Source organism: Lampetra planeri, chromosome 32 (assembly GCF_965212315.1).
Source record: "Lampetra planeri chromosome 32, kcLamPlan1.2.h2, whole genome shotgun sequence".
NCBI lineage: Eukaryota > Metazoa > Chordata > Hyperoartia > Petromyzontiformes > Petromyzontidae > Lampetra > Lampetra planeri.
In genome coordinates, this window is record NC_136138.1 from 8335097 (window position 1) to 8447881 (window position 112785).

Consider the following 112785-nt stretch of genomic DNA (forward strand, 5'->3'; position numbering starts at 1 on the left):
AACACACTCATCACACCATGTTACAAGATGCACCTCCCAGCTTGTACTTTAACATACTGCCAGAAAAAAATACGGCGCAATAATGCAGAGAAGACTCTGTTCGTTTTACCCCCATGTATTGTTTGCTCTGCTATTGTTATGTTTGTGTGAATTTGTTGATGGGGGAGGGACAACTGAGGGCAAAGGGATATCACAAAGGTATCTGAATTTACGTTGGCACCACTGACAAAAAGGGGCATTGTTACGTTTTCTCTGAGCACCCACATGAGTAAATAGTGCAATCCACTCTCCAGAGCAATGCCGAGGCCTGTGCTGGAGTGAAAGGGGAGCGCGAAAGTGGCGTGAGAAGAATAACCACAACACAGGAGGGCACGTGACTGTGGAACAACACCGGAGCGTCTTAAATTGACCGAAATAATACAATGAAGAATTGAAAATACATGCAGCTGTTTTGGGCCATCCGCACCTAAGGGCGTTCTGCCAACGGTTGGCTTTTTTTTGTTGTTGTGAGGATTTGGCCGCGGGAGAGAAACTGGAGAACTTGGGTAAGAAAGAAACACAACCGTGCATATAAAGACGTGACACAGCACTGCAATCTCCTGGCCAAGTCGCAGCCCCACAGCTAAAACACCTGGCAAGCCCTGGTGGTCACTCATCCAAGTGCACAACTAGGCTCAGCCTTGCGTAGTTTCTGACATCTGATGAAATGTGGAATATTCATGCCGATTTGATCACAGGCACGGCATAATGTTCTTCGACTTCAGGTCCGGATGATATGATAATCGAGTCACATTTGATAGACAACCGATATGCAAGTAGTTTCTTGCGTCGACGATCGGGAAATCACGAATAATAAAAATGCATGCATTGTTAGACGTGCGGGAAAATACTTTTACTGCGCATTTCCTGTATGGGGGGCAAATCGGACTTCGTGCCATCACTGCCGATACACCCCGTCCACAGTGTTGCGCGTGAGCAAATGCGATTTAACAATAAAAATAAACCCCAAAAAAAACTGTATTATGGATATTGATCGCGAAAGCCTACGTGTTAAACAAAAAAAAACACAAATTGACAGTCATTCACCACCGAAGGCTTAAAGGTCAGATGGGAGTAGCTATCGCCAGACGCACCTGCAGTTCCTGGGGTCACCTAACCCCGTCCGCAATGGCACAACCCCCAACGCACGGCCTGCGAATCGAGCCGTTAGCACGCGAGCGTCGGGCACCGAGATGCAGTACTGGCTTCGCTCGATGCTCTGAAAGGGCGGCTCAGTCAAGGGTCGCTTCTGCGATGGGCGGTGGTTGGGTGACTTGGACCGTTTAACACCATCTCAGAGCACTGCAGCTGGTAACCACCGGTGATTAAACACGTTTCTCAAGAACAGTGTCTTTATAGTCTCAGCCGAGTTACCAATCAATGCATATAACAAACAACAAAAATCCGTAATATTTAGTTTAGTTTCCGCCACATAATTCGCCTCATTCCGCAGCTGATAATTCAAATAGGTTTGATTGACATGCGGTAAACACTATTAGCGGAGCATTAAAAAGTCATACCCCCTATTGTGGATAAAGACACCGAGAGAAATTACCTCAGAAGTAGTTCTATGATGTCATCTTCCGAGGCCTGTTCTCAGACACACAATGCGAGTTCCGAACGAGAATTTCGACATCCTCTGACGCGACGCCGAAAGCACAATTGTAACACAATTGAAAGTACAGTACTGTAGAGCAAATTAAACAAATACAAAAAAAAGATGTGGCTTATGCATCTCACAAGCTGCATCTCAAGTTGAGTGTTAAGCCAAACAAAAAAAAAGCAGCGGGTAATCTGCCAGGAGCATTCCATTAGAATGCATTGCCACTGTGCGCAGGGTGACATCTCTTACTGGAATGACTTCATGTCTGCATTATATCTCTGGACCCTTCACTGGCTCAGTGCTGGAGGGATGGGAATGAGGGAAGAAGGAAGGGGGGTTCGGATGGCTAACAGGTGGAGGATGACTGGAGCTCGGGGAGTGGCTCGGAGGTGACGGAGGGCTTGTACGATACACCTCTTGTCGCCTAGATGTTCGTCTCCTTCTCGAGTAGAGCACACACGGTGTCGGGACCTTTGCTTTCCTCCACGCGGTTGCCCAGCTGGTGGCGCTTCAACTGCGGCAGGCTCGAGCTGGGCTGCGTGAGTATGTGGAACCGCTGGCAGAGAAAGGCACCCCGGGGAAAAAAGGGTTTAAAGTGTGAGTAACAACGTGGTACGCTGGGGGAGGGTGCAAAATATGGACATAGGCCGCCCCACAAATCTGTTCATCTTCATGCATTGTCAGTGTATTGGCAGGGGGAAAGCTGCGATTCACTGGTAAGCACTCCGCGCTATGAACTTGGCGACCCGATTTCGATTCCCGGTCACGGCTGACATCAAGCGTCGGTGTGCGATATCTGAACTATCTGAACCGGTCCTGATCACATGCAACAATGTGACTGTTCTCTTAGATGATGAATCCAAAATACATTGTCTTCTTCATTTCCTTCTTCTTTCATACGGCTGCTGATGTAGACGCAGAGCAACAACTACAATTTCACATTTAGGTGGTGAAGCCCAGACAACCGCGTCGTCATTGTATTGTATCTGACATAAACTAAAATATGTACAATGGCCATTCATCAGCTTTGGACCACTGCTCACATTGTTACATTATATATTATTTAGTTATAAGGCAGGATTTGTAACTCCGATTATCATGGTTGGCTAAGTACGGTGCGAAAGAAGTTCAACATGCATAAATAATGACATGGCAGTAAATGTCCATAACATAGGTTTTTGGGTTAGATCGCGTAAATATATTTAAATATATATATTACGCGATCTTACCCAAAAACCTATATTATGGATGATATTGGTCGCGAAAGCCTCCGTGTTAAACTGGCAGTAAATGTATTTCTGCTCCACTTATAAAACAACACACGTAACGTTTTGTCAATCCACCGCTGAAGGCCTCCCCATGCCATGTGGTTTGTGGAGACTGCTCGACCGTACTTCACCATGCTGCTTCGTACTGGTTGGTGAAGGGGCGTGGGAGGGGAAGTGATGTTCAGAACCGGTTCAGATATCGTTCGCAAGCTGGGGTTATAGACATAGCCAGGAATCCAATTCAGGTCGCTGGGCTCATAGCACAGCGAGCGCACGTATCACCGCACCATCTCTCTATGTGCGTACGACGAGTTCCGAGGTTTGAAGCAAACATGAGACAGCTTTAGTGTCTGTAAGCGAGGAAGCCAAATTAGCAGTTTGTGATTTTGTTCTGGGACCTTTGCCCTGCCAACTTCTTAAACTTACCGCGTCTCTCCACAATCGCATCGGGGTTCTAATTGCCTCCTAATTAGGCAGCTCTCGGGCAAAATAGTGTAACGAGAGGCAACGAAAACGACGGCGGGAAAACTCATTTCCACTGCGTGGCACCAGGCCATCGGCGAGGAATCGCTCCGGGAGATGCACCTAAAGAATCTAACGATGGGCTCGATTCATCGAATCAAATCGATTCTTATGCTCGCAGTGCACGCATCGAATTGTGCATGGAAGAAATTATCATTTATAATAGATATGCAAATTATATCCAATGTGTATGCTAAACAGATCAACAAAGATTCACCCACTCCAGAAACTCGACGGATTGTCACAATACGGTGGAGAAATTCCATTGAAGGTATCGCTTATTTCTGGGTCCAATGTTTTTTTACCATCTTGTTTGTATTTTTCGTCATTAAGTGGTATTTTGTCTTATTTGTATAGTTAATTTCCCATGAGCATGATTTTTTTACATTGACTTATCGTTTGCACGGAAGCTGCACGACTAGCAAATATCTGATTGTCGCACGCACGGTTCAATATACGGGGCCAGGTCAACCGTTGGCCGCTGCGTTTTCTTGTTCATGTTTTGTTTTTTGTTTGTTGCGGTTGCACCCGATTCAAAAGCCGAATGGCTCACAGGACTATACCTAATAAATTAGCTTGAACTTGAACGTACAGTTATTGCAAGCGCACCAAACCGATCGTCACCGACGACGAATCGACACGGAGCAAAACGGTACAAACGTGCCAAAATAATTTTTAAAAGGCGATAACAAAATAAAGCGATCTATTCTTGAATAGAATTGTGAATATTTGTCGAATCGCAGGAGCGGGCGGGCGGGGGAGGTTTGAATTCGTACATCATGCACAGGTGGCACAGCTTGGTTCATCGTGTGCCAACAAACGCTCTTGCCAACGAACATTGCCTTCCAGTAGATGGCAGTGCAACAACGCCGAGCGGCGGCCAACCGATGCCATCTGGAGCTTGCGGCCGCCGGTTGCGAAGCGCAATTACTAAATCATAGCTTGCGGCAATCAAGCGTGCACCTTCATCTGTTACTCGGCCCATGCAGCCAATTTTTCTCTGGAGGCGGCCGCTCGTTAGCGTGAAGGAACCCTAAACCGCAACCGCACAAACCCGGGCAGCAGATGCGGACACATGATGATGATGATGCACAAGCGGAAAATGACAAAACATCCCGGCAGTGTGCGGAGATTGCGGTCGCCCAGAACGGACTCGCAAAAACGAAGGAGGCATTATCATCACCATCACCACGGCGATATACATTCCCCTGCTCCCGTCGTAATTAACTGGCTCGAACCACCTCAGTGTCCAATCATAGTCGTTGCTCTTCACCAACGTGAGCCGTACGAAGAAGTGCCAAGGGTCAGGAACACTTCAAAACAAACAACAAGAAAACCCGTAAAAACAAAGTTTTTCACTATAAATCCTTTATATGCGTGGCATCGGGGCGGCTAGAGTCCTCTCGTCCTCTGGCTTGAGATGGCTGCCACCTATGGGTCAGATGATTGTCTGGCAGCATTAAACAATTGGTAATTAAATATTTAATTTTTTTCCCCTAAACAGTGTAAAATTTAGGATTATTTTTCACGAAAATGCATTGTCACGCACAACGAGTCTGTGTGCAAAATGTCAGCTCGATTGGATCACGGGAAGTGGGTTAGAAAACGACCGAAAGATTTGCACGGTCCTAAGCAAGCAAGCGAACTTAATATAAAGGATTTAAAAAACATATCTCCTGCTAAAACTACCCACTCGCTCTCTTGCTCGCAAGACGCCCTCGGCCCTGTCGCCAAGTCATGGGCCAGAGCTCGCCGAGGCAAAATAATGAGCTGTTCAAAAAGTTCTGCGAGCACAAAGGGAACAGCCGCACGTCACAATCCCTCGTCTTCCGCTCTGAAACAGCGGCCCCGTTTTTTTTCCGCGTGCCATTCGTGCCGGCTTCCCCGAGGCGAGACTTGAGCGCGACTTGAGGAGGCTCGGTGCACTTTAGTTGCGCACTTGTGGGAATTGAAATGAGGGCACCCACTAAACATCGCTTCGTTCTTCCACATCAAGAGACTGCGCCGTTCCGTCTGCGAGGGTATAGATCCAGTGAGGTTTTACAGGTAGGAACAATGTTCCACACTGCCCACCAGGGATTTTTTGTCTGTCTGTCGTGCGTAAATAAATATATAATATAAACAGCTCTTTGATTGGTGGAGACCTACTGACGGGTACGTAGGGGAGGTGCCTAAGGGAGGAGGGTCAGGGGAGGGTCTAAGGGAAGGGGGGTCAGGGGAGGGGCCTAAGAGTATGGGGGGGTGGTCAGGGGAGGGGCCTAAGGATATGGGGGGGGTGGTCAGGAGGGGCCTGAGAGAGGGGGGATCAGGGGGGGGGGGGTAAGGGGAGGTGCCTAAGCAAGGGGGAGGGGCCGATAGTTGAGGGGGCTGGCTACCTGGCTGGCTGCCTGGCTACCTCAAGTCAAGTTATCTTTCATACAGGTAGGAACAACAGGTTCCACACTGCCCACCAGGGATTATTTGTCTGTCTGTCGTGCATATTTGTCTGTGGTGCACGAATGCGCTGTCCAACCAAGTTCCTACCTGCCCACTCCGAAGGAACGTGTTTTTTTTTTACGCAGCGTTTCCCAGGTGGAACGGGTGGCTCAAGAGGCGAGGGCGCCGAGCTGGTACCGCTGTGATTCCGAGTTTGAATCAAGGCAGCCGCATGCGATTGATGAGGGTTCTCACGTGAAATGAGTGAATGGTCTCAGCCCAGTCACCGACGTGTACGTAAAAAAAGACTTCCACATTGAACTTTGACCTCAGATGACGTTAAATGTCCTTCGGCAACTTAATTTGGATAAATTCCTTCAGTCGACAAGACCTCAGAAGTAGTTCTGTGATATCTGTTTCTGTTTTCGGACTCAACCGATTGCACTACTCTGCAAGAAATCCGAGTCGATTCTTTGTATCATGGCATGACACCGACAGCCCAAGAGGGTCACGCAGGCAAAAAATTAAATCAAAATTAACAAAAATAAAACAACAAAAATCACGAAGTTTCGGAGGCAACACAAGCTTCCGTCTTCAGGTGACGTTACCGAAAGAACTAAGAGTATGAATCCTTGCAGTCACGAAAGCTTCAAATCTAGAGCCCAAGAGTGGTCTGTGAAGGGCATGTCGCCAATAGAGCATAGGCCAAAAGGTGGTGGGAAACTGTAACGGTGGGCCTTGGAGGTCAAGTATTTACATTATAATAAAGACAGCATCACCATCATTAGAAACGGCGACCTCTTGATCTATCAATTGCATTTACATGGCCTTTGTGACCAGACTTTACCGAGTGTTCAATACACTCTGATCACCGCACGTACAATATGCTCATCTCAGACGGAATGGAGCGGCATTACTCGGAACAAAAAGAGTGAGCCCGGAATGGATGACCAAATCTAGCGGCTCCTGTCCACCTGCAGTGTCAATGTTATTTCCGAAATTAGTGATGAAAATACTTTTAAGTCAATGAAGTGTTTATTATTTCAGTCAATGATGACGTGGTCCCGTGGATTTTTCTCCGGGTCCTCCGGTTTTTCCCTCCACGTTTAGAATCAAAATGCGTGTAGAGTATTTGGCTGCGATTAATTTCCCCGTGATAAGCCACTTCCTTTGGCTATTATATGTGATAGCCAGGTCGCTTCTGAAAAAAATAGCTATATAACTCAGTGGGCCTTACCTGTTTAAATAAAAAAAATAGATTTAATAGTTTCAGTCTATAGAATGAGACTACGAAATTAAAAAAAGCCGACTAAATTAACACTGCGATTCTGCCACACGAGGACACGGACACACACACGCGCGCCACGAGCTCACCTGCTTGATGGTGCCGGGCGTCTTGGCCAGCTTGTAGACCATGAAGATGGGAATGCAGATGACGGAAGAGAGGGCGAGGAACCAGCCGAGGGCGTAGCCCCACGTCGGGTAGACGTACACCTTGTTGTAGGTCAGCGGCATGTACTTGATGAGCGAGAAGAGGAAGATGCTCTGTGGAGGAGGAGGCGACGCAACAATTGGGGCGGGAGGTGACGGTGCAATGCACTGGTTGCTCACCTCTGCTCAGAACGTGGGCACGCACGCGTTCGTAGACACGTGCGCGTTGTTGACACAAAGACTTAAAAGTAATGCCGCGCGCAAAAGGTGAATTTTAGACATTCCAATATGCGGCTGTGACCGGTGGATCGCTCCCTGTAACAAGGGCTGGGACGAATGGTAAACTAAACAGATTTATGCGATCAAAACATTGCAACCAACTACTTTTTGTTGTGGTGGAATACTCTGGCCCCTTTAAAAATGGTGGTCGTGCCGATATCTTGCCCTCCCGAAGGCAGGAAACCCCCCCAGAAGCCACGCCCAGCGTGACACGGACGATGATGCCGATAACGTTACCAGGGACTGCCCATCACCTCCCGTCCAAACGTAATTTGTTTTTGTATTATCCGATTCGTCATCGAACGTAGAGTAATCGACTGCTTAAATCAGGGGTGGGGAACCTTTTTTCTGCCAAGGGCCATTTGGATATTTATAACATCATTCGCGGGCCATACAAAATTATCAACTTAAAAATTAGCCTGTTATATTTGGTCAAACATTTAATTAACTCACCCCTAATGTGATGGCTGGAACTGCTTCTCTTTGGCGAGGCGCGTGATGTTAGCTGGTATTGATGATGTTGCTACTCGCAACTGCTTTTCCAGGTTTGCTCCTAGATTTATTGAATTTCGAGCCCTGCCTGCGTTTGCCTTGGCAGGGTCACACCAAATGATTCCGCGGGACTTGTACGGCCCGCGGGCCAGACGTTCCCCATCCCTGGCTTAAATGATCAGATAGCCCTGCTCCAGTCCTAACTATCGTTTCCTTGCGTTTCACGTGACAACACCATGCCGCACACAACCCTGGTTTTAGACCACCCACTCGCAATTGTGACCAAAGTATTTTAGATAGTTGCGGTGACAATTAAATAACTGTGTCGGTTTAATCCCTCTTATGAATCATTGGAACAGTGTGGCCACCATCGCTGCTGCTACCGTGTGCCTCAGCTGCGTGCATTATGACCGGGAATAGAAACTCCGGTCACTGGGCTTTCTTGGCGCAGTGCGCTAACCACTCTGCCACCGCTCCACCGCAGTGCTACATACATGATATTGCTTGCGTGCGTGTGTTTGTGCACATAGCCTGGCACAAGCGCCGTGGTGACATCACCGATACTTAACGGCGAATGGCGGTCGTTGTTGTACTCTGTGTTGATATCTATATATATAAAATCGCAAATCTGTCTGTCTGTCTGTGTGTGTGTCTGTGTGTGTGTCTGTCTGTCTGTGTGTCGCCGGACCATACGCAGTTTCATTGGACGAAATGTGAGGGATTTGCGAGACACGATTGGCCCGTTTGGTTTTCCACGGCGGTTGCCCCTGGCAACGGGTAGCGACGCATTCGCTGCGGGGTGGACGCCATTTTTAATTCCCGTAAAAAATATGCGCACGCATTAACACGCGACTCTGAGGTAAATTCATCAAAGTTTCACGTCCTCTTCACTCCCCCCCCCCCACCACAATGTGTGCAATTACTATTATAGGGTCGGTAGATAATAAAATTATAGCGATTAGACAGTATTATTGTAGCGCGGGGGGGGGGGGGTAACGGCCCCTGTACCCAGCCTCAGCCGAATGGGCAATTTAGGCGAGGCCGGAGGCTCTGCACGGTACTAGGCCTCGACACCCCACCACACTATAGGCCGTACATATTACTGCACAGCGGCCCAGGAGATCGTGGCTGGGGGGGGGGGCAGGGGTAGCAGCCCATCTGTGTATATATGTAAGGTTATTAAGAAACATATTTTTCACCCGGGCAACGCCGGGTACTTATGCTAGTGTGTGTATATATACATGCACAGAATATAATATTCAAGAATCAAAGCAATATTTTTTTTTCTGATGTGTTATTCGCAAGTTCTATGCCCGAGGGAAGATCCGTGGCTCAAGCCCCATCTCCCCCCCCCCCCCATCATATCTGAGCTTCACCTCTTAACACCAAACTCCACATGAGGGCACTTTAACTAAAGACAAGAGAGGGACAGTTGCGGAGGCATCCCTTTGGGGCCGTCCATAAATGACGTCACGCGATTTTGGACGATTATTTACCCCCCCTCGTCGTCACATGGCGTCACAAAAAGTCAGACCCCCCCCCCAAATATGACGTCACAAAGCTCTGCCCCCCCCCAAAAAAATAAAACATGCTTCAAATCGCTTTAAACTATTGTTATTGTAGTGCGTATTTAATGTGGCGCTGCACTCTGATGTTGTAGGAGAAAACATTTATTAAAAACTGCCATTTAATTAAGTAGAACGTGTTGTCTATATTTATTTAAAGTTGCACATTTTGATGTGACGTGACATTTCTCAAACCTCCCCCCCCCCCTCGTCACACATCGTCACAAATGTCTGACCCCCCACCCCCCCTAGGTGCGTGACGTCATTTATGGACGGCCCCTTTGCCACCCTCAACAATGTTCCTGAGGTGACACCATCGCCAGATTCAGTCGAATATCTCGTCCGATATATACATTGTCTAGTGTGTACAGTACGTATGTATGATACATCATTATCACCGTTAGCCATGTCGATCCACTGCTGGATATACGTCTCCCCAAGCAATATCCATCTCTCGCAGTCTTGCGACGCAACAATCCCCCTTTCTCAGTACGCGAATTCCCTCTTTATTTTCCGAGATGCTCGTGAATGGAAAATTTCGCGGATAATGATATCGGCATGCGAATGTCGTACGTGCGACCGTCTGCAGATGCTTCTAAAGGTTCGAGAAGTTCTCTCTATTTATCGCATCTCTTTATCTCAATACTTTCTCTTTTATCGCTTTACCTCATCACATTCACTCGTCACTTTACCTCATCGCTTTACCTCATCGCTTTACCTCATCACATTCACTCGTCACTTTACCTCATCGCTTTACCTCATCACTTTACCTCATCACTTTACCTCATCACTATCTCATCACATTCTCTCGTCACTTTACCTCATCGCTTTACCTCATCACTTTACCTCATCGCTTTACCTCATCGCTTTACCTCATCACTCTATCTCATCACATTCTCTCGTCACTTTACCTCATCACTCTATCTCCTCACATTCACTCGTCACCTTACCTCATCGCTTTACCTCATCACTCTATCTCATCACTCTATCTCATCACATTCTCTCGTCACTTTACCTCATCGCTTTACCTCATCATTTTACCTCATCGCTTTACCTCATCACTCTATCTCATCACATTCTATCGTCATTTTACCTCATCACTCTATCTCGTCACTTTCTCTCTCTCTCTCGATGTAGTCGTATAGAGTTCCAGATTCGCCAATAGCCAAAATCGCGGATAGCAAGATCATGAATAACGAGGGAATACTATCGTTAGGTTGCACCATTACCGGATACATTTAAATACCACACACACACACACAAATGATGCCACATTAAGTAGATACACACAAAAGCGACAACAACAAACACCAATAAAATACCAGCGGTAATCCAATCACAGCTCAAGCAGAGACAACGCAAAATGCACAGTGGAGCACACAGTTGGAGGATGGGGAGGGAGCTGTAAGATTTGTAGATTCTAGGAACGTTGGGACAGGCAAGGAGAAAGAGTCACTGAATTAGTCACAATTTACACAGCAACGAGTGAGTGAGTTAAACTGGTGTGAAAGGGGCAAAAAAAATGGTACAAAAAAAAACCTATGGAAGATTTTTTTTGTTTTTCAATGCAGCTTACAAATAGCATTGGCACTGGAGTTGGAACGGTGGTGCAGTGGTTAGCGCACGACTCTATTAACTCTTTAGTTCTTTCGGTAAAGTCACGTACAAAGAGAAAATAATAAATTAAATACTAGCATACGACGTTTCGATTGCAACACAAGCAATAGGTATAAATGAAATAGAAAACAAACCTAGTATACTTAGAAATATAATGCAATACAACACAGAGAGTCTGCTAACATAACAGTCAATACCCTACCTTTTTTTAGCTAGGTACGGTGTTGACTGTTATGTTAGCCGACTCTCTGTGTTGTATTGCATTATATTTCTAAGTATACTAGGTTTGTTTTCTATTTCATTTATACCTAATGATGATTGCTTGTGTTGCAATCGAAACGTCGTATGCAATTCTTTACTTTATAATTTTCTCTTTATACGTGACTTTACCGAAATAACCAAAGAGTAATTCCTGCAGTCACGAAAGCTCCAAATTAAGTTCGACACTATTAATCCGGCGATCTGAGTGTGATTCTCACTTACAGATAACATTCGTGGTGAGCGACATATGAACGAGTCCAGGGCCCCCCAAACCCAGCTTCCCAGACCGACATTGACCAGCGCGGTTGAAGTGTGGTTTAATATTATTAGGTTTTTTCGGTAAAGTCACGTAGGTAAAAAATTAAAATTAATAAAAGTAAAATAAAAATAATATAAAAATCACGACGTTTCGGAGGCAACACAAGCCTCCGTCTTCAGGTGGAACCGTCACAGCACGATAGCTGTATCAAATGAGGTTTAATAACATCTGTGAAAAAATTACTTTGTAGCTCGGTAAAAAAATAAAGATTCTGATATTAGACGTGGCTTAACCTCTTCTCCATTGCCCGTTCTTTTTCTCTTCCCTCCCCACTACACTCCTTCCCATCCATCCCCTACACTTCCGTTATCCCGAAGCACCCTCAACCCTAGCACGACCCTGCGATCTAAATCGTCCTATGTTGTCACCGTTCTTCAAACTACGTCGAGATCCTCTATAAATATAAAATCAGATTACATCTCCATCCAGCAGTGGATTGATCACGACTGCTGATGACAACGATGACGGGGGTGAGGGTGTGAGTCACGCGGGGTTCAAATGAAAGCACGTATTGATACGTATTGATAGACAACACTGGTCAACACACTTTGTCTGGCATAAGGTATTCCAACGGTTTTAAGGTAATTTTGGGGTGCTGATTCCAAATCTGGCATCAGTTTTTGTCTATCCCATCAGGTTTTTGAGAGATCAAATATTGCATTTTCAATAAAAACTGCAGAAGAAAAATATTAAATAAATGTGGATATCTACATAAAATGATATTATAAACACACTATCCTAAAAATACAGCACCATATTTTAACACTAAAGCAGTCACTGACTCGCAACAACTTGCAATCATAAGTGACAGAGTTAATTTCGGGTAAAATCAATGAAATGGGGTATGCCGATAGCATAAAAATGAGATGTGATAGAGCAAATCTGAGATCAGATTTGAAATCAGCACCCTGAAATTAGTCTAAAACAGCTGCAAAGGCCCAGGCCAGAATTTTTTTTCTTCTGTTGACCAGTGCAATCAGTAAAATGCTGGGATACCACCGGATGTAACTTCTCTTCTCGTGCGTGTCCCGGCACCTGCCCAACCTTTATGAATTATAGAACAGGCAGTAAGGTGGCAAGGTCCTCACTGGGAGCATAGCTTGCGATGGGAATCAAATGCGACGTGAGCTGACCTTATGCGTGGGTGGGTGGCAGCAGTGATATTACAATGCATCACTTAGTCTGCTAACACTCATTCAATGATGGCCGTTGTGATGTGGACGTAATATCTGCACAGTTATGGGTAAGGAAAGATCTCACCAAGATGATGTTTCTCCAACCGTGAGCAATAATGAGACCTTTTTTTAAAATTCAGATAGGGAGTAAAAGGTCTTGTGATTGGCTGTCGATATTAAATGTAGTCTGCCGTTCAGAACCGTATGCTATGATCACATTAGAAAATGTGAGAGTAATAATCATTAACGTAGACCAATTATATTGATGCACATTTTAAAAATGCCATCTCCCCATGCTTCTTTGCACATTTTTTTAGCTATTGTAAAATGTTGTATTGCCATTGACCATGTTTCTGATTCACTGGTTGAAAACGTTCTTGTGGACACCTATTCACAGATACGAAGGGGAACACACGGATCAGCGAATAAACACGTATCAAGCACAACGGTAATGACCACCGCGAACGACAGCTGACGGGCAAGACTGGTGACGGAATGGCAGCCAAAAGGACAGAACGCACGCGGGGTACGGCTTCCGCGGAGATGGAGCGACGAGATCAGATCAGTGCGATGCGTTGCGACATCACTGGACCGTGGAAGAATGACGATGGAATAGGAAGGCCATTTATCCAGCAGTGGACAGAGCATGGTCGATGACGGTGATGGTCGTACTGTACGTAGCCGACCGAGCTTATTTCGCACGTACGGTACGAAAGAAGCTCAACACACACGCAACATAAAATTAACCCGAATGCAATAATTTTATTTACGTTCTTAATGAAGCGCTACCGGTAGTCTCTGAAGCGTGGCGAGTGCGCTGAACGCACCAAGTCACGGCGAGGGAATTTCGGAGGTGTTTAGCAACGGTTCAAGTGACTCGCGGGCACAATTAATCTGTTGTTGAGATCCCTTTGATATCGGGGGAATGCGAGAGGGAGGGGAGGTCACGCGGGGCGAACGGCTTTCCCTTCGACCATGGCAGCCAATGGCACCCGGGCGCAATAAAAAGAGCAAAGAGTGACACCGATGATGAATCGCTTTCGAACAGCAGGTGAGAGAGCGCGAATCAAAAGCATCCCTCGTTACATCATCGCACGGGCTCATTATAAAAGCCACTTTGCATGTGTTTGCCTGCTCCCTGTGTTCCCAACGCACGCCACAACGGGAGATTTCCACCCCAGGTTCTGGAGCAGCGGCGTAGCCAATGTGGGTGTCTGGACACGGCACACCCCCCCCCTCGTTCCCCCAAATGCACTATAATTTTAGATCCGACGGAGGAGACACCCACAGCATTTTGGACAAAATCATGATTGGAACCTCATTTGTCAGTAAAAAATATGGCAAATGAGGTTCCAATGGTGTAAATGCTTACCCCGAGCTCTCATACTCTGATGGTGCATTGTCTTTGGGTTGTGCGCCTTTTGGCGTCATCTGGTCAAACACCATGTGAGACTAGGCTCTAAGGAAAGCTGTCTCGGGTGTGGACCAATCAACTTCAAGGACAGTGCACATTATCAGAGTTATGTTTTTTGTTTGCATTATGACTGCAGGTATTGCGGTCTATGCAAACATGACTCCTTGTAAAAAAGGTGTCAGTTTTGTTGCCAGATAGAAGGGTAAAAAAACAATTATCAAAATCATGATTGTTGTGTTATTTTCAGCGAGGTCACATAAATGCTGATCATGCTGTTGTCGAAATAGTCGGGGAGTGATTTCCAGTTGAAATGGGCAACGAGTGGGTGCCTCAGCCCAAAAACGGTGGTAAAAATGTCACATTTCTAAGGCATGGGACGAGACTTAATCCACAGGACAACCCATGCTGGCTTCTCCACGAAGAGGCACTGATTGTGTCAACCTTTGGAGGAGGGATGTTGGGCTGAGTGAATTCACAAACTTCTGATTGTGTGACGGGTCCACTAAACACACAGCGGCAGACAAACGGTAGGCTCATTACTGAGCGTGCAGATGTTATATAATTAGAGTAATGTACGGCAAAACTTCCTCTCATCCATGACAATGTGGGTGTGAAACTTCACGGATCCTATCTGTAATCTAACCAATGAGCGCAACGGTGGCGAGATGTTAACTACCTCGCCTGGTATACAGGAGGTCGTGAGTTCGATCCCGACCCTTGACACCTGCTGTATATTAGGAGTTTGCATGTTCTCTCTCACCGTGGTCGCTGTGGATTTTACGCCCGGTTCTTCTGTTTTTTCCCCCTCCACATTTAGAATTACCATCACGCGTTAAGAGCATTTGCCTGCTACTATACATTTCCACACGACAAGCCACTTCATTGGGCTATCATTTGTGATAGCCAGGTCGCTTCTGAAAATAATAGCTAAATAGCTCCGTGGGCCTTACCTGGAAAAAGCCCCAAAAAAATTGTAAATGACCACCAGGAACCCATTCGCGAGCGGCACACAGGGCGAACGTTCAAAGTGTGGCTGTACCCGTCATTTTGCTCCGCGCAGAATCATCCGCTCCGTCCGACCGACGTACGTACGAGAGCTTGCGACACTCCGCGATCTCTACCGCTGGCCATCGATGGGATCTCCTCGAGGGGACCGGAGGGATGGGCCAGGGGAAGGAGGAGACGCGCGGGGTGCGTGGAGTGAAGGAGTTTGAGTTTTTTTTTATTCCTTAACCACCGACGTTTCCCATGACCCCTCGCAAAGCAAAAACAGAACGTGCCACTGTTTCCAATTCCCTTTCAGCGGTGAAAGGAAAACAAACCTTTACGCCGTCCTTTGTTTTTCAGCAGAATGAGTATGTTTTTAATAAAGACTAAAGCGCACAGAGGCGGCTTTGACACGGGGTAAAAAAAATAATTTAAACAGCGACAGCCATCTCTCCCTTATCCTCCCCCCCAACCCAACTTAATACCATCTCCTGCCCACAGCCACAAACAGCCATCTACCCCGTAGCGTCGGGGGTGCTGGAAGGGGCCTTAGCCCCCTTCCAGCCAGCCCCTCAACGCCCCCCCCCCCCCACACCGCAGGCTCAGTCCCCCTTCTGAATTCTTAACGTCTGGTCAGAATCAGAATTTGTATTCGTCCTGGAGGGATCCAATGAGCTATGAAGCTCTTTATCACAGACGTGGGGAAGGGGGGGGGGTCAGAACGTTACAACAAGTGATGCTGGTAAAATACATACATACATAGGGGGTGAGAGCTGGAGCAGTTAGACAAAATCAGTCGCACTGTTACCAACGCTTTTTTGTGTTTGAGATTTGCTTAAAGTTTGTTGAATGTTGACTCTATCGTGCCCGCCCCCCGCCCACTCCCGAGGATTAGTATCGCCCCCCACCTTTTAAAGCAAATTCACACTACCTGGCTGACCACCTTTGCATGTAACCACAGCTGACAGCTGTCCTCTACTCAAGACCCATGAATGTATTGTTGGCATACGATCCGTAATACTGGTAGGAACCTCCTGGTTACACCAGCCCACAGGGGATTATTGTGTCCGTCCGTCCGTCGTGCAGGGAGGGGCTGGGTGGGGAGGGTGGGGCTGGGTGGGGAGGGGAGGGGAGGGTTGGGAGGGGCTGGGTGGGGAGGGTGGGGAGGGGCTGGGTGGGGAGGGTGGGGCTGGGTGGGGGGTGGGAGGGGTGGGGCTGGGTGGGGAGGGGCTGGTCACCTCGTGGTGCCCTTATAAAACTCAAAATTTAACCTACTCACGCCGGCTTGTGCCCGACCTCACAGTCGGGCATATTTGCGGAATACACCACGCCGCCGTTGACTCTGGCCATTGACCGAGCAACCCAACATTCCTACCAGCTCCGTCCGCAGGAATGTGTTAAACAAGCCGGGCCTCTTGCTGATGGACGACGTTTTCCAGGTTACAAAAATGCAGCCAGTGCCAGCACACCTTCGATTAGCACGGTTGTCTACGTACGGTGCGAAAGAAGTCCAACACACAGGCTGTTCTCCTATCGCGCAGTAGTAGTTGCATTCCCGAAGAACACCGCGTTATGGAAAAATCGCGTTATGATAAATAATATATAATGTCGGGTAAACCACAGTCTGTGATAACACGTGAGGTGCGTACGCAGGCTGAACAAAGACTGAGGCGCGTGGGAAGCTTCGAGAAGCATCCAGCAGTATCCCAGTGCCTTGTGTGACGACGCTACGCCGAGACAGCCGTTCTACCGCTTATTGCTACTCGCGCGACGTATTTCCTTTTGGTCGATCGCGTTACATCCAATTGGCATCAGCGTTATGAAAAATGAGTCCCCTAATACATTCATCATCGCGCTCTATCCAATTCGCGTTGTGAAAACAGCACCCGATTTATGAGAAAAGCCTGGGCATACATACGTGCTCGACATGCCTAGCGCGTTCGCGGTTGTGCTGCCCTTCCGCGCGTTTCCCGGTTGGCTGTGCTGCGTGTTCATCGACCTGGATGTCCGACGTTTCGCTGCTTTCCGACCGAATTCCCAGCACGTGCAGATAATTATTAGACATCATCGTGCCGAGTAGCAACGCGTGTTGCAGCGGGAAAGCGCATAGCAGCGTGATTATGCAACACCCCAGCGCCCCATGTGACGTGAGTGGTTTATTAGAACAGATGTTTATTGCCGAGTTTACGCTCATGCTAATGTTCTTGGGAGCGCATTTTCCTCTGCTCAAATTTGCCAGCAGCATGTACAAGATGCCGCACTGGCAAACCACATTAGAAAGCCGGAGTATAATTTAATGATTACAACCAGCGTTCGTTTCCCCGAGCATATAAAACTATCAACTAAACTATTTTGTTTTATTTTGTCAGGTAAGGCCCACAAATAATACCTCAAACGAAGTGGCTTATCATCACGTGGACATATATTGCGGCCAAATAATTTAAACGCGTGTTGATTCTAAATGTGGAGGGAAAACTGAAGAATCTGGAGAAAAATCCACGCGACAACGGGAAGAGAGACACCGCAAACTCCAAATATACAGCAGTAGGCATTAGGGTCGGGATCGAACCCACGACATCCTGCATACTGGGCGAGGTAGTTAACATCTCGCCACTATCTCTGCCCGTGCCCGACATTGCAAGCAAAGCAAAACGCGTGACCAGAATGAGTTGCCTAAGTTTTGTTGCATGGAAAGGATGCACTACCATGCAGAGAATTATTCTATGCTTTCATCCGCTTCTTTCGGAATTAAAACATTAACTTTACCGCAGAAATTCAGGGCTGATGTAACACGACATGTTCGTAATGCTCTTAAAGTGGAATGTCCAAGCTTTCTAGTAAATATGTTAATTATCGGCTTAAATTATATACTCTATGCTATTTTTATATGCTACCTCACAAGACTGACGAGACTAGATGCTGTGGATTATCACTTAATGACTGTATGGTAGGCATACTAGTCATATCACTAATCTACTATCCTCACCACTACCACATCATCATTACTGAAATCTTCACCACCATCATCATCATCACTACTAACCTCAACACTACCCAACCATCATTATCACTAATATCCCCAACATCTCGATTTAAAGCTTTCGTGACTGCAGGGATTCATCTTCTTGGTTCTTTCGGTAAAGTCACGTAGAAGGTAAGTAATAAAATAATTAAAATAAAACAGCGTCTGTCGCCTCGACAGACCTGGTTTTCATCTGAGGACGGCTGCTTGCGTTGTGGCCGAAGCGTCGTGAGAATTATTTTATTATGCTTTATTTTTATTATTCTATTACTTCCCTTCTACGTGACTTTACCGAAAAAACCAAGAAGATGAATCCCCAACATCATCACGACTATCCTTACCACTACTACCACCGCCATAACCACTACTAACTTCACCACTACCACCATGCCTATCACTACTATCCTCATCATCACTACTATCCGCACTACCACCACCTCAAAAATGAACTACTTTACTACTACTACTACCATAATCTTCACTAATATCTTCAGCATTACCACTATCAGTACAAATATCCCCACCACCACCACCACCACTAAATAACCCTGAATGTGCCCGATCAGGACAGCAAGCAGCTGAGCAGGAGTGTGTCTGCTCACTACTGCCGAAGGTGACCCACCTTGGCTTTGCCAGGGCGTTGTGGGGAGCGTGGTGGTCTGAGGTGGCCAGGAAATGTCAGACTTCGGTGTCAACTCTTCGAGTACTCGGTGGTTTTTTTAAAATCTACGAATCCAATTTCCTCCCACGCACCATGTATGGTATTGGCAGCAACAACAAAGAAAAAAGATCCCAAGGTAGCAGGAACCTCCTGATAAAAAAAAGTATTGAGCTCCAGTGAGGCTTTCCTGGGTAAATAAGTGGAATTGTATACATCAACAAGAGCCTTAGCAGCCCTTAACCACGCCAAAAGGGCCCACACTGACAATGGCACTCGTCCTAATTCAAACTATGGCTCCGACAAACGCATTTATTTATTTCCCCAAAGAAGCTTTGAACATTGCAACCGATGCACCCAGAGGGCATCTGACGGTTCGCAGCAACGGTTCGCTTTCCTATCAACTCGGGCCCAATTCCCCCTGGCCACTCATACTCGCGCGCTACTCATTAAGCTGCTGCCTGACCAAATGAAGCACGCCTTTTGATCTCAGCTTGTTAAATTATGCACCACCCCTCTGGAGCATGTTCAGACATTTTCCAGCTTCACGCCTTGGCTTTAGCGACGTTACGTAACCCGTGCCCGCTGCACGCGCTAATGGCGCGGCGCTTTCTCCGCTGCAGCAGATGTGACGCGTCAAGCACAACCCCTGCAACATACAAACAAACAAAAAACACGCACACTGCATACACGTGTAGTGACGTGGAATAGGTCACTATGGCGTGTAGCGCTGGTTGCTGGCAGAGAAGGGGATCTGCTGTTGTAGCAGCCCTGTCTGTCAGCAGGGCAAGTGATAAGCCGGAGAAAGGGATTGTGGGGCAAAGGTGATAGAGGGGGGGGGGGGGCACGTGATGCAATGCCCGGGAACCTTCTCGTAGGTTCTAGAAGGGGGGCGTGGCCGAAGGCGGAGCGAGGCCACGCTGGGTGGATAAAAGGGGGACCCCGAGCAAAGGTTCGGGGGCTGTTGCTTGGAGTGAAACCGTCGTGCTGCTGGAGTCTTCGTCATCGTCTTCAATTGCTCGGCGTTGTTAGTCAGGCAGCCTGTTAGCTGTCCTGACCATAGTGTAGTTACTCCTTGCACCTGTGAAGGCGATAATCAATAGAGTGCGTCCTACTATTAGTGTCTCTGAGTGACTCACTACACTCGCACTCGGAGCGGAATGATTTAGCAGCGATTCGATGGACTGTCGCAATTCCGGATCGGGATTCAATTCCGGAAAAGGTCCTTTTTGTGAGCACTACAGCGAGCGGTAGTGGTCTCTTGGTGGCTGCAGGAGTGACGTGAACCCATTACTTACAGCGTATGCGGATAAAAAAAACAACACATCGATTCGGTACGCGTGCGATTGAAAGCACGTGCTGTGAGCTTCACAATCGATATAAAAAATTGACGAATCGCCGCATCGTTACGCCTCTACTGTGTAACCCTTTCACATCTAACGGCCATACAATGCACCAGTACTCATTGGTTCTCAGAAGCTGAGCAGCCCCGGAGCCTGGTTAGTACTCGTATGGGCGACCACCAGGAATTGCCAGGCGCTGTAGGTGTGAGAGTTGACCGTGATCACGTATGTGCCGGTGAGTTTTCTCCAGCTTCACCGGGTTTTCTCCCACACGGAGCCAAACGCTCATTAGAAGGAATTGGCCGACAATCCCAATGCAGGACCCATCCAACTAATAATTTGAGGTTCAATTAGTAATCGGCATTATACCTCTCACAGAAATAACCGCTGTGTGTCGTTTCGGTTATTTCCTTCACGAACGTGCACAATTGACAAATTCTATATTGGTGTCGTTCGGACTGAAAAGCACTAAAATAACCACACACACCCATGCTAGGACATTCTCAACAAGGACCCGGGTGTCCGAATATAGCGGGGGTAAAAAGACAACATCTTGCCGTCATTTGCTCTGCTGCTCCCCATTGTCTGGGACTCCCTGCTCCCAGCCAGCCATGCTGCCCCTGTTCAAATGTAGGCTCAATACCTTCCCCTTCCCCGACTGATATTACCAACATGCTGTGCCTCTTCTCTTAGATATGAATCATCATTAGCCATGACCCCTCCCCCCCACCACCCCCTGCTAGATAAAGGCCTCCCCCCGTGTTAATGACGTTAATTGCGGTCTAGAATATTTAACGGGCCAAGTGCTCGCGGGCCCCCCATGAACTGGTTGTCAAAGAAAACGTGGAGCCGTCCGTCCGATCGGTTCTGACATTGTGCGCAACCGGAACTGCACATCCGCAACACAGTTGGCCCCGAACTTCTCGTCTCAAAGATAAAGCTTGATAATCTCACGATACACCATCGCGCCAACTCCGGTCATCCTCGCAGCAGCGGCTTTTGGTTGGCCATCGGACAACGACGGCCACTGCGTCGTCGCGAGCTTTCAGGCGCGCTCCTTGCGGCCGTCTGGAACGCTCTTCTTTCCGATATTAGGAAGCCACTGGAGCTATGCGACTTTTAAACCGAGATTGGACATTCATAATCAACGTTTTTGGGTTTAGATCGCGTTATTTATAAATGTGTCGTAACCCTCCACCAACCGACACGGCCAATCAGTAAAAAAGTGTCACATTGACAAAAGAAAAATAGTTCACTGCTTTAGCCCACCGGTGTGTTGAAGCGTGAAACCACAACATTTACAATTTTTGAGTACGACGTTTCGCTGGTAATTGCATCCAGCATCATCGGGCAATTCGCCTACGTGTGAAATTGAACATTCATTTCTTTAGAACATATTTTTGTGTTTAGCTTGTCGTTCTTCGCCTGCACCTCCGATTAGCGCAGTTGGCTAACGTACGGTGCGAAGCTCCACATGCAGTGCATACACGTGATACATGCACGCTGCCAATTCCTCCAGCTTGTGAAGCAAGCCCCGATATTTTGGTCGGCACCCCTTGCCCCTGCAAGGCATTGATAATAACTTCAAAACTGGACAGCCCTGGGGAAGCTTCATCAGGATGTGATGTCTCACCACTAATGAGGGCAAGACTTTCTCCGCTGGCCGTGTGCCCAAGCGCTTGTAGGGAGATTTTTTGTAAAATTGTAGTTTACAAAGTTGGAATGAATCTGTTTAATTAGCGTTGAACAAAATGCGCCTCTATGCAGGAGTGCTCCAGTACACACTTCCATATCATCATATTCCTCTTCATCATCATCATCATTTTGCATTGTGCGTTAAGAGCACAGTCACATTATTATCATTGTAAAAGCATTTAATGGAGTTGACATTTACTCTAAAAAAACCCAACTCTCTCCATTGAGCCATACAGACTGCTGGCTTGGTGCTGTCATTATCATCATCATCATAAGTAAATCAATCCACTGCTGGATGAATGCCACCGCAAGCCATTATTGCAGTCTCTCGTGATCCTGTGCTGCAACAGTTCCTCCTGTCACTTGCACACGAGCTGAATTCATCGAATTCATCTCCACGGCGGACGCACTTTCGGAGCTGTGAGCAAGCGCTTCACTTTGGCCGACGTGCCACCCGAAGCAGCGATGTTGGTGTACACCACGCACCAGAGGTGTGGACTCGAGTCATGTGACTTGGACTCGAGTCAGACTCGAGTCATGAATTTGATGACTTGCGACTCGACTTGGACTTGCATAACAATGACTTTGTCCCACCTCTGCCACGCACGCTCCGCTGCCTATTTCTACGCACGTAAGGGCGCACCGACAAGCCAACTACATAATCGACCCTTACGCTCACGACGCATGCACGCGAATCGTGCGCGTGATAGTCGATACATTTAAGATGTATTGGGAAAATGCTGCGTGAATGTTACATTTTGGTTAAAAAGTGACAACACAATTTGTACAAATTAAATGGGTGAAAAAATAACACGAAACCATACTAACGGGATGGGGGGTGGGGGAAACGATACAACAAAACAATAGAATATCGAATCGGGGTCACCTGGGATCGTTCCAATTTATGCCATAACAGTGTGTGTGGGTGGGGGGTGATTGTGAGATACCCATGTGCCTGTACCCCCTGTGGCAATGATGACCACGCTGTACCGAGCGTCGATTTTTAAGCTAAGTAAACCTAGAGGAGGCCCAGAGGTCACGACGAAGACATCACGCTCGAGGTCGCTGGGCTCGCAGGGCAGCTCACTGATCGTTATCACCGCAGTGCCCCACGCATTTGCAACATAAAAAACACGGGCACATACGAATCCTGCGTTCGTGCGCACATGCGTGCGAGCTAGCACGCAGAACACGCAGTGTGTGTGTTTTTATATACACACACACACGCATATATATACTCACGCACGTGCATTATTCACATCCAATTATCTACCAAAAATTCCCAGGACGTAGACCAGCAGCGAAGGCACAGGCCCGCGGAGTTTTATTTCCGCACGATGCTAAAGCTGTTTAATGTTTGCAACCTAAGTGTAGGGAGCTGCAGCACCAGGGCTACATTTCATTGCCTTGGTATCTGCCCCGTGGTTGTTATGGTCCCCTCTGGGGCATTTATTGTGGTAGATGAGCAAGTAGAGGCAGCGGAGGGTGTGCGGTGGGGAGACGGGGAGGCTACTATTGTCTGGGCTGTGGATGTCTGTGTGTGTGTGTGTTTTTGTTTCTCCTTTTCAAAACGCCATACATCTTTTTGAGAAATTGCAAGATTATCCAAGCCTCAATTCACAGAAACCCACACAGCCCGCCAAACAAAAACAACACACACACACACAAAAAAGATGACGCAATTTCACAACGTGAGGACCACTCACTGTGGTGTTTTCTGGGTCCCAACGGTTGGGTTAACATTGTAGAAAATTGCGATGATGAGCATTATGATGAAGGAAAACAAGCAAACGTGGCAGCTGAACGAATGCTCTGTACCACGAGGGACTTTTGTGTGGCACGGAAGTATGGAAGAGACGGGCAGCCGAGACTTAGAGGTTTTTAGAAGAGTATGTGATTATTTCATCTCAGCATAATTATTTTTAATATTTGACACTTCTCGCTCAGCATAGTTATTAAAAGGTTCATGGCAAGATCAATTGAAACATTTAAGACAGGGTAACTGATGTTTCTTGTTTGGGTTTTTCTCCGATGTTAAGATTTTATTAGTAGCTTTGCGTCATTTGAGATTGTTTTGGCTGTTTGATTTTGGTGTGCAATTACCTATTATTTCAATTATCTTGGTTTGTCTATGTAATGTAAGCGAGTATTGCACTGTATTAGTTGTTATTTGGAAGACTCAGGTCACCACTTGAAAAACAACACTTTAAGTCTCAATGGGTTTTCACTGGGTAAAATAAAATCTCTCGATCAATAAATGGTTTCCAGAAAGTAGTTCTGTGATATATGCTTTCAGCAAGCCGTACTCTTAACACATGATGCACTGGTTCGCAAAACTAGCGACTGGCCACTTCATCTCCTGATATGATGCCTATCGCAAAATTGGAATACAATTTGGAGGAAGAGAGCAGATAACATCAGTACCGCAAGACAGCTTTGCAATGTTGTGCATTTTGAACGATCGCATACAAAAGTGAACAAACATAAATAAAAGCAGCGATCCGAAACAAAAACACAGCCCCTCCAAAAAAAAATCTAAAATAAAGATCAACACGCTACGGACACATACACACAGCACATGAATGTTTGATGTGCTGCGTGCACGAGTTTTCATTGCGAGCACACGTTGGGTATTTCTTTCCCAGAAGGTTCGAGCACTTACTGCGCAGATCCCAGGGGTGATGAACATCCAGCACCATTTCACCCACGGCCATGGTCGGTAACCAATCATGTCTTCTATGTTGTCGTAAAAGCGGTCGCCTCCTGCAGAGAAAAGAGGCAGGCCTCGCATCATCCTCCACCTCGCATGGATCACCCAACCAAACATCGCGACTGCCAAATTTCGCTGCAACTCAGAGGCGGTCACTCTCCCGGTGGGCCGTACTGCGCGCTGTTCAGCACGATGTCCAACGTCGGACACCGTGCCGAACAACGCCAGGGTACAGCTATTCAGCGTGAACACAAAAACCGACCTCGTAGTAGTCGTAGAAGCAGCATCCATAGATGGCAAACTGAAATGCCTGCTCTGGGTTATTTAAGCCAAAATCTGTTCGTTTACTTGAAGGATGTGTGCACTGTAAACAAGTGAATGCAACACGCGTGACGTTAAGGAGTGCTGAAAAAGCATTTGACTGACAGGTCTGTGGGTTCATTTGACTGCCCCAGGCCCAGGGCTGAATGTCTCCACACGATATTTTCTGGGGTGCTTATCGGCGAGGGCAGTTCCAGAGACCGGACCGTAGAGGAGAGGCCTGGCCTGGATTAGGCAGTACACTACGCGTCGATATAATTTTCAGGTTCTCCTATCCACACAGACCCAGATGAAATTGAGCCGTGCGTGCGCCCAAACGCAATCAAAGCAGAGGTCGCAACCGGGTACCCGATACCCGTACCCTACCCGATACCCGGCTACCCGTACCCGACCGGGTACGGGTACGGGTACCCGTTTGCGACCCTGGTGCGGCCGGGTATGGGTAAGGAATCAAAACCCATTTTGCGACCTCTGAATCAAAGGTAGGCAACCTGTACTCAAATGACGAGGCAGGCGTCTGCCTGCTTTCAATTATACAATACGACTCAAATTATACAGACGTTGCATCTGTATCTCGGGCATGTGTGGAGGTCTGACACCAAATACGTAAGTTCAGAAGGCTCTGCGTTGGTTACATTCTGATTAGCTGGGGTAACTGACAGTCGTTCAGTCAGTCAGTCAGTACGTTGGTCACATCAGTCAGTCACAATGGTCAGGGCATTAGTCAGGCAGGTGAGTCAGTCAGTTCGTCACTGTCCTTTCACCAGTATGCATTTCCATTGGGATCTCCCAGGCAATTTCTACAGCAGCATGGAACTGCAGTTGCATTCAGGTGCTACGTAAATTCATATTGCATCGCAAAATTGTACTTCTTGTGAGGGAGATCAGGGTAACTGTCGTTACATGTAGATACACTATCATGACAGTTTTCTTGATATAATTACGCCTGAAGAAATTTTCACATGCGAGGCACAATCGCCAAGTCTGGCGTATATGAGCTCAGACTGATCTCTGATGTCCACTTTGCAGGAAACCGCATTCGCAGGCAAACCCCTCGAGAAATTACCGGGACAGAATGAAGGAAATTAACTGTCGGCTTCATTCAAACTGACTCTGGTACAAGATGAGACGTTGAACTTCGAATGCCACGTGTGTCCAGCACTGTAAACACTAGCCCAGGCATTTGCTAATTGCTCGAGCGGAAGTATCCAGGACAGTTATATATCTGCAGTTTTTAATCAGCCGTCAGGAATTATGAACAGCTCACTTCGTCACCGTTTTGTGTAAGTGCACCATTGCTCGGCCACGCGTGAAGAAAGTTCATGATGTCGGTAGCATGGTCTCTTCCAATTGCAACGCAGTTAACAGAGCACTGTGTGTGTATTTACACTATGAGACCTCCTTTACCAGTGGCAAAATATAGTAATAGGTTTTTACCCTTTTAAAAAATGCTTACCCCGAGCTCCAAATACTCTGATAGTGCGCTGTCTTTGAGTTGTACGCCTTTTGGCGTCATCTGGTCCAACACCAATGGAGACTAGGCTCTAAAGAAAGCTGTCTCGGGTGTGGACCAATCAACTTCAAGCACAGTGCATATCATTATCATAATCAGAGTTGTTTCTTTTTGTTTGCATTTTGACTTCTTGTGTTGAGGTTATTGCAAACATGATGCCTTGTATAAAGGTGTCAGATTTTATACCAGTTAAAAGGGTAAACACCTATTACTATTACCACTGTGTGTGTCTTTCTTCCAAATTGTTAAATAGACCCTCGTTTGATTCGTAATTGATGCTCGGGTCAGATAGCCATGTGAGCGCAGTGTCAATGTGTGTCGTACACCCTCCACCACCTGACACAGATAAATAAATATAGCCTTCATGTAATGAACTAACGCGCCGATAATTGTTGCTTGGGCACACCGCGACGTTGGAGGGCAATCCGCAAACATTCATCAATTCGCTGCCACATGTCGCTGGCAGTTACAACCGTCATCTGGAGATTGACAGAAATGAACTCCTGTAAGTGGCAATTGCTCGATGATGCCGCTATGTGTGTGACTAGAATCATACGCCTGTCTTAACATGGGCTAAAGGTTTGCGGTGTGCATTACTTACATTTTAGAATCGGCAGAATACGGTATTTGAAACACGGAATAAAACCCCTCCCCATGTACCATAGCATTTGAAATAGTCCAAATATATGGCCGAGATTTCTGTATAAAGGGACACTGGCTGTGGCTGCCGTGGGTAGTAGTAGTTCGGTTTTGGAGCCGGCTGACCAGGATTGGGCACCACTTAGCCCACTTTTCACCCACACTGCAACTGGAGAGCACAGACAAGGTGTTTCTAACCTAACATTGAAACTAACAACGACATATTTAAGAATCGCAGTTAAAGAGACAAACAACATATACGCGGGAAGTCCTCGCTTAACGTGCGTTCACGGTACACGTTTTCGCTATAAAGCGGTGCTTCTATTCGGGAACACTTTTTGCACAATACGGAATGTGCATCCCGTTATAATATGGAATGTGCATCCCGTTAAAACACGGAATGTGCATCCCGTTGTAATGCAGAACGTGCATCTGTTAAAACACGGAACGTGCATCCCGTTATAACACGGAATGTGCATCTGTTATAACACGGAACGTGCATCCCGTTATAACGAAGAACGTGCATCTGTTAAAACACGGAATGTGCATCCCGTTATAACGCAGAATGTGCATCCCGTTATAACACGGAATGTGCATCCCGTTATAACACGGAATGTGCATCCTGTTATAACGTAGACTGTGCATCTCATTATAATGCAGAATGTGCATCCCGTTATAACGCAGAACGTGCGTTCTGTTATAACGCAGAACGTGCATCCTGTTATAACGCAGAACGTGCATCCTGTTATAACGTGAAATGCCCACCGTTATTAACGCGGTTTCTAAGCGGTCGACGACGAACTACTTTCTTCACCGGCACTGATGAGCGGTGCGGTGATACAGTATGTGGACTGATACAGTAACGCGGCGGTGTACCCTCAGTTATTTGTCCCGCCATCTCACTGCAGTGTGCGTAGTAGTACATCGTATCTGACCAAACTTTGTTCGTTACATTATTTACGGGCACATTCTTCTCGCTAGATTTGAAGCTTTCGTGACTGCAGGAATCCATACTCTCTGCTTCTTTCGGTAAAGTCACGTAGGTAGAAAATAAAATAAAAATAACTCACGGTGTTTCGATTGCAACACAAGCAATCATCTATCGAAACGTCGTGAGTTATTTTAATTTAATTTTATACCTATGTGACTTTAACCGAACGAAACCAGAGAGCATTCTTCTCGCTCCACGCATTTTTCCCTAAACGCGGCCCTTTTTCAGCGACGCATCTGCCGCGTTAAAGTATATATTAAAAATAAAACATGAAATCTCATCAATGGGTGTCGACACGTACCATAAATCCAGCCAATACAGACGGATTCGAAGAAGGCGACGATGAGGAGGCACATTCCACTCGCGGCGTAATAGTCGAAGAGCTGGAACACGTACATGCCTCCCTGAATATGGGGGGGGGGGGGGCAGGGATGATAGATAGACAGACAGATAGATAAATGAAAACACTCATCTAATTACAGCAGCCGCAACGGGAAAGTGATTTTTCATTTGGGTTAATTGTGTTCAGGCTTTGTCGCAAACGCGTAAATTGAGCGATGACCACTTCGGCGGCAAACAGAGGACGGATGTTAATTTAATCTCACCGTCGCCGATGCAACAGCAGGTGAAGGCCAATCGTGGTGCATTCACTCCGTCGTAAAGACAGGCCTGGGCAACTTGGCTCCTTTCATTACAGATGGTTATTTTTTTACAATTCAGGCAAGGGGACGTTTTTAAAGCATTTCGTGTGAGATTAGGGGACGTGAATGTACACGCAAATTACATCCCAAGGCCTTGCGCATTAGCTCCGCAGCGCACACGGTGCGTTTGTTGGTTTCCCGTAGAAATTGCTGCGTGGCTGCGGGCATCAAGACCACAAACCAACCGAGTAGCATTACTTGAGGAGGAGGGGGGGCTGAAGGGGGCTGAACACCACCCTACTGAAGGCTCAGCCTCGACCTTCGAAAATTCACAGTCAAGTCAGAAATTTCGGTGAACTTTTGAACGCCAGTGGCCGTATTGTCTCCGACGTTTGCCAGTTGGGGCGAGCGCCCGCCGACATTAAACATGCCCTTGCACGTCCGCTTCGGTCCGGTGACACTTATATTTGTTGTTTCATCGTTTGTCAAACACCGCCTGTGCCGTGCCCTCCTTGGTTTCCGTGGCCCACCTCCCTCCCCTTTAGACGAGGTCAAGCTGCAAGGTCGCCGTCAACTCCGCGGTGCGAACTGACTCGCCGTTCGGTGCGCTGTCGTGGAAAGCTGGAGTCATTAATGGGCACATTCATTTAAGTTTTGGAAATTTGGAAATTTAAACATGCGAGGTCGCGGGGCGGCTCAGGGGTCGGAGACACGGAGCTCGCCCTGCCGAGATCCTGGCATCGAGTCCATATTTCATTTTTCACTGAAACTGCATTCTTTTGTTTAGCGAGTTAATTAATATTTTCGTATTTATTTTAAACGCAGGCTCTCAAGACCAATATTACGATAAAAAAATGCGTTTCTTTTGGGTTAGATCATCGTGTAGGTATCATGTAAAATTTTGAGCTGTAACCCTCAACTACCCGACAGAGCCAATCAAATAAAGTTGTCACGTGAGTGCAAATATGTCAATTGCTCTGGTTTATCAGTAAAACCACAACGTTGAAAACAAACGAAATTTGACAATTTTGTACGACAAAAGACACCACCTGCTTGAAATCTCCAGCGAAACATCGCACACAATTGTTAAAATGCATCAAATGTCCGTGGCTCACAGAGCCAGACTAAGGCACCATCGGGATTATTAGAGTTCAGTTGTTAATGGCCGAGGTTCAAAGGGGCCGCACTAAAGTTCTTCATGGAATGTTAGGGTTCAGTGTTCACGGCCGAGACTCAAGAGACACATTCAGTTTTGCGATAAGGACTTCCGTGGTAAATCGCCTAATTCACAACAACAACAACAACCACAGCAGCCGCAGCAACAACAACAACAAGACAACAGAGAGGACTGGGGGACGCAAAGCTCCACCGCACCTCTGTCAGCATGATGAGCCCCATGAGGTAGAAGACAATCGCGGCCACCAAGAGGAGGAGCTCTCTCCTCTTGCCCACGCGGAAAATGTGCGGGTACATGTCCGTGAGCGCCGTCACCAGGCTCTCGACGCACACGAACTGTGGAGGAAACGGAGTCGGAGTGTGCGAGACACGCGGGGAGAGAGTGAAATCGGTGGGTGCGTGATGGTGGTGGTGACGGCGGCGTGTTGGGATGTGAATCGTCGCGTGGAGGCGGCGAGAGTTGTGTGAGTTCGGTGACAGGGAGTGAGAAACAGAGAGGATGCTCGCGGTCTTTGTCAATGGGACGTGGGCAGACGGTTGCGTGCGTACGAGTGCCCAGTGTGCCATTATAAATGTTGTGGGATTCTTGTGTCCCGTCAATATCATCATATCATAGCAATAATTTACAACCCTTTGTTTATTGACAGCTGGATAAAGGCCACGTCAGTCATGACAGTCTCGTCCACTAACATCATGCTACATGCCCCGCACTAGCTTCATCCGCCGCTGACGAGCACGGTGACCCTTTAACAGATGACGTCACGAAGCGGTCTCTTAAAGAGCCGCGCGTGGCTTCGGGGGCCGCGGGTTGCCCGACCCTTGAGCTCGGCAGTCAGTGGCAGCTGCGGCGAGCGCTCGGGAGTCTGTTGCCCTCCGCCGCCAACCTGCGGTGGTCGACTGCGTCGAAAGCGGCCAACCGCTGCCCCAGTTGCGTACGCTTGTGGCATGAGCAGGGCTGGCTGGGGGGGGATCACAGCGGCATTCCGCATTCTCCATTTCAGCGTGGATTCTGGCCAGCAGCCAATGGCTAGAGTCTACCTGCCCCCCTCTTGCAGCCACCACCGCCGTCCCCACATCAGCCCCCCTCCGCAGAAAACTTGCTAAGCAGTCGAGGGCCGTGCTGAATGGCCCCACCAACTTGACGTTTTTGTGTGTGTTTAGTTTGTTGTCCTTTCCCCCCGCACCTCCGATTGGCACGGTTGGCTACGTATGGCACGAAAGAAGTTCGACATACATACACATACGTACGTTGCCTTCATGAGGCTAATTAATATCGGTGCTTTCGTGACATTTTTGTTCGTGTGATTTGCAAAATAAACGCTTCACTTCTTTGATATTCGTTTGCTGAGCTCTAGCCAGATGGCTCAGTAGTAGAGCATGCGGGTCGCAAGATCACTTCCTGGTTGGGGGTTGATTGGTTGACTCAGCCCATCATCATCCCTCCTCCAGTGGGTTGATAAATGGAGTACCCCTTTGTGGAGAAGTCAAACAGTGGTTGTCCAACGGCTAGACTGGCCCCTGCCATGAAAATGCAACGGCGTAGAAGAGTATGCCAAAATACCCTCCGTGTCGTGCAAGTCCTTCCACCAAGCGACAGAGAGGCATGAGCAGGTGTGAACCACTACTTTCACCAACTTGCAAGTTTTACAGTATGTGTTTTTGGGTCTGATCGCGTGTGTCGTACACCCTCCTCCACCCGACGCAGCCAAAATAAATAAACCAATAAATGTGCCACGGGCCAATGTATTATTGCTTCAGCACATCGGTATATTGGAGAGCAATCCACAGCATCTAACAATTTGGTACGAGTCTACGTGTCACATTTGCAACGATGTGTTGCAACACAGAAGCATTGAAGTTGCACCATCTAACGCAGCGGTCCCCAACCTTTTTGGCACCAGGGACCGGTTTCGTGAAAGACAATTTTTTTCACGGACCGGGGGAGGGGGGGTTCATCATTGGGTCTTTCCCCCTTTTCAAAGAAGCTCTCCAGCGACGTTTGTTTTTTATTCATTTTGGCTACTAGGGGTTAGCAGCTTGTGGGCTTACCAACACTGTGACTGAAACAAGTGCGCAGTGCGGGGAAGAGGCAAATAAAATAATGGGGGTGGGCCACACGCGGATTCCCGCTCACCTCCTGCTGCTGTGCGGCCCGGTTCCTAACAGGCCACGGACCGGTACCGGTCCGCGGCCCGAGGGTTAGGGACCGCTGATCTAACGTGAAGATTGTGTGCGCATTTTAAGGATGCCAGCTATATGTGCCGTTACTATTCTAAGTGCCGATCAGTTCAGCTTGACTGTGACTTACAGTCACCGTCTTACTGTTTCGAAAACGTACAGGCATAACGGAAGTGCGTGCTTTAAATGCGATCGAAATTTACGCGCCATTTGTTTGACTTTTCTTTATGGCTTGAATAAAAAAAAAATCCATCAGCTATGGAGCTGAACAACAACAAATTCGATTTATATACCAGCTCCTAAATGCGATCGCATCCCAAGACGCTGTACAGAAGCAGTGCAAATGAACAACAGTCACTCAGATAAAGAAAACAAAAAGTGCTGACTGCAACGTCGATATCCTCAAACATTTATCAGAGATTGCATTATTATTACTGCTCCGCATATTTACCCAGGAAACCCTCACTGAGTCTCGTGACTCATCTTGAGGAGGGTCCTGCCAAGTGTTTTCAATAGTAGGGGGGAGGCGGAGGTAATGATGGCTATGGATAATAATGCAATTGCGTAATTTTCAGTGTAAGATAATAAAAAAAAAGTCAAATTTGGACCGTAACTCCGACACGCAATGGCCTTACTCTTGAGAATGACGTCCAACTGTGAAGCAGACGACACGTACTTTTACCGCGAATACGCCCACAGTGTACAGTGGACAACTATGGGCTATCTGCCCATGGATCGTGATGATGATGATGAGGATGATGACACCCGCAGTATTAATTAGGGCTGCCGCCTTGATTCGAACCTTGAAGTTCTGTGACATGCGGCGAAGGGGCCCCATTACTGGGCTGCGTCACCCCACTGGCTCATAGCAGGTAGCGCTTTTTTTTTGTTAACGGATCACAAAGCTACTGGGTGTTTTGCGACGACACAAGAGTTATGAATTCGGAGGAAGGATGACTTACTCAGAACCACACTAACGATCAGTGGCGGCTCCTGCAAAATCTCTCAGGGGGGGCAAATGTCTGGATGATTGATAAGGATAAGGTCCACCCATGCAATGGATAAATTAACAGCTTAAGCATGTAAAGGCAACTTCACTTCTTTAATATTAATGAAAAATAAAGTGACTCTTACAATACATCTTGTTTGTTTCTATACTCACTATTAAAACAAACCACTCAAGTTTCTTTTATGAAAGATTCCACTAGGTGGCAACAAATTATATTGTTGGATGAAACGTGCTTACGTATGATGACGTAAGCACGTTAGGGCGAGCCCTCCCGGAAGCCATAGAGAATGCATTGCAGCGCCCCCGTTCGAAAAAAAACATCTTTGAATGTAAGTCTATGGGACCACTCGGGGCGATTCTCAGCTGGAGGGAAATCGCCCAAAAAGAGGCGGTACTCCACAGAACGTAGCATGACGCTGATTGGACTATATCCAGAGGCACAGTGACGGCTAGCGTGACTCTGTGGTTGAATGACATTGGTGGTGCGTCGCCCAATCGCCCTAATGAAGAAACCGCCCCTGCTAACGATGCGGCGTGGGCCAACGGGCGAGAGAAAAAACAACAGCGGCAACGACGACGACCTAGATTTGAAGTTTTCGTGACTGCAGGGATCCATACTCTTTGGTTCTTTCGGTAAAGTCACGTAGGTAGAAAATAAAATAAATGAAATCACGACGTTTTGGGCGCAATACAAGTGTAGTCATCAGGTGGGACAACCACAGCAATAAACAATTGCTGAAGTGGGCGAAAGAGCTGTCGTGACAAGAGGCTATATAGGTAAGACAGGGGGGAGGAGCAAGGGGGGGAGATAGAGAGGGGGGGGGAGTGATTTTATTTATTTTATTTTATACCTACGTGACTTTACCGAAAGAACCAAAGAGTAACGACGACGACGTTAAACTTCGGCGCAGACGCACGACTGCGGGTGGCATTCCTGCCACCGTTGTTACCTGGCTGTCGAGACCCAGAAAGATGAGCATCAAGAAGAAGAGGGCAGCCCACAGCGGAGACAACGGCATCATGGTCACCGCCTTGGGGTAAGCGATGAACGCCAGGCCGGGTCCTGCGTGGCAGAGGATGAAAGCAAATCGCTGCTGCTCAGTGGGATCTGTCAATTCATTGACCTTTATTTTAAAGTACAGTAGATGAGAGCCCATTGTGGAACACTGTATCATATATATATTTTTTACTTTACCAGGCAGACATGAGCAGCTATTGGTGCATGGTAATTATATAAACACACGCTATGTGTTTACTATTACACATATGTTATTACTAGAGGGCAGCCTGTCCTACAAACAGTAGTGACGTGACACTCATCCGACCCTCGACCTGAACCTGCACTAAACACCCAACGTGACACTCGAACGTGACACCGATAGCCGTGTTACCAGACACTCGCCGGTTAACGCTCACCGGACACTCACCAGACACTGCCACCTGGGTCACATTTGGATTCATATGGGTTAAAGGTCATAGGTCATTCGTATCTTATCTTCAATGCCGTGGGTCTCTGGTTGATTTAATTCACAATGAGCCCTCCTCTTCTTGGTTCTTTCGGTAAAGTCACGTAGAAGGGAAATAATAAAATTATAAAAATAAAACTTTATATGTGAATCTCTGCAGTCACGAAAGCTTTACATCGAAATTTAATGAGCCCTCCCGTGTGTACTCACGAGCTTGCAACTGACAGACGCAAGGGGTTGGTGGCTCACACGGAATTATGTAATTAAATCCTGGGGTCACGGAAACCCTGCGACCGCGAAAGGGCGCTCCACTAACTGCAACCACGAAAATGCGATTCTTGAATTGAGGTCTCAAATCGTGCCGATTAGCCGGGTTCGTGAGGAGGAGGCGGAGGAGAGGAGTGAATGATGACACGTGTGGTTTCCACAGTGTGACAGGCTCGCACCGCTGACAGTAGCTTCATACAGAAGTGTCTCTATTTCGCCGCACATTTAACATCGTTCATTAAATCCCCTCTGTTGATTTGAAAATTGTGCGTCTGTGAATGTTTTTGTTAAGTCCTGTATGTACGCACATTGGCGGGGAGCGATGGCACGGTGTTTAACGCAGTGCACCATGAACTTGGAAAACATGGTTAAGATTCCCGGCGGTGGTAAGTGATATCTGAATCAGTCCAGTGACCCCCCCCCCCCACTGTACCCCCCACTGCCTTCACATACCCGCATTGGCCAGCGTGGTGAAGTATGGCCAAATGAATCAACACGGCATGGACAGTGGATTTACAAGCATTTCAAAAATATTAATGCTTTCCAACGCAGGTAAAACGCTTTTGATGTAGCAGCTCTGTCCATTCAGGAGGGTGGAGAACTATACCGCTCATAATGATGATCCAATACAAACAAAACTTGAGTCAAATATTGTGCTGCTGTTAGGGACTCACCCTGGAGAAAACCGGACACATTGATCAAAGGATTGTCCAAAACGTGGAAGACACAAACCCAGTTTTTAAAGAACCATTTGCAATTATGCGACATGTTTTGCCCTGACAGTTGTTGCCAGTCAGCTTCCATGCCACTCGTTAAAATACTCGTTGGAATGCTTTTCCGTAATCCAAAGCTCTGCGTGATTTTTCCTCGCTTGTCTTTTGCGCGTAATACGAACATTAAAATCCACAAATTAGTTAGATTCCCAGCGAAGATTAGGCACTCTCCAAGGGCTAGGAGGGTCTCTGCCCACCTGCCTGCAGGAACCCAGAGCAGTAGGCCCTCTTCAATTAGCAGCGGGGGGCACTTAGGATGATCGAACACAGCTCGCTTAACGAAGTGAGCAGCGGTGGCAGTGGCAGCAGCAGCAAGGACAACAACGTCTGCTTTACATTTGCAAAACGGACAAAATAAAAAAAAGACGACGCATCAAAGGACTTCCAGCCAGCGGGACCGGTTCTTCCTGCGCGTAGCCCCCCCCCCCCGCGCACGTGGCGATAATAACCGACGGACGTGCACGCTTTCATGTTTCTACAAAGGCGATGGGTGCCGTGCGCGGGGGGGTCAAAGATATCGGAGGAGCGCGACGCTTAAATCAACCGCGGCGCAGCGGCAAGCAGCCCGTGTCTGGACGTCCTGCGAAAGTTTTGCGTTTCGCTCAAAAGCAAAAGGGGCCCTCTGCTCGTCCTCAGGCTGGAACCGCAAGCCTCGTTCAAACCCCTCCGTGAGAAGCTGTTCTCGCCCGATGCGCTGCGCGGTCTGAGAACGCGAGGGCTGGTGGAGGCATTTACGCCACGTGGTTATTTTGTGGGCATGCAACATCCTAATGACTCATTCATTACATTATTACATTCAATAAAGTATGCTCACCCGCTGGTCTGGCTTCAAAGAGCGAGGCCGACTGTAAGAGGTTCTGTTTAGAGACGCGGCACGGTCAGAGTTACGCTACTGGGTTGTTTTTTGCGGTTGTGCTTTGGAGCCCTCCGATGCGTTTTCGGGTCACGCTGCCCGGTGCCATGTCCAACGTTTCGCTCCACGTGCTTGGAGCTTCGATTCTTGACGTGCAACATTTGGTTCCACACACACTGGACTGAATATCCATGAAGAAGCTCTCAGCACATGGAGAACAACGTCGGGCGTCACGTTGAACAATCCGCAGTAGAACCCGAAAAAAAACATTGGGGAGAGCTGCACTGTTCCAGTTGGTTGAAAATGTGGCCTTCAAATTTTCCATATTCAGCTGGAGTATTTTGGAAGTCAAAAGAGCTTTACGTACCTGCTTCAAAAAGGTACCTGCATAGCCCGTTGTCAATCAATGGAAAGTGTTATTCTAATCAGTCATGGGCCCACCCAAACTTTCACCAACCCACACTGACCACTCTGGTGAAGTATGTAAGAAAAAATGCTATAATGAACATGTGTGGGATGGTTTTCATTCAGCACATTCACCAAACCGCACTGACCAGCCTGGTGAAGTATGGTGAAATATAACAACACCAACAGCAAATTTGCCACCAAGTGGTGACGATGTCACCATGGCCCTTTGTGCCATGCCAGTGTGTCGTGGTCAAATAAATATACCCCCATGATGACCTGCTATGCATGGGGAGGCCCTCATTCAGCAGGGCTCTCAATGTCCAATGTCCTACAGCCGAGCTAGCAAGGCCACTCGGGTTGCAGTGAATTAAATCTCCCACCCAGCTATAGCCCAGCCGGCGCCAGTGTGCAAGTTTCACAATAATTGATGTTGCGCAAAGCTCTGCAACTGAGCATCTGTAGCGTAAACCCATGGAGCAAACGGCCTTCTGAAGGGGCCGGCGTTACACCATGGCGCCCACCTAAGCACTGCGCTCTCACTGATAATTGCCCTCATTTAGAATCGACGTGCGCTTAGAGCGTTCGGCTACTGCTATACATTTCTACGTGATAAGCCACTTGGTTGAGTTATCATTTGTGGCCAGGTCGCTTCTGAAAGAGAGCTACATGGCTCAGTGGGCTTTGCGTGGTAAGATAAAAATAGTCAAATAGTTGCAAACTAGGTTTGCCGTGATATATTTTTTCACGATGTGACGTTTGTCGCGATATCGGTTTCCCACAGCTTTGTTAATGGTTTTGCACATTTTTATTGTATCCTCCATAATATAGGTGTTGCCACCACCCGACAGCCAATTAGTAAGGTTTGTCACGTAAACAGAACGTGGCAATTCGTCACTAGTACAGCACACCGGTGTGTTGGAGAGCAAATCCACAACATTTACAATCTGAGTACGACGTTTCGCCAGTAATTACAATTAGCATCATCAGGAGACAGACAGATTTGAGGTGAAATCCTCCTGTTTCATTCCTTAAATATGTGATCACCTTACTTGTGAGCCCTTCTTGTGCGAAGGGGGATTAATTAATGCATATAAATTTCAATGGGTATCCATTGCCGGTTAGGTTATTCATATGGCAATGAACATACATTATTGTATCCGTTTGATTGCACTGTGTTACTTCCAGTACGAATAAAGGTCACTTAAACGTTCTTCAATTACAGTTCAGTCAATTTGAGCCTGCCTTTTCTAAATAATCACAACTTTACAATTTGTAGCGATTGTTAAGCACACACGCTATCCGTTACACGGTTACACTAATTATTGAAGTTTATTGCACAAAACTGTGAAATTGATGCCTGCATATCGCCACACCGTGAATTACTCCAGGAAAATATTTCACAAAGCGTTAATTTAATGAATTAGCAATTTAATTTTACAATATATCAAATCATCGAGTTGGTAATTTCATTCACATTTTCCTCGTAATTTAAGACATATTAAATGAGCAACGGCTATCAGGGTATTAACGATACGAATCTCGTCAGGGGCGGCTCGTCCTGGTGAACTGGTGGGGCCAGGCCATGTGAGTGGGAAAAAATTAACCCGTAAAAACAAAGTTTTTCACTATAAATCCTTTATATAAGTGGCGGCTAGAGTCCTCTCGTCCTCTGGCTTGAGATGGCTGCCACCTATGGGTCAGATGATTTCCTGCCACCATTAAGCAATTGGTAATTAAATATAATTTATTTTTTCCTAAAAAGTATAAAATTTTGGAAAAACATTTTCACGAAAATAAATTGTCACGCACAACGAGTCTGTGTGCAAAATGTCAGCTCGATTGGATCAAGGGAAGTGGGTTAAAAAACGACCGAAAGATTTGCACGTTCGTAAGCGCACAAGCAAGCAAGCAAGTGAACTTAATATAAAGGATTTAAAAAAGGAAAACCCCTTAACGATACCAAGCTGTGCGTTGGGGATGGCCCTTATCCAGCAAGGATGGCACAGTATATGTCAGTGTTCTTCATCGATTTTCAGAGGTGGGCGGGAGGGCACTTTTGCCGATGAGACATCACCAGTGTGAGGGCCGCCACACACTTGAAACCATTGTTGGCTTTGGCAGCACGACGATGACGATGATGGTGGGGGGTGTTTTCACCGTTTGCGTATTGTGTCGGGGTGACGCACGTCAGGGGTTGCACGAAAGGCCACCAGGGACCGCTAGTGGCCCGCGGGCCTTGCAATGAAGAACGCTGAACTTTGTCCATGTTCACGTCTAACATCCAAGGCAGTCCCGCCCTCACCCTCCTCCTCGCTATATAAACTTTCACTTCTCTGCTAGAGGCCCCCCCCCACCACCTGGGTGGGGCAGTGAGGCCTTTCTACCCCATCTCACCTTCACCAAGCCCTCCCGCGCCGATCTCAGACTTGTTCAAGCATTTCAAAAATATTAATGCTTTCCAACGCAGGTAAAACGCTTTTGATGTAGCAGCTCTGTCCATTCAGGAGGGTGGAGAACTATACCGCTCATAATGATGATCCAATACAAACAAAACTTGAGTCAAATATTGTGCTGCTGTTAGGGACTCACCCTGGAGAAAACCGGACACATTGATCAAAGGATTGTCCAAAACGTGGAAGACACAAACCCAGTTTTTAAAGAACCATTTGCAATTATGCGACATGTTTTGCCCTGACAGTTGTTGCCAGTCAGCTTCCATGCCACTCGTTAAAATACTCGTTGGAATGCTTTTCCGTAATCCAAAGCTCTGCGTGATTTTTCCTCGCTTGTCTTTTGCGCGTAATACGAACATTAAAATCCACAAATTAGTTAGATTCCCAGCGAAGATTAGGCACTCTCCAAGGGCTAGGAGGGTCTCTGCCCACCTGCCTGCAGGAACCCAGAGCAGTAGGCCCTCTTCAATTAGCAGCGGGGGGCACTTAGGATGATCGAACACAGCTCGCTTAACGAAGTGAGCAGCGGTGGCAGTGGCAGCAGCAGCAAGGACAACAACGTCTGCTTTACATTTGCAAAACGGACAAAATAAAAAAAAAGACGACGCATCAAAGGACTTCCAGCCAGCGGGACCGGTTCTTCCTGCGCGTAGCCCCCCCCCCCCGCGCACGTGGCGATAATAACCGACGGACGTGCACGCTTTCATGTTTCTACAAAGGCGATGGGTGCCGTGCGCGGGGGGGTCAAAGATATCGGAGGAGCGTGACGCTTAAATCAACCGCGGCGCAGCGGCAAGCAGCCCGTGTCTGGACGTCCTGCGAAAGTTTTGCGTTTCGCTCAAAAGCAAAAGGGGCCCTCTGCTCGTCCTCAGGCTGGAACCGCAAGCCTCGTTCAAACCCCTCCGTGAGAAGCTGTTCTCGCCCGATGCGCTGCGCGGTCTGAGAACGCGAGGGCTGGTGGAGGCATTTACGCCACGTGGTTATTTTGTGGGCATGCAACATCCTAATGACTCATTCATTACATTATTACATTCAATAAAGTATGCTCACCCGCTGGTCTGGCTTCAAAGAGCGAGGCCGACTGTAAGAGGTTCTGTTTAGAGACGCGGCACGGTCAGAGTTACGCTACTGGGTTGTTTTTTGCGGTTGTGCTTTGGAGCCCTCCGATGCGTTTTCGGGTCACGCTGCCCGGTGCCATGTCCAACGTTTCGCTCCACGTGCTTGGAGCTTCGATTCTTGACGTGCAACATTTGGTTCCACACACACTGGACTGAATATCCATGAAGAAGCTCTCAGCACATGGAGAACAACGTCGGGCGTCACGTTGAACAATCCGCAGTAGAACCCGAAAAAAAACATTGGGGAGAGCTGCACTGTTCCAGTTGGTTGAAAATGTGGCCTTCAAATTTTCCATATTCAGCTGGAGTATTTTGGAAGTCAAAAGAGCTTTACGTACCTGCTTCAAAAAGGTACCTGCATAGCCCGTTGTCAATCAATGGAAAGTGTTATTCTAATCAGTCATGGGCCCACCCAAACTTTCACCAACCCACACTGACCACTCTGGTGAAGTATGTAAGAAAAAATGCTATAATGAACATGTGTGGGATGGTTTTCATTCAGCACATTCACCAAACCGCACTGACCAGCCTGGTGAAGTATGGTGAAATATAACAACACCAACAGCAAATTTGCCACCAAGTGGTGACGATGTCACCATGGCCCTTTGTGCCATGCCAGTGTGTCGTGGTCAAATAAATATACCCCCATGATGACCTGCTATGCATGGGGAGGCCCTCATTCAGCAGGGCTCTCAATGTCCAATGTCCTACAGCCGAGCTAGCAAGGCCACTCGGGTTGCAGTGAATTAAATCTCCCACCCAGCTATAGCCCAGCCGGCGCCAGTGTGCAAGTTTCACAATAATTGATGTTGCGCAAAGCTCTGCAACTGAGCATCTGTAGCGTAAACCCATGGAGCAAACGGCCTTCTGAAGGGGCCGGCGTTACACCATGGCGCCCACCTAAGCACTGCGCTCTCACTGATAATTGCCCTCATTTAGAATCGACGTGCGCTTAGAGCGTTCGGCTACTGCTATACATTTCTACGTGATAAGCCACTTGGTTGAGTTATCATTTGTGGCCAGGTCGCTTCTGAAAGAGAGCTACATGGCTCAGTGGGCTTTGCGTGGTAAGATAAAAATAGTCAAATAGTTGCAAACTAGGTTTGCCGTGATATATTTTTTCACGATGTGACGTTTGTCGCGATATCGGTTTCCCACAGCTTTGTTAATGGTTTTGCACATTTTTATTGTATCCTCCATAATATAGGTGTTGCCACCACCCGACAGCCAATTAGTAAGGTTTGTCACGTAAACAGAACGTGGCAATTCGTCACTAGTACAGCACACCGGTGTGTTGGAGAGCAAATCCACAACATTTACAATCTGAGTACGACGTTTCGCCAGTAATTACAATTAGCATCATCAGGAGACAGACAGATTTGAGGTGAAATCCTCCTGTTTCATTCCTTAAATATGTGATCACCTTACTTGTGAGCCCTTCTTGTGCGAAGGGGGATTAATTAATGCATATAAATTTCAATGGGTATCCATTGCCGGTTAGGTTATTCATATGGCAATGAACATACATTATTGTATCCGTTTGATTGCACTGTGTTACTTCCAGTACGAATAAAGGTCACTTAAACGTTCTTCAATTACAGTTCAGTCAATTTGAGCCTGCCTTTTCTAAATAATCACAACTTTACAATTTGTAGCGATTGTTAAGCACACACGCTATCCGTTACACGGTTACACTAATTATTGAAGTTTATTGCACAAAACTGTGAAATTGATGCCTGCATATCGCCACACCGTGAATTACTCCAGGAAAATATTTCACAAAGCGTTAATTTAATGAATTAGCAATTTAATTTTACAATATATCAAATCATCGAGTTGGTAATTTCATTCACATTTTCCTCGTAATTTAAGACATATTAAATGAGCAACGGCTATCAGGGTATTAACGATACGAATCTCGTCAGGGGCGGCTCGTCCTGGTGAACTGGTGGGGCCAGGCCATGTGAGTGGGAAAAAATTAACCCGTAAAAACAAAGTTTTTCACTATAAATCCTTTATATAAGTGGCGGCTAGAGTCCTCTCGTCCTCTGGCTTGAGATGGCTGCCACCTATGGGTCAGATGATTTCCTGCCACCATTAAGCAATTGGTAATTAAATATAATTTATTTTTTCCTAAAAAGTATAAAATTTTGGAAAAACATTTTCACGAAAATAAATTGTCACGCACAACGAGTCTGTGTGCAAAATGTCAGCTCGATTGGATCAAGGGAAGTGGGTTAAAAAACGACCGAAAGATTTGCACGTTCGTAAGCGCACAAGCAAGCAAGCAAGTGAACTTAATATAAAGGATTTAAAAAAGGAAAACCCCTTAACGATACCAAGCTGTGCGTTGGGGATGGCCCTTATCCAGCAAGGATGGCACAGTATATGTCAGTGTTCTTCATCGATTTTCAGAGGTGGGCGGGAGGGCACTTTTGCCGATGAGACATCACCAGTGTGAGGGCCGCCACACACTTGAAACCATTGTTGGCTTTGGCAGCACGACGATGACGATGATGGTGGGGGGTGTTTTCACCGTTTGCGTATTGTGTCGGGGTGACGCACGTCAGGGGTTGCACGAAAGGCCACCAGGGACCGCTAGTGGCCCGCGGGCCTTGCAATGAAGAACGCTGAACTTTGTCCATGTTCACGTCTAACATCCAAGGCAGTCCCGCCCTCACCCTCCTCCTCGCTATATAAACTTTCACTTCTCTGCTAGAGGCCCCCCCCCACCACCTGGGTGGGGCAGTGAGGCCTTTCTACCCCATCTCACCTTCACCAAGCCCTCCCGCGCCGATCTCAGACTTGTTCAAGCATTTCAAAAATATTAATGCTTTCCAACGCAGGTAAAACGCTTTTGATGTAGCAGCTCTGTCCATTCAGGAGGGTGGAGAACTATACCGCTCATAATGATGATCCAATACAAACAAAACTTGAGTCAAATATTGTGCTGCTGTTAGGGACTCACCCTGGAGAAAACCGGACACATTGATCAAAGGATTGTCCAAAACGTGGAAGACACAAACCCAGTTTTTAAAGAACCATTTGCAATTATGCGACATGTTTTGCCCTGACAGTTGTTGCCAGTCAGCTTCCATGCCACTCGTTAAAATACTCGTTGGAATGCTTTTCCGTAATCCAAAGCTCTGCGTGATTTTTCCTCGCTTGTCTTTTGCGCGTAATACGAACATTAAAATCCACAAATTAGTTAGATTCCCAGCGAAGATTAGGCACTCTCCAAGGGCTAGGAGGGTCTCTGCCCACCTGCCTGCAGGAACCCAGAGCAGTAGGCCCTCTTCAATTAGCAGCGGGGGGCACTTAGGATGATCGAACACAGCTCGCTTAACGAAGTGAGCAGCGGTGGCAGTGGCAGCAGCAGCAAGGACAACAACGTCTGCTTTACATTTGCAAAACGGACAAAATAAAAAAAAAGACGACGCATCAAAGGACTTCCAGCCAGCGGGACCGGTTCTTCCTGCGCGTAGCCCCCCCCCCCGCGCACGTGGCGATAATAACCGACGGACGTGCACGCTTTCATGTTTCTACAAAGGCGATGGGTGCCGTGCGCGGGGGGGTCAAAGATATCGGAGGAGCGTGACGCTTAAATCAACCGCGGCGCAGCGGCAAGCAGCCCGTGTCTGGACGTCCTGCGAAAGTTTTGTCCTCAGGCTGGAACCGCAAGCCTCGTTCAAACCCCTCCAATTAAAAAAACACCCAAGGCGGCGTTGTTGACGAATGTGTTCGACTTTGTTTTGTTTCGTCTGCTCGTTGTAAACAACATGAACATCCATAACAATGCCCTCTCTCCGCCTGCATTCCCTTGCTCCCCATCCTTGTGACCTCTAACCCTGTCCCTGACCCCCGGCCTCTCCAGGGACCTTACCGGACTCGGCCACTTCGGCAATCGGCACGTTCTGCTCGTACGCCATGAAGCCCAGGATGGAGAATATCGCGAACCCTGCCACGAAGCTGGTGCCGCTATTGAGGCAGCAGAGCATGACGCAGTCCCTGCAAGGGAGAGATCCCGCCTGGGTCACGGAGCACGGCACGTACACTCACAATCACTCTCGCGTGTGTCATGCACCGGATGCGCTTCTGCGGCCGTCTGGAAAGCTCTTCCATCCGAATATTAGGAAGCCACTGGAGCGATGCGCTTTTTAAATCATCTAGATTTACAAACGAATTTATTAAGAACTGATTCTTGTGTTTCGTTTATTATCCTTCTCCGGCGCCTCCGATTAGCACAGCTGGCTACGTACAGTGCGAAATAAGTCACAGCATACATACGTATACATCATCAATCGCAGAGCGTATGCAAGTCGAAGACATCGCATTAACCGCTGAGATTAGAAAGCGGGCCTGGGCAGGTTGGGCCTAATGGCGGAGTAGTAGCCAAAGGTGGGATTACGCCCAAGGGGACGCCCCCCTGGAGATGGAGTAATGATCACTCACAATGCCTCATGTGGAACAGAGATGGAATCTATTTGTGACCCAGATTTGTGGCAATTCCCAAATCTGGTGGTGGAGGGGGTGGGCGTGAATCATTGCGTGTTGTACCAGGAATTGAAACCCATTTCGTTAACATAAGTGAACCACCACACATGTGTAGCCACTGCACGTGGATATCCATGTGCGTACATTTAGGTACGCTGAAAGACATGCGTATGTGATTCAATTTGATATAGTACAGCCAGTCTCTTTTAACATGCTGATAAACATTAGTTTCGTAGAAATCTAATCTCTAAATGCTTCCATGCAGGCTTCTTTTTTTTTCTTTTAATTCCACCGCTTTCCTCGAAACACAAACAACAAAATTCTTCAACAGTGTGCCTACTATATTCGCACGACGGCGTTCGCTGTGGACCGGCGTGTTTTTGGCAGGGTTGACGCAACTGGCTCTGAAGACTCTACACCAACACCTCGGGTGGCACGAGGGAAGCGTGTTTGCGCGCCGGTTTGCAGCGGCGACCCACTTGTAGCAGTTGTTATTGTAGTGGTTGTAGCTTCCCAGCGCGGTCAGGCAGCCCAGGCAGATGGCGTAGGAGAAGAAGATCTGCGTGCCAGCATCGACCCACACCTGCGACCGGAGCGATGATAATAATTCAAATGTATCACGGGCATTGCATCCTAGGATCCCAAATCGCAATGCATGAAAAGCAGGAAACGAAAACAGAAACAGGGGCAATCTTACAAACTAAAGCGGGAATGCCACTTTAGAGAGATGGGTCTTCAAAGCAGACATGAATATGTCAGTCAACAAGGGGACATTCTGTCGGGTTGAGCAGGAAGCTCACTGACCCACGCAAGTAGTAGGCCTACTTGTTCCGGCACTTCGAGATGTACTGCATGCAAGGTATCGTATAAATACACAGAAATGATGATGATGGAAGACAATCTATGCTCAACGGGGGGAAAAAACTGGATTCCAGCATAGGAATGTGGAATTTTCTCCACTGGCTGAATACTTCCATTGGAATTGAGCACCATCGAAAGATAGCCACTTGATTGTCGAGGCAGCCGACTTCTTTAAACCCATGCTTTCATTTCCTATACCACTGTCATCATCATCTGCAGCCATGGTTAATCTACTGCTGGATGACGTCCTTCCCAAGATGCCACCACCATCTCTCGCGAGCCTGCGATGTAACAATCTGTGCAGCACTCACACACGACCTGAGTTCATTGCCCCGGCTCGATCGGTGACATCCTTTCCATTCCTTTGGCTACCACGCCTGCACGACCATTCTTGATAATCGTCCCATCAACCCCCTTGTTTAAATAACGCACATGGGCAAAGCAAATGTTCAGTAATCCATGACTAATCAATTCATGCCTCGTATTGAAGGGCTACTTCCCCCAATACCTATAAATATACATTACAGAAAGGCACCATGCACACGTGACACATTGAAAAATGCGTAGGTTTTATGAGATATGGTAAATTAATCTAAGGCGGCACACTATCCTCATTAAAACTGACAATTTTAAAATACGACGAGCAACATCAAAGGCGGTCACTGCGTCACATGCATTCGGATGCCCTTCTGCGGCCGTCTGGAACGCTCTTCCGATATTGTACCACCGGAGATATGCACTTATTAATGATCGAAATTTAAAACAAATTTTTTTAGAACTGCTTTTAGTGTTTAGTTTGTTGTCCTTCCCCCAATCCTTCGATTAGCATGGTTGGCTATGTACGATGCGAAAGAAGTTCAACATACATAGATACAATTTAAATAATGCAATTTCCCTTTTTCCCAGAATGGCTGGTTCGTGGTGTTTTTTGCAGTTTTCCCCGTGTACTATTTTTTTAGCCATGCAACAATTCAGCCCCAAAACTATTAGTCGCAGTGTCATGGTTCAGCGTCACGATTCAAGTATTTTGTTGACTCTTATTTATCATTTCACTCGCATGTTTAAAAAAAAAAATTCTGTACCGTTGGTACAGTTCTGTCCACCGTTTAACCAAAAACGCAACACGAGCTTATAATTTTAAATACCATTTGCATAAATAATACATTTAAACACATACGATTTGATGCATGCACCCTGAGTATAATGATAAATTCCATTCAGTGAATCAATGCATCGTTAAATGTTTATTATTATTTGCCCATTTATTATTTGCAAACACCAAAAAACAGAGGCACAATGCTCAATTACAATTCGCTTTTTTGATATGTCAACAAATAAATAATTGAGCGAACGCAGCAAGTGAATTCCCATTGTCAGATGAGAGCTGTCAATTTAGAAAGGTTTGGTGCTATTTCTTCTCCTTCTCATATTGTGCTCTCTGTATTCCGCACGTGACGCGAGGCCGTGTCGGCCTGCACACGCGAGCTGTCATATCGGCGCAGCGTGGTGCGTCACACACGAGCTGTCATATCAGTGCAGCGTGGTGCGTCACACGTGAGGCCGTGTCGGCCTGCACACGCGAGCTGTCATATCAGTGCAGCGTGGTGCTTTAGACGCGAGGCCGTGTCGGCCTGCACACGCGAGCTGTCATATCGGTGCAGCGTGGTGCGTCACACACGAGCTGTCATATCAGTGCAGCGTGGTGCGTCAGACGCGAGGCCGTGTCGGCCTGCACACGCGAGCTGTCATATCGGTGCAGCGTGGTGCGTCACACACGAGCTGTCATATCAGTGCAGCGTGGTGCGTCAGACGCGAGGCCGTGTCGGCCTGCACACGCGAGCTGTCATATCGGTGCAGCGTGGTGCGTCACACACGAGCTGTCATATCAGTGCAGCTTGGTGCTTCAGACGCGAGGCCGTGTCGGCCTGCACACACGAGCTGTCATATCGGTGCAGCGTGGTGCGTCACACGTGAGGCCGTGTCGGCCTGCACACGCGAGCTGTCATATCGGTGCAGCGTGGTGCGTCACACACGAGCTGTCATATCAGTGCAGCGTGGTGCGTCACACGTGAGGCCGTGTCGGCCTGCACACACGAGCTGTCATATCAGTGCAGCGTGGTGCTTCAGACGCGAGGCCGTGTCGGGCTGCACACGCGAGCTGTAATATCGGCACAGCGTGGTGCGTCACACGCGAGCTGTAATATCGGTGCAGCGTGGTGCGTCACACGCGAGGCCGTGTCGGTCTGCACAAGCGAGCTGTCATATCGGTGCAGCGTGGTGCGTCACACGCGAGGCCTGGTGCACGCGGCGACGTGACGAGGGCCCATGGTGCGGGCCAGCAGCGCAGCAGCACAAATTATCTTCCACTTCTCCCCGTTGCACCGTGCCCATTGCGTTTGCGTCCGCGACTTTCATCGCTGCGGACGGAACAGCGTTTCCATGTATATATATATTTTTACGTTATTATGCAATGCCGTGCATTTCGTGTAAATAAAATAAAAAGTCATGTTGGTAGACACCGGGTAAATTTTGGAGGCACGGTTGTCAGCAAGGGACTTGTGCCAGGCGGGCAAACAGAGTTGTGGAACTTTCACAAAATCACAACATCAACAGCATCATCGCACGCGTGAGAGTGTCCAGGAAATGAGACCCCGTGTGCCCGCTGGCTTGCGAAGCCGGCGAGTTCACGATGTGAACTGCAATCGCAATCAGACAATTGTGGCAAAAGTTAATCGGGCAAGATGACAACGTGACCATTGCATGCTGTCCTCTTAGCCCAACTCAGAATCTTTATTTATTCTGGAAAAATCCGATGACCAATGAAGCTCTTTTTACACAGATGTCCAACTGCTGCCCCACATTCCTGCCTCCTGCATTCCCTTTCGGCCCTTTTGACGCAGTCCTCATATATATATATATTTATTAGTTGCTTGCACGCTTTTAATTTGACATTCATTGCCAGAGCAAGCACGAGCACTGGTGACAGCTAGCAACACTTGATGGCACAACGAGTCTGGCATATTCTAGGAGAGAGGCTCTGTTGATTGCATCAAAAGAAGATGCTTTTAAGCTGCATATGGCGTTAAATATGAATGCATATTTGTTACTGTTAGGGTAGAGATGCACTGGGAACGTAATGTACATCTGAATCTCGGTCTCCTTTGCATTCACCCACGCATAATTGTTCCGCACTCGTTATCGGCGTGCTGCTGGAAAGCGCGTTGCAGAAATGGGTGTATTTTTATCCACCGCTAATGCTGAATTTCCATACCCTAGGCAATGCATTTTTCACACCTCGCCTCTCCTCCTTCAACCCCACAGGCTTCTCGTTAACTGCACCGCTGTTTTGTCAAATGACTGATGCTCGTCTGCAAATCTCGCCACGGCCTTGCCCCACCTCAACCTGCCTCTCTCATCTCATTTCATGGCCCCCCCCCCCCTCTCATCCTCTACAGTCTTCTCTCTGTCTCTCTCAATCCCGTTGTCGGTTCTTCTCCCTCCTTGCACCACTCCACTGGAATCAACTCGCCCTGTACATTGAACAGCACTGCCCATAGACTCAACACTGCCCATAGACTCAGCTCTGCCCATAGACTCAGCACTGCCCATAGACTCAGCACTGCCCATAGACTCAACACTACCCATAGACTCAACACTACCCATAGATTTCAACACTGCCCATAGACTCAGCACTGCCCATAGACTCAACACTCTCATAGACTCAACACTGGCCATAGACTCAACACTGCCCTTGTACATTAAGCAATGCCCCTTCTTAACCTTCTTCCATTCCTCTATTAAAGCCTCACCTCTTCTCTATTGCCAATTCTCATTGCGGGATGCTGCCGTGCCGTAATGGTCAGCAGACTGGACTTGCAACTAAGAGGTGGCTGGTTCTACTCCATCTCCTGGCGCGACAGTTGAAACAACGGTGCAAGTTCCTTAAATCCAGCAGTGTAAATGGCAGAGGTGTGGACTCGAGTCATGTGACTTGGACTCGAGTCAGACTCGAGTCATGAATTTGATGACTTGCGACTCGACTTGGACTTGCATAACAATGACTTTGTCCCACCTATGAGATGTGGACTCGAGTCATGTGACTTGAACTCGAGTCAGACTCGAGTCATGAATTTGATGACTTGCGACTCGACTTGGACTTGCATAACAATGACTTTGTCCCACCTCTGGTAAATGGGCACGCCACAGTCAATTGGCAGGCCACGTGTGTGATGTCGGTAGAGTGTGGGTACTCTGACCTCTTCTAAACATGTCTGCCTCATTGTGGAACATGACGACAAAGCACCCTCCAGAGCAGTGTTCTTTCTAGATTTGAAGCTTTCGTGACTGCAAGGATTCATATTCTTAGGTTTTTTCGGTAAAGTCACGTATGTAAAAAATTAATAAAAGTAAAATAAAAATAAAATAAAAATCACGACGTTTCGGAGGCAACACAAGCCCTCGTCTTCAGGTGGAACCGTCTGCCAACAATCTTCACTCATTTTCAGTGTGAGGGCCGCCACACATATTTGAACCCATTGTTGGGTTTGACAGCACGATGACGATGGGGGTGTTTTCACATGTTGTGTTCTGTCGGGGGGCCGCACATCAGGTGCCAGACTAAAGGCCACCAGGGGCCGCCGCCAGTGGCCCCTGGTGGCCTTGCAATCGAGGACACTTCTCTCGAGGGCTTCAAGTGAAGGCCATTCAGCCAGCAGTAGCACGAGCGAGCGCTTGGCATGGCTGCAACCCTGTTTAACCATCGACGGCACTCTGAAAGGCCAAACAGCACGACAGCCCGAGTTGAAAAGCCAGACCCAGAAGAGATGGCTGCTGTCTGCCAACAATGTCACTCGCTGCGCTGTGCGTTTGCGCAATCGGGGACGACCAAAGTCTGTTTCTCTCCGAACGTTTTAGTCACCGACAAACTGTGAAACTGGCACGGACCTCGATTTCGTCACTCACCAGAAAAAAAAAATGAGAGAATGTCTGAGCAACGAGGAAGGACTAGCCGGATAAGCTGATCGCACGTAGATTGCAAAACAATTGTAGATTCGTGCGCGATAATCATAATAATTAGTGTCGCTGTCTCAATAGCGATGTCCACACTGTCCCTTTGTAGAAACACACACAGTGCTCTGTGTATAAACAGAACAACACGCTCGCTTTTGTTCATTAATTCAAAACAAATTGAGGTTTGAGCATCAAGAAGTGTTTCTGTGGCCTGCAGATCGGAGCACAAATGTACATACTGTATATTATTGGTTATTTCGGTAAAATCACGTAGAAGGGAAATAATACAAAAATAAAAATAAAACATAATAAGATAAAATTCTCACAACGAAACGTCCTGACGAAACGTCGTGAGAATTTTATCTTATTATGTTTTATTTATTATTATTTTATTATTTTCTTGCTACGTGACTTTACCGAAAGAACCAAGAATATGAATCCATGCAGTCACGAAAGCTTTATATCGTACATACTGTATTTCCATTTTATCATGCAATAAAATACGCGCATATATATGCAGCTACACACAGAGTACGATCATATATGTGTAAATACATATATATATGCATATGTGTAGCAACGTGAGCATAACAGTAGACATGTTCAGTATGATTACATGTGTGCATATTTAATGATTACTTGATTGCATATAGAGTATATATGTCGTGGCGATGAGTTTCAGGTGGAAATTCTGCACGTTTAAGGAACGTTTCGAATACTTGTCAGATTTTGTGATAATTTACACGGTGTCATATATTTACGCTCACAAAAAGTGACATCACTGGATGCAACTTAACGCCGTGAGGGCAAAACAAACCCTGACGTTTCGATCATTGAGGCTGAAAATTCTCGCAACAAAGCCAGCAATGCAGACTACCTTACAATTCTAGATTTGAAGCTTTCGTGACTGCAATGATTCATATTCTTGGGTTTTTTCGGTAAAGTCACGTAGGAATTTCTCATTTACTTGATACAGCGAGCGTGCTGTGACGGTTCCACCTGAAGACGGAGGCTTGTGTTGCCTCCGAAACGTCGTGATTTTTTATTTTATTTTAATTTTACTTTTATTAATTTTCATTTTAAATTTTTACCTTACAATTCTTTATTTTCATCGTAAAAAAAGGCTCATGAATTGTATTGGCTTGCCTAGCTTGCAGCGTAACAGGCTACCCACCACTTTATATTGAAGGGCGTTGAAGCTAAAAATTACGATTATAATTATTATTTACACGGCGGAAAGTGGCTCTGAAATTGGATTGGCGTGCCCAGCTTACCGCAAAGAATTAAACTGTTCCGTGCGTGTATCTAAAAAGCACTTTTTTCTCTTCATCTCTAATCAACGTGACAAAAATCCAGTTAATGCGGCTATGCCATAAGGAGAGGGTAACAGGCTTACTGCACTCGGTGTCGGCCGAAGTCGATCACGCCGTAAATAATGCACCGCAATTGCAATAACTGGACTGGAAGAGCGTTCCCTCATTTCTGAATCCACCGCCGAAAATTAATGTGTGGACCATGATCCGGTGGGGGGGGGGGGGGTATTTACACAAACATAAAAATGGCAACTTTGAAGACCATGTAGTCTTACAATCCATATTTGTAATTTGGGTAAAAAAAAATGGTTAGGCCACGAGATGGTAGTTTTATGCCATAATCCATGCCGTTATCCCTCCACCACCCAACAAGATTGTCATGTTCACACACACACACAGAGATTATTTATACGCGGCCAACGTATTGATCAAATGCCGATCAATGAATCTCACCGGTGGCTTAAGACTTTACATGAGATGAATTTCAATGCCAAGCCGTATGACGACGTTTTGTTCAAACCACATTGAGCTTGATAATTGTTTTTTTACCCTTTTATCTGGCAACAAAACTGACACCTTTTTTACGAGAAGTCATGTTTGCATAAACCACAATACCTGCAGTCATAATGCAAATAAAAAACCTAACTCTGATAATGTATGCACTATCCTTGAAGTTGATTGGTCTCGGGTGTGGACCAATCAACTTCAAGGACAATGCAAACATTATCAGAGTTATGTTTTTTGTTTGCATTATGACTGCAGGTATTGTGGTCTATGCAAACATGACTCCTCGTAAAAAAGGTGTCAGTTTTGTTGCCAGATAAAAGGGTAAAAAAACTATTATCCTATTTTGTACTGGCAAATGAGGTTCCAATGGTGTAAACACATTGAGCTTCATCAGGGGATGAACCTGGACAGCGAGTACGCTGCCTCAGCTGACGCTGTGATTAATCGTCTGCAATAACCACGCCAACTGCCAAAGCAAGGGTCGTTCCCATGTCTTTGTCATTTGGGCCTCGATGCTTTCAATATGTTAATAAATTAAATTATTTTTCTTCAAAGACGTCCATCATTTTTTTAAATTTCAAAGGACTTCATTGAGATGGATGTCTCGTGTGCCTTTTGGTATTGCTCCGTGTAAGCTATTCATTTCAATGGAGTCCTTTGGAGAATAACTAAGACTTTGTGTGAAAATATCTGACATAATTAACATTTTAAGAGTAGCCCATTGAAATAGATGTCCATTGATGACCATTGAAATTAAGGTCTTTGAAGTTGTTTGACATAATTAACGTATTAAAAGTAGTTGTTCTCACGTTACAAAGAAATGGGACTGACCTAGGCTTTGGCAGTTGGTGATGTCACGGCGGATACTTTTTGCAGTCAGGTGAGGCAATGTTAATTAGCTGCTTTTTTAATTTCATATTTCATTATTATAGGCTGAGTAGATTTTTTTTTTACAAATGTATTCAGAGAATTAGCCAACTGGGGTTTGTCCCGTGGCTTTCCTATGTCAACGAGATAAAAGAATTGTCATAAATTTTTGCCACTCTTTGCCTCGATTTTATCCATTTAAATTTCATAAACCAGTTTATTTGAGGATTACGATTTACGGTGCTCTGTCACTCCACTTCTAGACGAAGGCCTCTCCACACCGTCAGTCATTGGGATTGTATGACCATAGCAATTGTCATTGTTTTGGGTCATTATTCGGTTCAAGAATCGATATTTATAAATTCTCATTTTTACCGTCCCATATTTATCGTTGTTTTAAAGTTTAATTTGTAATGTCTGCATCGTATATATTCTGTCTCATCGGTACTCCTGGATGAAGGCTTCCCTTATGCCTTACTGACCATGATGATTTTTTATACCATACTTCACCACGTTGGTCAGTGCAGGTTGGTGCGGGGGGGGGGTGGTAAGGCCCAGGGCCAGTTCAGATGTCACTTGTCACCGATGCTAGCCGTGGGCTCGCTGGCCACTGGGCCACTACTCCACCCCAGGCCTTAATGTAACACTTGCATATAATTTCCAAGTAATTAGCATTAACTGTCAATAATTGTTTCTCACCTGCATAACCACATGTATGTAAGAATAGATGTTATTCAACGAATCGAGGCATTGTTATTTGCCTCTTAATTGACATGCAATATTTTGTACAAGTTCTATTTTTTTAAATAGTTAAAGTGTGGCAGGATGAAGGAGGGCGAGTTGCAGAGAGAGGCATTGGGTGTGCCACCCAGAGGTCAGTGACCAGGGGGAATTCCTCAATCAGCAGAGCAATGGTGGTGGTTGGCCTCCCCGAGGTCGACTCAGCCTCAAATGAGAACCTTGTACGATGTGCAAATGTCGCCACTAGGGAGACAAAGGCGGCCGGGCGTGGTGCTTAACAGACTGTAGGGGCAGTTTGTGAAGGCAATTCGGGGGGGATCTTTGGTGGTGGTGAGACTGTAAGATGGACATTGATGGTTGAGTACCGACTTTAAAAAAAAACTACACAATCAACAGAAGGAAGTGATAAAAGAGATGTGGTAGCAACAGGGACAATGGACATGGTGACCTTGAAATCTCACCACAAAAGTCACATGGTTTCCATACCTACGGATGAGGTTTAATTATTGAAGCCATTGACCTGCATCTGTTAATTTCTCTCACTGTCTTTTAAGCTACAGTTTTTTTACTAACCTGTCACTTTATATCTGTTTTTTTTTTAATTAAATATATCTACTCAAGACCTCACTCAGTAAAAACACATTTTCAGGAGGGTCCTGCATTGGGATGTTTGGCCAATTCCATTACTGAACATTGACAATGTGGGAGGAAACAAAGCGGAGTACATGGAGAAAACCCGCATATATGAGTGGCTTACCGGTACTCATTCGGCATGAAAAGGATTAAATCCACTTGCTGTACTTCCATATCCTGGCCACCTTCTAATCTAGCGAATTTGAGAGTTCCAACAAATTTGCATTATCTCCGCCAATTTTCGCCTCCAAAAACACTGGATCACAGGCACAATGAAACAACCATTATCCCGAGAACGAACAATTACTTGCTTATGCCACTGCGGACAGATGAGCCTCAATGCTCGACTCTTCCATGCCGGCCAGATATTCTTGGAAAACGTGGGAGCACCCCACCGCGTGCGAATTGCCCATCAACTGGCCTGCGATGTGGCCATTGACAGTACACTGTATACTCCTGAGCCGACAGCGTCGGTGAAGGATGGAGTGGGGGGGGATTAACTTTTTTTGAAGACACTTGCCCAATTTACACTATGAGACCTCCTTTACCAGTGGCAAAATATAGTAGTAGGTTTTTACCCTTTAAACTGGTACAAAACCGACACCTTTATACAAGGCATCATGTTTGCAATAACCACGACACAAGCAGTCAAAATGCAAACAAAGGCGTCTTCTGGTCCAACACCATTGGAGACTAGGCTCTAAGAAAAGCTGTCTCGGGTGTGGACCAATCAACTTCAAGGACAGTGCATATCATTATCAGAGTTGTTTCTTTTTGTTTGCATTTTGACTGCTTGTGTTGTGGTTATTGCAAACATGATGCCTTGTATAAAGGTGTCAGTTTTGTACCAGTTTAAAGGGTAAAAACCTACTACTATACTTGCCCAATTGTTTCAGCTGCCGTGCCAGTGGGTCAAACCAAACGAGCAAAACCTCTGCCATCGCAAGCGCAGCGTTGCTAACCGTTACCCCAGCGCAGAGGTCGCAACCGGGTACCCGATACCCGTACCCTACCCGATACCCGGCTACCCGTACCCGGCCGGGTACGGGTACCCGTTTGCGACCCTGGTGTGGCCGGGTATGGGTACGGATAGGCCGTGAGTCACTGGTGAGTCACCGGGTGTCACTCATTTCCCAACGTCTTGTCTCTTCTCACAATTCAAGTTCCTAGAATCAACCCACCCGCGCCTGCAACATGGCTTCATCCCAGAGGTCGCAATCAGGTACCCGATACCCGTACCCTACCCGTACCCGGCCGGGTACGGGTAGGGTACGGGTACAGCCGGGTACGGGTACCCGTTTGCGACCCTGGTGCGGCCGGGTACGGGTAAGGAATCAAAACTCGTTTGCGACCTCTGCCCCAGCGGCAGCAACCCCCATCGCACCTCCTCGGATTTAGCACGTTTGGCTACGCACGTACGTACAAGTATGCACGTTGATCTTCTTTGGCAAGAATATCAACACGCATTTTTGTTGTTGCAAAGAAGATCAACAACATACGCATCATGCGCGCACGCTGATCTTCTTTTGCACCGTACGTAGCCAACCGTCGTGCCGATCGGCGGTACGGGCAACGGGGCTGGCAAAATCTGGAGAGGGTGGAGTTTTTTTCTCATCGCGGACGAGCAGACCTCGAGCGAGAGCACAGCTACCGGCATCAGCCGCGCGGCTCCTGCCATCGTCGTGATGACGATCGGTGAAATTTACATTTACATCACATAAACAGCTGCGTGCACCCGCACGCTCCAGCAAGTCGTAATGACAGCCCGCGACGGAATTCGCCTCCCCGCCAGGATTACGCTCCGCGCTATCAGTGCTGCGGCCACGTAACACCCACGCGAACATGTACCTGCCGGTTTGGGCAGATGTTGAGAACCGCTCGGGTTCGGAAACGTTTTCTAAGACGGCCTCCGTGGGTGGCCATCCTATTTGGCGGCGTGCGCGTGTCTGTGTGTGTGTCTCACATATACATGAGAGGTAGTGTCGCGGTTAGCGCGCTGCGCTATGAACCTGACGACCCGGGTTCCATTCCTGCTAACGGAAAAAATCAGGGACGATTATCTGAACCGGTCCTGGGCCTCCCCTAGGTCGACTAAGCCTCAAATGAGTATCTTGTGCGATGTGTAAACATCGCCACTAGGGAGACAAAGGCGGCCGGGCGTGGTGTTGGCCACCCACCCCCTCGTGTGCCGTGCCGGCCTTTATAGGTGCTCGCTAACCGCACTTGTCCCAACAGTCTGCTAAGGCTATACGGGGGATCTTTGTCTTTGTCATCTTTGTCTCACTGCGGGGAGCGGTGGTGTAGCGGTTAGCGCGCTGTGCTACGAACCTGGCGACCCGGATTCCATTCCCGTTCACGGCCAAAATCAGGGACAATTATCTGAACCGGTCCTGGGCCTCCCCTAGGTCGACTCAGCCTCAAATGAGTATCTTGTGCGATGTGTAAACATCGCCACTAGGGAGACAAAGGCGGCCGGGCGTAGTGTTAGCCACCCACCCCCTCATGTGCCGTGCCGGCCTTTATAGGTGCTCGCTAACAGCACTTGCCCCTACAGTCTGTTAAGGCTATACGGGGGATCTTTGTCATCTTTGTCTCACTACGGGGAGCGGTGGTAGCTGAGCCATGAACCTGGCGACCCGGGTTCGATTCCCGCTCACGGCCAACACCCAGTGACGATTATCTGAATCGGTCCTGGGCCTCCCCTAGGTCGACTCAGCCTCAAATGAGTACCTGGTGCAGTGTGTAAACATCGCCACTGGGGAGACAAAGACGGTCGGCCGTTTTGTTGTCCACCCACCCCCTCGTGTACCGTTCCGGCCTTCATAGGTAACAACACTTGCCTCAACAGTCTGTTAAGGCTATATGGGGGATCGTTGTGTGTCTCACTGGTGCGCAGTCTTCCCAGCTCGTGATGGTGTTTCGATTCCGTGTTATCATTTACATTGTCTCCAGAGGCTGCCTCCATGTACCTGCCGGTTCAGTTGAAACAATGGATAGGTTTCATTTAAATCAGTGTTCTACACGAAATTTCAGAGGGGGGTGGGTGGGGGGCACTTGCTCCGATGACAGCAGCTGCACCACGACGATGATGATGATGATGTGGGGGTGTTTTGTCACTCGTTGTGATATTGTCAGGGGCCGCACTTAAGGCCACCCAGGGACCGTCAGTGGCCCGCGGACCTTGCAATGAAGAACGTCGCCTTTAATCCTTCGACCCGTGTCCATCTAGCAGTATACGTGGGCACACCACGAGGTGTAGTAGTTGCTAAGTTATTCACTCTTCTGGAGACACACAACAACAGCTGCTAGGTGATTATGATAGAAGAGGGGGGGGAGGGGGTTTGTGAGAGGCCTACCATGGTCAAATAGTACAAATTAAATCAATAATCTGCACAAATATTAAAACTACCCAATCCTCTTATAACAACCTCTAAAATCTGCGTTGAAATTCGTAATAACGGCTTCTGAACAAAGCTGATTAAATGTTTGCAATGGGCTGCCCTTTGTGCGTGGACATATTTCTGTCACACACGAGGCTTTGGCCTCATTAAGATTACCACGAATACTCAAGAGAAAGGGATTGTTGCAAGAAAGAAAAACAAGAAAAAAAAGTCACAATTAGCCCCCTTCACGTGTGTAAAGAATTAATATTGTTCTTAATCGCGATCCTTAATTGAAATAAGCATGTTAGGGAGATAACACAATTCAGGCTGTCTGCGATTGACAAGTGGTCAATCCAATATGGTACGCAGAGCGATATACTATTCTCTCCCCAAGATTAACATGAGGGATGATTACGGTGTCAATTGCCCAACATTATTCGGGCGTATATTACTCAATAAACACCCTAATAAGTAAACTCTTCACTGCTATAATCCAAAAAGATTGATCCCAAAGTCACAAGAGCAAATACTTATGCAATTATAAAAAAAGGCTATTGTAATACAATCTAGATAATACGACAAATCGCTAACCTTAAACACCCAGTCGTTCATAAAAGTTGAAGGCAGTATAGTACTATAGTAATAGAGCAAGTGCAGACTCACTTAACCGGAATTGATAGCTTGAAAGCATTTAGTGCGGGTCCCTTGAAAGTGCGGGGCACGTAGCATATGTAGCTACTTTTGCTACTAGGATAATCCGGCACTGAATTTGAGTATCGCTAAAGTCATACTGCAGTTTTTCTCTGCGATATTTGCGTGTTCGGGTTGTGCCGAGTGTTTCGATTTAAAGCTTTCGTGACTGCAGGGATTCATCTTCTTGGTTCTTTCGGTAAAGTCACGTAGAAGGGAAGTAATAAAATAATAAATGTTTTATTATGTTTTATTTTTATTATTTTATTACTTCCCTTCTACGTGACTTTACCGAAAGAACCAAGAAGATGTGCCGAGTGTTATTCGGCAACACGTCCGACGTTTCGCTCCACGCGCCACAGAAATCCTACGCGGTTGTATAAAGAACATCCATAACAGGGATACTATTGGGCAATGTGTCAGTACGACTCGTCCCGTGTTGCTTATCAGTGCAACGTACTGATAAGTACAGGTGTGACGATACACCTTTGTATCGATTCATATCGGTCCGTAAGCTTCTGATGCACTCATTAGAATCACGCGAGAATCGAGCGGTTACGTTCGTGTGGAAGTTACATGCCTCCCATCACCCCCTAGAGGATGATACATTTATCACAGTGTGAATTTAAAACAAAAATACTACTGTATATCGAATTGTGAAAATTCATTGAACCACTGGGGTTAGCACAGGGATCCGTGGGGGTACGTAGGGCGGTGGGTTAGGGGTCAGTGTTTCTTGCTCGACTACTAATGTATAAAGCCACACACGGCGCAATCATTTAGTTTTCTTACAATTAAAAAGCCCGACTTATTAACGAGCTTGCAGATCAATTAAAACCATTCGACAAACTCAATTCTTTTTTTAGCCCTAGCGCTGCCATTGGTATAATCACATTTGAATTATTCATACCGAGAGTATATTCGAGCTTAATAAGCGCACCCCCGGTACAAACATTTACCATTCAAGGCAATTTATCAACCGGAAATGGAGCGAGTTCATTGCGTTTGGGTCACCAGGAATGGGTCTCGTTATAGGTCGTTAAACAGTCGGAATTGTAACGGATACATTGGCCTCAGTCCCACGAACGGTAACTGTTCGTACTGGGGTACAGGTTGGTCTTATTAACCAATTTAGATTTCATCCCTGCACACAGCTAACACGAGCATTCTACTGGTACGAATCAGCACAGTCGTTACAGCCTGAAACATATATTGTTTATTTCAGTTTCCTCTACACGATACGGTACATATTCCACAATGAGTACAGTGGAAACCTAGGCATGCTGAATTATGATTGTGTAGAAGTGACATGACCTGCATTATTCTGAGTTCGACGAATATAAAGGGACAGAAGCTTTTCTGTCGAGAGAGAGAGAGCGCGCCACTGTGAAAGGCGGTCTTTGTTCCGCTGAGGTTTTTAAAAAAAAATCGGATTCGACCACGTGCCTTGCCATTGCAAGGCCACCGGCACTGCAGAGCATCTAAAGCCCACGGGAGAAACATTTCACGTCCGTGCGCGAGAACGAACTCCCTGTGCACCCAAAGCCCCTCCGTGCACACGGGGCTCTACAACAACAGCATCCCCGGCTCCAGAGAAGAGCGAGAGAGAGGGGGCTGTTTGCCGCAAATATTATAAGGCCATTTCGTGACTACAAGGATCCATACTTTTTGGTTTTTTCGGTAAAATCACGTAGGTAAAAAAATAAAATTAAAATAAATTAAAATGAAAACAACTATAATTAAATCACGACATTTCGGAAGCAACACAAGCCTCCGTCTTCAGGTGGAACCGCCACAGCAAAATTGCTGTAGTGATGCCCACCGACGGCGTGGAGCGATCGAATCAGTTCCTATGCAATTGCGGAAGCGGATTGTTGCGGGAGAAGGTGGTGGCTTGGGGAGGCATTCATCACCAGCCAGGGATGGGGCCGTGGCTGATGATGATTGGTGTGCACGTGGCGACGGGGGCCACCAGTCGCCGATGCAGTCGCCGCAATGGAAACGAAGAATCGATTACCGAGTTGAATCGTCACCTTGAATCGTGACAATTCAGAGGAGAGGGGAGAGGTGGGGGGGGTTGACGATCCCATCCTAATGAGTGATTTAATTAACTTGACTTGGTAAAAACAGTAAATGTTTGCATTGTGGTTTCACCCCTTTGTCATTGATGCCCATTTTGTATAATACACTTGTACATCTGCGTCTGTACCATTAGCCTACATTTACAAATTGGGCATATTTAGTTTCTGTCTCATTAGTTCCTTCTCGTTAATTCAGTGTTGTGCATTCCATTAGCCTAAAGGTAATATTCGCATGTAATTTGAATGCATCGCAATGAATCAATTCCCACACAAGCAGACCATTCGACGCTTGTACCCTTAACACAAGAATAATTTTTAATCGATGCATTGCCTAGGGTGGTTGTCCTTCAAGCAGGTTGTTTTGTTTTCTCTCCATAGGATTGTGGAATTTCAACGACCGACTCAGCAATCACTTTTTTTCTAATAGAACAATGATATTGATTGCATCATTCCACGATTATGGTATTTCGTGTTTGTGTAACCATTTAGTAATTGGCACAGTAGGGGGTACAGCTGATGCATCTGCCAGTCATCTCAGTCAGTCAACCCAAGGCACCACCTGGGTCTGTCGCATGACCTGTCAGCGAGTCTTCGACACGTCACGTGGCCTCAAAGTGCACCTGGCCTGGCACAGGCGCCGTGGCGAATGGCGGTTATTGCCATTGGTAATTAGGTCTGTAACAATCTTCACACGGCAGTGAATTAACTGGTCCGTGACTGATGCCGAGATCCCCTTGAGATTACAAACGCCTGGAGATAGCGACTGCCCAGTGCTCAACGAACACGAGAAAACACTCAGATTTTTTGGTTGTTTTTAAAGTTGCCGTCTTTCCCAGTTATATCATAATTGTGCTATTGGCATTCTGCTGCGACGCGAGAAACATTTCCGCGCAGAACGAGGGCAACCTCAATTGAGATCTTAGACGGCGCTATTTAGATAAAAGTGCAGCGCTGAAATAACAATGTCATGCCCCTCCACTGCGGGTGCGATCCGGAGAACCCCTCGAGACCAGGGGTCGGCAACCAAAATAACAAGAAGAGCCATTTCTTTCCAATTCGGTACAAAATTCAGTATTTCAAGAGCCGCAATGCATCTGAGTACATACTGTACATACGTACATATTGTCAAGAAGCAGCCCGTAAAGAGCCGCATGCGGCTCCGGAGCCGTAGGTTGCCGACCCCTGCTCTAGACAATAATGTGAGCCTACTCATCCACACTTTACCCCACCGTATCGACTAACTGTGGCCGTACCCATTGACACTTCTGGGTGCTGAAGAAACGTGCCTTTGAATGTCTTACACACATTTAGGAGGGAGTGCCAGGCTTACTATTTCCTTGTGGCTTTTACTTAAACAATGTGTTCATACCTCCTTGAGTGGAGGTGATATTACATTTAAAATAAATACGGTTGACGGATTACATTTTGCATACCGATGTAAAATGAGTGAATATTGATTCTGAATCTAGTTCTGTTGAGATCAAATAGATTTCGATTCAAGTTGACATTCCTATGATGCTGCGAGCCAAGTTTGCATTTGGTTGGGGCGGTAGTGTAGTGGTTAGCGCGCTGGGCTACGAACCCGGCGGCCTGAGTTTGATTCCCGCTCACGGGACAGCTCCAGTGACGATTATCTGAACCGGTACTGGGCCTCCCCTAGGTCGACTCGGCCTCAATTGAGTACCCGGTGCTGTGTGTAAACATCTCTACTACGAAGACAAAGGCGGCCGGGCGTGGTGCCGGCCAACCACCCCACGCGTGCCGTGCCGGCCTTCATATGTGCTCGCTAACAGCACTTGTCCCAACAGTCTGTTAGAGGCTATACGGGATATCTTTGTATGTCCAGCCTACGTACAGTACTTTTACAAAGCATCAATCATGGAAGTTCGCCCCAACTTAAATCAACATTCCGCATGAATGGCCGTTTTTCAGCCGGACAACACAAACAAATGTGGGGGCCGGTCTTTATCGCCTGTTGTCATAATCGCTCGCAGTTGCCATCCAAATGGCTAACAGCTGTCCGCCCGCTATACGTCGCAAGAAGCGGCCAACAACCCTTCCCCCGATAATAGACCTCCCCCCGCCCCCCCCCCCCAACTAAAACATTGCACCCAGTACGATAGCCAACCGCGGGTAGCTAAAGCACCCGTCGGAATCCCATCAACAACAAAGCTACCCAAGGCGAGGGCCCGATAAAGCACAACTGTCGCAGTCTTTTTGGGTTCTTTCGGTAAAGTCACGTAGAATGGAAATAAAAAAAATAAAACCTAATAAAATATTTTATTATGTTTTATTTTTGTTATTTTATTTAAATAATTATTAAAATAAAATAAATAAAACATAATAAAATATTTTATTAAAGAAAATAAACAATAATTATTTTTGTTATTTTTATTATTTTATTAAATAAAAAATATTAAACATAATAAAATATTTTATTATGTTTTTTTTATTATTCTTTTATTATTTCCATTCTACGTGACTTTACCGAAAGAACCAAGAAGACGAATCCCTGCAGTCACGGAAGCTTTAAATCGAAATTTAACTGTCGCAGTGCTAAGTGAATCCGAGTGAGAGAGAGAAGGTGGTGGGGGAGTTACGTGAATCCGAGTGAGAGAAGGTGGCAGGTGGGGGGGGCTTACGTGTCCCAGCGGCACTCTGTGAGCGACAGAGACCGCGGTGCCTTGGCTCCAACCTAGGCACGGGTTCCCCGAAAGTGTAGGGGGAAATGAACCCATCCCACCCGTACCGCAACATTGAAAGAGTCAACTCGATTTAGAGCTTTCGTGACTGCAGGGATTCATCTACTTGGTTCTTTCGGTAAAGTCACGTAGAAGGGAAGTAATAAAATAATAAAAATTAAACATAATAAAATAATTCTCACGACGTTTCGGCCACAACGCAAGCAGCCGTCCTCAGGTGAAGACCAGGTCTATCGGGGAGACAGCGTCTGAAACGTCGTGAGAATTATTTTATTATGTTTTATTTTTATTATTTTATTACTTCCCTTCTACGTGACTTTACCGAAAGAACCAAGAAGAAGAGTCAACTCGGTTTTGTGCGCTCTTGGATGTTTGTTAATTGATGTAATTTTATTCATTTTATTTACGTCCTCGGAGCTAAGTAAGGTTAACTCGAAGGTATAAATTGTGCACGGAATTATGATGCGCAGTCGGTGCCAATGGGGTCTCAGACGATCGTTTTCAATCACTCTGCAATATACTGCGGTCAGCCATTGATATGTATTAATGCGCACATATTACAAAGTGTCATTGACAAAATGTACAAATTCATGATTGGGTGTATGAACCAATAAATAGGACGAGATGATATTATCTGGTTCTTTCGGTAAAGTCACGTAGATAGAAAAAAACATTAAGTGAATATATAAAAAGAAAAAAACACTAATGTACACTGTATCCTGGTTTTTAATCGGAGTGTACTAGCAGTCTATAATGTAGACTGTAGCAATGGTTATTAAGCTGGGTGAGTGTACTGGCAGTCTATAATGTAGACTGCAGCCTGGTTCTTAACCTCGGTGAGTGTACTGGCAGTCTATAATGTAGACTGTAGCAATGGTTATTAATCTGGGTGAGTGTACTGGTAGTCTATGATGTAGACTGCAGCCTGGTTCTTAACCTGAGTGAGCGTAATGGCAGTCTATAATGTAGACTTATTCTTGTTTTTTTCGGTAATAAATATAAAATACAAAATAAAAAAAAATAAAACCACGACGTTTCGATCTCAACACAAGCGATCGTCTTCAAGAGGGGGAAGGTCACCGAAGGCAACCGATTTTAAAGGTTTCAAAAATGGGCGTGGCACAAGAATGGGCGGGGCATATGTGCCCTGGGGTCAGAGAGCACCAATATGAAGCACGGAATATATATTTTTTTATCATTTTTATTCACTTGATTTAAATCTACGTGTCTTCACCGAAAGAACCAAAGAATGTGAATTCCTGCAATCACGAAAGTTTTACGTCAGGACGAGATGAATGCCACCTTTTTAAAGACGTCTGGCCAATGTGATAGAGTAGGCCAAATACTCTCTAAAGAAGCCGCTCCAGAGCTTCTTCTGGTGGGAGGCCCTTCCGTCAACGCTTGTGTAAGCGAGCAATTTCAGGTTCTGCACCTTTTACTGGTAGGAACGAAGTGAACCAGCCTACAATAGATTATATCGTCCGTCTGTCCGATGTCCGATTAGGTGTAGCAACATCGCCCCCTACTGCAAACACTTGGCAGGACCCTACAAAAACCTTTAGACTCAGTGGGGCTTTCCTGGCTAAACAAGTGACATCACTTATTATTCCCTGAGATCGTTTTTTAATTCCCTGATATAGTTTTTAATTAAACCATTTAAATAAAAAATTAACTCATTCCCTGAAATAGTTTTTAATTAAAACATTTAAAATTAACTCACAGCGGCCTAAAGCCTACAGCTAGGCCTAAAGCCTAGAACTAGGCCTCAAACTCTCCCTTCGTATCGTATTTGTTCGTTCCTACCAGCCCACCCCGCAGGGACCTGTTTTGTTGTCGTAATAAATGCCAACGTTCTTTTATTGAAAAATGTTCAGCACCCCTGCTCAACCACCCAACCATCCCATCCAGCACGCTGGCCAGCTACCCCAACCCGAGTCCGTCTCGACTCAACTCGGTGCAAACCACCGACCCCCAGCCCTGCCCGCGAGCGAGCGAGCGAAACAAGGAAGCCCCCTAAGCAGGGTGGGAACGTGTACGCGATGCCAGCTTCCCGTCTGTGCCACCGAGGGGCCCATTCGCTCCGCTCAAGCTGCGCGGCACACTCACAAAGGCACCGTCACCATAACAGACACAAGTGCCCTCTGGGGAATGAACCCGCTCCCCTCCGCCGCAGCTCTCTCATGGGAAACGCGGCGTAGGCTGCTCGCTTTGAACGGGGCCAGTGGGGGAAGGCGGTGTTCACGGGGGAGGGGGACAAGAGGGAGCGGGGTGGATAGAGCATGGGCACACCAGAGAACGAAGCGGCGGTGTGATGTGTGCGTGAGCGTTTTTTTTTATCTGAAATGACAATTTATGGGGGGGGGAGGTGTGGGATGGAGGGCGAGAGGTTAAGGTCGGGTCGGAGCCACGCCCCAAGCCTCGCACACCCTCACCCCCACGGGGTTGCGTCTCTCGCGGTCCCCCCCCAAATGCGCAGAGTAGCGGGGAGTTACGGGCGGTTCATTAAGATGCCCCTGGGAGAGACTTGCCGTGCAAACGAGCCTCCTTTCACACGGCAGTGGCCGTGGGTTCTGAGCCCTTTGTGCGACGATCAATCCTTTTTTGACAAAAGTGGCGGAGGAGGTCTTTCAGCAGAGCGGCTTTTTGCAATCGAATCGCGTGTGAGAAAGGACAGTGAGAGGGCGAGCAATGCCCGTGTGCGTGCGAGCGAGTGAGCGCGCGTGTGTGTGTGTTTGTGTGTGTGTGCCGCGAAATGCTGGTGGCGAGGTCAACGCATAGCGCCACAAGTCCAAGTGGCCCGGCTCCATCGTTTGAAAGGCAGATTTACTGCGTCGGAATTCGCGGCTTGTGCTGTGCAACTCTCCGATGTGTTTTCGGAACGCGCCGCGTGTCGTTCAGCACGACGCCTCACGTGTCACTCCGTGTGCCGCTGGGAGCTTCAACAGGAATTGAGCCGAGCTCCTGTGGAAGCTCCCCGGTGCAAAACGTTGGACATCGTGCCGTGAGCAACATGCGATCTTGCGACATATCGCATTTGGTTTCTGTGCCATTTGTACATTTCTTGGTCCATCCTCGTAAACGTAGCAAAGTGGCATTTACATATAATTCACAAAAAAATCTGCATACTTTAAAAACGCGTCTACTTATGTTCGCGATGCAATGCATGCGTCGCGATTCTCAAGAATCAACATTGATTCATTGTTACATTCCTCCTGGAGAGTCTCACCACAGCATCTCCCAAACACGCGCCCCAACTTATATTTGACCTCAGAGCTGTCCTTCTTACAGAACATTGGCAAAGGCTAGCCTGCGAAGATCTCATCTGATTATGTATTCATTGAATTTCCTGCATGTGATTCCCTTGCTGAGCCACAGCAGGTGAGGCAATACGTTTGAGAAATGTCCATTTCAGCGTGATGGCTTTTCTGTGCAGTCATCGGTGACCTGGCTGTAACCAATGGCTCATTAGACTTAAGAACTCAGTTTAATCCCAACAGGGATCGTGGGAGTGGAATCCCAGCATCTCATCGGTGCGTGTTGTATGTATGTCGAACTTCTTTCGCACCATACGTAGCCAACCGTGCTAATCGGAGGTGCGCGGGAAGGACATTGTCCTACGGAGCTCCCTTGCATGCGAGTCTTAACGCAAAACAACGATATCACCGTAATCATCGTCAAAGCTCAAGATCACCGACAAAATAAGGATATTTTTTCGTTGAGACACGTTGCACCGCACGGCTCTGCGATGTGTGTTTTTTTTTGCGATATACCACGTGACGTCCGGGATGTTTGTCCAATGTACGGAGTGCAGCGTCGGACATCACTCCGAACGACGCCACGGTACAACCGGAAAACACGCCGGGCCTCTGACCTGCGGATCGGAGAGCCGGCTGACGTCGGGGTAGAGATAGAACTTGATTCCCTCGCTGGCCCCGGGTAGAGTGACGCCACGGATCAGGAGGATGATCAGCATCACGTACGGGAAGGTGGCCGTCACGTAAACGACCTTCCCCGGGAGACAAAATAACAATGCGGGTGTCCGTCATGAAATAGCGATGTTGGATTGCTGCAAAATTGGGTGTTCACCTGTCAATAGAAGCTTGCGTTCGTCGAGTTTCATGATGCTAGGGGTGATTGTAATGAAAGAAAACGAACTGTGTCGATATTTTGTAATATTTTTATGGAAATAAGAATTTACTTTGTAGTGATAATTGATAATAAAAAAATATACATATACCAAATTATGCGAACGGATCCGAAATGACTCGTTAGAAATGATAATATACTCGTAATTCTAAAAAATAAAATTCCACGAGATAATATATTCCATGAAAGTATAAAGCCAGAATATACAAAGAGAACCATATGTTTACCCTTATGAATTCACTACATACCAAAGATGAGAGGAAACTAAAATATGTTTTATTCATTCGAAAACTTCAGCTTCAGGCCTGAGACAGGAGTTGACTTTTGACATAAATCACCGAATAAGTAAATTATGTATAAAAATATAACCAGAATTACAGCAGGAAAAAAAAACAATATTGCCAAATATTTGATCATTCTTTCTCCAATGACCGTATTCTCTAAGAAAAAAATGTCACGTTTTACCCCCTGAATTTTACAGACACAGTTGGGGTGCATCTTGCAATCTGGGAGGCGTGCGTGTGTGTGTGAGACCAAATTTGTAGAACTTTCTCAACACAGGGTACAAGTGTCAAGTGCGTATAACTTTCCGGAGCATCTTATAACCCATAGAATAGGGTATACATTCACATATTTTTCCTTTCAACCATCTGCTTTTCATAAGACGTTCACGCTACACATCTAACTGCTGTGGAGGAGTGCTTCTGCCCTAAAAGCCGGCCTATCATACGTAAGTTTTGGTAATCTGTGCCTAACGACTGAAGTATTTTAATGCAATTTCAAATACTTTTTTTTTCATGAAAGGCTTCTTAAATTTGTAACTAATTATTAGTTAGTTTCAAGAATAATCGATTTTCTCCAAAAATATATCAGCGCTGGTTTTGGGAAAAGCCAAGTTGGTTTTTTGTATTTTTATATTTTCGTTCTTGACACCGTTGTACATAATAAATCAATCATCAAGTTTTTATTTTTTATAGCGCTCTATCGTGCAAAATATGCAATTTAAAGTGCTGTACAGTTAAACAAAAACTTTGTTAAAAGATGCAAGAACAATAAAAGCTATTTCCAGCCAAAACAAAATCGCATTATGATAAATTGATAGCAAAGGCATATTAACAAAATATAACACGAGACAAGAATCTTAGGTAAAAGCAAGTAAAAAAAAGTTTTTAGATTTAATTTAAAATTGCTTAACGATTGCGAAGCCGTCAGATCCCCCGGCAGGTTGTTCCACAGGCGAGGCCCATGCACACCGAAGTCTGCTGTTCTGTGCGTTTTGGTCCTGGCCCTTGGGACAACTAAAAGGCCGGAACCAGAGGATATTAGGGATCTTGTTGGTTCATATCTTAGAACACATGTATGCTGGTGCCAAACCATTCAACGATTTAAAATCCAATAAAAATAATTTTAAAATAAATCCTACGACTGATTGGCAGCCAGTGCAAGGATCGTAAAGTAGGTGTCACGTGGGTGCTCTTTCTGGTTTTCGTAAGCAGACGTGCTTCTGCAGTCTGAATACGTTGTAGGTTACATTTTGACTTTTTCAGAAGACTGGAAAAGAAGGCATTGCAGTAGTCAAGTCTACTGGAAATAAAAGTATGCATCAGTCTCTCAGTAGTAAAGTGAGATAGAAAAGGCTGTACCCTAGCTATATTTATAAGATGATGAAATGCCGTTTTGGTCAAATATCTGATGTGGGCTTCGAGGTTCAAATCCGGATCAAACAAAACAGCTAAGTTTATAACCTGCAGTTTGGCGTTTTCTGTCAGCGAGCAAAAATGTGTGGGCAGTTTTTCTCTTCGGGCTTTTGCTCCAATTACCAGTAACACTATTTTGCCTTTGTTAAGTGCCAGGAAATTCTGTGACATCCACATTTTAATATCATGTAGTTTTGGTGATCTGTGCAATTGTAAATATTTTTTTCATGAAAGGCAATTTACACCAAATGTCACACTTATAGAAATTTCTGTTTAAATAAATTCAATACAATCTTAAAATTTTAGTCTATTTCATTGGATTAAATGTTTATCTACCCGTCATATGGTGGGCAATTACACTAGTTATATATTATATATTTTCTGTTACAATGCAGTGCTAGGCCATAACAATGCAATGAACAGCCATTTTGTCAATTCACCGCTGGATGAAGTCTTCCCAAAACCATGCCAGTTATGCGGTTTGTTTCACATAATTTCACCGCACTGGTCAGTGCCAATTGGTGATCTGGGATTCAGATATCGCTCACCACTCATGACAGCCATGTATGCATGTATGTTGAACTTCTTTCGCACCGTATGTAGCGAACTGCCAATTGAAGGTGCGCGGGGAAGGGGTGGACCAGGAATCCAACTTTCGTTGCTGGGTTCGTATCACATTGCGATGACACACAGCGACACTGCTCCAGACCAGCACTCACGATCATGGTGGCGGTGATAAACCATCGGCGTGTACATGGACGTCAATGCAGTGCCTGAAGTTAAATTTGAGTCCAGGGTTGAATTTAAGCCGGGTCTGCCTGGGCGAGCGACCCTGAACATATTTCACCGCATCCAGTTTATCTCTTGCTCTGACTATGGATACTGGTCACGTGCCACCTCTAGTCGAGAGTTGCCACCTGTACTGGTATTTTCCAGGATGTTCCTGTGTTTCAGGTATCTGTCCCGGGCAACCTGTCTATCTGGGAAGTTAAAAGTCCCGTTTTTTTAATGCTACACCCAGTTTTTGTCAATAGTACACCCACTCAGGACCAGGAATTTACACGAAATCCTCCCTCTTCCAGTCTACCAGCGACCCAGACAATATTGAGTGAGAAATGGATCCCTGCTTGAAGGCAAGCAGCGACATCACTTCCTTTGTACAGTGGGTGGACACTGCCTGCGAGCGATGGCTTTTGACCCCTAACTGCGAAGCAGGGACAACTGATTGCGCGCGCGCCGATGAGCGGCGTTGCGTTTTTACTTTTCCGGTCGACTTGGGTCCCTTCCAGATGCAGAAGTAGCAGACGATCCACGCCGCCAGGAGGCAGAGAGCCAGTTCCCAGCGAAGGTTTCCGATGTTCTCAATGCCATTGGAGATGCCCAGCACTCTCCGCCTGCAGCCGCGGGACAGAACACACAAACGCGCGAACGTCCCACGCCTGCCCGCCCGCCCCTTCTTTGTACCCCGCCGTCGCCCTCGCAACGCGTAAGCGACTCGGCGTTAATTTTATTTGGGGAGGCGTAGTGCCGGTGTTTTTAAATACGTTGTACTCCCCGCAAAGAACTGTAGCGACTCGACCACACTCGACAATAGCTGGCGCCAAACTGTGCCATACGCCCTCCCGCATGGCCTTGTGGGAGCCTCGGTACTGATAAAGTTACTTTCTTTTTTCTTCCGGTCCGATTCCGATGATGTACACATACGTCATCAGAATGGAATCCGAAGAAAAACTCATGATGTACACGTACGTCATTGGAACGGGAAAGGGTTAACAAGGAGGTGTCTTTTTTTATCACCACCACGATGGGTGGGCACAGGCCCAAATACACGAAAGGCTGATTGGCCGACAATCAAACAGCGCCATTGAAGGTGCAAGAGAATAAAAGTTAATGCGGCTTCTCGAATTTTTGGCAAGATTGGAACAAAAACTTGGGGGGGGGGGGGGGGAAGAGAGAGAGAGAGACGACGGGAGGGAATTCCAATCCGAACAGCTCGAAGCAAGAAGCAGAAAGCGACACAGACATACAGAGACGGTAATTTGCTTAAGCGTCCTATTAAGAAACCCGCAAAGCTTTGTCGAATATTTAGAGTGGCGTGGCGCTGAAAAGGAGCGTTTGGCATCGCTGTTCGGCCAAGTTGATGGCGTGAGTTCATTTTCATGCCTCACACGCTGAGCAGCTCAACCTTGTGCAGGTTGTCATGGCCCGTGCTCAATAGCCACACAAATGCCAAGAGCTCCCCGAGCAAAGTCAAGGAATAAATGACCCTAAATGTGTCCAATGTCGTCAGATTATCAAAAAACTAAGCAGGTTTGACGGTGGTTTGTATTCGGTTTGAAGAATGTCTGGGAACACTCGATTTTATAGATTTTAGCTGTGCGTGTTATTTCTTGGTATGCACGAGCTTCCATCCGTGTTCTCCGATTTCCTTAGTGGGTCTTGCCTGCGTAGAACAAAAATCAAATTACTATTATACAAGAACACACGGAAAAAATTGGAAAATTCTGGATGATTCGGTCGTAATCGTAGGCATACACTACTCATGTAGAGTGTAACACTTACATGCACGATAACTGTCGTGCTGCCAGTATAGCACAAGCCTGGATTGAATCTCGCACGATGCATTTGAAGTGTGCGCGTGAAGGGTGGCAGATGTGAGACGGGGGTGACGTTGGAGAGGGGGTGGGGGCGTACACAGCAGTTGGATTTCGTAGCTCCAGGTAGAGGAGGCCTCAGGTTTTCTAGCCTCAGGTGGTAACACGTACAGATGTATTAATTGAGAAGCTGTAATACACTGGCGCGCATAGAGACCCCCGTAGACTTACACAAAGACCCATGCGCGCATAGGAATCCATAGACTCACATATAACCCATACGCTTACATCGACCCACATGCTCATAGACTCACATGGAGACAAAGAGACTCACATGCAGATCCATAGACTCAGAGACCCATAGATGTACACAGAGACACATGGATTCAGAGACACATATATTTACACGCAGATCCATAGACTCATACAGAGACCCATATACTCATACAGGGACCCATACACTCACACGGAGACCCATAGATTCATAGAGCCCGAAAGACTTACATATCGATAGAAAGATTCCCACATCAATTCATATACTGGAAGGTTCACGTAGAAATCCATACATTTAAGTATAGTAGCGACCTATAAACTTGCACAGAGACCCATATATTCCCATAGTGCCCCAAAGACTTACATATAGATCTATGCATTCCCACAGAAACGCATAAAGTGTAATGCTCACATGAAAACCCGTAGATTTACGTATAGCAGGGCCCGATATAGACTCACACAGAGACCCAAAGACGGGAATGCCACTGACAGTGGCTTCATCGCCAGCGCTTTCACCAGCAGACTGGCGCCCGGTCTGGTGTGAGCCCAACATTGGTTCAGCATCACCACCACCACCACCGCCACCACTACCGCCGCCACCACCACCACCGCCGCCACCACCGCCACCACCGCCACCACCGCTGCCACCACCACCACCGCCACCACCACCGCCACCACCGCCGCCGCCACCGCCACCACCGCCGCCACCACCGCCACCACCGCCACCACCACCACCGCTGCCACCACCACCACCGCCACCACCACCACCACCACCGCCGCCACCGCCACCACCGCCGCCACCACCACCACCACCGCCACCACCACCACCGCCGCCACCACCACCTCCACCACTGGCGCCACCACCACCACCGCTGCCACTACCGCCAACACCACCACCACCACTCGTTTTGCCTCTGTGTTCCACTGATCAATGAGTCGACCGGCACGCGTCATCACCTAAGACAGGGAAACCCGAGGCGGATTGTGTTGCCTTCTCAACCTGGAGTCACGAGCTGACATTGGTGGGGAGGATGTGGGTGGGAGATGGTGGGGAGGTGGTGATGGGGGGGAGGGGAGCTGGGGGGGGGGCATGCCTAAGCGAGTGTGAAGAGGGGGGGTGGGGGGGGCATGCAGATGTCAATCACAAGAGTGCGAATTTTCCTCAAACTCACAGTTGAATAACACATCATCCAGCCAATGCATGTGTACACGTGGCTGAAGTGTGGTTGACAGTCATGTGTAACTTTGTCCCAAATGTAATAAAATGAAAGCTAGCTACAGTAATGCAGACCATGGGCTGGTATATCTACGTACATTTTCATGCGGTGGTAAATATTGTTTTTTTATGCTGAACTTTGCTCCGTACTCGCATGGCAATGAGGAAATCAAACAGTCCATTGGGCAAACGGTCATGTTGTCCTCATGCCTGAGCTGAAAACATCACGTAACACAATGTGTTGCACACCCACCCCCTCGTGTGCCGTGCCATCCTTCATAAGTGCTCGCTAACAGCACTTGCCTCAAAAGTCCGATAAAGACTGTATGGGGGATTTTTTTGCCTTTTATAGTTTTACAGACCGAGTTCAAACTGCCATTTAATTAGAATTTTCTACCTAATATTAGACGAATCCTTTCTGGACAGCCTGTATACCAGTACAGTGCATCAGCTGGACAAATCTGTTGAATATATAAATATTGGCAGGAGCATTGTGTAATCGTGCTACAACTGTTTATAACGGAACACTGCAATGTTGGACTTTGACAGCAAACTCGTGTTCCGAAAGGAAACACTGCGATTATATCGTTTTTATTTTTACTGCTGGCGAAATGTTATCTGCCTGGCCCGGTATACAGGTCATGGGTTCCTGTATATTTGGAGATTGCATGCACGTTCTCTCTGTGGTCGCGTGGATTTTTCTCTGGGTCCTCCAGTTTTTCCATCCATATTTAGAATCAACGTGCGCTTAGAATATTTGGCTGCTATAACATTTCCACACGATGATGAGCCACTTCGTTGAGCTATCATTTGTGGCCAGATTACCTCCGAAAAAGACCTAATAGCTCAGTGGGCCTTACCTGTCAAAATACAAATATCTATCTTCAAACAGTTTGGTTACTGATGTGCGCCTTTTGGCGTCATCTGGTCCAACCCATGTGAGACTAGGCTCTAAGGAAAGCTGTCTCGGGTGTGGACCAATCAACTTCAAGGACAGTGCATACAGAGTTATGTTTTTAGTTTGCATTATGACTGCAGGTATTGTGGTCTATGCAAACATGACTCCTTGTAAAAAAAGGTGTCAGTTTTGTTGCCAGATAGAAGGGTAAAAAAACAATTATCATATTTTTTACTGGCAAATGAGGTTCCAATGGTGTGAGTTTGGTTACTTTTAAGCAAACAAAAGAAAATGCGAGTTCCGAAAATTGTGAGCTCCACGCTACTCACTCCCAGTACTCGATGACCGGTGATGTCCCTTCCCTGGCCACGCGGACCGCCGTGATGTTCTCCGTGTGATGGAACTCCACGCAGCTGTCTGGAGACACAAAGAGGACGACGGAAAACAGCCGTGGGCGATCGCAAAAAAGCGCACTTCGAACAAAGCAGCTTTGCACGCACAGCACCACATTGTGTTACGGGCGTCATCTCGTTCCTTTCATTCACTTTTTAACGCTTTCCAAAACTACAATTGGACAGCGTTAATGCATTAGCTCTGTCCGTATGCCTGTAACGCGGCGGAGGGGCGGGGGCGGTGAATTTTCGCCTAGAGCTATGCATCTCTTCGGAACTTCCCCTTCAGAAAAGCGGCAACATTGAGTGAAGGGGTTAGCCGGGGTTTCCCTTGCCGAGCCGTGCTCTGAGCCTCATTGTTTCATCAGGGAAGGCCCCCGGGGTGCGTACTGCTTCCTGCGCATCTGGCGCCAGCGCCGCCGTTATTATCATTCACGAAATACTTCCGACGACGAACACGTGTGGGAGAGCGTTTCGGAATGCATGCGTAGGCATGCTTTTTGTTGCTTCCACCCTGTTGGATTAGCGCCGGCTTCGGAAAGTGGGTGCCATTCCAGCCCCTACAAGACCTCCGTCGCCCGAGATATACGGCGAAACTGACGACATACCCCCGTCTTAAAAAATACAACAGCAAAAAAAATGTCTGAGGGGCCGTTCATAAACGACGTCACGCAAAGGGCACAGCAAAATAATAACTGCAAAATAATAACTGCTGTGCCTTTTTACACCTGATGAAGGAAGCTTGTGTTGCCTCCGAAACGTCGTGATTTAATATTTTATTTCTATTATTATTATTTTTTCTTATAAAAGTTTGTTTTTTTTTCCTACGTGACTTTACCGAAAAAACCTAAGTGCATGAATCCTTGCAGTAACGAAAGCTTCAAATCTAGAATTATCAGACCTTCTAATTGTGAGCCATTCACTTACATTTTTTGATTTAAAGCTTTCGTGACTGCAGGGATTCATATTCTTGGTTCTTTCGGTAAAGTCACGTAGAAGGGAAATAATAAAATTAAAAAAATATTAAACAATATTATTTCCCTTCTACGTGACTTTACCGAAAGAACCAATAATATAAACTATATTTATTTTACCAGGTAAGGCCCATTAGTCACATCGCTCTTTTCTGAAGCGACCTGGCCACAAATGATAGCCCAACGACGTGGCTAATCATGTAGACAATTATAGCAACTAAAAACTCTAAACTCATGTTGATTCTAATTGTGGAGGGAAAACCCGGAGGCCCCAGAGAAAAATCCACGCGACCACAGGGAGAACATGCAGACTCAAATTATACAGATGTCAGGGTTGGGATCGAATGGACGACCTCCTGTACACCAGGTGAGGTAGTTAACATCTCACCACCGTGGCCGTTGATTAGGAAATGTTTCTCACAATAATTATATTGTGATAAACCTTATAACCCTAACAGCATAGTGGTTTAAAGCCTGCATCGTGATCCCAGGACCTGAGTTCAATTCCTGACCACAACTCAAGTCAGCGAGAGCTGAGTGATATCTCAACCAGGCCTTACCCACCCCTGCACTAACCACCGCACCAACCCACACTGACCAGCCGGCTACAGTATGGTCAAACGACACCAGAGACTGACACGGCATGGTGAGGCCTTCATCCAGCAGTGGATTGACAAAAGGACTTGTTCATCGTCGTCATCGATTACATCGGTTTATGACATTTAAATGGAAAAAGTCTAGGCAAATGTGGCAAACACTAACGACAATTCTTTTATCCTCTTTGCATAGTAAAGCCTCAGGACAATATCCACTTGGCTCATTCTTTGAATGCGTTTTCAACAAAAAAATCTACTCAGCCTACGACAATGAAAAAAAAAATCCAATTTGAAAAATAATTTGAAAGTGATTGTTAACAAATTCATGCGCAGCGCTGTGCATGGTGATGCCACTATGATGTGTCCAGGTGCATTTGTTATCGTAATTATATTCCAACACCCCTAATTAGTGCTCTTGAAAACCTTGCGAAGTAGATTGGTGGCTGTGCGTGCAAGTGTGCATACCAATATCCACTGCCACTGGCAAGACCTAAAATCTAGACCGGAGCTCTGCAAACCACTGGACCGGAGTGGTGATTGGTGGAGCTGTGCCCACCACGCTGTGTCGAGTATGACGGGCGGTGAGGCACAGGTTCCGGATTGTGGATTCACTGCTTCGTACTCCTGTGCTTATATACAACCTGTGCCCTGGGCGCTTATTCAGAGAGAGAGAGACACAAGCTGAACACAGCGGCTTCTTTGCAAGACCCCCACTCGGTTATTCAACAAGTCCACTGCTGACCCCCCCGCCCGCCCATACTGGTCATCTGTGAAAAAGAGCTTCAGAGTTCATCGGATTGATCCAGTCTGAATACAGATTCTGTTTCCATGAGCTTAGGCCATGTATATATATATATCACTTGTCTGCACCATCCGGGGTGGCATATATCTAGTGTTTGAAAATGTGTGATAATAAATTGAAACGAGCGGTGTTATTCAGTAATTCACTTTCATTCGCTGTATAAATATATGGGTACTTCTAAAAAGGAGTGTTACATTAGGTGGTACCAATTTATGCTCTGGCTCAGGCACGAAACAACTGTGTTTCGAGACAGAACACAGCTCTAGCTGATGAGCATCTTCAATTCGTGGTGGGATTGGCCTGCCACGTGGCCAGGAGATGGTGGTATAGGAATGGATCCTTGAATATATCTGCAAGGAGCTCTTAATTGTAATTCTCTCATGTGAGTGGGGTTTGCACTGGGTATCCCGATTTTCTGCCCGCTTGCCAAATGCTCATGAATGGAATTGGATAAACGTTCCAATGCAATCAGGGCCATCTTGGGCACGAGTCCTATCACATTGTGAGGCTTTCCTGGGTGAAATCTAAAACAAACCGTGATTATTATTACCATCATTGTGAATTCCAATCTCGCAGTTAACTCAACCATAATCCCTCTGGGGTTAATCAAATTAGCCTTGCCTAAGCGAGGCTCTAAATGCAAGCGCTTCATTATGCCCGGAGACCAATCGCTGCCATAAGATGCTGATGGAGTTAGCGCCACCGGAACACGAGCCCCGACGGCGAACCGGCTGGCGAACGCGACGGCCGACAGAGGCTCGCGTTGCCAAGTCGCGGGGGCCAGTGCCAAATCCATCCCTGTTACCAAATTATGGCGAGCAGCGGGGCGCCCATCACGGGCGGCTCGCGGCGCGCACGGGCGCGTTGACCCCTCCACGCCGTGGCGGTTCAGTCGGACCGAATCGTTCGTACGTTTGCGGCCCTGTTGGCAATTTTCTTTTTAATTCTCTGGCACGTGTCGTGACGGGTCCTGTAAGATCTGATCGTGGTCCGTCCAGTGCTCGGCGAGCTGCATTGGTTTCCGGTTGCCGAACGAAGACGTTATTATAAGGTCGCGCTCATTACACGCACACAAAGTGCGTGCCACATATGAACCACAATACCTTGTCAAGGAGCGTAAACCATCATCACGTGAACTTCGGTCATCCTCACAGCACCAGATTTTGGCTGGCCATTGAGCAAGGATGGTCACCGCATCGCGCACTTTCACATGCACTTCTGCGGCCGTCTGGAACGCTCTTCCTTCCGATATTAAGAAGCCACTTGAGCTATGCACTTTTAAATCTGGATTGAAAACTCATTCTTTAGAACTGCTTTTTGTGTTTAGTTTGTTGTCGTTCCTCCTGCACCTCCGATTAGCACGGTTGGCTACATACATTTAGAAATAAGCTCAACATACACACATGCGTCCATTCTTACAGCGCAACGCTATCATGACCGCGTTGTGTTTCACAGGCGAGTGTAGTCTGCAGGGGTTTCACAGTTGGGAGAGAGCGATATTGCTGCGTGGCTTTATAGTTGTACCCGATTCGGTAAACTGCGGTGAATCTTCAAACGTGGACAATTAGGACCGTGATTTCGGCACACAAGGCCTTAATCTTTTTCGAAAAATGTCTCAGGATCTTTTACATACAGACGTACGTCCACTGTGAAGCAAAAGGTGAGCATATGTTTTTTTTCCCCCCGCATTAACCAGGGCTGCCGCTGAGCTCGAACCTACGAACCTCCGCAACGAGCGGCAAAATGAGCGACTGATTGGGGGGCTGGTAATGAAACCTGGATTAGCGACCGACGAACTTAAAGCTCTCGCTTGTCGGAAGCGCTTTCTCTTCTCACTGCCCTAGATTTTGGCACTCACGGTACATCGCTCGTTGGTGCTCCAGATCGCTCGGGCTGGATTCCGTTTTGTTGAAACATTAATTGGCTTAACAAAAAACAAGTGGAGCGTGGCAATGTCTGAGAAGCCGCTGCTTCACGTGACGCTCAGCCGTGTTATTGTGCAGCCAGCAGAACGCTCTCATTTCATCTTTGATATTCAAATGCAGTTAGCAATCGGTACCGTTATCATATAAGAGAACGTATTATTTCTGCTCCTTACATCACCCACGTGCTGAGCCTTACATCACCAAAATCACAATAAATACACCCGATCTCATCAACAATCGGAAGCGAAGCAGGTTTGAGCCCAGTTAGTACTACGATGGGACACTGCCTGGGAATACCTGGCGGCGTAGCCAGGAGATGGCAGTGTGCCAAAGGATCCTTGTGTCTATCAGTATGGAGTATTAGGCGTTGTCCCCTTGTATGTGGGGCTCCCTCCATACATGAAGCCAAACACTCGTTAATGGAACTGACCAAACATCGCAACCCTCCTGCTTTGCTCAGTAAATAGATAACTTCTACGGCTGGAAAGAATACTCATATTAGTCACTGGTTATTCCTGTTCAATAGTCGTAACATTACCGCCTTAAAATATATTGACAATGTAAGCGGGTTACTCCATCTGTTGTTGCCACCTGTCCTGGTTTTCCCAAAATCGTCCTCGTGTTGACGTAGCTGTCTTAATCAATCAGTGGGTCTTCCCAGGATGTCAAAAGTCCTATTCTCTGTCAGATGCATAATAATTCACCACTCAAGACAAGGCATTCACATGTAGTTCTCCTCTCGTCCAGTTTTGTGAGATATAGCCCTCTGCCAATGATAAATCCAAGGTTTTATTTTTTGGTACATCAGAGGTGGCAACCATAACTTCATCTGATACGCACACAATCAATCTTAAACATTGCATCGCTACCTACGCTCGGACTGAATACGCACGCACGTGTTTGCTTCAGGAAATTTCGCAAACCACGCGCACCGCCAATGTTACGCGCACATACAAGCCCGTGCACATGCGGACATCATCAAGCCACGCAGCTGAGAGACAAACACCCCCCCCCCTACCCAGCCCACCCCAAGCAAGCACAGCCCGATCGATGTTAGATCGTGACAACAGCAAGCGAAACAAACCCGTTGTCTGCCAAGCTGCGATCAATCACTGCGTTGCATGTCTCTCTCTCTCTCTCGAGCTTCCGCAGGCCAGCTTCTCGCTAATGTTTTTCGTTTGTTTCGTCTCCCGTCGTGATAACGCGATGAAGAAAAATTGCACTTCTGAGGTTCTCGCTGCGAGCGGCATACCACCGTGGGTCAAAGGAAGGGTCCGGGAAATTGACAACGCAAGCAGAACTACGGTTGGGATTCACACATGCCGAGGTCTCGTCTTCCACGGCAGATCTACATTTTCCACGCGAGATATTAACGCATTCGGCGCTTTTCCTAAAGTGTTTGTTGCACGGTCGCAGAATAACAAAAAATACAATGAGAAGCCCCAGACTTGGAATTGGCCAATTAAGCAAAAAAACAACACACATTTAGCATTTTCTTTGGTTCTTTCGGTAAATCACCGGCAGATTCTGCATTCACGAGCCACCCACTCGGCAGAGGCACGGTGCAGGGGGGTAGGGGGTGTGGGGGCGATCGTTACTTGTGTTCCAATGGTTGTTGCACGAAGCCCAGGGCAGGTCGGCCGTGAAGCAGTTGCAGAAGTAGAAGATGGCCCAGGCCAGGATGACGACGTAGAAGACGTTCAGGTAGGTCACGATGACCTGCGTGCCGTAGCCCAGGCCTGCCAGCGCACACATGCAAAGAGCATCACTCGCACCCACCCGCTAATTGAATGTTAAAATGTCATTCGCCAGCGTCAACAGTCACGACAACAATCTAACTCTCCTGCTCACCCCGTCTCCCGCTCCCCTAACACTCACGTCTTATCTCACTCAACTACAACGTCTCATAACCACGATACCACTCTACTCTCCGTTTCTTGTCCTTGTCGCCCCCTGTGGAACTCATCATTTGAAACCTCGAATATGTACCCCCCCCCTTCCACCATATATATATCGAGAGACCACCACTGGGCTGTCTTCATCCTGAAGGTCCTCTTAAACAAATCTGTAAATTACCTAAAGGACCACTCGGTTAATCTCACTCCCTCCCATAGCATCACAAGTGTCTCCTTATTCCTCCTAAAAAAAAAAAATTTGCTTAAAATGTGTTTAGTAAGAAAAGTTTTTCCGCATTGCTCCTGAAATATCTTTGACCGTTAATTACAACTTTTGGTTCCATCCCTTCAACCCCTCGCATTATTCCCCTATTAAAAACAAAACACAGAGCGTACTTATTTACTTACAGTACTTGCCCCTGTATTTAACTTATTTCTGGCGCTCCTTGTTCTCATGTTATTATTGGCACAGTTTGTTTTATATTACCGTGTGTTTCGTTGACAAACCGTTGAATACCACGTTTGTTAGTTGTGCAAATATGACTGAAGGGTACTGAAGTTTTTGCCTTTGTTTTTGTTCATGCTGCTGCCATGCTCACGCGCCGCAGACCTCCCTTGTAAAATAGCCGGACAACTGGATGAAGGGAAATGTCCGTGAAATAATAAAATGAATGTAAATCTCAAGCTACCCCTGACATACGCTCTCCCTCATCTCACTCGACTTGCCCTCATGCACTCTCCCATCCCCTCCTCCACCACTGTACCCACTCCAACAGTGCTCTGCACTAGCATCTAAGAGCTCCACTCTATCATCTAAGATCTCCACTCTATCATCTAAGATCTCCACTCTAGCATCTAAGATCTCCACTCTAGCATCTAAGATCTCCACTATAGCATCTAAGATCTCCACTCTAGCATCTAAGATCTCCACTCTATCATCTAAGATCTCCACTCTATCATCTAAGATCTCCACTCTAGCATCTAAGATCTCCGCTCTAGCATCTAAGATCTCCACTCTATCATCTAAGATCTCCACTCTATCATCTAAGATCTCCACTCTAGCATCTAAGATCTCCGCTCTAGAATCTAAGATCTCCACTATAGCATCTAAGATCTCCACTCTATCATCTAAGATCTCCACTCTAGCATCTAAGATCTCCACTCTAGCATCTAAGATCTCCACTCTATCATCTAAGATCTCCACTCTATCATCTAAGATCTCCGCTCTAGCATCTAAGATCTCCACTCTATCATCTAAGATCTCCACTCTATCATCTAAGATCTCCACTCTAGCATCTAAGATCTCCACTCTAGCATCTAAGATCTCCACTCTATCATCTAAGATCTCCACTCTATCATCTAAGATCTCCGCTCTAGCATCTAAGATCTCCACTCTAACACCTAAGATCTCCACTATAGCATCTAAGATCTCCACTATAGCATCTAAGATCTCCACTCTAGCATCTAAGATCTCCACTCTATCATCTAAGATCTCCACTCTATCATCTAAGATCTCCACTCTATCATTTAAGATCTCCACTCTAGCATCTAAGATCTCCACTATAGCATCTAAGATCTCCACTATAGCATCTAAGATCTCCACTCTAGCACCTAAGATCTCCACTATAGCATCTAAGATCTCCACTCTATCATCTAAGATCTCCACTATATCATCTAAGATCTCCACTATAGCATCTAAGATCTCCACTCTAGCATCTAAGATCTCCACTCTAGCACCTAAGATCTCCACTCTAGCACCTAAGATCTCCACTCTAGCACCTATGGCCTTCTGTTGAAGCTGCCACTCACTCTCCGCTCGGTCAGTGAGTGGGTGGTCACTTATTGTGTCATGCTGGCCCCATGGCTTGGAGCTCTCTCCCCTCAGCAGTCCGTGCTGTTGACATCCTGCCCCTGTCAGAGTCTAGGCTCAAAATGTTCCCCTTCTTCTCTGCCTGTGACTGGGTGCCTTGTCTATACAAATATGTGCTGTGCAGCTACAGAATGTTAACACTTCCCTGTTCTATATGATGAGCAAATGCATCTCAAGGCACCGTGCAAAAACAGCATCTTGAAATGCAGTTGTATTCAAGCGTGATATAGAACCAATTTTTACTGTATTGCATGACATGCTGCCTTCATTAGGCATCTAAAGAAGCATTAGTTCATTGATAAAAATGCATTCATGAGCTCATCATCTATGCGATGATTCACACTTTTATAAAGTGAGTATTTATGATGTATGCATATGATATGATAATGGTAAATATCCAGTCATGGACTGAACAAAATTGCACAAGTGACAAACAATATACACAAGACAGTCAAAATCATAACAAAAAAAATCAAGCTTGACTTCAAACTGTGACAATTAATGACATCGAATCGAATCGCTGTGGGGAGTGAATCATCATCATTATAACCAGCCATTGTCTATCCACTGCTTGATTAAAGGCACCCCGCTCAACATCACCATTGCTCAATCCATCTCTTCCACACGAACCGATCTTATCTCTCCAGTATTGTCCATTTTCCACCGTCGTCCCTTCCAGCCGTAACGTGGCGTGCCGAAAGAACACTCCGCTTTTCCCAACAGTCAAAGCGAACGTCTCTGATTTGTGAATGTTCGCCGATGCATGAGTCCCTATTTCTGTCAGTCTACTCCCAAATGTTTTCTTTGTCAGTGTCCGCGTTCGTGATCCGTGCCATCGCCGAAAGCCCTCTTCTGCGGGCACACTGGTCTCCTATTCTTCGCGATCAACTCCAAAGTTCCCCAAGCGTTCCATCCTGCTCACGTTCCCCTTCCCTGTTTCACCATCGTGATTCCCAATCTGACTCAGCGTATCTCCCCGGTGCACATCCGACTGCATGTAAACGTATTCTCTGGTGGAATTTTGTTTTCATCTAAAAGTTTTTAACATAGTTTTTTTTTACCCATACCCTGCACTGTCCATCTTTATACCCCATGTCCATCGCAACTTCCCACCACCTTCCATGTCCCCCCGACGAACAGTGAAGGATCCGTGTGGCACTTATGCTCGAAAATATCAGAGCCAAGATATATTTGCCAGAGAGGTCAGAGGTTATTGGGATTCTTAGGTTGAGTACTGCAAATGTGTGTAAAGGACTGTGTCTAGAGCAGTTGTATTGTAATATATTTTTTGACAGCCCTGCCTGCAGTCAATCCACTGCTGGATGAAGGCCTGCCCATGGAGTATATGGTCGTGAGGGTTGTTTGACCATACTTCACCAAGCTGTGCAATGTTTGTTGGTAAAGTGGGGGGGAGGGGGGGGGGGCGACCCAGAAACAGTTCATATATCAAACATTAGCTGTGTTTTAAAAAAATGTAGCCAGTGTGCTGACCACTGTGCCACTATCACACCCCCATTACTTTTACACACACACACAAACAAATGTCATAAAACAAAGATTACGAACAACCTGGAAACAGACTGCGCTGGAAATTCTTGTTTGTGAGCACACGTTATGGCACATTAGGGAGTGGTGTGGTCTTGCACTCACTCTGTTTTTGTCTTTTCAGTACTGGTATTCACTTCCCATATACATTTTTACATAGACTGACAAAGAGAAAGGCCATGTATGGTTCAGATTCCGATTGCCACTGGGGGTTTGCATCGCAGGAACCAAACCCTAGGCACCAGGAATGTGATGCAGTGCACAGAGATAAAGATCCCCCTAATAACTATTTTTAAGACTGTTGGGGCAAGTGCTCTTAGCATAGGCCTTAACAGACTGTTGGGATTGTCAGTGAACATCTATGAAGGCCGGAGCGAGACACAACGGGGATGCGTGCGTGGCCTGCAGTGCACACAAACACACATACAGACGTGTAGTAGTAGGTTTTTACCCTTTAAACTGGTACAAAACTGACACCTTTATACAAGGCATCATGTTTGCAATAACCGCAACACAAGCAGTCAAAATGCAAACAAAAATAAACAACTCTGATAATGGTAATGATAGGCACTGTCCTTAAAGTTGATTGGTCCACACCCGAGACAGCTTTCCTTAGAGCCTAGTCTCCATTGGTGTTGGACCAGATGACGCCAAAAGGCGTACAACTCAAAAACAGTGCACTATCAGAGTACTGAGAGCTCGGGGTAAGCATTTAAACTATGAGACCTCCTTTACCAGTGGCAAAATATAGTAGTAGGTTTTTTCCCTTTAAACTGGTCAACGTCAAGGACAGTGCATATCATTACCATCATCAGAGTTGTTTATTTTTGTTTGCATTTTGACTGCTTGTGTTGCGGTTATTGCAAACATGATGCCTTGTATAAAGGTGTCAGTTTTGTACCAGTTTTAAGGGTAAAAACCTACTACTATATTTTGCCACTGGTAAAGGAGGTCTCATAGTGTAAACACATACAGATTCTTGCACTGTATCATCCATTCCTACATCTGGAACCCGATGAACACCTTGCAACTGATTGGTTAAAATGCGCAGAGTCCCAAAAAAACTGACAACCCACAAACTCTAATTGTCCAGAGAGGAAGCTATTCTTGAGCGCAGGCTGATTAACTGGATGACAACGGTGATTTATCAACTTAATTTGGCAGTCATCTAAGGGCAGATGATACGATAAAGAGTGGATTGTAAAGTGTTGCATTATATCTGGCAATGGTTAAAAAACCTAGGAATATATGTGGTTTATCAATCTTTTCCCAGGACACCCCTCAAATGAAATCTCTCCACTTGGCACCAAAGCTTTTGACCTTGATAGCCATGCAGGTATTTCACAATTTTTACAGAAATAATCTCAGGTTCGATTCCATTTTGGGGCAAATTACAAACACGGCAGAGAATGACGGATTCCGTTGAGCCCGATGACAACAGAGTTTATTTTTTTTATAAAATTACATGTTTGATGGCTTTGTCGAGAGAGCGTGAAACCTCTGACGGCCAGGTGACCTCTATTGGACGACGCCATCCCAGTTGCTCACTCGGGGAAGTGACGGCGCTCAGATTGATCGAGATTCGGGGGAAGCCATTTCATCGCCGTCGTTGCCGCTGTTGCTGTTGCAACACTACGTAGTTGCCGGCGTCGACTTGCCATCGACAATCTCCGTAAACATTTCCCATCGTGCAACGATGGCCTGGTTGGTCCTCTCCGCCGTGGCAGGCGATGAAAGCTAACCTTCAAAGAGGGGGCACACGAGGCGCCAGCAGGTGACCCCTCCTTGGCTCGTGTACTGTCCCAGGGCCGTCTCGAGGAAGAACACGGGGATCCCACAGCACACAAAGAAGATCACGTACGGGATGAGGAAGGCACCTGTCGGGAAATCCAAAACCGCGGCATTAGGATCATCTTATTCTTAGGTTTTTTTCGGTAAAGTCACGTAGGTAAAAACATTAAAAAGTAAAATAAAATAAAAACGACAGCTGTATCAAGTAATACTTGATACAGCTGTCGTGGCTGTGACGGTACCACCTGAAGACGGAAGCTTGTGTTGCCTCCGAAACGTCGTGATTTTTATTTTATTTTAGTTTTTAATGTTTTTACCTACGTGACTTTACCGAAAAAACCTAAGAATATGAATCATTGCAGTCACGAAAGCTTCAAATCTAGAATTAGGATCATCTTCTTGGTTCTTTCGGTAAAGTCACGTAGAAGGAAAATATTAAAATAATAAAAATAAAACATAATAAAATCATTCTCACGACGTTTCGGCCACAACGCAAGCAGCCGTCTTCAGGTGGAGAACAGGTCCGTCGAGAAGACTCTGCCTTGTGTTTTATTTTTTATTATTTTATTATTTCCTTCTACGTGACTTTACCGAAAGCACCAAGAAGATGAATCCCTGCAGTCACGAAAGCTGTAAATCGAAATTAGTATCATCATTAATCACACATGCATGTTATGAGACATTGTGCGTCTGTGAGCGAATCTACGAGTCACAGTACGCGCTTGAATATTTGTTGTTGTCATAAGTCAGGGACATCGGGCGCCGATGATGATGAGATATATAGATGAGCACAAAGTTTCACCATGCTTAATATTACAGTGGCTTAGACATTCGCTTAATATTATAATGGCTTAGACATTTGTAAAGTCTCTTCGAATTCCTTTTATTCATTTGAGTTGAGAGTCACGAATCGTTTCGTCCAAAAAAATATTCGACAAACGGACAGACGTCAACCGTAGGAAAAACCCCCAAAAAATCACGGGAAATCGTTTTTCGGTGAAAAATAGAATTTCGCACGTGGGCCCCGTTTTTCAGTGGCATGGCGTGGGGGGTTTTACACCTTGACATCCATTACCCGGACCGGGTGCTGAAAGGGCAAGATTGATGAAGACCGAATAAAAACGACAATTGTCTCACTTTCACATCCCGTCACATCTGGTGCGGCCAATAACTCTACGTGCACACTGCTGACCGATCGCTGGTGTTTACAGTTTGTTTTTCGTTTGAGTGGACGACCTTCTGTCAGCGGTGGCGTGAACGAGCAATATTGCAGGGCTGCACCTTTATTTATTTTGGCTAATATGGACTGAGGTGTCAGTTACATTTTGGTAGTGAGCTGTGTAACCTCACTGAATGCGTCCCTCAGGCAAATTTGAAAATGCTCCCTCAGATCATGAACATCTGTCGGAAGGGGAGTCTTCTTGACACGATGTTGTTTAAATTTCTGGAAAAAATTCATGTTCACCTGTTTGCAGTGTGGACAGATACTGTTTTGTTTCGCAGTATACGCGTGTTGGACTTAAAAACAAACATGACGGTTGAGTTTTAGATGTGTAGAGATCCAATTCAGCAGCGATCGTGCGTTAGCTTCAAACAATTACAGCTAAATCAAATACATTTACTGGGGCATATTCATGAAACTAAATCACCCGGAAATTAGCACATCCTATTTCAGAAGCAAAACAATCTAACGCCCCCCAAAAAAGGCTCTTTTATGCACATTATCTTTTTCCAAAGAGAAGTCCTCAGTCTTGACTGAAAGCTTTCGTGACTGCAGGAATTCATACTCTTAGGGTCTTTCGGTAAAGTCACGTAGATAACCTACTTCAGCAGTTGTTTCTTGCTGTGGTTGTCCCACCTGATGACGATTGCTTGTGTCGCGATCGAAACGTCGTGATCGATTATTTTTCTACCTACGTGACTTTACCGAAAGAACCAAAGAGTATGGATTCCTGCAGTCACGAAAGCTTCAAATCAAGATTCACGTAAATAGTTTGAAAATAACAAAAACTACGACGTTTCGATCGCAACACAAGCGATCGTCATCAGGAGGAGATGATCAGGAGGAGAGATGACGACCGCTCGTGTTGCGATCGAAACGCCGTAGTTTTTATTATTATTCTCTTTCAAACTACCTACGTGACTTTACCAAAAGACCCATTAGAACAAGAACTCCTAAGGACGCGCTGCCGCAAACACTCACCGCCTCCGTTCTTGTAGCACAGGTAAGGGAAGCGCCACACGTTCCCCAGTCCTATGATCTCTCCGGCCACTGACAGCACGAACTCCACCTTGTTGTTCCACTGCCCGCGCTCGTTGATCTTCTGCTTGCCAGGAGCACCGGGAGCAATATCCATCTCCGTGCTCTCCACCTTGCCGTTCACGAGCGGGATGGAATTCTGCGCCGCCATTCTCGGTAGAGTGCTGGGTCTGAAAAGCAAGCGCAAAAGATCCCCCGCGTGGCCTCAGCGGACTTGCGGGGCGTGTGCTGTTCGCGAGGAGCAGCACCTTACGAAGGCCGGAACGGCACGCGAGGGGGGTGGGTGGCCAGCACCGCGCCCAATCGCCATTCGTCTCCCCGGTGATAATGTTTGCACACCGCACCAGGTCGTTATTTAAGGCTGGATCGACCTAGGAGAGGCCCATAATCGATTTAGATCATCACCACTGATGTCAGACATTGTCAGAAAACAATGTGGGCCGTAGGGATTCACAGAGCAGCACACTTTCCAGTCACTACCACGGTTGCATTTAAGCAACCGTGTGTGTCGATGCGCGTGTCTTTGTCTTTGTGAGCATCTGGAACATGTCTTTCACATGGCATGCTCACTTAACTCGCAACTGTGTTTTATCAAGCATCGGGCAACGTAACAGCCTGCATGCAGCATCTTCAATTGGCATTTGAGCACGGGGGCATTTGGTGAACTCGGCAAGGCAGGGTCACGGGGTCACGGGGGGGGGGGGGCGGACCTGGGAATCTAATGACCCCACTGACAACGCAAACGTCGTTCCACGGTGCTCGCACAACGCCCCTACAAGTTGTGACCGCGCTCCGGGGCATCCGCGTCGCCACCGCGATGATGGATGTCAGGCGAGACGACGCTGCGTGCCCTACATTGTGACCGGGACAACGTCCACTCGTGTCGCGCAGATCCTGTAATTGAGCGGCGCTGTGTCTTCCCAATCAAGCGCCATGGGTGTCTGCTATTAAAAAAATTGAATAATTCACTGCGGTGTTTAACGCGAGCTGCCTTGAAAGCATGAGACGAAGCAATTTATTTGCGGAATTGCAGCAGTCAGCAGCGCGTCACCCTGTGTTAGTGAATGGTTTTGGAAGAAGACGTCACGTGACTTGAGTACTTGCAAATGTCACCTACCGCCCTGCGATGATTGGTTGCTTAATCATTTATTACAAACATTTTCACCTGGAATATCCCTTGACATGGAACATCTCTATGGGACATACGGGGATGGGAGGGGGGGTGGGGAGCACTCAAATCTCCACACAGATAGATTCAATAATCTCCTGCTACACTGCCATCTCTTGGCCACCTCGTAGCCGAAGCCTACAACCTCTGCTCAATGTCAGTCTCGCTGGCACGGACCAGTCCACCGACTTGCTCGCTCCACCTCCGTCTCCTGTCCACCTCTCAACCGAGCGGGTTTGGGAGTTTCACAAATCTACATGTGATCCACAAACCCCTGCCTACACGGCGCTACAGATGCCAGTGCCTGTGTGGACTCCTCAGTAACTGTGTGGTGTGCACGTCACGAGCCGATGTTGGTGACGATGTTGGTGACGATGGTGGTGGTGATGGGGAGCGGTAGGGTAATGGTTAGCGCGCACCCCTACGAACTTGACGACCCGAATTCAAATCCCGCTCTCGCCCAACATCAGTGACGATTATCTGAATCTGTCCTGGGCCTCCCCTAGGTCGACTCAGCCTCAAATGAGTACCCGGTGCGGTGCGTAAAAATATCGCCACTGGGGAGACAAAGGCGGCTGGTCGTGGTGCTGGTCACCCACCCCCTCGTGTGCCATTCTGGCCTTCACAGGTGCTCGCTAACAGCACTTGCCCCGAAAGTATGTTAAGGCTATACGGGGGATTTGTGTCTTTGTTTTGTGAGGACGATTGATAGTCGCAATGATCGAGGTGTTGGTGATGATGGTGCCGAGTCAACCCAGACCTGCACTCGAGTCCACGACCTTGGGGAGACCGTGGCTGACAATGTTCTAGCAGGCGAATCGTGGAAGTGTGGGCTCAACGAGGCAGATGACACCCTCGGCGGCAAATGCAACGAGCGGCATGAATAAATCAAACGCGTTTACACCAATCGCCCAATAAGGTAAAAAAACAAATCTAAATATAAATCTGCCGTTGCATTGCCGAGTTAAAATTTTACGCGTGACTTGGTCACACCTGTGCACGCCCGTCAATTTCACGGCGTGGCTCTGGGCTCCTGGAACCCGCGAGTTTGCGCAGCACAGCAGACGCGATTCGGCCTCGCGTTTAGCTGTGAATGAATGAATTTAAACTCGAAGCAACACGTATCCGACTGCGGTGTCAACCGTCGCGCAGCTGGTAAGCGCGTCGGGTTTGAATGGCAGGAAAGTGTCGTCCTTGCAGCCACACCGTCGTCGTGAGTGGAGTCGATTTGAAAGCCGGAAAAGAGGAGCGCGTGGATTAACGGACATACGCATTAATTCTAGATTTGAAGCTTTCGTGACTGCAAGGATTCATATTCTTAGGTTTTTTCGGTAAAGTCACGTAGGTAAAACATTCAAATTAATAAAAGTTAAATAAAAAATAAAATAAAAATCACGACGTTTCGGAGGCAACACAAGCTTCCGTCTTCAGGTGGAACCGTCACAGCCACGACAGCTGTATCAAGTAAATACGCATGTTGATGAGAAGCAATTCCACCCGCCAACAAGAGTAAAGTGGACCTGGCTGCTGAGACAGGACACGTCGCTGTGGGGGGGGGGGGGGGGGGGCGATGATGGCCGATGGTCAAGAAGAACGGTGAGAGCCAAGGAATAAAACTAAAGAATAAACTAAACTATTTTTTTTATTTTACCAGGTAAGGCCTGCTGAGCTATTGTTCAGAAGCGACCTGGCCACAAATGATAGTTCAACGAAGTGGCTTATCACTGTGTGGAAAGGTATATCAGCCAAATACTCCAAACACTTGTTTTAAATTCCAAATATACAGCAGCAGGCGTCAGGGTCGGGATCGAACCCACGACCTCCTGCACACCAGGCAAGGGAGTTAACATCTCACCACGGGGAGAGAGAGACACGGAAACTCCAAATATACAGCAGCAGGCATCAGGGTCGGGATCGAACCCACGACCTCCTGCATACCAGGCGAAGTAATTAACATCTCTCCACCGTGGTGGCATAGGGATCGTCCGAGAGACATCCATCAAAGGAGATGGAGTGATGAAATCCGTTTGTGTGCCAGTGCTTGGTGGATTATTATATCGCGGGATTGTAAGAGATGGAAGCCGTGATCCAGCAGTAGATTGACCATGGCTGATAACAATGAGAACTCGTTAATGGAATAGGTCGATCATTTTAATGGGGCACCACAGAGGTGAGATGTTAACTACCTCGCCTGGTATACAGGAGGTCGTGGGTTCGATCCTGACCCTGACGCCCGCTGTATGTTTTCAGTTTGCACGTCTTTCCCCGTGGTCATGTGGATTTTTCTCCGGGTCCTTCGGTTTTTTCCCTCCACGTTTAGAAACACGCGTTCAGAGTATTTGACTGCTGTAAATTTCCACACGATAACCCACTTCGTTGAGCTATCATTTGTGGCCAAGTCGCTTCTGAAAAATAGCTATATAGCTCAGCGGCCCTAACCTGGTAAAAAAAAACCATACAAATAGTAAAAAGTAGTATGAATAATGGCATTGGCCAAACACCAGTATGCAGGATCCTTCTGGAAATTTGTCTTGAAACTCAGTGAGGCTTTCACGGACTAATAAATAGCAATGCCATTGCTATGACCGTTCCACTGCATGTCGAAAATGAGGTTTCGTTATGTAATGTGCCAGAGGTTGCTTTAACTTGCATTTGAATGCAAATTCAACCTATGACACTTTTTTTGTTTTACAAAACTCAAAGCACGCATTGTCGTCGTTTACGGAGAGACTATGCATAACAGAAGAGACACGCAGACAATGCATCTCCTTTATATATCTGTCCCTTCCTCGTAGAAAAACGACAAAAGTAACGCTTAACGAAACACCATCGGCTGCCCGCTCGTCTAGGAGTGCACCACCAATTTCGGCAACCATTGATCTGACTGCGATCAAACTCGGCAGTGTCTCACCGGCAGAGCCAGGCCAAGCTTTGAATGAATGCCGATGAACCATCAGGTGCTACAGGCAACCCCCCGCGCCCGCCTCCTCTTTATTACACGGGCCCCAGTTCGACACAACGTTGATATCTTTCGATTTAAAGCTTTCGTGACTGCAGGGATCCATCTTCTTGGTTCTTTCGGTAAAGTCACGTAGAAGGGAAGTAATAAAATAATAAAAATAAAACATAATATTTTTATTATTTTATTACTTCCCTTCTACGTGACTTTACCGAAAGAACCAAGAAAACGTTGATATAATGCGTAACACTGAAAATAATCGACGCTCAAGGGTTACTTCTGAGTGATGTATTATAGAAGGGCATTTAAAACGGGTGTCTCTTCCTTTGGGCACAGTACTGCGTTATCAACGGCGTTACGCGGTACTTTGGAAGCACGTAAGAGGTAATTGATATTAATGAGACGTGATAGATATCGTTTGCGCGAATCGAAAACACACGAAGGTTAATTTATTATGGCCATGCAATTTTCACTCGTGGACAAACTCCCCCGCCCCCACACACCCTGAGGGGCATGGGGATTTATTTGACCATACATCACCGCGCTGCACGCATGTTTGTTAGACTTCTTTCTCAGCGTATGTGGCCCAACGCGCCCAATCGCAGGTGCTGGGGAAGGACGGAAGACCAAGCGCAAAAAGCAGTTCTAAAGAAATTCGTTTTAAATTTTGATTTAAAAAGTGGATAGCTCCCAGTGGCTTCCCAATATCGGAAGGAAGAGCGTTTCAGACGGCCGCAGAAGCGCATCTGAAAGCGCGCGATGCGGTGACCTATGGGTCAAACAAAAGCCGCTGCGCGAGGATGACCGCAGGTTGCGTGATGGTTTTGCTCCCCGACGAGATCAAAAAGGTGTTGTAGTACATTTGCGGCGAGCACATTGCGTACGATGAGTGCGACCTCATCACGAAACCGATGCAGCTCAGCGACCGCTGGACGGACACGGTCGGATCTCGCAGTACCCCGTCACCACGCGTGCCAAGGAATGTGTACACGGCGCAGCTTGCTCGTGCTTCAGCCAGACGTTGCCTGGAGTAGCGAGTTGCAATCTTGATATGAAGCTTTCGTTACTGCAAGGAATCCACGTGACTTTACCGAAAGAACCAAAGAGTAGCGAGTTGCAGTAAACGAGCCTCGTCGATGCCACGCCGCCCTGTTGGCTAGGCCACGACTCAATCGTGGCCCAATGAGTCGTCGAGCCCTGATAAGAACATTTGCGGGACCTGACTGTGTTTTGCACGTAGTGATCAAACGACATTGTGGAAAAAAACTGAATCCTAGAGTTTGGGACCGCCACACCACGCTGATCAGCACGCGGGTTGATTAAACAGAGGTCACCAATTCCAATCACAAACCAGGCTCAAACCTGCTTATCTCCTGCGGTCCGAGGAGACCCGGTGCATTCCAGAGAATTTAGTTGCAGGAGAGTGGTTTTATATGAACACGACACATTGTATGAAATAAGATACAAATGTCTGTTTTCCCGCTGACAAATACTGCTCGGTCTGTAGTCTCCTCCATGTACAGAAGCACGTATCTGCTTTGCTTACCATTTCGTGACTGGCTATGGGTCACTGATGATCCTTGATTTGGTGGAACACTTCTGCATCTCCCATAATATTGCCGGTCCTCCAAATGTCCATTCATACGTACGGGATGTGTGCAGGAAATGTGTATAACGTTTTCTCGAGAATGATAAATATACGTACACCATTTTTGTTTAAACGCGAACGCGTGAGTATTTTTTTCGCGTATCCTTAATTAGTCGAGAACCCATTGCTTTGCAACGGAAAATAAGAGAGCTGTCATGTGCGTGCTCTTTTTTCCATCCTCCAGTACTCAGGGCACGAACAGAATATTTTGGCGAAATAATTACTTAACACGGACATAGATTGAAAGTTAGAGCTATTTTAAATTAGCCTTGTTCAGTCTTCTGTATGCCTTACTCCAGCCTCTTCGGTGTCACTATCTATTTGATGTGTTCCGAACATCTTCTTCTGCCGTTTCGATCCAACCCAATGCTTATACTGGTAGGAACCTCCAGGTTACACCAGCCCACAGGGGATTAGTCTGTCCGTCGTGCATCCAAAAATGGGATGGGTGGGGCTGGCTGGAGAGGGGAGAGTGGGGAGGGGCTGGGTGGGGAGGGGCTGGGTGGGGAGGGTGGGGCTGGGTGGGGAGGGGAGGGTGGGGCTGGGTGGGGGGGTGGTAGGGGTGGCGCTGGGTGGGGAGGGACTGGTCACCCCGTGGTGCCCTTATAAAACTCAACTTTAACCGACTCACGCCGGCTTGTGCCCGCCCTCACAGTCGGCCATATTTGCGGAATACACCACGCCGCCATTGACCCTGGCCATTGACCGAGCAACCCAACGTTCCTACCAGCTCCCTCCGCAGGAATGTGTTTTGTTACACGGAAAATCCCGTGTAGCCAGCCACCCAGCTAGCCTTGGTGGCAATGGCCTCACCCACGAACAGCAGCACATCTATTGTTGGGATGGAGAGAAGCCCAGCCAGCATACAGCCAGGGGACTCGGTGGCATAGATTATTTTGAATCGTCGTGTAATATCAACATTGAATGAGTTACATTATATGAAAAAAGAAGATAAAAACAATTCCTCGTGTTTACTTTTGCATTTAGATGATATATCAATAGCGAGAGCAGCACCAGTTTAATTAGAACAACAATAACAACCGCTATTCGCCACTAAGTGGCGGTGACGTCACCACGACGCTTGTGCCAGGCTATGTGAACCTTGAGGCCATGTGAAGTATCGAACGCCCGCTGGCAGGAGGTCACGGGGCAGACCCAGGTGCCACGGGTCGACTGACTGAGACGACTGGCTGATGCACCACCTGTGCCCCCTACTGTGCCAACTTTCTGTGCTTTAGCCACCCGGCGCTCCACTCGTTGTTGTGAGTGTCGCTCCTCCGCCCTCCGTTGTTGTTGGAGGGCGACTGCCTCCTATTGCCCATTAGCGTCCTTCACGAGCCTCCTCCACAGAGGCCGATCTTGACACCGCTGGTACCAGTCATCGGCAAGTCCACTCAGCTCCACATCTTCCTGTACCACATCATTCTATCTCTTCTCTAGCCCGTGCTGCGCCCGTTTAACCCCCTCGATCCGGCCGAACAAAAGCTGTTTAGGCATGCGGTGACTGGGCATGCGGGCTACATGGTTCAGCCAACGCAGCCTTGCCTGCTGGAGGAGCTCACCGCTGGGTCTTTGTCCAGATCTTTCAAGGATTTGTGAGCTCCTCACACAATCCTGCCTGGTTAAACCCAGGATGGATCGTAGGCAGGCCAGCCTAAATGTTTCTAACCGGTGAAGATGTTCCATTAGGGGGGTCTACGTTTCACAAGTGTAGAGAAGAAAGGGAATGACTGTGGCCGAGAAGACCTGAAGCTTCGTGTGGAGCGACAGACCAGGTAGCTTCCACACAGCGTTACGCAACCGATGAAAAGATAATGCCGTTCGACTGATTCGGAGTGAGACCTCTGCTGTTAAAACGGAGTCGGTCATAAGCACACTGCCCAGATATGGGAAACTCTCCACTCTCTCCACAACTGCCCCATCACCATTTGGGAGTTGTGGGGGTGGAGTGTCCGATGGTACAAAATACCTTGGCAGGTGCTTAGTTTTGGTGGGGCTGATGGTAAGGCCCCACCTCTTAGTGGCAAGCTCCAGGTTTAGCAGCAGCGCCTCCAACTCCTCCTCTGAGTGAGCAGCGATTACCAGATCATCGGCATACATAACATGGTTGAGCAATAGAGAACCATTCCGTGACCGCACCCGGGCATCGATCAGCCTCCCATTGTATCTGTACCAGATGGAAATTCCTCCGGTACAGCTATTGAAGGCCTCACAAACTACGTGGTCAAAATAGATGTTAAATAATGTGAGAGCCAGAGGACATCCCTGTCACACCCCAAGGTGTACAGGGAATGGCTCCGACTCCCGGCCACGTAGTTTTACCCGGGCCCGCTCACCATCATGAATGTCCTTAATGATTGTGAGCAGAGGGTCAGGGACTCCCAAAGCACGAAGAACAACCCAGAGCCCAGGTCTACTGATGGTATCATAGGCCTTGACCAGGTCAATAAAGCAGAGATGTAGGTCTGGTTGGAATTCCCTACACCTCTGCTGTAGCAGACGGACATAAAATATGGCATCCATGCAGGACCGCCCTTTCCTGAAACCGCATTGGGGTTCCGCAAGCCTTTCCTGACCGTGCCTAGCAAGGCGATGTTGAATAATCCTTGCCAGGACCTTTCCTGGCACACTGAGGAGTGAGATGCCCCTGTCGTTGCTACAGTCTGTGCGGTCCCCCTTCTTAAAGAGGGGGACCATCAGGGCATCCTTCCAGTCCTGCGGAAGCCATCTAGTGGTCCAGACTGTTGTTATGATGTCATGTAGGGCAGTCTGTGCACAAACGCCACCCTCCCGCAGCATTTTGCTTGAGAGATCATCTCTGCCCCGTGCCTTTCCTTGTCTCAGACTCTGGATTGCCTTCAGTACTTCTTCAACAGATGGCACCTCAGCCAGCCACTCACAGGGGGTGACTTCCTTCAATATTTGAGGCACCGCAGCCTCGGCAGGGTCATCCCCATTTTGTCCCACGTTGTTATCCAGGCTGAGGGATGTCCCCTCCCCCAGGACCTCACAGAAATGCTCAGGAAATCAGCAAACCTGTTCCTGGGGGTCGGAGATTTGATCACCGTTCCTTCCCCTAATTATGGTAATAGGTGTGGCGCTGCAAGTTACTTTTTTGATGGCATTAAAGAGCGATTTGGTATCGCAGGCCACTGAGGCAGATTCCATTTCCTCAGCAACCCGCGACCACAACCCATCCTTGCAGCGCCTCACGGCTCTCCGAACCTCCGAGCAAAGGCTGCGGTAAGCCTCCTCATTCTCCGGCGTGGGATGCTGTAGCCGATGAGAGTGGGCCTGTCGCTTTTTATCAGCCAGCTTGAACACCTCCTCTGTCAGCCAGGGTCGCTAAGGAGGTCTGGACCGTGTACCCAAAGCAGCCATTGCAGCTGCATGAGCCACAGTCCTAAATCTCGCCCATTTCCCCTTGACATCAGGAGGAGTGGGGGATCGTCTCAGCTAGCTAGCTGAGACCATGGCACTAAGGGTTTGAATGGGGTCCTGGGTTTACACCCACCACCGGAGTGGAAGAAGGGCAGGCGCATATTACAGATGACAAGTCGATGGTCAGTGGGCAGATCAACTCCACGGTAGGTCCTGGTGTCAAGGACATGGACCCTCATCCGCTGTTCCGTCACTATGTAGTCCAGCAGATGTTCTTGCTTGGACCCGGCATGCATCCATGATGTTGTGTGGATGCGCCGATGCCGGAAAAGTGTGTTGGTAATTACAAGCCCATGGGCTGCACAAACATCTAGCAGCCTCCTGCCGTTGTTATTGAGTTGATCTGGCCCATGCCTTCCAATCACTCCAGACCAGGTGCCAGCATCATGACCAACTCGGGCATTGAAGTCACCCAACAAGATGACTCTGTCCCGAGGGGCCACTTTAGCTAGCACCTGTGACAGGAGGTCATAGAAGGCATCTGACTCATTGGCCTTGCCTGCATCCCTCCACGGACGTTCGTCTTCAGTGGGGGCATACGTAACCAAGACCACCACTCCTCGCCTCTGGTTGATAGGAAGGCGAGCCCAAAGTAGCCTGGGGCTTACAGCTTCCCACACCTCACCCCCACGCTCCCATGCCCCCTTCATTATTTTGTTCAGAAGAGCCACTCCCTGTTGTTTGGCAGTCTCCTGCCCCGAGAAGAGGACTGTCCACCCCTCATGGTGGCAGGAGCCAGAGCCGGTCCACCGGATCTCCTGAATACCACAGAGATACAGGCGGTACCGGTCCAGCTCCCGACAGAAGAGTAGCAGCCTCTCCTCCGCAGTGAACGTTTGAATATTCCACGTGGCCACACGTAGTGGTATATTGTTGTTTCTGGAGGAGCCCCGAGGGTAAGGATTCAGTCTCCTGGCTCTGCCAAATTGGGTTTGGCCAGGAGACGTCATAGACGCCTGTCCCCCCGGGGCCTCCGGCACAAGCTTATTACATAACACACACACACATTGGCTGTGAATCATCATGAGTGGATCTGAACACATACAGGCACGCGTTGAACATCTGCGAGTGGATTATATCAGTGTCTGGAACTTCTCCAGCGTTGAATTATTCATGCAAGTCGAACTCTGTCGACTTGGCACTGTCAAAACCAGTCCGGGGTTCTACTTGTGTTGAATTAATGCTGATGAAAGTATGCACACCCAGAAGGCCCGTCGGACCTTTGGGGGTTATGTAGCATCTCGCCACCGTCGGACCGGTGACGAGATGTTAACTTTCTCATCTGGTATGCAGGAGGTCGTGGGTTCGATCACCACCATGACGCCTGCTGTATTTGGAGTTTGCGGTGTCTCTCTCTCTCCACGTGGTCGCGTGAATTTTTCTCCGGGTCCTCCTCCACATTTAGAATCCACATCACGCTTTTCGAGTATGTGACTGCTATACGTGATTTGCACGTGATGATGGTAAGCCCCTTCGTCGAGCGATCATTTGTGACCAGGTCGCTTCTGAAAAAGAGCTACATAGCTCAGTGGGCCTAACCTGGTAAAATAAAAAAATAAAAAGTGTAAATTGTTTGGTCTAGAAATACTTTAACTTTTTTACCTGGAGAAACAGATATTTGATTGAGACATAGACTGTATATTGTCCGCTTTTCTACGCTGAGCCGTGAGCATTAACGGTGGTCCAGATCTGAGCAATCAGTTTCTGATTTCGATTTAAAGCTTTCGTGACTGCAGGGATTCATCTTCTTGGTTTTTCGGTAAAGTCACGTAGAATGGAAATAATAAAATAATAAAAATAAAACATAATAAAATTTCGATTTAAAGCTTTCGTGACTGCAGGGATTCATCTTCTTGGTTTTTCGGTAAAGTCACGTAGAATGGAAATAATAAAATGAAAAAATAAAGCATAAGAAAATAATTCTCACAATTATTTTATTATGCTTTATTTTTTATTTTTATTATTTTAATATTTCCATTCTACGTGACTTTACCGAAAGAACCAAGACGATGAATCAGTCTCTGGTTGCAGAGACGTCCAACATTCAAGCCATCCAGTTGCTTGCAACCAAATTGCGCTCAGGTATTGTTGACCCGATTGGAGGCAAGCACGCGCATACGCCTGCCCTTGGAAATCACGAGCGGCGGCGAACATTGTTATTTCACACACGTGGAGCAAAACATCCCGATCATGTTTTAATTTCATTACTCGCGCACGGGTTGGAGGAGTGCATCGTTAATCTCAGACTGGATCTGTGTGCAACTTTATCCAACACGCGCTTGTTTGCTCGCTCAAAGCCCACCATCATCACCAGCACCATCACCCACTATTACAACCAAAATACAAAGATCCCCTGTATAGCCTTAACGGACTGTTGGGGCAAGTGCTTTTAACGAGTAGCACCTATGAAGGCCGGCACGGCACGCGACCGCGTGGGTGGCCAGCATCACACCCAGCCGCCTTTGTCTCCCTAGTGGCGATGTGTTTACGCACTACACCAGGTACTCATTTGAGGCTGAGTCGATCTAGGGGATGCCCAGAACTGGTTCAGATTATAATTGTCACTGATATTGACCGTGAGCGGGAATCGAACTCAGGTCGATCCAGGTTCGTAGCGCAACGCACTAACCGCTACACCACCGCCCGCTCCCCCCTATTATAACCACCATCATCACCGTCACCATCACACCACAACCACCAAGCACAGATCGCTCCGTACGCCACGCGAGAAGAGGCGACTTACCTAACTCGTCGATTCAATTCCTCGGTCTCCAGCCTTGTCTTCCAGCTCCTGGTTCTCTACCGCCACCACCACCACCACCACGAGCTGTTGCAGCGAATAGACTCTGAGGGTTAAAACACATTCACAGCACCGCTCACGTTGACAACAACCAGAAAAGCAACAGCGTAAAACGTGCCAAACGAAGACAGCAAACAGTGCTATCGATTATAACTCTGTACAAGCCCGTTGTCAATCCACTGCTGGATGCAGGCCTCCCATCGGCCGTACTTATCCACTGCGCGGCAGCGGTGGGGAGGGTGCTGGACCGTGTCAGATGTCGCTCGCTCCCGATGTTAGACGTGGCCCGGAATCGAACTCGGGACGCCGGCTAAAAATCTTGGCAGTGCGCTGAGCAATGCACCGCTCCAACAGTCAACGGTGGGCACGCACCCACCCACCACTCTCTCCGTCCAGAATTGCGCAACACAATAAATGCACATTAAATACAGGTGGTGGGCATTTAAAACGAATTATAATAACAATCACTGCGCCACCGCTCCCCGCTCAAAAAACAACGTAATACACAGTATACAAATCCAGTCGTGACGATGGTGACAGAACACATGCGGTGATCGCGGCGCCACCGCTCGCATCCATCGCTAATAATAATGATAATTAATTCCGCAGGTCCTAAAGCAGCGGGTGAAAGGCAATCATTACCACTGGCCTCTATGAGCACGAAAGCGGCACTTGCAAATAACAAAAACCGTGGTCGTTGTTCGGTTTGCGTGGGGTACAGCGGCAGCAGATGCGCACGCAGCCGCGTTCGGCTGATGGAAGCCCTCAACTGCCCCAAAAACGGGGTCACAACCACCAAGCAGCAGCAGCAGCAGCAATGTGTGGTGCGGGGGGGGGGAAATCCACGACCATCCAAACTAACTGTGGCTCTCTGGTGAGCCGGGCGCTCTGGTGGTTGCATGGGCAAAGGGGGCGTGCGCAGAATCCTAATCGAAGGCGGGGCCCCTGATTGTGTGTTTTTTTTCGCTCCTGCTTTTGCGACGGAGAGAGAGTTGAGGTTGTTGCTGCTGTTGCTGCGTTGCAAGCCACGGAATACAAAGATTCATTATTTTACTTCCTCCGTCCGTCGATCCGCCGGTCCGTCCGTACGTGCGTTGATGTGTGCGTGTTTGGGAAGCGGTAGTGTAGCGGTTAGGTTGCTCACGGCCCACACCGGTGACGATGATCTGAACCGGTCCTGGGCCTCCCCTAGGTCGACTCAGCCTCAAATTAGTACTTGGTGCGGTGTGTAAATATCGCTCGCTAGGGGAGACAAAGGCGGCCGGGCGTGGTGCTGGCCACCCACCCCATCGTGTGCCGTGCCGGCCTTCATGGGTGCTCGCTAACAGCACTTGCCCCAACAGTCTGTTACAGGCTACACGGGGGGATCTTTGTCTTTGTTAGCACGCCCATCTCGGCTACCCCCTCCCTACCTCCCGCTCTATTACCCTGGCCATCTGGACCTCTTCATGCTAAGGGGGTGGTGGCTGTGGTGGTTCCTTCAGGGAGCGCGCGACGAGGTCGCTGCTTCGGAGCTTTGGGAACTTCCCAAGGGGAGACGGAGCGCTCCAGCTTGCGCACTGGCAGCCAAGAATAACGTGGATCGCGCAACTTGCGCGGATTTGTCGGATTGCGCAAGCTTGCAAAATTGACCAGCGAGGGTAAACAGTTCGACATCAAGGGAATAATTTATTTTCATTTTCTCCCGGTGGGTGGGTGGGTGGGGGGTTGGTTTCTTCAATGCCATCAGCAATACACAATATCAGCTGGTGGTAACTGCACTCTCCCCACATTCTCCCACCAACACGTCCATTCCCAGTCTCATATCTATCATGCCCCATCCCTCGCCCCTCTCTGGATGTTGTTTCTTTACCTTTTCTACACTTTGCACTCCCTATCGCGTTTCTGCATTGTTTGTTGGTGCAACGTTCTGAACCCGTGCCCCAACTGGACATCGGTGTAAAAAAAATTTCTGATTCAACTATAAATAAAGTATTCGTGCGATTCTGTAAAACTCAAACGTGCCTCTCAACCTCGCGGGCAAAGTAAAAGTGAGACAGTGATTTGTCGATGATGGTTTTAAGATCATACTGGTTTGCGCCAGATACAGCCGACCCCTCGTCAATGATGTGACATATTGATACACGTGCGTGCGCATTTGAGTTATTTACCAGTACACCTCATGACCTTTCCTCGCTCCAAGAGGTCCTAATCAAAGGAATTCCTGGAGGTTACAAATGGCGTCTCGTGCCTGCAAGAAAGGCACTCAGTCGAAAACAATTGCTGTAAAATTGCACAGAAATGTTTGATGGTTCGCCCTTCACAACAGAAACGGCCTTTACGCGATCACATCACTTGTGACAACCTCTGCAAAAAGCCTTTGCAAATAGCGCAGCTATTCGCGTCATTATCGCCGAACATTTGTGGTCCTATAAGAGTGGGTTTTACCCTTTCTGGCAACAATACAGGTGTTAAGATGTTCAAACACCGAGCAGAGAAACATTTTGCAAGGAATCCTGTCTGCATTAACCACACGCGGCACTTATGTAGTGACGTTAAGGGTGTCACCATGGTGGTAGCACCAGGCACTGTCACAAGAGTGTTACTGTGCATCTGGAACCTCTCTCTGGGGCCAGAGTGAGTACTAAATGCAAGTGGGCCCTAGGGGGCATAGTCCTGGTGACGGTTTGAGAGAGGGCAAGTGAGGACATGGTAGTCTGCGTGAACCCGAGAGGGCACGTGACCGGGACAGGGTAGTGAGGGGGGCCCGAGGGGGAGGGAGGGGCTTGAGGGACACGTGACGCTTCGTCCAGATCCTTCGGGAAAGGTCTCGAAGGGGGCGTGGCTCAGGGCGGAGCGAGGCCACGCCCAGGAACATAAAGGGGCGGTCCCGAGAGCGTTCGAGGCTCGTCTGGAGACTCATTCCTGGGGTCTCGCGTCTCGTCGTCGTCGTCCCGAGTCTGCGGTCTTCTCTCGGCACCGTGGGTCAGGCAGCATGTACGCTGACTGACCCGTACGTGTAGTTAATCCGCTACTCACATAGTAAATCTGTGTAGTTATCACTTAGATGTTGAACCAGTGTACGTTTATACTGGTAGGAACATCCTGGTTACACCAGCCCACAGGGGATTATTGTGTCCGTCCGTCGTGCAGGGAGGGGCTGGGTGGGGAGGGGAGGGTGGGGAGGGGCTGGGTGGGGAGGGTGGGAAGGGGCTGGGTGGGGAGGGTGGGGCTGGGTGGAGGGTGGGAGGGGTGGGGCTGGGTGGGGAGGGGCTGTTCACCCCGTGGTGCCCTTATAAAACTCAACGTTTAACCTACTCACGCCGGCTTGTGCCCGCCCTCACAGTCAGGCATATTTGCGGAATACACCACGCCGCCGTTGACCCTGGCCATTGACCGAGCAACCCAACGTTCTTACCAGCTCCCTCCGCAGGAATGTGTTGTAGTGAGCCCTGTTGGGGTGTTTGAATAAACGTGTTGCCTCCAACTCTAGTGTGTGTCTCCGTACAACAAACTACACTTATATTATAGGAGCATGTTTGTGTTTGCATGTTCACCACAAGTACGTGTGGTTTATGCAGACACGATTCCCTTCAAAAGGTTTCTGTTTGGTGTTTTAACATCTTAACACCTGTTTTATTTTCATATTCTGCTTTATTGCCAGAAAGGGTGGAACCTATTCTGAAATTTTGATACTGGCAAGACAGGTCCCATATTTTGTCCTTAAAAACATTTTTTATTCCCATCTTGACTGTCCTTATAATCTCATTTCCTGAGACGAAGAATCCTTGAGCAAATCGCACAGAGCAGTGCATAACTTTGTGTCTAAATATAGTTGTGCAATATGTTTTCACGAAGCTTATTCCTTGTAAAAATATTCAAACCGTCCATCTATCTTCCCACGACAGAAGGCAAACCTTCCGATTATCTCTGCTATGAAATTGGTGTTTTTCGCACGATAATCGAACCGAATATATTTAATGATCGGAGTTGGAATTTTGCCAAATGAAGTCTTTTTTTGTAATAATGGATTGTTTTGTGCAATCGTTAACGATCAGGCTGAGACCATCAATTAATTACACTTGAGAACCTCGCTTAATCAAGGATGCCTGAACGCAGGGCCTCAATAGCACCAGCTCAGGACTCTGACCTCCGAGCCACACGGCCACATCTGCACGATGATTTACATTTGTGCGTAACACGATCGCTGTCGTAAATAAATAAAAATGCACGCTTCAGATATTGCCCCTTGGTTTCAAACTAATGCCAACATGAACTCCGCACCACGCACCAACATTCCAACAGAGGCAAAAGAAGCCCACGACAAAAGGTCATCTCTAACCTAACCGTAGCCCTGGCATTGTGACTTTTCCTGCAGTGGGCATCATCGAGTCGAGAAACTGCTCCACTTGGGAAGTGTTCGAGTGTATTTTTTTAACCGGCAAGTACCTGCCAACAACCTTTGAATGAATGCTCGGCAATTCAGCAGCTTTTGAAACAAACTGAACTATTTTTTTTTTCATTTTAGCAGGTAAGGCCCACTGAGCTACATATCTATTTTTCAGAAGCGACCTGGCCACAAGTGATAGCCCAATTAAGTGGCTCATTGTGTTTCAATGTACAGCAGCCACATACTCTAAACGCACGTTTCTAAATGTGGAGGCAAAAACAAGAGGACCCGGAAAAAAATCCACGCGACCACGGGGAGATCATGCAAACTCCAAATATGCAGACATCAAGGGTTGTGATCGAACCCACGAACCTCCTGTATACCAGGCGAGGTAGTTAACATCTCCTAGCCACCGTGGTCATGATGAGAGAGAGAGAGACACGCAAACTCAAAATATACAGGCGTCAGGGTCGGGGTCGAGATCGAACCCACGACCTCCTGTACACCAGGCGAGGTAGTTAACATCTCGGCACCGTGGTTTTGACGCGTGGGACATGCGGCTTATTTTCGGCACGAGCCACCGACAGCCAGAACGGGAGAGGCGTCGATGCAAATTCTGTTTCCTCCACGAGCCTCCCGTACAAACAGGGCAAGCAGGGCAGGCGAGGTCGTTAACGTCTCGCTCCCGCGGCGTCACTGCCAATCTCCGAGCGGAGTTTGAAAGCGCTCGATCGAAAGATGTTTTGGGTCACGGCAAGGGATTGGTCGGATTCATATTCTTAGGTTTTTTTTCTCGGTAAAGTCACGTAGGTAAAAAATTTAAATTAATAAAAGTAAAATAAAAATAAAATAAAATCACGACGTTTCGGAGGCAACACAAGCTTCCGTCTTCAGGTGGAACAGTCACAGCACGTCAGCTGTATCAAGTGATATCAAGTGATACAGCTTGATACAGCTGTCGTGCTGTGACTGTTCACCTGAAGACGGAAGCTTGTGTTGCCTCCGAAACGTCGTGATTTTATTTTACTTTTATTAATTTTAATTTATTACCTACGTGACTTTACCGAGAAAAAAACCTAAGAATATGAATCCTTGCAGTCACGAAAGCTTCAAATCTAGGATTGGTCGGAGTTGGTTCGGTCTCCCACCTCGAGGCACCCTCCCACACGGGCAGCAAGGGGAGGACGTTGCCAGTCGCGTTCCGAGATGATGTTGGAAACACGTGCGGCAAAGATCCTATAACCTCCAAAGGGCAGCACGAGTAACAAGAAACAGCTGTAGGAACGTACTCTCCGTGACAGCCCGCGTCGTGTGGAAGGGGCATCAGCGCGGGGCCTGGTGAGCGTGCAGCGGCGGCGAGTGTCTCAGACGCTTCTGCCGGCGAGATAAGCCCGTGACGGAGAACGAGAAGATGTGTTTTGGAGGTGAAGGAATGAAACGCAACAAACAGCCACTGACGTGTAGCGAGGCAACGAACATTCCCGTTGACTTGAAGCTTTCGTGACTGCAGGAATCTATATTCTTTGGGTGTTTCGGTAAAGTCGCGTCGATAGGTTCAAATTAATTAAAATCTAATAAACAAAAAACTACGACGTTTTTTTCTCTCTCCGCCTGATGACGACCGCTTGTGTTGCAATCGAAACGTCGTAGTTTTTGTTTATTTTATTTTTTATTAATTTGAACCTATCTACGTGACATTACCGAAAGATCCAAATCATATAATTCCCGCTCTCTTTTGTCTGTCACTCATTAGTGTCGATAGCTGTCCATCATCATCATCATCCCTTTCCATAGCGATGTGTTTGGCCCTATCCCACTTCATGTTGTTTATATGTGGGAGGTAATCGAAGCACTTGGATAAAACCCATGCGTGCGAGGGGGCAATACTCTCTCCCAGGTGGAGTCCACATTGTTTTGCTGTACCGCCTTCTTCTGGCGAGACAGGGTCTGGCACCTCGACGCCCATGGGAAGGGAGTTTCACAACATTTGTGAGATCCACCACCCCCCGCCTGTGTTGGAATCCACAGCGGTCAATAACATGCGTGCACCTGTGCTGTGATTTGCTGGTGGCGTGCAACTGTGAGCCAGCACTTTAGAGATGAGGGTTGGTGAAGGATGCAACCGATTTGTGAAACTCACAAGCCCGCTGCGTTTCGAGTTGGGCAGCACATGGCATTTAAGCAAGTGGGTTCATGAACAAAAAAATAGAAGAAATAATATAAATAAAATAATAAATCACGACGTTTCGGAGGCAACACATGCTTCCGTCTTCAGGTGGAACCGTCACAGCACAATTGCTGTATCAAGAAAAAACGTAAGAGTATGAATCCTTGCAGTCACGAAAGCTTCAAATCTAGAATGGGTTCATGAACTCATCTGTGTGGACATTGGACAGTTATCCCCTGATATGCGTGGGTATTATCTGGGTGCTCCCAACATGTATATTGTATTTAACCCTCTATAAATTACAGCCCAGATATTGCTTTACTCATAGGGCAGGGCCAGCCTAAAGTTTACGCTGCTTTGCGTCTCAGGGTTAAATGCTTGAAAGAATATGGTGATTCACATAATGAGCGTATCAAGTCGTTCAGCTCCTGCGCTGCGTGATGCTGAATTGAACTGAAAAAGTGGACCAAGCCTGCTACTGGTTCCTGCTAAAACAAAAATCCACGTTCCCAACCAAAGCATGCGGATCCACTGCACCACGTCCGTTACATCGGCAGCCACGGGTATAACATTACCGTAAACACTCGCCTTGCCGCGCTTTGCTTGCGAACATGTTGAGCAACTCCAGGCCACGCTGTCCGAAACACGTGTCGTTCCCAGTGTCCAACTCACGAGCGAGTTCAAAAGAACGATTGCACCACGCGCTAAGGTTTCGTGTGGTGATGTTTTCACGCGGGGACTTTGATGCTGCCCAAAGTGCAGTAACAGTTAGCGCAGAGATCGGCAAACATTCTTGTTCAAATTCGGTAACCCCCCTCCCCTCCACATATTTTAAAAGCCGCAATGCACTGTGTGGTGACTACGAGACGGTGGCCCTTAGTAAATAACGGTCACGGAACAGTCCTTAATGAGCCGCATGCGGCTACGGAGCCGCAGTTTGCCGACCCCACTCCCGCGGTGAACCGGACTCCCATGGCAAATTGGACTTCCATGGTGAACTGGACTTTCATAGTAAATTGGACTTCCATGGTAAACTGGACTCCCATGGTAAGCTGGACCTGCATGGTGAACTGGATTCCCATGGTGAACTGGACTTCCACAGTAAACTGGACTCCCATGGTAAACTGGACTCCCATGGTAAGCTGGACCTGCATGGTTAACTGGATTCCCATGGTGAACTGGACTTCCACAGTAAACTGGACTTCCATGGTAAACTGGACTCCCATGGTAAGCTGGACCTGCATGGTGAACTGGATTCCCATGGTGAACTGGACTTCCACAGTAAACTGGACTTCCATGGTAAACTGGACTCCCATGGTAAGCTGGACCTGCATGGTGAACTGGATTCCCATGGTGAACTGGACTTCCACAGTAAACTTGACTTCCATGGTAAACTGGACTTCCATGGTAAACTGGACTCCCATGGTAAGCTGGACCTGCATGATGACCTGGACTTCCATTGTGAACTGGACTTCCAAGGTCAGACGTCGTCAACGAAAAAAATGAGAAGAGGCATTTTTTTTTCGAATTTCAAGAGGTTGCCGACCCCCTGGGTTAGCGGCCCGCCCTGGACTTGCGATGCAGAGTTCGCCCCATCGATTCGATCTCACCGGCGGCGCGGCAGCTGAAACAATGGTGCAGGTTTCTTAATTCTCCCCCGCCTTTGTCCCCCCAGCGGTTTAAATGGGTAGGCCACATTAAAGTCAATTGGCAGATCATGTGCGGTGCGATAATTCTACGACATGTGGCCAGCGTGGAAGAGTAGACCAAAGTACCCTCTAGACGGGCACCCTCAGATCTCCCTCCTCGTGACTGGGCCCTTCCGCCAGCGGTGGCATGAGCGAGCAACTGCAGGGCTGCGCCTTAACCACCCCTACGAAAACTCTGCATTCTTGAAGGTTGTTAGTTCAAACAACCTTAATCGCTCCTGCAGAACGTACAAGACTGTGTTTTATTTCGCATTCACCCGTTTGCTGTGGAAATGTATATGTTGCGAAGTTCCATTTTGTGTTGGTTTTGCAACGTCCGTGAACTTATTTGACTCGAATTTTCATTGGCGGTGAAGGCTAAAACACTGCTCGGCTGTTTGCTCGACTTAGAGATTTGATAAAATCATGTGTTTTTTGGGGGGGTAATGCTCCCACATTGGATTCACTGCACGATGGTACTGGGGTGGACAAACGGTAGATCCTGGGGGGGGGGGGGGTAAACATGTATTGCACGTTCAGTTAATGAAAATCCTAATATAATACTATTGATAAACGAGTTTTTTGGGGGTTATATCGCGTAAATATAAATGCGTCGTTAAACCCGCCACCACCACCCGACACAGCCAATTAGTAAATTCCTTACTAGTACAGCACACCAATGTGTTGGAGAGTAAACTCACAACATTTACAATTCGAGTACGACGTTTCTCCGGTAATTACAACCAGCTTCATCAGGCGACAGCCAGAGTTGTGGAGAAATCCTCCTGTTTCTATATTATTGCAAAAAAGAAAAATAATTAACACGCACATGCTGTCTCAACAAAATGAAGCAACCTTTGAATGGACGCAACTTGGAAACGCAGCGGAATGTTGGCGATGGATCGGGATGCATATGCAGTCATGAAATAAGGGCGAGACAAGAACCGGATGGACTTCATCTTCTTGGTTCTTTCGGTAAAGTCACGTAGACGTGACTTTACCAAAAGAACCAAGAAGATTAATCCCTGCAGTCACGAAAGCTTTACATCGGATGGACTTCCTTTGGAAAATTTAACACGGTAATGAAAGCGAGCTACTAATGCGTCTGAAATAGAAAATCGTTGTTCAACTCGTGATTACTGCCAGCTATGAAACGGATCAGAGGCACACACGCTGACAATGAAAACGCTGAAAAGCGCACTGAGAAGCGTGGAGAGATGCATGTGTAATGTGAGGATATATCCAGGTCGCTGACGGATCACAACTCGTCACGATGATTGGCTCTGCCGGTCCTGGTCCATAGCCCATGGGGGGAAGCCTAGGGGCGTGGCCCTGACGTAACGGAAGGTGACATCTGTAAGTAGAGGATTAGTTCTGCTGGCTTTAGCCAAGGCCAATGGGGAGACGAGTCAGGGGTGTGGTCCCGGGAGCCTACGATGGAGTCTAAAATATTCCATAGAGGCTAACCAGGATTGGTGGAAAGGTACCACGTGACCCGGGTGTTAAATAGGGGTGGAGACGAACAACACGTGGTCAGAACTGGAACGAACAGAGGGAGAGGCCACGCGAGAGCGGGGGTCCAGGCAGCCACGTGGCTGCGCGCGTCTCTCTCTATCCCTCTCACGCTGTCTGTCAGCAGCGTTGTGTTGTAAAGAAAGACAAATAAAGACCGGATTCCAGAAGTCGCTTCCACGACCTTTATTACACATGCAGAAGGAACATATGGATCGGGGAACCAAACACAAATCAGAGAGACAATCGCATTGACAATTGAATAAGAGTCAGCGGGATTGGGCAGGGCACGTCGCGAGGAGGGATGATGACCCATGGACGAGACCGGCGATGGAATGGCAACCAAAGGAGGGAACAGGCCCATGAGAACATCCGCAGGGGAGATGCAGTGCTGACATCAGTTCACGCGCAGGAGTGATACAAGGTTGGTGGCAGCTGTAGGATACGAGAGATGGTGATGGTGTAGGGGAGGTCCTCATTCAGCGGTGGATGGACAATGGCTGATGCTGATGAAGCCATCTCTTTGCCAATCAACTACGAGCTATGTACGGTGTGAAAGAAGCACAACATAAATACGAGAAAAAACATGAAAATCGAACTAAACAGCCATTGGGGTTGTGATTAACATATACATTAATTGACGGCAGTTGATGGGTTTGTAGTTTGCTGTTGTTTAACGTCTTGTTTAATAACGGTAATGATTTACAGCCTCTGTGCAATCCACTGCTGGATGAATGCCAAGACCCTTCCACTTTCTGTCAGTCCTCGGGGTTGTTTGACCATACTTCACCATACTGGTCAGTGGCAGGAGAGGAACAACTGATTCCTATATCATTCACTTCCGATTTTAGTTAGGCGTGATATACGATACCTTGCATCATACTAGTTTCAAGTTTGAATAGCATACATTGTCATCGAATACACATCTTTTTGTGCATTACTTCAGGGAGCCTTTAATGCCTACAAAGTAGCGTTCTCCTCTTTGTGAAGAGTTTCATGTGAATGTTTTCATTTTGCCCAAAAAAATGCATTGCGCACAGCCCACGTGCAATTGTCAAGGCTGTAACTGACACAATCGCATGCTATATATTTACAGACAACAACAAAAAACCGAACACGTTGCATAATGACGTTACGTAATTTGTAAATAAAAGGGAACAGAAGATGCTTGCCTCGCTGCTTTTTAGAAGAAGTAGCAGCAATAGAAGAAGAAGCAGTAGTGGAAGCTGAAGCAGAATAAGTAGGAGAAGAAGCAGACGAAGAAACGGATGAAGAAGTTAGGAAGAAGAATCAGAAGAGGAAGAAGACGCGAAAGGAGAAGTAGAAGAAGAATAGCAGCACATCTTCTTGGTTCTTTCGGTAAAGTCACGTAGAAGGGAAATAATAAAATAATAAAAATATAACATAATAAAATACAATTCTCACGACGTTTCGGCCACAACGCAAGCAGCCGTCCTCATCTAAGGACGGCTGCTTGCGTTGTGGCCGAAACGTCGTGAGAATTATTTTATTATTTCCCTTCTACGTCACTTTACCGAAAGAACCAAGAAGATGAATCCCTGCAGTCACGAAAGCTTTAAATCGAAATAGCAGCACAAGTAGAAGAAGCAATCTACATTTATTGTGTGGGATGCTGTCGTGGGGTAATGATGGTCAGCGTGCTGGACTTGCAATCCAGAGGTCACCGCTTCGATCTCCCAGCGAGGAAGTCCAAACATCTGTGCACGTTTCTTAGTTCGGTCCACCGAGCAGCGCGTAAGAGTACGTCACAGTAAAAGTCGATCGGCAGGTCACATGCGCCGGGGTAAAATGTGGGCCCTCCCACGTTCATGCAGCGCTGGAAGAGCAGTCCAAAATGCCGTCTGGAGGGTCTCTCTAGAGCAGCGGTCGGGAACCTATGGCTCGCGAGCCATATATGGCTCTTCCAGTGACGGCATATGGCTCCCAGACAATTTTGAGTTGAAAAAATAAAAATAAATCAGTTTGGAACTGATTGCGTAATAATACTGTGTCATTTTAAAGTAAACAGAAATTAGTTTTGAAGATAAATTTCACGGGTCACGCCTGCACAAAGCTTAACCTCACCACGTATGAACCAGACTACAAGGCCATCAGCAAAACCATGCAGCACCAGAAGTCGCATTAAAAGTAAGACATATTTAATTTATTATACTTTTAAAATACTATATGGCTCTCAATGAAATATTTTTAGAAATATTTGGCTTTTATGGCACTCCCAGTCAAAAAGGTTCCCGA

General features: G+C 47.2%; 1 protein-coding gene across 1 annotated transcript; it reads right to left on the reverse strand.

Moving 5' to 3' along the window:
- Positions 1-870: 870 nt before the first annotated feature.
- Positions 871-101633, reverse strand: LOC144729401 (sodium- and chloride-dependent GABA transporter 3-like). Its single transcript, XM_078609660.1, has 16 exons — positions 101436-101633; positions 100737-100839; positions 88721-88947; positions 86469-86603; positions 81015-81155; positions 75057-75144; positions 71008-71140; positions 67775-67909; positions 45595-45698; positions 44505-44629; positions 34234-34346; positions 30295-30432; positions 28581-28683; positions 24768-24868; positions 7222-7392; positions 871-2198 (listed from the first exon to the last, which is right to left on the reverse strand). The coding sequence occupies exons 3-16, from the start codon at positions 88926-88928 to the stop codon at positions 2067-2069; spliced, it is 1827 nt and encodes a 608-aa protein (XP_078465786.1). The 5' UTR covers positions 88929-88947; positions 100737-100839; positions 101436-101633; the 3' UTR covers positions 871-2066.
- Between the last annotated feature and the right edge of the window lie 11152 nt (positions 101634-112785).

What these genes read in the sequence shown, in the direction of transcription:
- LOC144729401 (XM_078609660.1), bottom strand. Translation starts at nt 88,928, where the DNA reads ATGGCGGCGCAGAATTCCATCCCGCTCGTGAACGGCAAGGTGGAGAGC. An exon ending in CGTGTGCCCCCTCTTTGAAG is followed by an intron (nt 81,156 to 86,468) that starts GTTAGCTTTCAT and finishes GTGCGCTGGCAG; the next exon opens with GCCTGGGCTACGGCACGCAG. An exon ending in TACAATAACAACTGCTACAA is followed by an intron (nt 44,630 to 45,594) that starts GTGGGTCGCCGC and finishes TCTCCCTTGCAG; the next exon opens with GGACTGCGTCATGCTCTGCT.